The following is a 122,989-nucleotide window of genomic DNA, read 5'->3' as shown; positions in this document are numbered from 1 at the left end:
GTGAAGGGTGCAGGACAGAGACAAGAGAGCAGCAGAGGAAGCAACACACCTCCAGGTAGGACATCTTTAACTTTGTGTTGTTGCTCTTTTAACACCTCATGTTTTTACTTTAATTTTGCATTTGAATCTTTAATATTTGATTTTATGTTTTTACCCATTAGGGGATTTTAACACTTTGTTTTGGGGTCTGCAAACAGAAGAACATTTCATTTATTTAGCATTTCAAAGAGTCCTTTACCTGTGATGTTAACTTGCACTGAATGGTTCCATTGTTTAGTTTTGATACGCTGGAATGCTCCTGAGCATCCTGCATGATCTTCTCCATTATGAATGGTATCATTTCTTCTATAGTCTCAGGGCCGTCCGGTAACTTAGCAACTTGTTCCTCTCATTCAACATTAAAGGGGGGGGGGGGAAACATGAGACGAGCTAGCGGCCTCGGTCCTGGAGAGTGACAGGGATTTGTTTCTGATGCGTTACTTTACATTTTTAACTCACTCTGACTGAAACTCCCTTTTGACCTTTTATTTACTTTTTTTAAACCATATTTTTATTAAGATTTTGCAACTAATTTCCCATTTATGTTCTCTTGTCACAAAATTTCAAATTGTCCTTTTAGATCTAGAACAAATGTCACTCACAGATTCAAATCTGGGACATCTTTTTTAAACATGGGGGAACAGATTAATTCCATTAGGTCACATGTTTCCAGAGGGACCTTACTGTGAACATGCAGAGAGGTAAAATGACACCTCTGCCTTTCATCAGTGCCTCGTTGTTTTGCTCCGGGGGGGGGGGGGGTCAAAGCCTCTCTGGGTCTATACTGTTAAAACATACATGCTTGTTCACACAATCCTCAGAATATGATCTATCTCTGACCCCTCTCCTGGCTCACATACCTCGTGTTGTCCATGAAAGACGGGCTTCAGTTTCGATGATAAGAGTGGCTGTTTCCAACCAAAGTGACAATGAGGGTCTGTCCTGCACTCGGAAGCTTCTATTTGAGAGTGTTGAGGTTTCTTGATGAGTGATGTTAAGTGAAGTAACTGAGTGCCTCATGAGCCCCTCTGCCTTTACATGGCATACAATGATCATTTTATGATCATATAATCTCTGCTACAGCTTCAAATACTGATAATGGTATTTAATGTACATTAGAGAGTATGTCTGTTCTGTGCATTAAATGTCCTCTCGCAAACCTCGATTAGCATCCAATTCAGGTTACTAACTGTTGTTGGGATCTGTGGCTGCCAATCGTGTTGAAATCTGATTACAGCCCTGACCTCAAGGAAAACAGGACAGTGGATACCCGAGAGCACTTTGGAGTCTTGTGAGAAACTGAATATTGTGCCGGATAGATAAAGTTGCAACAAAAGGGAACCCTGTGCCCCAGTTTTAAAACAGTGACAGAAATGTAAACAGGTTCCTCAAACAGGGTTTATGTGATACAGCCGAGCCAACAGGTAGGTCAAATAGATTTCTCAGAGGGTTGGACAAGTTAGCTTGCAAAAACATTACAGGATTTCAGTTTTGGAGGGAAATGTTAGGAATGAAACGTTAAGCCTTCAAAACATTTACAATTGTTACTTTTTTCTGAGAATGCACTCAGTCTTTGTACTCACTCTTTTTCCAAAGCTTGACAATCAATCAATAAATGTTTTATTTGTATAGCGTAAACTCATAACAAGTGTTATCTCGAGACATTTTACAGGTAAAAGACCTCACTCATTGTTATGTTACAAAAAGCAGATAAAAGACCTTACTCATTGTTATGTTACAAAAAGTAGGTAAAAGACCTTACTTATTGTTATGTTACAAAAAGCAGGTAAAAGACCTTACTCATTGTTGTGTTACAAAAAGCAGGTAAAAGACCTTACTTATTGCTATATTACAAAGTCCCGGCCTATCCATCATGAGCACTTTACCAAAGCAGCAAAAGTTATAGTGGTAAGAAAAAACTGTCTTATTAAAAGAAATCTTTGGCTGGATCGAAACAGCCTTCACAGACCTAGACTGCGCCGGGCTTGGAAAGGGATAGGGCGCGAGATCGTTTCAAACTCTTGTTCAAGTTGCTCGTGTAAAGTTTGTAAAAAAAAGCATCAACATACATATCAACATATTGTACTGTTGTTAAGTGCTTTGTTGGAGGGATCTGTACCTTTTATGTTGGTCTATCTAGAATTTGACTCAGGCATTTTCAATGCCATGGTAAAAGAGATTTAGTTAAACCAAATGTGTGTTCTCTTTGTCTTTACAGGCACGTACTGGACAAGTTATAAAAGTCTGAGCCCCATTGTCAAGAGGATTCTTCAAATCTACCAACGACAATGTTGATGCGGTCTCATTCAGAAAGGAGAGCCCTTCTTGGGTTCACAGCACTTCTGACACACAGCACGCCTAAACAAAGAGATGTCCTATACCCACCTCCCCTATCCTTCACCCCACAGGAGTCCATCTTTACTCCCATATCTCTTATGTCGCCACCTCCCTGGGTGACTCAGGCACTTTCCAACCTGGAGCAAGGAGAGCAAGAGCTGCAGAGCCTCAGGGAGCGGCAGCAGGCTGAAGTGGAGGAGGTGAACCGCGAGTTGGATAACGCAGCGATTGAAGCTCAGAGAGAGGAGCGCCGACTTCTTGAGAAGGTCGAGCAGGACCACAGGGAAGCCCAACAGAGACTTAGTCAGGTTAAGAGGGAGAATGCTGCTGCTGTGAGAGTCGTCCAGTCACTTGTTGATCAGCAACTTAGAAAAATGGGACAAATCAAGGAGCAGATAAAGAGATGGGGCGGTACTGCTGGTGGATCCAACAAAAACCAGCTCCAAAGAGGAGTGGCAGAGATCACCCAACCTTGGGAGATCTCTTTCACACTGAAAAGAGTCAGTTTCTTACCAAGCCCTGGGTCCAAGAACTTAAGCCTAGGGGAAGTCGAAGTTTATGAGCAAGGCATGACCTACCCTATTGGTGTCTGCGGTGTACAAGGACAAAAATGTGCATTGCATTCAGGAGATACAGCATTTTCAAATGTAACCCCTCTTGAAATCCGAAAGGAGCCCCAACCAAACAGAGCTGGGCAGAGGTGCAGTCCAGATGAAAGCAATAAGGGAACCAGCGGGAACATGCGAGTGTTCCGGAAACTACGTCTGTCAAGCTCGACAGAGAACGAGGATGAACCCAAATCCTCTGCCTTAAAATCCCCAATTCCAAGACATCGTGGTGTGTCTGAGTCCTCCCAAGACGAGGAGCTGGAGTCTGTTTGTTCAGACACACAGGGGCAAGACCTTTTCCTCGCGATCCCCCCGGTCTCCAGTCAAGGGGAATCTGAAGGTGATGAATGTGATGGCAGACAAAATGGAACTAAGGGGCGCTCCACACTGAAGGGTAAGAGGAGGCAAAAGGCCCTCGTCTTTGTCTCAAGTGAAGAGCCATCCTGCCCACCTGAAGAGACTTTTCCAAAAAGCGGCAAAGTGGCAATGTCTCCAAAGACGAGGCGAAAAAGTCCACTTTCTCAGAGAAAGACCTCAAATGAATCTTCAGTGGACAGTGGAAGCCCTCCATCCCCAGTGGACAGCGAGGATTCTTGTTACACCTATACTGTGAACACTCCAAGCAATGGATCCCTCAAAGAAGAGCACAGCCGCTCAATGTCCACAGATGACCTCTCAGGTAAACTTCGCCCTTTAATTAACGAGGACAAGGGAGAGGGTAAAGGAATCAGGAAGGTCAACCGAATGCGTCTTGCCACTGAACCTTCAACTCTTGCACAAGGCAAAGGAAATGGCACAAATTCTGAAATCAATAAAATAAGTTTTGAAAAACAGCCAGCAAGATCCCATAGCCAAGATGAACCGGGTTTAAACCGAGAGAGCAGATCTCTTTCCATGTCGGCAATCGAAGGAGACGAATTACACCAAGTCAAGGAATCACAGCAGTACCACAAAGACAAGAAAGAAAGTGTTCCAGAATTCAGGGACCTGGAGGAGGAGGGGGGTTCGACTGCTCTCGACTCGGCTTGTCTGGTCAAACAGTTTGGAAAACAAGGATCAGGCCGCACTGACTTCAACCTACCAAGCGGTGTCCATGCGACCTCGAAAGGGCAGCTGTTTGTGGTGGACTGCGGAAACGCCCGCATTCAGGTGACTGATTCCCATAGGAATGTTGTACAGCAAGTATCTCCTTCAGGAACGGAAAGATCTTCCCGCATCTGCAACTACTTTGACGTGGCTGTGAATTCAAAGGGACTCATTGCGCTGACTTGCGCCGCTGAACGAGCCGTGTTGGTGTTCAGTCGCCATGGACGCCTACTGCAAACATTTGGAGGCACGCTGGTAGGTTCCACCAATGAAGAGCTGGATGCTCCAAGAGGGGTGACCGTGACTCGTCAGGATGAGTTCTTGGTTGCTGATATCAAGCGTGGCACCTTGACTTCCCTGAAGCTAGACCCAAAAAGCGGCGCTAGATTGGAGCGCACCGTCGTCACCGGGTACCACAGGCCTTACCTGGTGGCGGCTTGTCTCACCACGGGGCTCATGGCGGTATCCGAGCGAGGGAACGAGACTGGCCGTGTGCCATGCATTCGAGTCCTGGAGCCTGGTTGGAACACTATAAGAATCGTCGGGGTGTGCTCTGGCCTGGGGCCGGTCTTGTCATGTCCCTGGGGTCTCTGCATTGACGGCGACGGGGACGTCCTGGTGGCAGACTGGGGCAAGCAGCACCATCGTGTTGTACTGTACCCATCCAAAGGAGTTGGCTGGCCTCTGGTTCACGAGAACCTGAGTAGCCCAAGGGGTCTGGCACTTCTTCCCCATGGCCACATGGTCGTGTCAGACAGCATGAATCATTGCGTCAAGATCTACCGCTACAAGTGAACCATAGAGGCATGAAAACACATTTTCAAAGTTAATTTGAATTTTTATCAGACGTTGAGAAATCTTTAACAGCAGGCAATAAATATCTGTCTTTAACGAGTTAAAGAGAGTGCAGTATCTGTTTGTTTTTTTAAGATTCATTTTTTTGGCTTTATGTGCCTTTAATGTAGAGATAGGACAGTGGATAGAGTCATTAGGTAGAAAAGGACGGGAATGGAGCGACAGGTGGGATTTGAAAACCTGAGCTGCCTTCTTAGAGGACTACAGCCTCCATACATGGGGCGCGCGCACTAACCACTACACTACCTGTTAAATGAAGATAAAGATTATAATCTTATTTTGTTTGCTTTTTCAGTGTGATAATTAGTTGAGCCAAGGCAGATGTAGAAGATGAGTATTTTGTTTCCGAATCACATTTATTCTGTATATTAGGTATAAGTAGTGCATTCAAGATATCCTCCATGTATCCTTTAAAACATCCATGCTGTGTACCTGAATGATATCAATATCAATATCGATAATTTTAATTACTATAATTAAGAACAATGTATTGATCAATAATCTGTAGACTTTAGACTGGTTTGTATTTGTAATCATGTCCCTGATTCAGATGATTAAACCTTGATTTCAATCGGACCGTCCTTTCATGAGCATTGCCACACATCAACCCACAACGCCAAAGGATGTTCCCTACCTTGTGTATTTGATCTGATATACTGTTTCAACATGAGACATCACAGAGACATCACCCAATAAGTTTGTTGCACAGTGTTTTTTGTAAACGATCACGATTGAGCCCGTTTTGTAACAGCAAAAAGTCCAACATGTGGTCAGTCCAAACAAACACACACTGTGTTCTTATTTATCCACCCACACACACACACACACACATCAGTATAAAGAGCACAGGGTCAGCCCCTGCTAAGCTCCACTCTACAAGGACTTCTTCACACAGCATGGAGCTGCTCACCAGAACCCTGTTTCTGTGCTTTACATTCACCCTGACTTATGGAGCACCGAGGTGAGTATTAAGTCCCTTTTCTTTACTTGAATTTACACACAGAAGAGGTAAATGTGTGCTTCTCAATCCTCCATGTCTGTTGAATGTTGAGGTGTTGTGCTTGTTTTAAGATTTTGCAAGAACTTTTCAACTTAAAACAAACAAATATGTGGCCGGTTAAAGTTATGTGAAAGATATATGGATTAACTTCAGTCAAACTGTGGTTTTAAGTTTCCTTTGTTGGTCTTTGTTTTCAAATTTAGAAATGTATGAGCATGCATTCTTTTTTTTGTATAATTGATATTTTATTGACTTTTATAACAACATTATAATGGCAAACAATTATAAAAACAAAAAAAGACAAAAATATTTCACATGAAAAGGAGAGGTGGATTATTGTCTCCTAAACCTGTAACTATTCTCTGCAAATGTCTGCCACTCCGTTTCTGTCATTTTGAACAGTTCAACCAAGACATGTAAAAAAATGCACGTCACTGTGAGTTGGTTTCATAACTTTATTTGCTCACTCACAAAGTTCAGCAGTTGGATCAATTGGATAAATACAAGAGTGCAATCTGTCATGTAACGTCAGTGGTGTGTCACAGGTTGACCACTGAAATTAAGTGTCATACTTCATTGAAATGAAAAATAACAACCTTTTCTTTTTCACACGCAGCCCCCCACATGATGCAGCCACAGAAGGTGATTTTTGAATACTCTCTTCTGCACAATACTCGTCGTATGATGCACATCTACTTTACTTCATTCATGTGTTTCTATCTCTAAAACAAAGATGTTGATGCTGCTCTCCCTGATCGCTGTGGAGGTCTTGAGTTTGATGCCATCACTCCAGATGAGAATGGAATGACTTTCTTCTTCAAAGGTGTGGAAACTGTCTTTTTTTAATTTCATGACCTATCAGGGTTACTTACTTTCATTTTGAACGTCTAAGGATGATGGACTATATTTTCTCATTGGATAATTTATGTTCCATTATTAGATTTGTTTATAGATTAAGGCAGCGAGATCCTTGTGATCTTTGCCCTTCAGGTAGCCACTTGTGGAAAGGGTTCACCGGCCCAGCTCAGCTCTCCAACGAGTCCTTCAAGGAGCTCGATGACATCCATAACATTGGCCATGTTGATGCCGCCTTCCGTATGCACAACCCTGACAACACAGACGACCACGATCACATCTACTTCTTCCTGGTACGATCCACAAATTATTTTCATTTGTGATGCGATTCCTCCAAAAAATTCTGATCGCTACACAGTGCCAACCTTTTTCTTTGTTTCTGGTTCAATCTGCAGGATGATAAAGTGTTCAGCTATTATAACCACACTCTGGAAGAGGGGTATCCAAAAGAGATTCACCTGGACTTCCCAGGTATCCCCACTCACCTGGATGCTGCTGTGGAGTGTCCCAAAGCAGAGTGTGGGGCCGACTCAGTCCTGTTCTTCAAAGGTGTGTTGGCATTTAAATCAATCAATTTTTATTTGTATAGCGTCAACTCATACGGTTAGGGTTAGTTAAGTTTTATCTGGAGACACTTTACAAAAGAGCAGGTAAAAGACCTTACTTATTGTTATGTTACAAAAAGCAGGTAAAAGACTTTACTCATTGTTATGTTACTAAGTAATTTAAAGCAAACATGTTGTAAATGACCTCCAAGACAACAAAGTTTAAAAATCAAGTTTTAGATCATAAAAAGAAAATGAACTAAACTGGTTTTGAAGAAAGGTTTGTTGTCCTTTCAAAAATGACATCAACAACTCAGTGTGTCATTAAAACATTATGATGTAATACTGCCCCCTAGTGGAGGAATTTGTTGATATTTTAGGTGTGTTTCATAATATTTGCCAGATAATGATAATCATGTGTGTAACTCAGTAACACAAATCAATTGTACCAAATGTCCAAAAAATATCTACATTTTAGATCATTTTAATGTATCCTAAATCAAGAATAGGATGGCTAATAAATGAGGACTTTGTCAAATAAAATAATGTATCCCCTCAGGAAAAGATGTGCATGTTTATGACATCAGCACAAAGACGGTGAAAACAAAGGTGTGGCCTCACCTGCCCGTCTGTACCGCTGCTTTCCGCTGGCTGGAACACTACTACTGTTTCCATGGACACAACTTCACCAGGTTCCATCCGCTCACTGGAGAGGTGAGCGGCTCCTACCCTAAAGATGCCCGCAATTACTTCATGAGCTGCCTAAACTTTGGTGAGTTTTAATAGGAAAAAAAAGTGACCTATTAAAACTGTGTTATTATGTTCAGATAAAAAGAAATACTAAAGATGCATATTTCTATCTTTCTCTGCAGGTCATGGAAATGGTTCAAAAGTCCTTAAATGCAGTGACGTCAAACTAGATGCCATTACCTCTGATGATGAAGGCAAAACATATTTCTTTGCAGGTAAAGTCAAAAAATGCTCATGTAAAGGAAGAGGTCACATGACTAAGAAAGCGCTGATTATCATAGACTATGTATAAACATTGATGTAGTCTCAGTGTCGTCACCCATTGTTTTCTGAAGCAGCATTTTGAAGCCCATCAGTGGAGGACGCCATATTGGAAATTCCATCTCAGTTACAGAGGTGTAACTGAGTCTCTTCAGTCAGTCTGATCTGCCACACCCCTAATTATGAATAACTTTTATCCTCCATAGAATCAAAAAGGATAGTAATAGATTAATAGATAAATTCACCCCTCTTAAAATTTGTGACGATTTAGAAAATGGCTAGTCAGACCAATTTCCTTTTTATGAACCAGACTGTAAAGATGTTTATTTCTGTGGTAAAAAAAAAGAAAAGGCTTTTTTGATTGGGTGTGTATGTGACCTCCAGGCTTTTGCAGCTAGCCTCTAGTGGACACTTGAGGTAACTGCGTTTTTTTTTTTGCATTTCTTAATTTCCTTCATTTTCCAACACCAGAAGTTTCCCCTTGGTTTGCGTCTTTGTGTTTAGTGCTAATGAGCTAGCATGCTAATAAGCTGAACAAATATAGTCATATGTGTATCAACCTCACAAGCTAGTGTTTAACATTGGCAAATTAGCATTGTGTGAGTTAGCAATTCAGCATGCAGCCCTTAGGATTTAGTTTAACAGCCTTGTGACCGGGGTTACTTTTCAGTTTTTTTTTCAGATATTTAATGTTTTTTTTGTTTAATTTAAGAGGTACTCTTCTAAGTGTTTCTGAACTTTGATGAATCCAAGGCTTGCTGTGCTTTCAGACTTAATGATAGCCTAGCTAAAGCCTGCTTTTCCGGCCTCATTGATGAGAATTTTATTCTGAAGAAGCTCGTTTCCTAACGTGCCAAACTATACCTTTGGATTCTCTCTTTTAATGAGTTATCTTGCACCTGCCATAAAAATCTCACTAAATCCACATTTTTATTTGGTCAGGCCCCATCTTTATGCGTCTTGACTCCCGCCGCGATGGCCTCCACGCCTTCCCGATCACCAGAACATGGAGGGAAATGACCAGCGGGGTTGACGCTGTGTTTTCCTACACTGACAAAATGTACATGATTAAGGTAATCGTTAAAAAACAAATATCCTGCTTTTAACAGAAACCTTTCTGTGTGAAAGTTTGAATTAAAAAGCCCATGTGCTTTTGGACTGCCTCCAGGGTGATCAGGTTTACATCTTTAAAGGAGGAGCTCACTACACCCTGATCAGTGGTTACCCTAAAACTCTGAAGGAGGAGCTTGGCATTGAAGGGCCTGTGGATGCTGCTTTTGTCTGTCCTGATGAACACACAGCTCATATCATTCAAGGTCAGTTCATTCACTGCTTATGGTATATTTTTGTTGCATATTTTTGGTAAAAGTTATATCAACAGTAACACTCTGAGATTATGGGCGGGATAGGAAAAGTTGAATCAAAAGTTAAGGTGTTGTTGTCGGAGTTAAATCTTTACACACACACGTCTTCCAACAGGAGAATGGATCCTTTACGTCGACTTAACCGCCACGCCGAGGGCCGTGACCTTTAACCTGACCATGCCGGTGATCAACATCAACGCAGCTCATTGTGGTTCAGATGGAATTGAGTTGTTCACGGGCTCAAAGTTTTTAAAATATCTTGATGTCGCGACCCTGACTATGAGCAGAACCCGCACGATGCCTCTGAATATTACCTCTGAAATGATGGGATGTCAGGATTAGGGACCAATGATCCAGACTGTTTAAATACACCTAAACACTATGATGAATTAATGAATAAAAAGTGGAAAACTTAAGATCTTGAATGACATGTATTGTGTTCATTGAAATTGAAGATATTCCTATATTTGCATGTTTGCAGAGGTTTAAAAACACTATAAAGAACAAAATTCAGTAGAACATGTGTCATGTCAGAGGCTGGCCACCAGAGGTCCTACTGTACAAATTCATGTACAGTACTGTAATATGAGACATTAAAAGATGAAAAATGTTGGATGTGTTAACAACTTAATGTTTGCAGGGTCGTGGAACACATTCAAAGATGTTTCACAGTTTGGTGAAAATGCCTCTTTAGAAATATTAGCTTACTCCATTTGTGTAATTTTTGCAGCATTTCAGTCTTTTTGTGTTTCATTTGAACTCGTGAAGTATTTTCTTCTGTCTTTTGTCGACTAAGTGAATTTGTTTCATTAATTTCCTTATAACTAATTTTGGGAATGCAGAATATTAAAAACAGAGCAATATGAGCAGAAATAAATATTCTTTTAAAAAAATTATGATTGTTGGAGACAATTGTAGTGAACCACAAAGTCTGCCAGTTTAGAACAAAATGGAAAAAGCAGCTGCTTCATGATTTCTAGCGACGAGTTGCAGGTGTGGATGAGCTCATTAGAAGGTCTCCAGACAGGTGAGGAGATCTACATCGTTGGCTTCCGAAAATTGCAGTTGGCAAAAACATTTTGAGGCCAGATTCTAAGTGTGAAAATGTCATTTGACACAGACGATGTTCATTCAGACTTCATGGCCAGCTTTGTGAGCAGGACAGCCTTCGTATATGTAAAGCCACTCTTTTAAATATTTGTCCAGGTGCAATGCAACCCGACTCCAGGTAGATCTTGGTCTGGATGAAACAGAATATTTCTTGATGCACAGACAAACATTTGTATCCTACATGATGCATAGGTGTATTACTGTGACATTATTTCAGTTCCTTTAAGTTTATATATTTAGTTTATTTAGGCTATAACAATCTGTCTTTACAACATTACAGGCTCTTGAGGCTCTTTTTGTAAATATTTGTTTTGAATCAGCACTATCAATCTTCTTTTACTGTATTTGTATACAGTATAAAATACAGTAGTAATGCACATATTGGACCATACAGGCACGTACTCGGCAGCCTGCAAGAGTCCGGAGGTCGGGATGGCATTAGCAGCCATTCAAGGCCTTTTCACTCCCTGGAGAGGGTTTTTGTTCAGACACAATCCCCGGGACTTTCAGCAAGCATAAAGGAAGTGCTGGCCTCAGCGCGGCTTAATGGGCGAGGCCACATGGACATGGACATGCACACACACACACACGCACACATTGAAGCACTGGTTAATATGCACACAAATTGTTTTCATCACACACACATGCACACACACACTTACACACACATGATTAAATTAAATTAAATTAAAGCCACATGATATTGAAGTAATATTAATAAGTGGTGCTGCAATGACACTAAAATAAACAACATCTAATTTGAATGTTTTTCTGTTAAATAGTTACTCAGCAGCGTCTACAAGATATTTATTTTCAGTTGTTGTAACAGGGTGAGTCAGCTTAATCCAAGTTATCAGTTGAAAGTCATGGCATGATCCTTTGCATGCAGTACCAAAGTCAAATGATTTTGAGCCCAAATGGAGAAAAAAAAGGAGAAAAAAAAGAAAATCTTACCATGACATAATACAGGTATGGTACAAAAAGTTTATTCAGTTACAGTTCTGTTAACATTTGAGGTAAATGAACATTTACATCAACATGTTCTATCACAAAACATTCAGACGCAAGGCATTTCTCTTCAAAGACAGTCTTTTCACAACGGGACTGAAAGAAGGGGGGGAGTCTGTGTTCTTCCATTAAAAATCCTCTCGTACAAACATCTGTTTTCTATCCATTTTGTTTTAAGGCACGTCCGATTTGGAAAAGAAAAAAAAAAGCTGGAGTTGCCAAACGTCTCTTAACCCATAATCAGGACAAAAAGAACAATCACTTAAGATTAATTTCTTGTCCATTCCAAGTCTAATTTTCTAGTGTTATTTCCATAAATAAACAAAAATATGTTAATATTCCTTGTCCAAGGACACTCTTTTCTTCTATATATAATATCTAATATATCTTCATATCCTCATAACTGTGGTCTATAACTAACCAAATGTGCAAATCTTTATCTACATTTCAAATGTACTAAGAACCCTTTAGAACAATAAGGTTATAAGAAACAGTCACTTCTGAAACCTTGTTCCAACAATATCTAGTGACAAAGTCCACAAAAGTTTTTGGGTTTTTTTTTGGGGGGGGGGGGGGGGGGGGACTCGACTTCCCCTGATTCCTGAAAGGGTTGTGTAATCTCGGGGTTGGAATCATAGTTGTTATGGTTGGGGGTAAGGTTCCCAAACGAAACTTTAAAAATGATGCACCATGTGTTGTGACATCTTTAGCACAAATATATTTTGTATGATAAGTATCTTAAATAAAATGTCATTCATCACAGCTGTTCTTTCAAAGTAGATTAAGCGCTTCAGTTGCTAGATTGTGCTGACACGATGAGAGACTTGTAAACATTCAACTCTCTGAAACATCCTATCATGAGACTTACAAAACTAATGTGCTTCATAGAATTGCCAATTATTGCTTCTTATTTGTCCCCTTTATAAATTGGTTTGTAAACCTATGTATAAAGAATCATTTTAATCCATGATAAATTGGAAATCATAATTTTTTTCAAGTACCAAAAACGCACCCTGACATAGCATTGATAACCTCCTGCTAAGCTAAGTTCTCCAGTAAAGCTAAATCCATTTTTACTGTAGATAAACTTGAATCCCAAACCTTTTGATTCATACTTCATCACATCAGTTATATGGACTAGAATAAAGTGATCAACTATGCATTTTGTCCGAAAGCTCCAAAGAATGTGAATCAAACAATAAATACTGTGAAGACGATTAAAGAGTTGTTGTGTTGTGATTAAGCTAGCTGTCCATTACGATTAGCTGTCACAGTGTTGGAAATATTCATTAGCTAATGGTAAAATTAAGATTTGACATTGTTGGACGTTTTTATTGTGTTAAAACGCCTTTCATGGCTGTCGTTGAAAGACTAAGCTAAAGCTAGTTAGCCTAGCTAAGCATGAAGACAAGAAAACAGGGAGTCACAGTTGGCTTGTTCAAATGTTTAAGGCCTCTAGAAAATGGCTTGAAATAGTAAATCTCCTTTGTTTTTATCAAAGTTTAGCATCCCACAGGTAATTCACTGTGAAGTGCAGCTCAAGAAAAATATGTTTGAGTTCTCACAATCAGAAGAGGAAACAGAATTTTACTTTTTATTCCTTTTTATCATTTCATGGTGAGTTACAAAATACCCTGCTGTCATAGTTAGCAGTTAGCATACGCACGCACTTTGTGCCAAAATGCCCCAGTTTATTCCAGAAGGTATGAATTCATTACTTTTTTTTAACGTTGGCTAATAATAGGGCTATTTGTTAGCTAAACTTTACCTGCTAATCCCTGAGAACACTTACCCTACAGCCATTAGTTGTAGCCGCAGTCGCTACTAAACACTAGCAGACTATGCTAATATTAGCGCTAATATTGTGCTAATTGTGACGTATTGTAAAGCATCTAGAGCAGGCATGGGCAAACTACGGCCCGCGGGCCATATAATATACCGTTGGGCTTTTTAATCCGGCCCGCTGAACTTGTCCAAATTATATTATTATTAAATTAAATTTTATTATAATTAAACCTTGTTCGTTTTCCCCTGTAGTGCCCGCGTTTCCCCAATAGATGGCACACTTCAGGCTGTATGCCTGATATGCCAAGAAACTGTCGCAGTTTTCAAAGAGTACAATATCAGCCGTCACTTTGCTACGAAGCATGCTAACTACGCTAGCAAGCAGTCCACGCAAGAACGGGCGGCTGCAGCTCAGAGGTTGAAGGCTAATTTACAGACTCAGCAACATTTTTTTCACCAACAAACTGCGATTCAAGAGTCAACTACCAAGGCAAGTTTTTTGCTGGCATTCAAATTAGCAAAGGCTAGCAAGCCTTTCTCCGAAGGCGAGTTTTTAAAAGAATGCGTGGTAAAGACAGCAGGTCTCTTGTGTCCGGAGAGCCAAGGCCAGTTTGAAAAAATCAGTTTATCACGCAGGACTGTGACTCGCCGTGTGGAACTGATTGACGAAGATATAGCCAGCGAATTAAACAAGTAACAAGTTATATTCACTAGCGCTGGATGAAAGTAATGACGTAAAAGACACTGCTCAGCTCCTCATTTTTATCCGAGAGATTAATGACAGTTTTGAGATAACGGAGGAGTTTTTGACCATGGAGTCCCTGAAAGGAAAAACGTGAGGAGAGGACTTGTATAACCAGGTGTCTGCTGTCATCGAGAGAATGAAGCTACCTTGGAGTAAACTTGCCAATGTCACAACGGATGGATCGCCAAATTTAACTGGAAAACATGTTGGGCTGCTGAAACAATCCAGGATAAAGTGAAAGAGGAAAACCCTGACCAGGATGTTATTTTCCTTCACTGCATCATCCATCAGGAATCTCTGTGTAAGTCTGTATTGCAGCTTAATCATGTCGTGAATCCAGTTGTAAAACTTGTTAACTTGATACGAGCAAGGGGACTTCAGCATCATCAGTTTATTACGTTCTTGGAGGAAACTGATGCGGATCATCAGGACTTCTGGTTTCTGTCCGCTGGTTAAGTTTGGGCAAAGTGTTTCAACGAGTGTGGGAGCTGAAAGAGGAGATCAGCGCATTTTTGGAGTTAATGGGGAAATCCGAACTGGCTTTGTGACTTTGCATTTGCTGTGGACATATTTTCACACATGAGCTGAATGTGAAACTACAGGGGAAAGATCAGTTTGTGCACGACATGTACAAAAATGTTAGAGCCTTCAAATCCAAGCTAACTTTATTCTCCAGACAATTGCAAACAAATCTTTTGCTCATTTCCCCACACTTGCCATGCAGAAAGAGGCGACGTGAAACGCAAAGAAATACAGCAAATCCCTTGACGACCTGCACGGAGAATTCTGCCGTCGGTTTTCTGATTTTGAAAACATTGAAAAGTCACTTCAGCTGGTGTCATGTCCCTTGTCAGAAGACCCTGAAACAGCACCACAGGAGCTGCAATTGGAACTGATCGATCTTCAGTCTGACTCCGTCTTAAAGGAGAAGTTCAACTCTCTTAAACTGAATGACTTTTATGCTTCACTTAACGAAGCCACGTTTCCAAACCTCCGGAGGACGGCACAGAAGATGCTGACTTTGTTTGGCTCGACCTACGTATGTGAGCAGACATTCAGCGTCATGAACATCAACAAAGCCCCTCACAGAACCAAGTTAACTGACCAACACCTCGGATCTATCCTGAGAATTGCCACTACAAAACTAACTCCAGACTTTAATGCACTGGCACAAAAGGGAGATCAACAACACTGTTCCCACTGAAACTGAACGTGAGTTTCTCTACTGTGTTTATTAAAATTTAATTTAATTAAATGAATGCATTTGGAAATCAACTTGTACAATGAGCCTTGCATATTCATGCTTTGCTAGCTGTTAAAGGTCAAATCCTTTCATGTAATGGCTTTTACATGTCAGTTATATTAGTTCACACAAACACTTCATCCATCTGTTCCTGGCCCGGCCCATCTGTCAAATTTTAGAACCCATTGTGGCCCGCGAGTCAAAAAGTTTGCCCACCCCTGATCTAGAGTTTCGAGTGGAAAATCTTTGAGGATAATATGTGATTAATACTGTAATGTAATGTCCCAAAAAAATATTTATTATTTGGCCCATTAAAAAGTTCCCAGTTGCCATTAATGTAACTTAGCAGCATCTCCCATATTGATTGATTCAAGCAGCAAATCATAATTTCAAGCATTGATTGACTGTTAAGAGAATGACCTCTCAACATTACCCGATGAGAAAACATTTAATCAGACTTAAACAAAACAAACAAAGGAATTCTGTGAGATGGTTTCGGAAAAGGTTCATGTATGTGAACAGACCTTGCATATATTGATTATTCTATCAAACTCAATTGCTATTTCAGGCACATATGGTAAACACTGGTACATGTATTTTATCTTTAGAAGAGTCATCCACTATTCTGCTAACTGCTCCTACTCCTTTTCTGACATGCTATTCTGGAACTTTTTTCCTGATTGATAAATAACACATGTATCATTTGATTTGATTATTGTTGGGAAGTTGCTTTACAGCAATGGATCTTATTTTTAAACTTGTTTTTTCTGTCTCTGTTTTTGGCAGGAGTTAAAGACAGGAAAACACATTCTATGTAGGATTTCAGTTAGGACTTGACAGAAATATAAATTTCAACACTTTTTTTAAGCTCATAAAGTCTCTCCTTTTCGCTAAAAAAAAATCTAAAAGCTACAGTATCATCTACAGCTAGTCTAAAAAATAACTCTGAGTCCTCCTATACATATCAGCTATAGGAGGAACTCAACAGTTCTGTAACACACTGCAAACACAAGCATCAGAAAAGAGATGTACTGATTTGTAAGATCAGTAAGAGTAAGAGTATTAAATCAAGAACTTGTTAAAGTGTTTTTTTAAGTTGTCCCAACGCCTCTGACATTGGACGTTTGCATAGTTATCTTTGGCCAAATATCAGTGATAATGTTTTGTGTCACTTTTTGTTTTTGCAAATTGCAGCTTGAACATAAACCCGCTTTTTAAATGTATGTAGTTCTATATAACATCCTGTTCTTGTATATGTACATATTTATATACTTTTTATAGTTAACCCTGATGTAACTGCAAAAATGTAATTTTGTAAACAATGATACAAGATTAAGGTATTTAAACACACACACACACACACACAGACAGCCTGGGAAGCCTTAGGACTATGTCTCAGGTTGGGACTGCTTCATCTGCTCCGTCCTAACGTCCCTCTCTTCATTGAAACTACCGGCTGGATGAGATCAGCACACACAGACACAAACAGGTTCAACAAAACGAACCTTAAAGCTCGATTATCATGTCACAAGAAAAAAATAAAAATAAAAAAACAAAAAGTGCAAACCTTTCCTTTGATGTCTCCCAGCAAAGAATTAAATGAGAAATAAAAAAAGAATATAGTATTGCTGCTACGCTTCAAAACCTAAAAGTTAGTCCAATCATCATCATCATCATCATCATCGTCATCACTCTCATCTTTCTGTGTGTATCTATGCTGGCTATATGTGTGTATGTGTGTGATCTAAATTAATAGGATAGTGTATCATTCCTGTTCAACTTTTCAAAAGAGAAGAAAGAGTAATGCCAGAGCAGTATTTGGCACCCATGCTGTAACTCACTCTCTGGCAGCCATCTTGGAAATATTGGCTCAGAAAAATGTAGCAATGTGACAAAAAAGATTGTTATTCACATTTTCTTCCAGGAGTAAGAGACCACTCTAATGTCTATAAAAAATAGCTGTCTGCTATCTTTGCAGCATTATTCGAGATTGCCACTTACGCTTATGCATGGAGTTAAAATGATTTCAGCCTGACCTTCATGACTTCTGACATTTCCAACTTGCAACCCATAAGATACCAGCTGAACCTGTCGTGGCAAGAAGTGACTCATACAAGCCAGGGAAGTGTTTCAGAATTCCCATCTGTTCCACAGTGAGAAAGATGCCAATTTCATTTCATGTTAAGACATCTTGACATATGGAGCTAGAGCCTATATCAGTTAGCTTAGCTTAGCTTAGCACAATGACAAGACAGCAGGAAAAACAAGGCTTCCTTCTTAGCCCAATCATTTACGTTGGACCTAATAATTTTTTGGATCAGAGTTGCATCAACTGTCTGTTATCCATAGCATTTTACTGCAAAACTTAAACTATAGATCCCATGATGCGGTAATTGACCAATCAGAATAAAGCTCAACATCCACTGTCCTGTGTTGCAATGGTTTCTGAAATGTTAATTTAAGGATGGTGCCATCACTATAATCTGGCCAAACTCTTACTAACCCTACCTCTGTTATTTTTAAAAATTCTGATATAAGCTGCAACCTCAAGCTGAATGTACGTGCGAGCATGTTTTGGACCTCCTGGCTCTTGCTGTGGGACATGCTTTGTGTTTGGTTTTTTACTTTTGTGTATATTTGAAAAAAGTGTATCAATGCATGTTTGTGTAAATGTGTGAGTGTGTGTTTTAGCTACACTGCCAGGTCGTCATGGCGAGCTCTGACACAGCCACTCTTGTTGGCCCGACTTGGCTTCCGGATGTCCATCAATGGAACAGCAGGAGGCTGATGCATCTCCGCCCTGGTGACCACGAGGAATTCATCATGTGGGACCATACAAGGTGCGGTCGCGACAATATTTTCCTGATCCCCCCCCGGAGCCTCCTCCGGTGAGAGGGACGACAGAGGGGTACGAAGAGGAAGTGTGGGAAACATGGAGTGTTGTTCCCCAGGTGGAAGTGATGGGAATGTGTCCTCCTGAGGAGAGGAGGAGGCAGAGGTGGGAGGGGAGGGAAGAGGGGGTGGGAAGGATGAAGGGGAGTATTTTCCATCCAGACTCTGGAGCTCCCGTTCCATGTTGCTCCAATTCTGATCGATCTCCTGCTCATGACTCCCGACACTCACTTTGTCTCCATTGTGATAAAAAGAAGTGGGCGTGGCCTCCAACAGGTACTCATCAGGGTAGGACCCTGAGCCCGCCATCTTGAGTCTGGCAGGTAAGGAGTTGGTGTTAGGGTCTGAGGAGATCACTGCATTGGAGCCATCTGTTGGACCATAGGCTCCTTCCTCAGCATCTCCAACCCTTACAACGTTCACACTGGCATACACTGGCAAACACTCGAGCACTGAAGCAGAGGTCTGCTCAGGAATCGTGTCAGCATCTCCAGGCTTGTTTGCACCCAGCAGCAGTGACTCGCGGTCAGGTACAAACTCGTTGGTGACCCCTTGCTTGACTTTCTTCCAGCCCAGGTGGTAGATCTCCAGGAGGTTCAAGACCAGAGAGACACAGGCAACGACCAGCATGAAGATGATGAAGATTGTCTTTTCAGTGGGCCTGTGACAAAAGACAGGTTTTATTCACCAATGACTACCAATAAATCCATATGTATAAATTGTATGTACAAGAAAAAGTATAATAAAGGAAAATAAAGCATACTTTTATAAACAATTTTTGACAATGTCTAGGTTTTATTCCTGGTTACAGAGTATGAATTGACCATTCCCCAAACCTTTCCCCCTATCTGCAATAATAGCTTAGCACAATTGCAATAAAGAGAAGGTGGCCTGTCACATTTTTTATTTCCCTAAAAGTCAGACCAGGCTGTAGGAAGTCAGTATTCCTATGCATTCAATCTCCTTAAGATGAATTACATACTTTCTTGGGAGCATTAATTCTCACAAGGTAGTGTTTGTTGCATGGTTAACTTTAGGGAAACCAACCAATCACCCCTGACTTCAAACCTTAGCAGAGTTTCTTTGTCTGAATTACAATAAAGAGAATATTGAATCTTGAGATAAAGTTTCAGGAGAATGGGAGCGCCTCAACCATGCCTTTTCGAGTATTCCTATTTATACAAACCTAACCATCATCTTCAGACGTTCTTGGGTTCTTCACAGAACCAGAGAGCAAGCAAGTTGAATGAGCAAGTCTAGCTAACATAATACAACTTTGTTCTGTAAAATTATCCATACATTGACGTTTTCTCTAGCATTGACCGTTTCATTTTCCAGATCCAATGATGACTCCAAAGCCATTAAAACCGTTTTGTCCAGGTTTTTAGTACCCCACACCAATTTAGCAGAAATTTCCCTTTGCCACCTTGGCCAGAGACTTCCTTGTCAAACATGACAAAACTATCCAGGAAGTAAACAAGTCCATCTCTTTCCAACATTAACAAATGCTACTACCATATCCCACCAATATAAAGCACAGTTACTTACTTTACAGAATATACAAACAGGAATTCCATAGCCCTTGATGGATCCTGCTGCCTACCCCAACAGATGCCAACTCTAGGAGAGGTATTTGGCATCAGGATGTCAGGGCCTTCCTCCTCTTACCCACAGTGATCACTGCAGCCTGCTTCAATGCTCTTTCTTACTAAATCACATAGAAATCCATTTCAATCTCAAAGTTTCTCCTATTCATAACCCTACTGTAATCAAACAATACAGATATAAAATGCAGGAATACCATAAATTAAATATCTTTGTGTAAAAACAAAACCACGCTGAGGCTGCACTGTCCATGTCTGCTATTTCTGCAGACAAGGCATTGCCCACCCTGCATTCCACTTTACAAATACCAAGATAGTATCTATCCATGCCCATTGACTTCCAGCCTAAGCAGCACTACTGTAACCACCCAATGGTAGGCCCATTAAATTCAGAGTACAGACTCTTCAAACTCACTGGTAAAGGGTTGCGCCCCTCAAAAAAACGATATTACCAGTGTTGCAAAAGGTAGCAATTCTGTTCCTCTTCCATATTCCTTATCTTTCTCCTTCATACATTTTCACTTCACAACTGACTGTTTTCTCCTCCTTCAGGGTTCCACTGTCCATGGAGAACACAGAGAGCATCATTCCCCAAGGGTTCCTATCTCACTACCAATTATTTCCATCATCTCATCACTCTTGGGGATCACAGTCTTTAATGACAGACAACTGAGCATCATGTCCTAAGGGTTAGACTTCAGAAGTCATCATGTCCTAAGGGTTAGCCTTCAGAAGTCCTCGTTTCTTAAGGGTTAGCCTTCAGAAGGCATTGTTTTCTAAGGGTTAGCCTTCAGAAGTCATCGTTTCTTAAGGGTTAGCCTATAGAAGGCATCGTTTCCTAAGGGTTAGCCTTCAGAAGGCATCGTTTCCTATGGGTTAGCCTTCAGAAGTCATCGTTTCCTAAGGGTTAGCCTTCAGACGTCATCATTTCCTAAGGGTTAGCCTTCAGACGTCATCGTTTCCTAAGGGTTAGCCTTCAGAAGTCATTGTTTCCTAAGGGTTATCCTATAGAAGGCATCGTTTCCTAAGGGTTAGCCCTCAGAAGGCATCGTTTCCTAAGGGTTAGCCTATAGAAGGCATCGTTTCCTAAGGGTTAGCCTTCAGAAGTCATCGTTTCCTAAGGGTTATCCTATAGAAGGCATCGTTTCCTAAGGGTTAGCCCTCAGAAGTCATCGTTTCCTAAGGGTTAGCCCTCAGAAGGCATCGTTTCCTAAGGGTTAGCCGTCAGAAGTCATCGTTTCCTAAGGGTTAGCCCTCAGAAGTCATCATTTCCTAAGGGTTAGCCGTCAGAAGTCATCGTTTCCTAAGGGTTAACCTTCAGAAGTCATCGTTTTCCAAGGGCTAGCCTTTATCACTACATTTACAGTATATCAATTGCTTTGTTCATCTTACCAGTCTTTCCTTTTTATGGAAATGCAAGCCATGCCAAACTTTGTCTTTGGCTGCAACGTTTGCCAATTGGCATAGGATCACCATCTTTTATAACGAACAACTGACTCATCCACTCAACAACCTGTGAATACTTTTACCCCTGATTGCCAAATGGTCTAACACAATACAACAATACCATTTCGCCATTAGATATTTTTTTCCTTAACATGCTTCACTACTTTTCCCATTACGTTATGGCCATCAAAAACAGACCATCAAAGTTTACCTTAGTGACATCATCTTTTTGTCATTTCTCCAGAGTGACAGCCCAGGCAAAGCACAACACTACTATGGCCTCCAAAAACACTTAATACCAATCATGGGGCACTAGTCCTCCCAATTTCATCTCAACAAGCCAAGCACAACACTCATTCAGAATTGGAGCTTCTTTCTTAGCTTACTGTTATGTACTCCAAGTACACTAAATACAAACCATGGGCCTCTGGTCCTCCAAAAGCAGTGACCAAGCGTAGCAGAGTTAAATCCTCTCCTATTTCAAAGTCTCTTGTTGTTAAATAGTTAAAATGAATAACGTTGGGGCATTGATAACTTAGTGGTTAGGTCGCACCACATGTAGGGTGGCTATAGTCCTCCAAGAAGCAGAAAGGGTTTATGTCCGGCCGGCAGCTCCTTTCCATCATGATATTCCCCACTCTCTTTCCCGGATTCCTCACTCAATCCACTGTCCTATCCAAAAGGCGTTAAAGCCCCAAAAACTGAATTCTGCGGACTGCTTCTTTTCTAGCTAATTGAAGTTGTAAGTTTTCCTTAACCTAACTGTTCTGTACTGTATTACAGGGCAAAAACAGATGTTACCTCGTGGGACAAAGAGTCTTGCAGAAATACAAACACATTATAGACCCAACAAAAGTAAGTAGGGGGGGATTGGGCTTGGCAAATGGTCAACTCAAGCAATTATTTAAAGTAATATAAACATGTAATATTGTATTGGATCATCTGTTTTGCATTGCAAATTTTAAAAGCATAGAAAGTCAGAAGTCAGAAGAGAAGAACAAAATCAGACTAAAGTCCTACTTTCTAACCTGGAGATGAAGCAGTCCACAGTATTGGGGCAGGGCCAACGACCACATTTATAGAGTGGCCTCAGATGGAAACCATAGAGGAAGTACTGTCCCAGGATAAAGCCCACCTCAAACAGAGTCTTGAAGATAATGTTGAAGATGTAGGTCCTCAGTAATGCCCCTCGGATCCTGATCTTCCCATGCTCATCGCGTATTGGGGGCTTTTCCTTCTTCCCCCCGCCCCCTCCCACATCACCAACTCCATTGTGATAGAGAGGGTCGTGGTCCTCCTGGTGTCGCCCGGCCTTCCTGAGCTCATCCTCTCTCTCCCTCCTCTTCTCCTCCATGCGAACAATGTGCAGCACATGGCCCAGGTAGATGAGGGTGGGCGTGGAGACGAAGATGATTTGCAGCACCCAGAAGCGGATGTGAGATATCGGGAAAGCCTCGTCGTAGCAGACGTTCTCGCAACCGGGCTGCTGCGTGTTACAAGTGAAGTCGGACTGTTCGTCGCCCCAAACCTCCTCGGCTGCTGCACCCAGCACCAAGATGCGGAAGATGAAGAGGACAGTAAGCCAAACCTGATTGAAGAAGGAAGGATACAAGAACTAACAATCAGAGCACAAATCTCAGCTCACTTAATAATGTTGTAACATTAGATTCTGCACAGTGGATCAACGCAGCTCAAATGGATTTGTTGAATTGTTTCTATAATTGAAGAGCTCATAATGTGAAAGGGACCAAGCAATTGGTAAAGAATTGAATGGCCACCATTTAGGGATTTAAGGATTTGTCGAGAAGGAGGTAAACTTAATATAGTCTAATTTTACATGAATCAATTGTCAATGAATCACCTTTCCAATCACAGTGGAGTGTTCTTGAGCATTCTCCAGCAGCCGCCCCAGAAAGCTCCAGTCACCCATGCTTCACTTGATATTCTAGCCTGCAGAGAGAAAGGAGAGTCTGGGTGAAAACACAGGAAGGAGCAGGAGATAGAGACCAGAGCAGATGTTCTTACGTTTGAGATAAACAGAGAGCATATATGAACAGATTTTGGAAGTATGGAGAATTTAGATATAGAGGTTAACTGATATTTGTTTAAAAGGACAAGGCAGATGTTTGGACTTGGTTAAAAGTCTTGAACATGTTTTCACCTCCCCTTTAAAAGGCTTCTTCAGTTCTAAAATAATTGGGTGGAAGGAGGAATATAAGCCTTCGTCCAAGGAGGTTCATATTTCTTGTTCTTTTCAATCAAGCTTTGTTTGATGTTTACCTCTTGTGAAATGCATATTTTGGCATCCAAGAGGAAACAACAAGATTGAAATATTCAGGAAAGGGAAAACAGACTTACTAAAATATTGTTGTATTGTCAGTGATAAATCCATCGACCAGAGATCAGAAGAAAAACAATATCTGTTGAGGAGAGATAAAATGTTCTTGTCAGCTTTTTTTAAATATTTAGACAGAAATCACAAAACTTTCTCATTTAGAGCCCCTTCAAGTCCTTGCACTTCTTATGATTCTGTTTGGTAGATTTCAGTGTGTACAATCTGGAAATATCCACCAGAGATTTTACCACTAACAATAGGCATTCCACAAGGATCAATTCTGGGTCCTGTCTTGTTCACAGTTAAACATTGTCTTAACTAACTGTAGTATCCACCATGCAGATATTATTCTTTCAATAGCCTACATCCTCCCACTGAATGGTTGTTTTTGCTGAAATGTCAGAGTATGACATCTTGGTATTTGCCTTGATGTACATTCTGTTTCACAACATTTACAGCCAGTTTAAGTATGGTAAGGTTTTGGCTAATTAGTTAAAGTATGGAAGGTTTAGAGCTTGGTGGTTAAGAAGCTGTTACATAACTTTAGTTTCACTACATACATAATGTAACTTGTGGTTGCTACTCAAATAAATCTACATTTTTAAGATTGAATTCATCCCTACATTCATTTGCCTGCAGACATTCACACGTTTGTCTGTACTTGTGTGCATGTCCTACAGAGCTGCGGCCGGCTGGCAGACAATGGCTTGGACATCTGTGGGAAGTGAATGAGCGGATAACAAGTTGTCCTGGTTGAATGCTGGACTCATCACATCACAGGAATGCTGAGGAGGGCAAATGTTTGCCTGGGATAGACTGATATGTACACACGCCCAAACACATACACACACCCAGTAACAGTATAATACACTACCGCTGTATATGTGAGCCCCCCAATGTGAAGCAACAACTTTTTAACCTTAGACCACTATTTGTCTTATTCTAACAATAAAAAGTCCATAAAGGAGATATGATACTCATAATAAAGTTCATTAAATTGCCCCAGTAATATCATAAAACTCTCAAAATCCAACTTCACATATAATATCAAACATCTTTGTTAAACTCAAACAGCAACTTGTTCACTTCAAATGAAGAGAAAACAGTACTCTAAGCAGTGATGAATGCACAGCTTTCTGTTACTGTCCTGATATACTAACACCGGCATGTGTACATTTACATGATGTGTTGACGTGATGAAATACCATCTGTCACAACAGACAATAGAGAAGCCGCTAGATGGACATTGTCCTGGCTGGTCGTGTGCTTTTGATGGATCAGAGGTCTTTGTGCTTCAACAGCCCCAAACAGTTAACTCTTGGCCTGCCGTTTTGCACCCTGGAAACCTTTGTAAGATATGCAGACAGTGGCAGTGTTTGCATGAGAAACATTTCTGTTTATGATCAATGCACATCCATAAAGCAGCCACATTAAACTCTGTAAGATTACACATGCTCAATGGCTAAACAACTCAGGAGTATCAACTTAAGGAAAGTAGATTTGTCAGGAAATAATGTTATCAGCTTAGGGTCATTAAGTGCACAATGGTATCATGCATAAAAAGCCTTAAAATCTGCAAATGAATAGAAATATACAAATGCATAAATTTTTTGGTAACAACGCATAAGATGCATATAGATCCATACAAATGGCTTATGTGCAAAATTTGTAATGCAATGTGGTAAAAAGAGAAAACAAAGAGGTCAATAAAGTGGCTAAATGTTTGCAAAATTCAAGGAGGGCAAACCCTAAAGGTTTCTTCGATTCATGCAACCAAGTGTCCAAACTTTGTGGAAAAAATAACTTTCATTGATAACAGATCAAAGAATAAAAAATGGAATACTTCAATCTATAATCATAAAGGATCTTTCCATTTGAATTTGTTACACTGACACCTACCAAACCTTCTACAACAAGCAGAAAAACCTGGATGAAGTTGTGTCCTCTAGTAAAAAAAGAGCCATATGTTATTTAATTTGCATGGTTAACTCGACTTCCAGTCTATTCAGCCAAGACATGACATAATGTCATGGAGGCAGCAACACAATGAATCCATGTAAATTTATACACATGCAATAATGTATTTTAAAAAATATGAATTGGAATGCCTTACCAGTGAATGTGCAACAAGTGTAAAAATGTTGTGCTCTTCCAAACATTAAATCAGCCTCAGTGAAAGGTTAATAAGTTGCATTCATATTGAAATAAGCGTATTTGATTTTGGTTGCATAATGAAATCTTCAATTAAGTCATTATTAATGCATAACAATTAGCCCACCAATTCCAGATGAAGGTCTGACTGGCAATAGGGAGACCAGATATTTAGAGCATTTTGGAACATTGGCTAATTTACTTGCCATTGATAATTTGAATGTTCTCATTAAAAATAGTAATTGTGACGTCACAAAGTAATTAATCTTAGCTTTGCTCTCCTTTCAAATATTCGCTTCAGTTTGATCCCAAAAACTATCCTCAACAAATTCATGAGATGGCCAATTAGTGGCTTCCTGTCTGCCTCCTTTCCCACCGGGAAGTGAACGCAGCACGAGTGGTGCTGATAATCCAGCAGGTGGGAAGGATGATAATCCCTCCTCCTCCCTCCCACTTCAGCACAACACCATCACTCCAGCATCCACCTGCTTACCCCCCAAAGCTTCCTTCTTCTTTCTTTACTCCCACGGGGCGTCCAAAACCAAAGAGTAGGTGAGGTTAGTGGGGAGAGGAGGGGAGGGAGGGAGAGAGAGAGACACTGTGATAATTACAGTAACAGAGAGAGAGGGAGAGAGTAAAAAGTCTTAAAAAAAGGTGCGCGTGTGGATCCTGTCCTGCGAAGGCGAAGCGCAGCGGCTGCGTCCCGCGTGGCCAAGGCCATCCGCCACTGTCACACATTGGTGGCCCCCGTGAATGGGGCGCACGAGGGGGGTTGGTGGTGGGGGGAGGTATGTGCGCGCGTGCGTGGAGGTCTGTGTAGGTAGGGGCAGAGGCAATTTTATTACTGACACAGGAGGCCCAGTTTAAAACAAGGTCTAACTTTTCACAACATAACTTTATGAATTGTATAAAGACCATTTTAGTTTTTCCACTGATAGTTAATCATACCATTAATGTTATATTTTTATTTTAGTAGTTGCAATAACACCAGTTAGTGGTTTTTATGCTCAATTAGAACAAGTATTTTTAGCAGTAATAGCTGAAGTGGTGTTTCAATTCAAGTATTTTAATATCTCGCACAATGCAAAATAATGTTTTAAAGCAAGTAGCTTCCAAATGGTTTCTACTAAATAATAGTAGCAATTAAAATGATTTTCACTATAAATAAAGTTCACAATGTTCACCAATAACTTGTTGCTTATAGGGCCAAACTGCAAAGACTATTTAAGATCTACTTCATGTTCAACAACTTCCATAACTTCTGATCAATAAGCAGTTATCAGGGAGAAACTCTTAGTTAATGTCCTATCAGCTGTGGACTATGGCCGTGTAGAATAAGGGACTAATAACTGTTAATAATCATTAATAATCAGCCAGGATGCTACTAATTAGCATGCTAATAGAATAGAATAGAATAACAACAATAGATACATAAATAAGAACTTAGAATATAAAAAATAAGAATAGGAAGAGATTTATACAGAAATGATTTAACTTAACATTCCTACTGGTTTAAAAATAAAAAAATAAAAAATAAATACAACATTTATTCAGGCTTGTCAACTGAAAATGTAAATTTGCAAAAACAGTGATGACAGTGGCAAATGTGCAATAACGATATAGAGGGTTGTCCAGAGTAATAAGCAACTAGTTAGGGGGGATATTTTGACCTTAAAGTGTTACCTGATTTTGTTGGTTTAAATTTGCAGAAACGTAATTTATTAAAGGAATTATTTCCACAGTTTGATCATGGCAGCTTGTTGTTTGGTGGCTTTGGAGGAGGGGAGGGAGGACCCACAGACTTCACCGGTGGTCACCAGCAGATGTCACCAGAGGTTCACACATTACATCACTAAACTTAAAAAAGACTTTATTTATATGGTGAGTACATTTATATACAATGAAATGAAATCCAATAAAGCAGCTAGTAAGTCCTCACATTTATTTTCTCATGTTATTTTTCTGCTCCAGTAAAATATAAAAAAACGAAACACTTCAAACTGACAATCTCAGGAGTCTTCATGTCGATCTACATTTTGGAGTGACGCTCCTGATTCCATCCTCTCCACCCTTTGGACCCGGGTATCATAGAAAATGTTCAGTTGTATTTACACATTCACATTTGGACTTTTCACATGTAAATGCAGCTTTTGAGTGTTTTTCAAGTCTGTTGAAGATGTCTGTTGTAACATCCACCTTGTTGCTGCTCTGTCAGGTTGAGACGGCTAACTTCTGGTTTGTCTTACTCTGCGTCCTCTCTCTGTTGGATCTTCTGCTCTTGTTCCTCTCGTTTTGACTCCTGAAAAAAAGAAGAGGGCAGACTCTGATTCTCTGAGCTACACGTTTCAACAGGAGCCAATCAGAGACTCACACATGTGAAATATTATTCTAATATTGGTAAAAATGAGGGAAAATTGCTAAACCAATCAGACGATGAATCACCTGACTGATTAACACCTCTACCTAGTGACAGCCTTGGCGACGATATAGGCGAGTTCAGCCATGTTTAGAACCATGCAGATGGAGGAGGCGGTGGCCATGAAGACAGTGAAGATTGTCTTCTCGGTGGGGCGAGAGATGAAACAGTCCACCAGGTTAGGACACGGCCACTGGTCACACTGAACGAGGCGTGGCATGTGGAAGCCGTCGTACACGACGTACAGGGCGTACCTGGAGAGACAAACGCACGCTTTATAGGCAGGAGGTCGGGCGGATTGGACGGGAAATCAAATAATATGTCTTACATGAAGCCTCCTTCAAACAGCAGCCTGAAGACCAGGCTGCAGGCGTATGTCCACCAGAGGGCGCCGGCGATCGGGAGTCTCCGTCTCTTCAGGGTCTCCAGTTCCACCTCCTGGCCTTTGTTCCCCAGAAAACCCGCCTTACCATTGCCATGTGACAGGGTATTGAGACAATAAGTAAGGTCTTTTACCTGTTCTTTAATATAACAATGAGTAAGGTCTTTTACCTGCTTTTTGTAACATAACAATGAGTAAGGTCTTTTACCTGCTTTTTGTAACATAACAATGAGTAAGGTCTTTTATCTGCTTTTTGTAACATAACAATGAGTAAGGTCTTTTACCTGCTTTTTGTAACATAACAATGAGTAAGGTCTTTTATCTGCTTTTTGTAACATAACAATGAGTAAGGTCTTTTATCTGCTTTTTGTAAAGTGTCTCGAGATAACACTTGTTATGAGTTGATGCTATACAAATAAAAATGGAAATTGACTAGACAACAAAAAATTATGAGAAAATAAAAAAGATATGACGAGACAGAGCCAGGAAACATCATTTCAACCCATAATGACAAGAAAGATGATGACTGAACAAGAGGAGGAATAAGACACAAAAGGACCAAAGACGACATGATAAGCCAAGACCACACACTCAAAATAAAAATCCCCTGTTACATGAAAAGACCAGATTTGACATGCAACGGCAGGTTTCTCTCAAACAGGGTGGGATGAAAGATCCAACACACCTGTAGGAGCCTCTTCTTATCTCTATGGTTCCTGAAGGCCACATACATGGCCACCAGAAGCGTTGGCGTGGAGACGAAGAGAAGCTGAAGACACCAGAGGCGGATGTGGGAGACGGGGAAGAACTGGTCGTAGCAGACGTTTTCACAGCCCGGCTGAGAGACAGACGTTGATGCTTTTAAGGAAATACTGCTTAACAAAAATCCCTGTGTAGACCACAGATCACAAAGTGATGCATGTTGGGAAACAGGAAGTGTAGGAGCCAAAATGCTTATTTTATTGATCCTTGCAAGAAACCCCAACACAACACTGCAAATTTGTATTTTGAGTGTAATTCCGACACTGAACACTAGGTGGAGTGTTGACTTGTGATGTGAATAAGTAATGACATCACTGTCCTACCTGTAGGGTGTTACAGGTGAAGTCAGACTGCTCGTCCCCCCACACGCTCTCAGCAGCAACAACCAGCACCATGACGCGGAAGATGAAGAGCACAGAGAGCCAGACTTTCCCCAGGCTGGTGGAGTGACGGTTTGCACCCACTAACTGAGTGTAGAGAGCGGGCCAAGACATCCTGCAGAGACAGGAGGACACAGGAAGAGGAGTGTGGACTTTGAGACTTTCAGGAGGAAGGAAGAGGCAGGAGATGAAAGCAGCCGTGAAGAGAAACAAAAGAGAGGGAAATGATGAAAAGGAATGAAAGTGAAGAGGAGGAGGAGGAGGAGAGACGGCCCAGCGCCAAAATTCATGTGAACTAATGAACCTCTCTGCCCACTGTGGACTGTACACTGACTGTACACACCCACACTACTACAGTCCTCACTTAGCCTCACCATCCACACTCCATCATTCATTTATTCATCTTCTGATTATTAAAATGATATTTTATGAGACATGCTGTTACAACATGTTTGTCCTAAAAGCTGCCTGAAAAGTTGAAATAAAGTGAAAGAATGATGTCAATAATTGCTTTTATTTTGAAATTGCTTTATTTTGACTTAAAGGTCTTATGTGTTTAGGTTATGCAATTTTGAATACAAAACATAAAGTGTTTTCCTCACCTTTTTTTTCTCGAGAGTCAGGTTGTTTGCAAGAAAATATTCCACATGGTCCCTTCCATCAAAAACAAAACAAATCACTGTCACATTAAAGCTGATGATGCAATCTGGAGCTCAAATACTCAACTAAAACACGAACCTGCAGCTCCTGCTTCCTTTACATGAAATCAAAGATGCGCCTCAGTGTAAAGCTCAGCAGTGTCAATATGAGACTACTTCCGGCGGGGTTTTTCAGAATAAAATGCAACACTGGGCAAGCCGTTGCTGTGTTTTGTAGGAAGAAGCAAATCCAGACATTGGTTGACTGTTTAAGGAGAACAAAACATGTGGAAAGACTTAAATGATTGTTAAAAGTAGTTTCTGATGATAAACTCTTACTACAAACTGTTTATGCCAATAACTCAAGAAAAAGTTTACCGGTAATTGAATTAATATCGATGAAAAAGTGAAAAATGTGCAAAATACATATTTTTCTTTGATTCCTCAATCAAGAAATATTTTTTGATTGCATGCACAATAGCACCCTTTGTTGTGCAAAAATAATTGGGTATCAATCACGCCATGTGGTTTTTGTACAGGATGCTCATGCATGGTGGAAGTCAGAGGGCTGAGTGTGTGTGTGTGTGTGTGTGTGTGTGTGTGTGTGTGTGTGTGTGTGTGTGTGTGTGTGTGTGTGTGTGTGTGTGTGTGTGTGTGTGTGGACACACAGGACACAGGTATAGAGTCTTTTCAAAGCCAGTCCATCCCTTGGCAGCAGTCAGCCTGCGGGACAGAGCAGCTCTGTGTGCTGCTGATGAAGATGAGTTGTTCTCACTGTTTGTTCACGTGTGGGAGCAAAAAGCCAACTTCCTCATTTTAAACACAAAAACTAGAATGAAGACTTTAGAGATTCTGCTTGACCTATACAGTGCTAGATCAAGTTAAAAGGGTTAGGGTTGAATTTGGGAGGTGACATTTTGCAATAAAATGGTGAACATTTTCTCAAATTTTTTGTCATGTTTTCTATTTCCATGAAAATGTTTATCTCAAAAACAATAATATAAGCGTTTAAACTGATGAGCAGAAGTGATGTGGAGGGGCAGGAAAACATTGTGAGCTGAGACAGAGAAGGCGTGAGTGATTCTAATGGAGTCATTAGGGGGAATAACAGCGACTCTTATTCCTGATGCATATCAATGAATGGATATCAGTGTCATGACCCGTCTCAATGGGACACTGTGTGATCTGTCAGTCAGGGAGGAAAAACAAAACAAAAAGAAAGGCTGGCGGATGGTTTCAAGCTGTTGAAAGAGTAGAGAGGAAGAGGGAGAGAGAGAGAGAGAGAGAGGTGAAATAGAGCTGATTGTTAGAGTAGCTCCTGCTAGAAGAAGAACAGAGGGGGCCAGTGTCAGGAGACACACACATCCACACACTCACTCACAAACTGTACAACACACACATACTGTATGTAACCCAGACATCTACACACACACACACACACACACACACACACACACACACACACACACACACACACACACACACACACACACACACACACACACACACACACACACACACACACACACACACACTGTAACGAGTGAGGGGGAGAGCAGCATGTGACTGAATAGCAGGTCTCATTTCAGTAGGTGGACTTGGCTGACTGATCCAGGATCAGCCAAGCTTCTGTATGAAGGTCCGGACACCGATGTGCTTCTAAAATGCCAAAAAAAAAAAAAAGTACATGAATATCTGCAGAAAGGTCATCGCAATCACAACATTTAAAATGCCAATCAAAATAAGTGTTTCAAAGCTATTTCATTTTAACAGAAAATGCCTTGAACTAAATAAATGTAGACTTAAATTTAGACTTAATTATAAAAATTCAAACTTAAGTTCCGTGAGACTTGATTCAATGCTCTTTTTAGTGGTTGTAAGAGTAACGGTGCAATTGGAAAATCTTTAATTTAAAGATAAATCAATCATCAGAATAAAGGGAATATTTTTACAATTCAAAATCGCACTGTTGAAAACGGAACATGCAATCCCCCTCCGAAACACTAGAGGGTGACAAAGCTAACCATAACCGGAAACGGAAGTAGCCTCCATCCTCTTCGTTGCTGCAGCTACCAAAAATTCCCAAAGCACGGTGGAATAAAAAAAAAACACTACAGAGGTGTTAGAAAAATAGGTGAAAATAACGATGGCGCTTGAATCACGGATTACACAAGAAGAAATCAAAAGGGAGCCGGAGAAGCCCATCGATAGAGAAAAGGTAAAACCTGTTTTAACTTGTTTATACTGAGCTGCAGCGGGAGCTAACCAGGCTAGCTAGCGCCAAATGGTTACAGACTACAACCAGGCTAGTTTATAGAAGAAGGTACTCAATAATACTATAAACATTATTATATATTTTACAAAAATGATTAGCTATGTTTGCTGCTTCACGGTGTTCTGCATTAAGAGTCAGAGATGATAAGGAAGCTAATCTGAGGAGCGACGTCCGTTTCATGCTAGCATGCTAACTACCCACGGATGAGCTTTCGGACTTTAATTAACAACCAACTTTCTATTGTTACCCTTCACATTATCACTGAAAAGGTTTACGTTCAATTACCCTACGAAGAGGGGGAAATAGTCATAAAACACAGGTCATTTGTTACTATATTCACACGAAGCTAGCTTGTATTTCTCTGAATTACACGCTGACAAAACTTCGTTTTTTTGTCTTTTACGACTCGTGTTGAAGTTTTCTTAGAAATAAAAACAAAAAACGGGTACATTATTGACTCAGGAATTACATTTTGGTAGTTTGAAGGGACACTAACCACTTTCCTCAGGTGTTTCTAATAGTTATTATTCAACTTTCATTAGACAAAGTACAGAAGTGGAGTTCTAACATTAGTTATACTTATATTATATTATATTATATTATATATTCAAAACAAGCAGACAATGTTTACCATTGTTACATAATAAAGGATTAAGTGTAATAGTGTATTTTCTTCTTGTCGAGTTGTAGTTCTCCGGTGTGTCCACTAGAGGCCAGTGAGAGCTCGAAAAATGAAATGGTTGAAAAAACGTTTTTGTATTGTCTCTTTTTGATGCCCTTGTGCCTGCAGACCTGCCCCCTCCTGCTGCGAGTATTCACCACCAACTGCGGTCGGCATCACAGACCAGATGAGTTCGCCCGTGGCAACGTTCCCTCCAGTGAACTGCAGATTTACACATGGTGAGACTGTTCACACTGTAACATGTTTTTGACTCTTAATTTGAGGTTTGAGATCAGGACTCTGATTCTGTGTGTTCTTCAGGATGGATGCGACCCTGAAGGAGCTGACCAGCCTGGTGAAGGAAGTGTATCCAGAAGCCAGGAAAAAGGGGACCCACTTCCATTTCTCCATCGTCTACCCAGACCTCAGAGGGAAAGTGTACAGGTTGGTATCACACTACAACAATATTGGAGCAGGCTTCATGGTCATTGGTCTGAAGATAGATATTTAACCTCTTCTCTCCTTTAAAGGTTGAGAGATCTCGGCAACACCATATCAGGAAGGAAGGGCACGGATGACTCCATGACTCTGCAGTCTCAGCGCTTCCAGATCGGAGACTACCTGGACATCGCTATCACACCGCCCAACAGAGTCCCACCTCTTGGCCCACGCATGAGGCCGTTCTAAACAAACACACACGTTCACACATACACACACATGCACACATAAAACACTCAACACACATCAGCCGTCTCATTTCTGTTTCTTTGTTCTTCCCTTGCATCATCTCTGATGGTTTTTTGACTCATTTTTTAAAATGTGACATGTAATAAAGTTGTGATGTTTTTCTCAAAGTTTCTGCTCCTTTCTGTGTAACACGAGGCAAAGATTGTATGAGGAAACCTTTTCAAACAACTTGTATTTAGGGCGTTAACATAATATATAACATGAATTTTCAGTGACAAATGTGTGGAAACCACTGATGTAATAAATTTATAGATAATCATTCCAAGTTTCTGCAGTAGCTGACTTCCATCTCTACGATGGTTTATATTCTGCTGGAAACTAGAGGAATAATACATTCTACATTTAATTAAGCAGATTTGTCCAAGCAGATTTGTCCAAGGGGACCCACATCTCAAGGATACAAACAGGAAGTGAGTGTAAACAAAAAACTTCCTGTCTGATTGGACAAAGGTGCTAACAGGCAGTGCACAGATGCACATTTAAACATTTTTTATGTATTTTTGTTGTCATTGTCAACAATATGAACCGCTTCTCATGGGAATTCCAGCCTAAATACCATCGTCCGAGAACCCAACAAAATCTAAATCTTAGAAAACAGAAAGCCTTAAAACACCAGCTTGTACCAAACTATTTAGATATTAAACTTTAAAATGCTGTTGTAGCAAACATATCAGTATATGGCTTTTCAAATGGGTCATTTGTGTATTTTATTGAGATGGTGGCAGTAATATCTTATGTATAAGGCCGAAATAGCGAATTTTACTTTGATAGTTAAAACAGGAAGTTGTATAGTGCTGCTGCGCATGCGCGTAGGAAGTTGCCGTCAGATAGCATAAATACATTGAAGTTAGCTCACCGCTGAGTAGAATTAGAAGATATTTAACCAAAAGAAACGTGTGTCGAAGATGTTCCGGAGAAAACTGACAGCGCTAGATTATCACAACCCCGTCGGCTTTGAGTGTAAAGGTGAGAATTAGCGTTTAATTAGCTTTTAAACGATGTTTGACGGCTTGTTAGCCTGCTAACGTGTGTGTATGTAGGGGTCCTGTCACTGCCTGAAGACAACGCAGTGACAAACTAGACTCACAAATAGTGGGTTTTGTTCTGGGTTTGGATGACTAATCAGACTTTTTCTATGAATAGGAGGGTTTTTTTACGTCTGCATCATCCTAACATTGAATTCAACGAAGCTAATCACAACATAAGAAAAACAGGCAATTGTGCTACTTGTACACAGTCGTATATCAGTATAATAATTTCAACTGAGGAATGTACAAAGAAATGTGTAATAATTTGAGAACGGCAGTTTAATTAAGTGGGCTGAACATTTGAGGTTACAACGCAGTAAATTAAACAGCTAACTTAGTCGCTCCAGAAACTACGGTGGCCTATTTGTGTCCATTCATACTGGATCATTAGTCGCATCTATTTGCCGACGTCACATAAAGCACGTAGCTGCTGAGATGTTAATGTCTCTCTCTCTCTCTGTCTCTCTGACTCTCTCTCTCTCTGACTTTCTCTCTGACTCTCTCTCTCTCTGACTCTCTCTCTCTCTGACTCTCTCTCTCTGACTCTCTCTCTGTCCGGGCTCAGATGAGACCCAGTTTAGGAACTGCATAGTGTGGCTGGAGGACCAGAAGATCCGACATTATAAGATAGAGGACAGAGGAAACCTGAGGAACATCCCCAGCTCAGACTGGCCCCAAGCCTACCAGAAGGTACCCCCATCATCATTACTGGAGACTCAGGTGTTTTTCTAAATGACAGTGTTGTCAAATGGTTCAGTGTTTCTGAGTGTCTTTTTCTCGTGTGCAGTACCTGCAGGATGTGAACTGTCCATTTCCGGTTCAGGAGAGGCAGGAGGCTTTAGACTGGTTACTGGGCCTGGCTGTAAGATATGAATATGGAGACAATGGTAAGCTGGCAGTAGATGTACATCCTGCATATTTACCTGTGTTACCTGTGTAAATAAGTCCAATACATGCAGTACTAATGATGACCAGCAGAGGGAGACATCAGAAAAGGAATAATGTTATCTAAATCTGCGCTTCCACTGAAGGAACTTTCCCTATGAGGAACTCAACCACAGGCACCAAGGTCTACATAGAGTCCTTATTGTACCACCTAAAGGTTCCTGCTCCGGGGTAGTACTTTCTGAAAGTAAAAGGACTTTTGTCATGTATATCCACTTTTTTTTAACATATTTATTCAGCTAATGTTCTCAGACCTCAAATTGAAATGCACGCAGCGACAGACTGGAGGAACTTTTAAGTACCTTGAAAGGAGCCTCTGGTACAAATTGTTACTTTTGGTGGAAATGCAGTTTAAGGTTAAGTGTTGAAAACTCATGAACAAATCTAAATAGTTTGAATAGTCTTTACATTCTGTTTAGATACATGACACTCACTTTTATTTCCCCCCACAGTGGATAAGTATAAAAGATGTGAGCCACTGGCGGCCTCCAGCGACAGCAACAAAGTTGTGGACCCTCTCGTTAACCTGGACAGTAAGTAAAAACGTGTCCCTCCTCCTCCACCTGTCCTCGCACTTTAGCCTTCCAGCACGCCGTCCTCGTCTCTTTGTTCCCGCTGAAAGATGAAACCCTCACATCTTCATGTTTTGCAGGCGACTCTCCAGAATTCAAAGCCGGAGTGACTGCTCTGGCAAACATCCTCAAGATACAGCGGCATGATGACTACCTGGTTATGCTCAAGGTAGGAACACAGTCATATATTCTTCTTCTTATTTAATAGACACTTCTCTTAATGACCCTTTATTTTCAGGCCATTCGGATTCTCATCCAGGAGAGACTTTCTCCAGAAGCGATCGCTAAAGCCAGCCAGAACAGAGAGGTAAAATAAATATGCTCAGGTATCAAAAATCACAGCAAGAGATTCTTCTTTTAATTAAACATTACCCTTAATAAAAAACATTTCAGGCTCTTCTTTGTAACAGTTGTAATGTTGCTGTGGTTTTTAGGGTATCCCAGTAGCTTTGGACAAGCACATCTTGGGATTCGACACCGGAGGTAAGAAAGGCTCAATTGATGTCTAAAGTTATATCAGTAATTGCTGTTATGTCATACTTACCTGCTCGAGGGAATTTAAAACATTTTCCTTTCAGATGCCACTCTGAATGAAGCGGCTCAGATCCTGCGCCTGCTGCACGTCGAGGAGCTGAGGGAGCTCCAGACTAAAATCAACGAGGCCATCGTGGCCGTTCAGGCCATCATAGCCGATCCAAAGACAGACCACAGGCTGGGCAAGGTCGGCAGATGAGAGTGGAGAGCGGGGACTAAGAGGGGCGGTGGAGGAAGGAAAGCGATGAACTGAACCATGGGAGTTTTAATTTGAGTTTGAGAGGAGAAGACTTTTAGTTGGACATAAATGAACATTTTTGTTTCTGTTTGTTGCAAGAGATTGGATTGTTTGAATTGGGAACATTTGAGAAAATGAACAAATGCCAAGTTTTCAGATGCAATAGTAAATAAAAGTCTGTTGTATTCAGAGACATTGGCTGAACCTCCTGATCACCTCTCGTCTGCCACTAGCAGAGAAAGCTTCTGAAATATTCAAACTGACGGTTATATTTGTATTTTTCGTCGTACAGGTTTGTTTTTGCCAATGGATAAAGTTTATTTTGAAATGGTTTACATTGAAGCTGTGTGAGAAAACATAAAAATACAGCTGAACAGATTTTTTGTCTCCTGTGTTTCTTGTCTGATTATTTTAAACAGCGCCATGAAAAAAAGAAACAAGTCTGTCAAGTACCAAATCACATTTTATTGTTATAAATATCACATCTTATAAAAAGATAAAGATTTGAAAAGTAGATGTAGTAAAAAATATTTGGCAAAAGGAAGGATGTCAGGTCATTTCATGATGTGTGAAAAACAGATAGTTAGTGCAGGACTGTAGTCTGATCAGACTGGCACATTGGGCTGAGGGAAACATGATATCATTATTAAAGTCATGATTCAAAAACTGATGCTTTAAAATGTCCATTATTTTCAACCTAGCTTGCAACATTTGGAAAGGTGTTTTTACTTCCATCAGAACATCCATATTAATGTTCTAAGAGGCTAAAGCTAACAAACGATTAGCTTATGCTAGCATTAGGACTGAAATCAGGTAGAAACAGCTGGCCTAGCAAGCAGAAATAGCTTGAAATTTCATTTGAGCCCCTGTTTCATATAGTCATGTTATTTCTGTCCTGATGAAACTCAAAAGATGTATAACATGTTCGTAAGCGGGCTCTAAAGTTGCTAGTAGCTTTCAATGATGCCAAACTAGCCTGTTTCTGTTATTTTGCTACTAAGCTAACTGTCTCCCATATCTGTCTTCATATTTAACGTTCAGAATTGTAAGTGGTGACAGGTTTAACATCTTAGCAAGAAAACAAAGAATAGTTCAATTCCCCTCACGCTAAGCTAGAAGTGGAAAACTGTTAGCTTTGCCTACCAGCATGTAGCTAAATTCGTTAGCCGGTTAGCTTAGCTTGGATTAGGGACTGAAAGCAGGGGGAACAGCTGCCATGAAATATGATATTATAGATATTAGAGTTGTATTATTCTGAATCTCTCAGACAATAAACAAGTTTCCCAGGACACTATTCTACTTCTTTGGCGTCTATTTTTATTTGCTGCTGAATCATGACTGAAATTAAAAAGCCCCTGTGGGCCAGCGGACCAAAAACAAAGCTGATGCTCAGCTTCACAAACAGAACTTTGGCTCGAACACTTTGAAAAGCTCCTGATGCGATTCTTCTTTGGCGTTTAAAGAACACACGACCTTTACTCACACACATTTCAATTTGATCTCCTGTAGCTTTTATCGATAGAAAAACAAAAACAAAATAACTCACGTACAAAAATACAGTAGAAAAAAAAACTTAAAATGAGGTATAAAACAAATTTACAAAACATTTATTTTGGGGTTATATCTTTATGGTGAGATAACAGGGGGCGGGGTCAGGGGGAGTGGAGGGGGTTGTAAATTTGCTCTGACGTTCGATCTGGAGACGGGAAGCCATCTTGATCAATACTGAGTGTCCTTTTCTCCTGAGGGACAGTGAAGGGGGCATTTCATCGTTTGGCCCTCTGATCAGGAGTCACCCCCCAGAACTTTAGCACCAAAAGAACTCTGACAGTCCGTCGTTAATGGCTCCCTGAGAAACAGAAGACATTCAAATCAGAAAGGTGGGTCTCAACTGGTGGGTCGGGACCCAAAAGTGGGTCGCAGAGCTGTTTCATTGGGCCTAGAAAGAAAAGTGTGTGAAGTGCTTTTTAAACATGTTCGTTATCTGTAATGTTTTGAGGTCCAAACTATAAAATTTTTCATTAAAAAATCTTATTGGTTGATAAATGTCATACATTTGGGGAGTCTTTTTTCATAAAGGATTTGGTTGTGGGTCCTGAGGTTAGACCAGTTGAGAATCACTGCTGTAGAGGATAAAGAGTCTAATTTTTACAACTTAAACACATATATTAAATTCCAAGTAGAAGTCTGTTTTGTCGAGGTTTATAGCTGCGGGAGGACATGATTTCCTTTTCCTGTGTGACTGCTATGTGACAGGATGAAAGCAGCAGCCTTAATGACAGAACAAACAGAGCCTCCATCCTGAACAAAGCCCAGCTCTTCAGTCCTGACAATGATCTGTGTGAGGAGTGTGTGTCAGTGTGTGTTCACCTATTCAACAAAAACAGCTTTTAAAGCCTCTTATGACGAGCGGCTCCCAAACCCGTTACAGGTTTGTTTTAGAGCCGTCATCAAGGGCAGAATAACAGCACACATCGACATCTTTGAAGAGAGTGTTGCAGGACGTGTAGAGGTGACCTTTACACTCTCTGCAGATGTGTGCAGCATTAACATGTGCAGAGGTGCCACTTTAAGGATTATCCTGTGTTTAGAGGCCTACTTTGTACTTTAGAGGTGCTTAGTGTGAGTCTTTGAGAGGACCAGCAGACATCAACACATCAAACATGGAGCACGCAAACACAAAATACAGGTAGAGGGTCGCACACAGCTGTGTGTAATCATTGTTCTTTGGATTCATGTACACACACACACGTTACAAGTAGAGGGACGCACACAGCTATGTAATCATTGTTCTTCAGTCTGTTTCAAGGATGTGTGAGAAGTCACTGCACACACACACACACGCACACACACACGCACACGCACAAACGCACGCGCACGCACACGCACACACACACAGAAAGCCATAGGCCTGGAGTAGTGGGTGTAATCCAGCTGTGTGATGACTGTTTTCTGGATGCAGGGTGATGAAACACAAATTTCAGTTTCTCTATACAGCAAAGGTTGCCTTTACATCGCCTGAAAAAAATCTGTTTTCAGCCATTGAAACCGGCAGATTCTGTCAACAATGCCTTTTTTTTTTTTTTACGTGGACCAAAGATTCTGGTACTGGTACTGACTTCTGATGCAATTTGAAAGATAATAATGATGTAATGCATTTTTTTTTAAACTGTGATATTTGGCGCATGTTTCCATTTTTCCCACCGTAAAAACCAACATTCAAACAACACTCCACCTGTTTGAAGAGTTTTTTGCCATATGAATTAATTCCCCAGCTAATTGAAAAAAATCTTAAATAACATCTATTCCACGATCTCTTTTAAATCTAGAATAGATAGCTCAGTAGACATTCATATTTCCTGTGTTTTCATCAGACTTGAATGCAGCATACATCTCTGTTTAGGGTTATTTGTGTCTAGTGTCTCTGTGTAAATGCTGCCTTCAGGGTGATGGTGACATCTGGTAGGAGTTGACTGATGTGGTTACATCACTGCACAAAAACCAAATGAGCTCACTGTCTGGTGTGTGTGTGTGTGTGTGTGTGTGTGTGTGTGTCATTATTACAAAGAGCTAAAATGACATGTCTGAGTAAAGTCTGAAAGGAGGAAGAGTCTGAGATTGATAGTGCGTGCGTGTGTGTGTGTGTGTGTGTGTGTGTGTGTGTGTGTGTGTGTGTGTGTGTGTGTGTGTGTGTGTGTGTGTGTGTGTGTGTTTGTAAGAGTAAAATCTCACCTGATAGACACTGGCTAGTTGCTATGGCAACGCCGTACAGGTGAGAGCGCTGGTCCGGCAGGTATTCATCAGTGAACTGACTGCTGTCTTTGCTCACTGCGATCACTCCGTCCCTACGAGAGAGAAAGAGAGAGATAGAGACAGAGAGAGAGAGAGAGAGAGAGAGAGAGAGAGTGTGGGTATTGATCAGGAATGATTTTAGATATCGGTGCTGTAAAAATCAAACAGATGCATGTCTACCTCCTCCAGTCCGTGTAGTAGAAGTGGTTCCTGTAGTAGACCATGCTGAACGGGTAGTTGACACTGGGGTGGACCACTCTCCGCCCTGAACCATCAGGAGACACACACTCCAAACGCTTCGTACCTGACGTTTAGAAGAAGAGGAAAACATGGAGCATTATGAATTTTGATGATTTTCATTTCAGTCGTCCAGATGCTAAACAAGGAGCCACTTTATTATACTTTGCAACCTCTGACCACAGAAAGACTCACATTATTATTATGAAGCTTCAAATATAAAGAGTTCACATTCATGTCAATGTGCTGACCCATAGTGTGTGCTCTGATATGACATGTCAGCGTGTCTGTATTTATCATAAGCTGGTGCTTACAGGTGACAACAATCAGAGAGGTTTCCCTAATGAAGCCTGCTGTAGATGTAAACTTAGACACTCCCTTACAGAGCTAAGATATAGTACCTCCTGCTGGTGATGCGGAGGAGGGGCAATATGTGCGATACGGGGCTTCTTGCCTAACTCCCCGAGGTCCCTGTGACCCCCTCTTCTCGGCTCTTCATAGTGATACCATGTATAAACCAGATTTATGTGTATGTTTGTATGTATGTCTACATATATATACACATTCTTCTTCTTCTTCTTATCATTATTTTTTATTATTATTATTATTATTTTTATTATTTTATTTATTTATTTTATTTATTATTATTATTTTTATTTTTTTCCCCCTGTTCTCTTCTTCTTTTCCTCCCTCTTTTCATGATGGCCACATTAACACCAAACATTTTATTTTATTATTTTTATATATATAAATATATGTAAAATCTTCTTCTTTCCATTAATGTTGACACATATATATCTTTTTATTTTATTTTCCTCTCAATTTGCTTCTGTTTATTTCTCTTGCTACTTCCCACTCAGCCACTCACTTTAATGCATCACACTGCCACACACACATTCACACTTTTCTTACACACTACTTCAACTTACTACTTGACTTTTATTATATCTACTTTAATTGTATTTGTCTTTGCTAATGTTTTTTTCGTATTTTGATTTAGTTTATTTCTGTTTTTGCCTGTTTTTTGTTTATTTCCCATTGCTTTAATTGTCATGTCTATGTGCACATTTTTTGTTTTGTACTTGTTCACCTGATCACAATAAAAAAATAAAATTTAAAATAAGCTATAGTACCTAAACGCCTCCTTTTGTATTTGCTCTGACTTACAGGATGGTGCACACACACACATCCACTAAATGAACAGTGTGTCCATGTCACCACCAGGCCACCTGCTGATAACAAGAGTGTAGTAGAAGCTGTGTTTACCTGCATCGGCCCAACACACTTGTCCCAAGGTGGTGTCATAGGTGAGGGCGTTGGGCAGTCCGATCCCATCAGACACCACCACCCTGCGGTTCTGACCGTCCACGGAAGAACTCTCGATCTTTGGAGCCTCTCTGTTCCAATCGGTCCAGTACAGAGCTCTGCAGAAAGGAAAGACATGATCTCATTATGTGATCTGTCAAAGGATGAGGAAAGCCCTCTTCTCCCAGTTTGACTGGACGAACTTGTTGTGGTACTGAGCGCTGGGATCTGGCTAATATAAAGAGACAAGAGGAGTGCACATGTATGGAGGTCTCCAGGGAGCAGCTGTCTCCTGCTGATGAGGTGACGCTCAGGTTACTCTGAGCAACATGTGACCTTTGACCCCGTGCATTTTTTGAAGATGTTTTCATCTGTATATATTAGGAAAAAAATGACACACTTTTTTAGATTTTGAATAATGACTTTGATGTGTTTCAAATCTTTTTTTTTTATTGTTTTACATCATTCATAAAAAGTTGTGTGTGTGTGTGTGTGTGTGTGTGTGTGTGTGTGTGTGTGTGTGTGTGTGTGTGGGCTGTGTCTGACGCCTCCTCATCTGTACATGATGGTGTACATGTGGGCAGTCCACTGGGAACGACAGGTAATACACACCACATGAGCAATCAACTCACACACACACACACACACACACACACACACACACACACACACACACACACACACACACACACACACACACACACACACAATGTGTTTATGAGTGAGTGTGCGTTCATCACTTGATGAACGTACGGGCGAGCAGATGTTGTAGATGAAACATTTAAAAGTGCGTTCAAGCTTGTGCGGCTATGTGTCTGTGTGAGTGTGTGTATGTGTCTGTCAAAGGGCAACATGTGAAGGCTCAGAAATCACAGAGCACATGCTTAAGCATAAGTGTACCCGTGTGAAGCAGTAATTACCTTTAGGACTTGGCTTTTTGTCAAAACACACACACACACACACACACACACACACACACACACACACACACACACACAGGTGGCCTTCAGTGAGAAAATAACTGTCAAACCAATAACATGAAACACACATTTTCCGGGTTTATGATAGGGGTTATTGCTGCTCCGTTTAATCACTTGTGTTCACCACACACACACACACACACACACACACACACACACACACACACACACACACACACATTTTCACACATACACACATGCATACCTGTTGATTATGTGATTAGTTGCTATGATGAAAAGCAGATGTTATTCCTGGAGAGCTGACCGATGACAGCCCCATGCATACACCCCCATCTGTGTGTGTGTGTGTGTGTGTGTGTTGACTCAAGGATTAGTAAATCCTGCACAGTTTTCTTAGCTCAGTTGGGCTTTTTAAGTGTCAAAGAAAGCACTAAAAGTTACTTATGTCAGAATTAAAGGGACGCTCCACCTCATCCAGCTGATCTCCTCAGAGCAGCGTCTCATACTGATGAGGTCACGTTTAGGTCACAGCCTCACACACTTGGAAATAACCCTTTAACCTAAATGTCTTTAAACATAATCCAAACTGTACTAATGAATTGGAAACAGGCTGTGTTGACTCATTGCTGTTGATGCTAATGGGCTGAAAAACCATCTGGGGCTCTCTTCTGAAATCAAATCACTGAGGATATCATTCCTCCAGGATGTTACACTTGATGGCGAAGAGCGTGTGTGTATGTGGGTGTTTGTTTCTCTCTGTACATGTGTGCAAACTAAACTGTCCCTCAAGGCGTGGAGAGTTGGATGACATGAGTTTCCTTTCAAGACCGAAACAGAAAGACAGAAAGATCAAAAGAAAGAGGTTTTTACCCAGTTGAAGGGACCACTATGATGGCTCTGGGGTTGACCAGGTCTGTGTCGAACAGCGTCCGCCTCCCGCTGCCGTCCAGGTTGGCGCTCTCGATCATGTCGGGGTTGGAGTCGACCCAGAACATCAACCTGCGACTGGCGTCCACCGCCAGCCCCTCTGGACTGACCAGATCTACACAGAGGGGGTTAAGATCATTTTAGAAAGTCTTCTCAACATCTCAGGACTTCTGCGTCCATGTGTGAATGCAGCAGACTCGTCTTCTTACTCGTGTTAATGAGGATCTCCGGCTCGGCTCCGGGCGCCATCGAAGCTCTGTTGATTGTTCTTGCGGACAAATCGGTCCAATAGACTCGGTTCTCTCTGCAGTCATAGCCTATACCGACCACTATGGAACCCTGCAAACACACATACAGTGTTTTATTATACCACACTGTTACAGATTATTATTGACCTTGTGTTCTTTATATTTAATTTTCTACTTTCAGATTTTTTCTACATAATGGAAGCCGAGCGAGAGCGTTGTCTTACATGTAGAGTCAGCAGTGTTTTTGAGCGGGCCGCATCCAGCCGCGTCCCGTTGAGAGGCAGCGCTCCGATCTTCTGCCCCTGGGCGTACAGCAGGGTGATGTCAGTGTTTGGGGGAGGGGTCACGACCGGGTTGGGCAATGGGCGCACGGTGGGCGGGGCCACCGAGGGAAGGCCTGAGGCGAGAAAGGAGGGATTAAAAAAAATATGTCAAAGAGATTTTTTGAAGCAGAATATTGATAATGTGAACAAGCAGTTAGCTTACATGCTGGTTTGACGACATCGTGCGATCTGGTACCAGGGACCTCTCGCCCGTCCTGGTCTACACACCAGCAGTAAGTGGTCTCTCCATAACACTGGACAGGTCTGAGAGGAACATTCACTCTCTCAAGTCATTTGTCACAAATTGAATGATTGTGTTTTCTTGATGTCTGCGTGGTGTGTGTACCTGAACTGTCCATCTGCATCACACTGAGGCACGTACTGCTGCGCCTCTGGTTTTCCTCCGTAGTGCTCGATCAAGCTCGCTCTCCACCGCTCACACACACTCTCAGGACGCTGGGTCGGAGCTACAGGGACTGAGTGGGATCGAACACACATTAAGAACTAATGATATTCCAGCTTGACTTATACTACAATGACAGGTGGGTGTTTGATGAGCGGAGTGGGAAGACCCCTATGTTTACAAAGTCTCACATGTACACACACACTGTTTACCTCGTAAAGTCTCTTTAGTAACTCACTTTATGACAGAGCTTTAAAACTACACCAGAAACCACTTTAGACTTCCTCTAATGTTTATTCAGGCCTCTCTCTCTCTACTCTCTCTCTCTCTCTCTCTCTTTCACTCTCCCTCTCTCTCTCTCTCTTCCTCTCTCTCTCTCGTGCTGCTGTCCAGTCTGATGAATCACTTGGTTTCCCTTTTATTTACGTTTTAACCAAATGATGAACTAAGTTTAGAAGCCCCTGTGTCTCTGATGTTCTTCCCACAAATCAACAGTTTGTGGATTGTCCACTGAATAAATGTCATTTCAATCCTCAGGCTGCCGTTCTGAGCTGGCAATGAACTCTAATAATCATATGGGAACACATAAAAACAGACTAGCTTCCAGTAGATTTGGGTGTTTGGATCCTGGATCATGCTGCTAAATTTGTTGCAAATTGAATCGATGAAAAAAACACAAAGTGTGAGATTTGAAGCAGGGGTTTGCACGTGTGTCTGTACGATGTGCATCTGCAGGGCGGGGATGTAACACTGTTTTGTCACCCAGCTGGCCGGGCAGCCTGTCCTGTTTTGGTTTGGTTGCCCGGCAACAGCCTATAGCTCATCTTACCAAGAAATGACCACTTCAGATGTTTGTATGGTAATAAATGGAATTTATAGCGAGGGCTGAATTTATAGAACGGCCTCTTTGTGTACGTTAGAGTGGGCGAGAGAGCAGCACAGAGAGAGAGAGAGAGAGAGAGAGAGAGAGAGAGAGATTCAAGTGATTCCTTTTTCTGTGTAAACTGTTTATTAAGAAAATCTAAACAAAACAAAAATAAAATTGGTGGTTGAATTAGATATAGTGTGGAAAGCTGTTTCCGGCTTTTTCTACTATGCAAATGTCATTACACACTTTTAATACTTTACATCTAAAAATGAATATTACTTGGATTAATACAGCCTTGGCTGACTCAGACTCAATGACACTCAAAGTTTATCAGGACATGATTAAAGTCTCACCTGGTTTGTCACAGTCTTGAGGTTGAGTACCAGCTGAGGTCCTGGTTCCTGGTCTCTCCTGCCCTGTACTGTCCACACACCAACATTCCCCTGTAGAGCTGTAACACTGAGAAAAAAAGGAAAATGGCTCTTCTATTCTGTTTGAGTGATTCAAAACTGCATGTCAAAGCGAGCACTGTGTCAGAAAAGATGATCTACCTGCAGGGATGTGTACTGTCCGTTAGCATCACACTGAGGTGCATATGCTCCATATAAAGGATATCCCTCTGGACTGGTGGTCTGCACGCTGTCTCTGTGGTGCTCACAGTGAGTTTTAGGACGTTGAGGTTCATCTACAAAAATTACATTTTGAACATATTAAAAATTGCTCTTGGCGTGCCTGTACATAATAAAGTTTGACTGAACATCTTTCACAGATTAGCCAGTAATTTGATGTCTATGTCCTGTGTACTGTTGGTCCTTAACCCTCCTGTAGTCCTAGTGCATTTTTTGATGTTTAAAGTTTTTTGTGGATAATTTTGGCTGTGTTGATGCATATTGCATACATTTTGTATGTATTTTGGGGTGAATTTTACAATTTTATGAAAATGTATTTCTCCACTCTTTTTTACACTATGTTAAAAAAAAAATCACACCTTTAGTCCTTTGTAATTTTTTTGTGACACTGACTCCCATTGAAACGACATTTTTTTAATACACTGTCATTGTGGTGTGAAATTATTTTTTTATTAATTTTTTCATGGATCCATGATAGTGAGGGACTGGAATTTTAGTTTTTACTGTTTTACCAACATAGTTTCCAAAACAAAAGCCTGCTAGTATGTCTTTGTTTACACAGATGATATTACAGGGAAACAGCGCCAAAGGTGTTTGTTATAAACATTACACAAAATGTAAGGAAATTTGTGTTTGGTATATTATTTCTTTGTTGCAACAATGCTTCTTGGCAATCAATCTTATACAGTTGGAAAGCCTGTTTATTTCCCTTTTAAATGGTGCCACATTTGTAAGGAATATGCAATTTGTGGGATGAGCAGCAGAGCTGAGTATGTGGGTTGCGCCCATGAAAAACATGCCAAATCTTCTCTGCCAATGCCAAAAAGCATATTCTGCTGTTGACTCTTGTTTGGTGTCTTTTAATGGATTGGATGATTGAAACACAATGAATATTTGCTATGTATGGTGAGGACTGAAGTTAATAATAGTAACCATTAAAAGAAAATGGAACTATACATTAATAGATAATTTTTCTATGGCAGTCTTTATTGGAGCATTTTTATGCATGGTAGGGCGGAAGGTGTAACACAAATCCTCAGGTTGTAGGAGGGTTAAGATGACAGAACCAGGTGTAATGAGAAAGATGTTTAGCCTCACCTGGTTTGTCACAGTCTTTGGGTTGAGTACCAGCTGAGGTCCTGGTTCCTGGTCTCTCCTGCCCTGTACTGTCCACACACCAACATTCTCCAGTGGAGCTATAACACTGAAACAATGACAACATATTAGTAAGGTTTTTATCACAGCAATTCTTTTCAAGTTGCTTACAACACTAAAGAAAACCTTGGTTAAAACGGACTGAAATAAGTCAACAGATATGTACCTGCAGGGGTGTGTACTGTCCGTTAGCGTCACACTGAGGTGCATATGCGCCATATAAAGGATATCCCTCTGGACTGGTGGTCTGCACGCTGTCTCTGTGGTGCTCACAGTGAGTTTGAGGACGTTGAGGTTCATCTGGAAGAGAAAAAATGAAAACATTTGAACAAGTCTTTAGGAAACACAAATGTTACAGAGTATTATGCTAGCTTAAACACCTCCCCCTGCTCCAAAGCTCCATATAATGGCACTTTTCACACATGCACAAAACTGGCTGGACATTATGAACTAATACATTTTAAGCACAAAAAAGTACCATAACAGGTCATCACGTCCTCCTTCTCAAACTGTTTCTTCAAAATAAACAGGTAGTGGAGCTGTCGGTCAAACAAACTGGACCACACCCACATATTCATGAGAAGTGGTATAATCATGGTCTCCATCACTAACACTTGTGTGGGTGTACAGAGGCTTTAAGAAAGACAGATTCCTCACACCAACATCTTTCACAAAGTTTTTATTTTTTTAAGGCCTATTTTTCTCATAAACTGGTGTTCCACATGGTTTAGTGTTCGGCCAACTACAATTTCTCACCCCTACATCCCTCCTGCTTTATTTGGACAACCTTGATCCTTCCTGTAAGGGCTACTACAACTCTATTGAAGAACTACTCATAGCCCTCATGGACTACAATAAATGCCGCCTCTTTGCTCCCGGTTTAGATGTTGAAATAAGTCCTGTGCCACAACACTCAACAGTCTCACCTGGTCTTTCACAGTCCACAGGTGTTGAACCAGGTGGAGTCCTGGTTCCAGCTCTCTCCTCTCCCCTGTTGTCCACACACCAACAATGTCCAGTAGAGCTGTGACACTGAAATACACAATAAAAGCGCATCGTCATAACAGTCGAAAGACATTATGACTTTATAACAATAATTTATACTTTATTAATCCGGCGAGGGGGAATTCAGTTTTACACTCTGTTTAATGAACACACACATAGGCCGAAATACACACACACATGCACAAACAGCATCCTATGGACATGCATTAATCCAATAATCCAAATAATGCAGGAGGGATGTAGGGGTGAGAAATTGTAGTGGGCCGAACACTAAACCATGTGGAACGCCAGATTATAAGAAGAATAGTTTAAAAAAAGAAAGAAAAAGAACAGAGGTCTCAGAGTGAGGGGGCTGCACACAGCGAGCGCTCCAGAGCAGTTTTGGGGTTCAGTGCCTTGCTCAAGGGCAGTGCTCAGGAAGTGGACTGGCACCTCTCCAGCTACCAGACCAATTTCCGGACTTGGTCCGTGACTTGAGCAGACGACCCTCCGATTCCTAACCCAAGTCCCTACAGACTGAGCTACTGCCGCCCCATATACATCATACATGAACATCAGGTGTTACCTGTTGAAGGGTGTATTGTCCATTGGAATCACACTGAGGAACAAACAGTCCTGGGATAGGATATCCCTCTGGACTGGAAGCCTGTGCTCGGTCTCTGTGCTGCTCACAGGGAGTTTTAGGATGCTCTGGTTCATCTGGTTGTTAAAGATAGAAAAGAAAAGGATCACACAGATACTCTATGTATACTATATCAGGTCAGTTGGAACCCAACTATCATTAGAGATGTATAGTTAGTTTATAGACATGTGTAAAGGTAGACAACAATTGGATCTGAGTTTTGGATATTTAAAGTTCTTTTACACAAGTAATGGTCGTACCCAGGAAAGCATTTGTTTTACGTTTTCAATAAAGTAGATTAATTTTCAATATTGAATCTACTTTTTTTATTTAACTTGGCCTCTCAAGTTTGTGTTACAGAGTGCATCAGCCCTTCTTTTTTCAGTTATTTGTGGAAAACCAAATACTGTGCATTTTATGAAATCACCAAAGTAACGACCATTAATATGAATACACTTTTTTGAAGCATCCTCCAAATTCCTAATAAGCAATAATCATTGTAAATTGTGAATTCTTTATCCTTTAATGCTAGGACTTTAAATCACAGATAGGGACGCCAGATAGCCAAACTGTTGTGATGCCCCATGTGCTACAGTCCTCATTGCAGTGGGCTGCTGTCCTATCTATTCAAGGCAAAAGGGCAACCAAATAAAATCACAGCTACATATGGGGAATAGACGTGTGTTCATGAAAAACAGATGTTCTTCTAAAAGGCACATTTGAAAGGGATCACTGGGGGCATGTTCATCTTCTAACTCAAAGTTAGAATAGATTTAAAATCATAAAATCCATTCACCCCATATTCACCAAGTCCTCTTAAACTTCCTACAAAAAAATCACAGCTCAGGTTGCTTTTTGTAAACAGCCAAATGTATAAACCAAACCTCTTGTTAGGCTTTATCTTAAAGTTGAACTCTATCGCTGTATACCTTTAGCTTCTTACCACACACAGTCTGGCAGTGAGGTCACCTGTTTTTCCAGGCATTCCAACGCATTGACCCAATGACCTCGATAGTTCACCACTTACAAGGTTAGACTCACACTCACATAAAACGTCTGTTTGACTTGTCATTGAGCTGAGGAATTAGGCAGTTCACCAGGTCAATGTTTAGTAAGACAGCCTTGAGGAGAGATGACATAATGCACCTGCTGGTAAGAAAACAGCTTTAAGCGCTCACAGTGGAACCTGTTGGTTTACCTGCTTTGTCACAGTCTGTTGGTGGTGCCCCGGGTGAGGTCCTGGTTCCCGCTCTTTCCTGCCCATTGCCGTCTACACACCAGCAGTGTCCACTAGAGCCGTGACACTGAAAATTATACATTAAGTAATTTGAATTTAGCAACAAATTAGTAAATTTAGTAACATTTAAAACAATGAAATCAGTTCTGTCAGTTAGCAAATCAAAAGTAAAATTCTAACCTGCAGGGGTGTGTACAGTCCGTTAGCGTCACATTGAGGTACGTAGGCTCCAAGTATAGGGTACCGCTCTGGACTGGTGGTCTGCACGCTGTCTCTGTGGTGCTCACAGTGAGTTCTGGGACGCTCTGGCTCATCTAGGCAGAAAAAACTAATATTTATAGACACTGAAAAGCAAACATCCGCAAAAAAATTTGCATCGGAAAAAAGCGTCCAATTCCAAATCGCAGTTCCAATTTGATTCCAATTCTATAGACTACTCTCCCTTTATTCACATGCAGTGTGAAGATACGAGCATAATAAAACTCGCTAGCATTACCATGCTAACACAATAATGCAGCGTGAGTTGTTTTGGTTTCATGCTGGTGCTCAAGGGCGACATCTGCTGGATCCAAAAATCACATATAAAGCATTTAAGCTCAGATGGGAAGATTGACACGGCTCCCACATCTGTATGTTATATAACCCATTTTTTTTAACGAGATTGTTTATGTGAAGCTAGCAGGTGATTAGCTTGTCTCGTCACAAATTGCTTCCTAAGATGACACAAAAATAGCCAACCAGCATCCCTTAAGCTAACTGCTAGCATGTAACATTTTAACACCTACCAGAAAAAACATATTAATAAATATTACAAAACATTGTAGTCCCCATCTTACAGTTTTTATGCTAAGCTAATGGACATCTCACAGTTTTTATGCTAAGCTAATGGTCTGCTGGCTTTAGTTTAATATGTGTTGTACAAACAGGACTTTGGTACGTATCCTCTCACTTATTTAAAGCCAAAGGCAGAGAGCAAACAGGATCACTTCCAAAACCCTTGAGCCTGAAAGTTGAAGGGTGTCCATTCTTACACTGGGAGTTTCCTCTTTGTCAGATCTGGTGTGCTTGCAAAGAACAAAAACATCAGTCCTGAGTCTGAATACAGTCTTAAACTTCACCTGGTTTGTCACAGTCTTTGCTTGGTGTGCCAGGAGGAGTTCTGGATCCTGCTCTCTCCTGCCCCCTACTGTCCACACACCAACAGTGTCCAGTGGAACCATGACACTAAAACATAACAAATCCACGTCTATTAAAAATTAAAAAAATATGATTAAATTACCAATATTTACTCGCTTAGAACGAGAGAACAAATGACAAGCACTGACTTGTAATGATCTGTACTGTCCGTTAGCGTCACACTGAGGTACGTAGGCTCCGTCTATAGGGTACCCCTCTGGACTGGTGGTCTGCACGCTGTCTCTGTGGTGCTCACAGTGAGTTCTGGGACGCTCCGGCTCATCTAGGGAGGAACAGAATAACTATTAATGAAAGTGCTGCTGAGCTAAGCCGTTCCCCAGGGAACCTAAGCCATGATTTCTTTGTCATAATTGCTTTCAAATGCACTTTTTAAATTCATCTTTGCCCAAAACTCCCAAGCTTTAGACAACTTGTCCTCCCTCTTTGCTAACACTAATGAGGCAGTTCAGTTCTTTTTCTCTCCACCTTCTTGTTGCTGAGGCACACCCGGATGGTGTCATCTGCATATAGGAGCATGTTTTTGTCTAGATCCATGAAAACAAGTAGGTGTGCTTCAGCAGCTTATGTTACACTCTGCTGTGAAATCTTATATGTAACTGGATTACATGCACATAACATGCACACTGCTGGTTATGGTTAATCCAACTAAGCCCCCGATAAAATCTGTTGTATAATGTCTCTTGAGGGCCTTTGTCAACTCTAAGAAAATAACCTTAATGATGTCATAGTGATGTCATAAGGCAGCTTGGGGTTGAACACTAAAGAAACAAAACAAAAAGGTTACAAACTGGAAGTGAAGGTTTTGGAAGATGTGGGATTTTGTCTAAATGAATTAGCTTCACAGCTGCATTGTGGGAAATGTAGGATTGCATGTTTTTTCAACTAAACCTTTACCACAGACCTAAAAGGAAAGGATATAAATGCTGCTTCGACTTTATCTGTCTTTCTCTAACAGGTTTCTTTACTTTATGGAAGTGAAATACTAAAAAGCTGCACGACGGTCCACCTAGCGTTTCTTTCTGAGCGCCAGCGTCTTTTTTCAATAGTTTTCAATGAGCTATGAACCAATCCCTCACCTGGTTTGTCACAGTCTGTCGGTGTTGTATCAGGTGGTGTTCTTGTCCCATCTCTCTCCTGTCCATTATGGTCCACACACCAACAATGTCCAGAGGAACCATGACACTGTAGAATACATCAGCAAAAAAAATAAATCACAGAGATATCAGCTCAGGGTTGCATTCTTTCAGATGCAGGTTATGTCCTTTTAAACACTTCATTTGTGACATACCTGCAAAGGAACGTACTGCCCAATATCGTCACATTGAGGTACGAAGGCTCCGAGTATAGGGTACCCCTCTGGACTGGTGGTCTGCACGCTGTCTCTGTGGTGCTCACAGTGAGTTCTGGGACGCTCTGGCTCATCTGGGGAGGAAAAAGACAAAACTGTAAATATATATATATATATATATATACACCTTATTCTTCCAACTAGTAGAGAAACAGCTGCTTTGATATGGAGATGTTGCTCTCAGTGATTACTCATCTGATGGTTTTACAGAGAACAGGGGGATGTTTATCTCACCTGGTATGTCACAGTCTGTGGGTGCTGTACCAGGTGGAGTCCTGGTCCCCACTCTCTCCTGCCCCCTGCTGTTCACGCACCAACAATGTCCCGTGGAGCCGTGACACTGCAATGAATAAGTCCAGGTTGAGAAATGAGTCGTCGCTTCACACATCTCATCAGTCAGATATCAGACATTTTGCCCACCTGCTGTGATCGGTACTGTCCGTTAGAGTTACACTGTGGGATGAAGGCTCCAACACTCGGCTCCCCTCCGCTCTGCAGGTTATCTCTGTGCTGCTCACACTGGCTCTTAGGGCGGACTGTCTGACCTGTGGACACATTTGTTTTGGGGTATTTATGTTCCTATCAAACAAACTCTTTTGCTATGTATCCAGAGAACATACAGGGTTACTGTTTGAAAAGTCACTGCTGTTCATATTGACAGCTCTGAAAAAAAGCACCAGAAGGAGAATAATGCTCCCTAGTTTCACAAAACATGATCAAATATGATAACGAGTAACAACCACAATGGTAGGTTATTGCAGACGTTTTCACTGACCTTCCTGCCGAGAACAATAGAAACCGTCCCCATAGAACCCAAGCCTGCACTGACACTGGAAGGATCCCAGCCCGTTGATACATCTGGCATCGGTGTGACAAGGAGAGGAGCTGCATTCATCCATATCTAAAAAAATAAAAAAAATAAAAAAGGGGCACAAAAAATGTTCAAGCACACATAAAGAAAAACCTCCAGAAGATAAAGAAAAAATATGATATCCTCTGTAAAGGAGGAAGGTAAATGTAAATGTAATGTCATGTAAAGAGGGTTCAAAGGAAGTTCATCAAGAGTTCATACTGATGGGTGAACGCAGGACACACACACACACACACACACACACACACACACACACACACACCGACAGGACTTCTCTCCTCCACACATTCCAAAGCAAAAAAACACACACTGTGTCATTGCTCCATTTGTCTTTCACTTTCACCCCCCTCTCCTGTCTAATCTCACCCTACTCCTTCCCCTGTTAGTTCCCAGCCTTGTTCTCACATTTGCCGCCCATCCTCCTCTCTCTCTCTCTCTCTCTCTCTCTCTCTCTCTCTCTCTCTCGCTGTGTTTTCTCGCTTTTGCAGCTGTGTGATGCTGCTGTGGAAGAAATGTTATGCCTGTGTTGGGACAAACATGCCGATCTCTTCCAATTACTCATTCTTTTGGGAACACGGAGGTCTACTTGCAAAAAGAATCGCTTGTGTGACCAACAACTCAAGGACAGAATGTGATTTGGTCACTAAAAAAAAAAACAATGTGCAGGACACTGTTACCATAGCAACAATGTTTTATGATTACAGATGTTTCCTTTTCATTAGCATATAAAGATGATCACTTGTATCACACAGACTCCTCACAGAGAGACTCCTGTCAGACGGGGATTCAAACCAGGAACCTCCTCACAGAGAGACTCCTGTCAGACGGGGATTCAAATCAGGAGCCTCCTCGCTGTGAGGTGACAGCACCAACCACTGGACCACCGGGCAGCCCCATACTGTACTGCTTCCTGTTGCTTGTATCGTATCATATGTTGAGTGGCTTCAGCTCATTTCTTTGTTTGGATGGAGCGCAGCCAAAGTTCAAACCACTATAGGGGGATTTCATTCACTTTAGAGAAAAAAACAACAGCTGCTGGGAGCATGTGTTGAAACAATTTCAACACAAAACAAACACATCAAGAGATCATGTGTCAGAATCTCCAAGTATAACTGTTGCCTTAGTGAAAACTAAAATAGAAACTGTGAGTAAATAACCATGGTATGCCTGAAATGGTCTTAATTCTGGTTTCTTTTTGGGGGGAAAGCTCACAGAATGGCTCTGGGGATAGAGAAGTGTCTCAAAAAACAGCTCAACAATCGTTGCACTGACTGCCATGAAATGTACTGACGGTTAATGTTCCTCTTGGGGGCCAATGTTCCAATCCATCTGCGGCCTTACCACGAGTCAGCACATCTTCAGACTTCTCTGAGTTCATAGCTACATTTCTTTGGTAAAGCTTAACACATGGTTTATCAGCCCCACACAAAATACACAGAAAACCTACAAAGGACAGTGTAGGGAAGACTTGCATGTTAATGTGTATCAGCATGTGGCTTCTTGTTGTTGTGTAATCCAGATGACTTCATGTAAATCATGTTTGTGGGGTTGTTTGCATTTTCAGTCAAATATTTTGTTTCCCTGAATGTATAAACACAAAGCAGTATCTGATACCCAGCTGTTTGTCCCATTTCTTCTTCTTCTTCTAACAATTCCTGGCCCTCATTGTCTGTACATGCTCATGTGATGTCTCTAGAGATCTCCTCTCAATGCAACTTACCAACACAAGTACGCCCATCGAAGCCGAACTCGTAGCCGCTCTGGCACTGGCAGCGATGGCTGCCCGGCAGGTTCACACACTGAGCGTGAGCCCCGCAGGAACTCTGGTTCTCAGCACACTCGTCTACGTCTGCAGGGAGAGAAAAGGAGGAGGAGAGGAGGAGAGGAGAGGAGGAGAGGAGGAGAGGAGGAGAGGAGGAGAGGAGAAGAGGAGGAGAGGAGGAGGAGAGGAGAGGAGGAGAGGAGGAGAGGAGAAGAGGAGGAGAGGAGGAGGAGAGGAGGGGAGGAGGAGAGGAGAAGAGGAGAGGAGGAGAGGAGGAGAGGAGGAGAGGAGGAGAGGAGGAGGAGAGGAGAGGAGAGGAGATGATTCATTCCATGCAGCCTGTACTTGATCCCTATCACACAATGGACAGATGTTGATGGAACACAGGCACGCTGCCATGAACTGTCTTTAACTTTGTCTACATGTGTTTGTGTGAGTGTGTAATGGAGACAGACTGCGTTCAATTAAGCAAAGGCACTTTGTAATGCAGTAAGACAAACATACCATAACAGTTGCGTCCATCTCCTCTGTAACCAGTGGCACACTGGCACTGGAAGTCCTGGCCCTCCAGTGGGATGCACTGCGCTGTGGTGTCACAGTCGTGATTCCCAGCGTAGCACGGGTTCACCAGCTCTGGCCCGGATGGCTCAACTGCAGGAAGGAGAAGAAACGATGAAGAACGATTTGTATTTGAATGCACCATGTTGAAACTAATATTACGCTACCTATTGGACCATGGATGTCAAAACACTTCAGGAAGGCATCCAGAGGGACATAAAAAAGGAAAACGCACAGCACAAACTGCAGGACTGCAAATGTCCTTAATTGAGATGAATTGGGATGTGGATCAGCTCGAGTCACATGATTGTAGCGATGATTACAAGACAGCCCTAACCAGACGCACATGTGAAATCACTCCAGACAAACTCCCAGAGGACATTTCCTCTGAGGAAGTGACTCCCTTCACGTTCTCAATATTCAACATATGGATGAAGTTAGACACACGTATACACGAGAGAGAGAGAGAGAGAGAGAGAGAGAGAGAGAGAGAGAGAGGCAGACGGACGAGTGAACGGATGTGTGGTCGGGGTTTTCTCATAACGACGCACATGACAATCAAAGACAAAGACAAACCTCAGACATTTCAGGAAAAAGAGCCCAGTCGAGAAAACCATGGGACATGATTAGAAAGAAATGAGAGAGAAATATAGTTATGCTCTCTAGAGTTAATATGCACGCAGGCTGCCACTGAAGCTTCAGTGTTTAGCCAGCTCTTCCTCAGTCTTCAAACCTTTGTGTCCTATCGTTTTGAATCGTACTGTATCAAATCATCTTGTGTTCTATCGTTTTGAATTGTACTGTATCAAATCATCTTGTGTTCTATCGTTTTGAATCGTACTGTATCATATCATCTTGTGTTCTATCGTTTTGAATCGTACTGTATCAAATCATCTTGTGTTCTATCGTTTTGAATCGTACTGTATCAAATCATTTCCTATGGTGTTGTATTCTATCATTCCGGTTTGAAGTGTCTTGTATCTTATTGTTCCGTATCAGGAGTTACCGTTTGATTCCCACCGATAAAACGGTTTGGCTTTAATTTCAAGCAAAAAAAAACAAACACTTCTGATGGCTGAAAAAACATATTTTTCAAACTTCCTTACTCTATTAAAACCTTTCAGTGTTTGCTAGTTTAACGTCTTGTTGGCGGTTTGGAGTCCAGCCTGCCATATTGCCAACATATGAGCATTCTTCTACAATAATAAGAAACATAAACCACCCAAAGGAACATCAGTAATAACTGCTTTAAATGATGTGTAAGTGTTAAAGGATGGTCTTTTTCTTTACCATCATCAGCTATAAAATGCAAAGACACACACACACACACACACACACACACACACACACACACACACACACACACACACACACACACACACACAGAGACCTAAACAAAACCAAACGCACAGACATGCTGCACAGCTTGCTCCCATCTCCTCCAGCCAGAGGCCAACTTTGGCTCATTATCAAAGAGCGAGCGAGAGAGAGAGAGAGAGAGAGAGACTCTTCAAAGTGCTGAATGTGGCTGAGAGGACGAGGAGATGAGAGGGCGAGTAGCATGTGGATGGGAGAGAAGACTGAGGGCTAATTAGAGAGAGAGAACACACACACTACACTCCATCAAAGCGTGGACTGCAGATTCCCACCTGTAGCTTTTCACTCCTCCACACCAACGGGCTGGTTTCACAGAGGCGTAGCTGTAACTCTGTCAGGGTGGTTCAAGGTGACGTGACCCCTCTTTAAATCACCCTGAACTGTTTTATCTATCATCGATTACTTTTACTGACACAGAGGAATGACCTGGATTTAAAAGATGGTGGTTTGAAAAAGGAAAAGTTTTTTTTTTTTAGCAGCTTTCACTTTGATGAATAACTTAAAGGGGCAGCAAGCGGCCGTGTTGCTCCAGGTCCAGACGAAATGTCTCAATCTGATCCAGAACGTCCTTCAACCTTAAAATCATTTGTTATTTCTGATACTTTCTCTATCAGTTCAGTGTCTGAAGGTCTCCTACAATCTCACATTCTCATGACATCAGTGGGCAGCTATTCTACCCGGCAACCAACCCCCCCCCCTCCAGAAAATCTATCATTGGCTGGGATATTATTTCCCAGAAAGTGTAAGACCCTTGAACACACACACACACACACACACACACACACACACACACACACACACACACACACACACACACCACTTAACCCGTGTTTACAAAACCCCTGATCCCTGAAAGCTCTTCCAGCTGTGCTCTGGGTGTATCACTGTGTGTGTGTGTGTGTGTGTGTGTGTGTGTGTGTGTGTGTGTGTGTGTGTGTGTGTGTGTGTGTGTGAGTGAGATGTGTCATCATAACCTTTATAATCAGCGTGTTGACATTTAAATGGCAGAAACTTGGTCTGAATTCAAACACAGGGGGAAACGTTGCTTTACTCTCTTAAACCCCTTTTTCTCCTCTTCATCTTTTGACCGTCTCTGTCGGTGTGTTTCTGGTTTCCATCAGACGGAGCGGGTAAAGAAAAGTGTTGACAGAAAAACAACATGTGTTATGAGGCTGTATGAGCTGGTACCTGAGGGAACAGGCAATCAGATAATGTGAAGAGAAGTTAAAGGGATACTTCACTCATTTGCATTAATCTTTGTATCATTAGAAACCTGGTAGTATTTTTGAATGGTCGTGCATCTCTCCCTCATTTTCCCCTGAGATGGGAAATCTTTGTATTTCTGAGTCTATAAAGGAGCTTCCAGTGACGCAAAATGATGATTTCTGCGTCACTGGAAGCTGTTGTGGTTAGCAGGGTGAAACTACAACGCTAGTTCCTCATATTTTCAACCACTGAAGCTACAGACCAATCACAGATTAGTGGGTGGGAACTCACTCCCAGAATCAAAATTTAAAGGTCCCATATTCTTCTTTTTCTGGTTTTATATGCTCTTTAGTGTGCTTTCTAAGTGTCCTGTGCATGTTTAGGCACATCTATGTGCAAAAATTCGAAGTCCGCGGAAACGCAGCTTCTCCTACGTCCTCCTGTTAGCTGTAGCATTAGCTGCATGTAACGCTCGGTTCTAGCCCCCCTCCATAAAAATGTGTCAGTCCGACGTCATTGTCAGTGTGAGATCACTGATCTAAGCCCATTGGCTCATTGTGGCAAGCCCTGCAGCTCATGTTGAAATTTCCGAGAAGCGTGCTGAGCAACTGACCAATAACGACAGAGCGGATCGGCAGACCAATCAGAGCAGACTTGGCCCACGTGGGGTCTAACAGTGTGGGCACAGCAGAGCGTAGCTGACGGACTCAGAGCGTAGAGGGAGCAAGGACGAGCAGTACATGAAAACAGACACTTTTTTCAGACTTTATCTATTGTGAACGTACAAAAGTAGGTACATAGATTAAATATACGAACCCCAAAAAGGGCAGAATATGGGCTCTTTAACGTCCGCCACATTGCTTGGAAGCTATGCTAACAGGCTCTATGGAGAAAGCTGATAATGGCGAAAATATAAATATAGTGGCGAGACAGTTGCTGCCGACAGGCTGGTCTTGTGTCTTGGCTGCTGCGGGTGCTGGCCGCTGGGGCCGGCGGGGCCACCGCGACACAAGACCGGCCTGTCGGCAGCAACCGTCTCGCCGCTATATTGCTGGACGCCGCCGGCCGCTGCCAGCTCAGCAGCAGAGACATAAGGCCTGCCTGTCGGTGGCGGTGAGGGCGAGGAGCCGGGACACAGACATAGAGTCTGTTTTCTGACAGGAATTTCCAAGATCAATTCTAATCCCTCTGGGATTAATAAAGTATTTCTGATTCTGAACTAGAGGATTTTAGTGGGCGTGGCCTGCGGTGCTGTGCATTCTGGGATTTGGTGTCTTTCATCCACATTTCTACTACATATATGTTAACACAGATTCATGTTTCAACAGGTGAAGTATCCCTTTAAAGACAAAGAAGGGAAGGTGTGAGAAAGAGCTGTGAGTTCCCCTTCTGTGCAAAGATTCCCATTGAAGTGGATCCAAACAAAAACCTCTGTTTGTCCAGCTGACTCACACGCAATAAAGATTTAACTGCCATTAAAACATAAATAGGAAAAGATGCTTGCCACACACACACTTCCAAACACAAGAAGAGATACGGAGTAGCAGAAATGACGCAAGAGAAATACAATATTAATTCCACATTTACATTTTCATGAAACTGTATTCATCGGCTCTAAAGGTCCCTTTCAATGTGCACAGCCAGGTCAGGAGAAAAGTCCTTCTGAAGGGGTCGAGATATTTTCAGGAGTGTACATGTATATTTGAAAACAGTTTTCCTTGCAAGACTCAAATCGTTGAGGCCAAACTTTCTCTCCATAACCACAAAGGATTGTGGTTTCAGTTTTGTGTTTCTGTTACCACAAAGTACTTTGAGGAACCAGAGCCAACAATGAGACGGCCATTTTTTTTCCCCCACACTGTTGCATCATGCTCAGATCTTACTCAGACTTTCAGAACTCTTTTTATTTATACTATCTTTTTAGTTTTATGTTGCTGCTCATGCTACAACGTGCACACTCAATTCAAACGTGCCGATAATGTGCTTCAAAGCAACCAAACAAGAGGAATATGAAAAGTCAGCTGTGACACAGTTATTAGAGCGAGAGAGAAAGAGAAAGAGAGAGAGAGAAAGAGAAAGAGAGAGAGAGAGAGAGAAAGAGAGAGGGAGAGAGAAAGAGGGAGAAAGAGAAAGAGAGAGAGAGGGAAAGAGAGGGAGAGAGAAAGAGAGCGAGAGAGAGAAAGAGAGAGAGAGAAAGAGAGGGTTACAGAGAGAGATAAAAAAGAGAGAGAGAGAGAAAGAGAGACAGAAAGAGAGAGAGAGAGAGAGAGAGAGAGAGAGAGGGAGAGAAAGAGAAAGAGAGAGAGAGGGAAAGAGAGGGAGAGAGAGAGAGAGGGATACTGAGATGTTTTAATATCATTTTGTCTGGTTTCGACATGATTTACCCTCCACTCACAGTGTGTGTGTGTGTGTGTGTGTGTGTGTGTGTGTGTGTGTGTGTGTGTGTGTGTGTGTGTGTGTGTGTGTGTTTTAAAGCTGAGCTGTCTCTAACTCAGCACCGTGGTTTGGCTGAGGTTTCTGAGCAGCACTGTAACAATTACTTTGGGGGTCTGGTCTCTAGTTGTGGCTCAGATTTTTTTCACCTTCAGTGTGTTACAGACTGACAGTCGTTCAGAGACTGTTCACACACAGCAGTGATGAATATACTGAACACCGCTCCTGTCCTGTTTCCTATGTGATTATCCAACATGACACAAGATCATGTTGTTTTGTTTCTTCATATTGTGTTTCTATTGAAGAATAACTCAAAGGTTTTTTGTCAGCTGCTTTACCCAAACATGCTAAAGTAGCATTTCTCAAATGATCTTCTTTTGAAGCCCACATGCTGAGTCAGCGCTCTGTTCCTGCCTTTTGAGTGTGTTTTGAATGACCGCTGGAATGAAGAACAAGTTGCTTTTCAGGAACTAATTAAGGTTTACTCTCCAGATTCTTTCATCACAGTTCCAGTCTCCTGAGGGGAGACGACCTCTCCAACAACATGTGCTTCTTTAAAAAGACTTTCCTTTACCCTAAAGCTTGAAGTCCAGCTCATTTGAGTGTTGTCACTGTTTGTAAAATGAACTTTCATACTAAGAGGAGGATAAGGAGGATGGATGATAATAAACCCAATCTAAAAAACTTCTTAAGATGGCAGTATTGGTTAGCTTTACAGTCGATACGATTTCCACTTCTCCTTAGCATTTAAAACCTGCGCCCTATTGTTCAAAAGGTTTCATCTGGATTTGGTCCTCACTGTTTGTGATGCGTCGGGACTCACCTCCCACCGGGCTGATCTTGTTGGTGATGGCGTATCTCAGGATGCGCTCCTCCTTCACGTACATCACAAACACCCTCTCCATGGAGATCTGCAGCGTCTCCGGAGCCGGGGCGCGGTTGCCGTGGCGACAGTCGCGGTAGGTGATGTTCTGCTTGAGCTGGAACGAGAAGGACTCGGAGCCCCGCTCGGCCGAGACCGCCGTGAACTCCCTCACCGAGGTGGATGTGGCGACTGAAGGGAACAGAGATTAAAAAGTGTTGATGCAAATACACGAATCACATATTACACACCTGTCTCATGGGGTTGTCATGGTTACCAGATGGGTAGTACTGGTAGGTCTCCTTGAAGGGGTCCATGGTGATTTCAGCTCCAGGGGGCAGGAAGGGCACGTTTCCACTCAGTACAGTGTCCACAGTCAGGTGGTTGTGGTCGTCAAGGCCACGGCCCGTCTGGATGATTGACAAGCGCTGGTTGCCGGGGTAAAAGATAACCTCTGCGTGACGAGTGAACTCAGCGCCTGGTGACACAAATAATCAATCAATCAATATATATCTATCCATCTTTCACTTTGGATATTTGAAGACATTTAAAGAATGTCTGCAATAGTTACATCTGTACAGAACACACACACACACACACACACACACACACACACATACACACACACACACACACACACACACTGCTTTCTGTTAGAGAGGGGAGTTGGAAGCCTGATATCACATCACATCCCTGGAGACAATACAGCTGGCTGAGGGACACACACAAACACACACACACAAACACACGCACACAAACAGACACACACAAACACACACACACAAACACACACACACACACACACACACAAACAGACACACACAAACAGACACACACACACACACACACACACACACACACACACACAAACAGACACACACAAACACACACACACACACACACAAACACACACACACAAACAGACACACACACACACACACACAAACAGACACACACAAACACACACACACACACACACAAACAGACACACACAAACAGACACACACACGGCAAAGGAGTTACCCCATCTCTCCACACATGTGCTCCAGATGCAGTATGTACAAAGCAACACACACACACACACACACACACACAAACACACACACACACACACACACACACACACACACACACACACACGAAACCGAGTTTACCTGTGATTTTGAATCCTGCTTGGCTATTGGGCAGCTCCAGAGCAAACAGCCATCCAAACAGCTCTCCGATTGGTGCAAGGGGCATGAGAGCCCAGCCCACCGGCTCAGGCACCTGACCAATCAGCACAGAGTTTACAAAAGAAGCAACTTTTTAAGATTCTTTGTGTATTTAAATGTTCAGGCTCCTACCTCGCTGATGGCGGTGTACGCTCGCCCATCTCCCACCACGATGTAGGCGTGCAGATCGATGTTGTTAAGCGGCACGGGAGTCGAACCTACGGTCACTGTCCCGCTCACCTTACCGCTAACTCTCTGAGGAGCACCTGGACGAGCAACACAGGGATTACATAGTTTAAAATTTTAAAAACCATAGAGTCAAAACATCAATAGGTTAGTGATGGCGCTCTTACCCTCAGGTAGACAGTGGCGTCCGTTTCCATAGAAACCAGCCTGGCAGTGACAGCAGAAGCCTGAGGGGTAGTCGGAGCACAAGGCATTCTGGGAGCACTGCTGTTGGAATCTAGAACGGCAAACACAAGGGAGGACAGAAACAGTGAGCTCTTGCTTCTTAAAGAGCATTTTCTCTTGCTGTCAAATGCATTGTGTCAAATTACCCACAATGCATTTTTTTATTAAACATAATTGAGATTAAGACGGGCAGCAGAGATAAGGAACAACGATCAGGTTTACTCGTTTCTCTCTAACTCTAGACTCCAGATTGTTTCAATTTACATTACTGATAATGACTAAGTGACATCACACGAGGCATTTCAATATATTTTCTATGTAATGAAAAGTAATGACCTACCTGGCACATGTTTCCTTATTCTCTGTAGTGTACTGAATCACTGAGAGGAAGAAGAATTCATTAGTGTCATCTTTTGATTGTATACACAGTTTAATAAACACCATATTTAAATAACAGCTTGCTGTCTCCAGTCGCTTAGCCTACAAATCAAAACGTAGAGGCATCATTTTCAGTTTTCAATTCAGAAGTTTTGTCTTAAGTATTCTTTTGTTTTGTTTTGAAGGCTTTTACCTTTGCTGATACTTATGCATTGAATCTACCACATAGCATCTGCCGCAGAAGCCCGACATGCACTTCTTCACAAATGTAACTGCGCATTGCAATGATGCAGACAGGGAGCCCTGTGATTGGTCAGAACATATTTACTGCATTTACAACATTTAATGAATCACCGCCTTTTTTTAAATTCTGTAACAGGACAAACTCTAATCAGCTGCTGCTCAACATTAATCAGCATACACACACAAACACAGTCAGACAGACACACACACACAAACACACACACACATATTCCTTGCTGCTTCGTAAACTCCCAAAAGCATTCAACATGTTTCAATACATTCATCAGATTAAAAAAAAGAAGAAGATGTACACACAACGTTGTGTAAAACTACAAAACACACACATCTAAACACTTTGTGATGACGACTCTGTCTGGAGATCCTCTGTCACGCAGGCAGTGACTCACTCTGTTGTTGGTTTATTTGGAATAAACAGAAAACAAATCTGGAAAGTCAGCATGAAAAGTGAAGCTGAGCAGACAAAAAACAAAGAACAACACGTTGCTCTATCCAGTGTGCATTGCTATCTTTTTTTAAATTTATTATTTGGGTAAAAAGCTGATTTGGGATCAATATGCAAAACTCTATCATCCTACAGGGGCATCACACACACACACACACACACACACACACACACACACACACACACACACACACACACACACACACACACACACACACACACACACACACATTCTTAAACACACTTGTGCCAGCTCTTCTGAGGGAATCCCCCATGATAATACCTCTTTTTTTTATGTTTTCAATCAATTTCATGAACCCAAGTACACTGCACCCACACGCTTCCTTCAAAACAAACTCTTATAAAATATCCTTTTTAATTACAACAATCAAGAATTATTGTTTCATGAGACCACAAACTGCTGGTTAGGGGATAAAAAAAACTTAACTGTATTAAACTTTCAGAAATGTCAAACCATTGACAGAAAGTTCTCTCAGCATCCTTTAATGAAAAATAAAAAATGTCATCACTCCAAAGTGAGTGAAACGACTTAATAAGAAGAAAACATGCAACTCCAAGAGACCCTCTGAGCCTTATGTAATCGGGCAGGTTGACTGAGGACTCATTCTTATTTACAGCAAAAAAGCCTGTGGGAGTAGCTGCGAGGGAGGGAGTGCAGGACACACACACACACACACACACACACACACACACACACCTGGGAGCTGCCCCAGCACAACGGCTGTATTGTGCTGCCAGCTGCTGCAGAGGGCGAGGTAAAGTTACCTTTCTGTTTCTCAAAGTGACCGTCCATTCATCGGTTTTGTAGAGAACTACGCACTACCATACACAAAAATATTCCAGTAGAAAACAGACTTTGTGAGATGCTGAAACAGAGTCCCATTTTCTTTTGCATTGTACAAAATATGATGATTTAAGAGAATTATTGTTTCATGAAGTAAAACCTGAAATATTGGGGCGGACAGATGTGCAGAAACTGAAATGGCTGTTTAAGTTTGATGTGTTTAAACTTGCTCATTTTGTTTCAAAAGCTTGGAAAGATGGACAGATAATGTGCAACATTTGGTTTTGTCCCTTACCTCCTGTGTCGAAATCAACATCGTCTTCATCCACGCTGACCACGTGACCTCCGGGGGAGAGAGGGGGTTCGTTCCTGTGAGGGGGGTAGACATCCACCACCTCCAGAGGAGCCTACAAACACACATGCAGAAGGGAATATGTCTTTTTTTGTTGTTGTTGTTATTGAGAGCTAATCCAATTCTTTTGTAACTCTCCCAGATGAGCTAGGATCTGTGCATACTTAACATGTTGTATACAGTGTTCACGGTGTCATGATGGCAGCTTTAACTGTCTCCAAAACAGCGTTCCAGTAAAACCACAACATTTACAAAAAAAGCAGCTCCAGTTACATAGCGTTATTACTAAACTCTGCTTGAACCACGGCTAAAATGTCTCAGATTTTGTTCTTATTAAATGCAATCAGTGATGTTTGAGAGTTCTTGATCTGATGCCACACCACACCACTGTCTGCATCCTGAAGATAAACCGTCTAGTAGCTGTGAAATGCTTGTAGTTGGGGGTTGTTTGACTCATAAAGCCAGTAAGAAACCTCATGTTTAATGTTCCTTAATGCAAAACACAATAACACACACTATGGTTACTTTTGGCCAATGGGATCCTTGCTTGGTGGTACCTGTGGCTGCTGGTCCTGAGTCTGCTCTGAACTAGGTGGAGCATAGTGCCTCTCCACCGGCTCTGGACTGTACCGGGGTTCAGACGTCAGTGGTACATCTTCACTGCCATGCCGGTTAGAATCCTTTGAAGGGGACGAGGGGGCGTCGGGCCTCGCTGGTTGAAGGGGCTCGGGCTGGTCCCCACCAGCGGGGGCAGGCTGGAATTCAGGGTCCCCGCCTGTCAGAGGGTAATCATCGTCTTCCTCCTCCTCCTGGTTGTCAGGGTCAAAAGTGTTGTCTGCATATTCCTCGAACTCTGCGTACTCAGGGGTGGTGGTGTCCTGGACGAATCAGAGGAGTGATTAGCATAATGTGTCACAAAAAAAACAATTCAGAATTGTAACAAAAAAATGTTTTTTGGTTGTTTTTTTTTACCAGAGAAAGACCATGTCCTCCAGCAGGCGGTGTAGCAAGGATGCCACCGATGGATGCAGGAACAATGTTGTCAAAAGAGTAGCGGTTTCCAGTGTGGAACAGCCAAACACCTGGTATCCCGGTGTTACCGACCCTACAGAGCAAGAAAACAAGCTTTGAGCATTTCCAACATCACAGATTCATATTGTTATCAGACTTATCCATTAAACCTGTGCTTTTCCTTGAGATCACACTTCAGCTCTTGTGAAAGGATGCTTTATATAAGATGCTAAAAACAGCCTAGAAGCCATGTATCTCTTAGACAAGGATGAATGTAAATGTTATTTTAAGCTAGCTAGCTAGCTAATGGTAAATGGACTTGTACTACTAGTCTTCAGACGACTCTAAGCGTTTCACACCAGATCTCCAAACTGATGTCAGAGGCTGCTACATAAAGTGCCCAACCTCCCAATGGTACAATTCCATTTACACACATTCACACACTGAGGTCGTTTTCTTAGCTAGCCAAACTGTTCTCTTTTAAACTTTCCCTCTTGTGCGCTTACTCCTTCAATAAACACGTGTTCCCACACAGCACTGCATGAAATTAAGGCTAGCAGTACAGCAGTGTTGCTCGTTAGCAACAACCCCAAACAGCTAATTAACAACAGCTGCTATGCTCGATGAAACTGCTAGCTTGTAGCAATGAACTTAACCAAGTGCCTTGTCAAAGACAAAGATGAAGGTAAACCCTTCTTTTTTTGCTAGCAAGCTGCTGAATTATCTTTTTGGGCAGCGTCAGTTTGTCAACTAGCAAACAATGCTAACTTGTTAGCAGCTCTCTTTTTAGGTAATCGTAAAGAAAACACAAGACTTTAATTTATCCAAAACAAAAACCTCTTATTTAACCGTTACAGATGAGCTGCTCGTTTGCAGCAGCAGCTAACAGCTAACAAACAATGGCTGCTTTGCTCGCTTTGACTGCTAGCTAGTTGGTAATTAGCTAACTACTAGGCTATAGCTTGACTGTGTGTAGTGCTAGCTTGATTCTCTGTAGCTATAGAAAGTGTTTATGCTAAAGACAGCTTTCTGACTCATAAATATGAATAGTAAAACGCTGGGCGCTAACATTTGCTTAGCTACCTCTAAGGGTTCATTATGATATTGAGGGTTTGTACTTACTGGTAGAGGTTTTTCACAGTTTGCTCGTCGCTGGTCACGCTGTAGTAAGGGCCCTCAGTTCGAGAGAAGATTAAATAGGTGATCTCTCCTCTGCTGAAGCCGACTCTAGCAGGAAGTTCTATCTCAACGTTGTACGATTCCTACAGGTACAAATATGCAAAAAATTAGAACAAAATGTTCCTCAGTAATTAGCATCAGTATCATGAGTTTGAAAATATATCAAAGCTGTGTGTGTGTTGTGTGGAACAGTTTACCTTGGGCCGTGTTCCAAAGAAGTTCAAGCCACCTTCAGGGTAGAGGAAGAGAACGTACGAGTCTGTCTCATCATAACCGATGACTGCCTGGAACGTGTTGACCTGTAAAGAGATAAGAGAGATGAGTTTATCTGAAACTGAAAGGAAACAGGAAGTTTAAGTGTAGACCTTTACACATTACACTCTGCACGTTGATGAAGTAGAGGCTTTGGGGCTTAAAGGCTTTATATGTGATTTTTTGATCCAGTAGATGTCGCCCTTGAGCACCAGCATGAAACCAAAACAACTTGCGCTGCATTGTTGTGTTAGCATGCTAATGCTAGCGATCTTTATTATGCTCGTATCTTCACACTGCATGTAAATTTACCTGAGCGTGATCTAGAAACACAGTTAAACAGTGAGTACAGTATGTTATTCTTCTTTTCTCTAGTCCCTCAATTAAACAACTTTTATACATGAGGGGAGGAGTCAGCCGGCCGCCGTCCCGGCGATGTAAACAAAATGAAGATAGGACTCTGAAAACTCTGAAAACATCACAGACAGTGGGACTCGGGTGTTACACCCATTGTAGACAGTCATGACTCACAGAGTTATTTTCAGAGGATATACTTGATTTATATTACATTTAAGTGTGAAAAATCACACTTAAAGCCTTTAAGAAGAAAGAAAATAAATGCATAAAGTTTGTTAAATCTTGATTCTATTTGTTTTGTTTTTCAACTCTTTCAGATTGATAGGGTTTTAATAAAACTGCATGACTTTAAATCTTGTCACTATGCTTCCTTCATCTTTGTTTTTTAAGTTAATTTTTGTTTAATTTTAGCTCTTTAAATTGAGACATTTTACCTTTAAAGGGACACACACAATTCTACACTTACAAAATAACTTAAACGCTTATTTGATTAAAAATATCTTGTGATTTTTCAGGCACATTTCTTGATTTTCTTTTTACAAAATGTAGTGAGTTGCAGGTACAACAATCGTGTAATAACCTCTTACTGCCACAGGGGTCACTGTTCAGCAACAGTTACATGAACATGATTTTAAACGTGCACTGTGTAGATTTTGTGGTGAAATTTGAAAGTTGGAGAAGTGAAACAATTCTATGCTATATTTTCTGAACTGAACACACAAACTTTACTCAAAGAAAAAATGGATCCCTGGAAAACTGTTTGGGGCTAAAAAGCTAGCAGGAGAGTTACGGTTTCACCATAACTTCTTGCATATAATTTTATCTTCAGACTATAGGGACCACATTTTCCTATTAGAACAGTTTGTGTATAGAGTTATGAACATATACCACAGAATCTGTACACTTCTCCAACTTTAAAATTTCTCCACCAAAACGACATAGTGCACCTTTAATCTATATATTATTACTCCTTCAATATGCAAAAATAACTAAACAGATTGATTTTTAAGAGGACCTTTAAGAATATTTTTTAATCTTCAGGAATGTGTCTTAAACATATTTTTCTTCTTCTGGTGTTTAAGAGATGAGGTCACCTCCTGTGTGTGTACACAGTCAACCCCACTCAACCATCTCCAAATTATTCCAACAGTCACACCTCATATTTAAACTTCACACCTCCTCTCTCCTCCTCCCCTCTTGTCTCCTCCTCTTCCGTCCCTCGCTCCGCTGGGAGTCATGTTTAGAATTCACACCCTTCAAACCCCCTTCTTCCGACCACCGCCGATTATTTACATACTGACCCCACAGTATGTGGGATTCTAAACATCTATTCTGGGTGAATTAGGATAAAGTAAATACACTGAATCAGATGAATCAGTGAACTTCCTTGCGTTGGATTGTTACTTCAGGAACTTTATTTCCTAAATGTCAGTGGGCGCTTTTGTCTCATCCTGCCAAAAACCACATTTAGAAAACACTCAGATTTGGTGAAAGAAGGGAAGACTGCGAGTGATCCCAAGTTGTTTTCCTTTGGGACAGAATCACATTATCTGCACAAACACACAAAACATGGACCCAGAAATGCACACACACACACACACACACACACACACACACACACACACATCTCAAGCCCCCAGCCCCAGATGTTGATCTCCACAGCTGTCTTCCTGTGTGTCTGGACATCTTTCATGATGATGTTACAGCACTCAAAGCAGACATGGTTACAATGTGAGACACACTTATACAACACAGATGTCCCTCCACCTATACTACCTCTCCTGTGAACGTATGTGTGTGTTCTTAATTGTTTACATCAACATCTTTAAACTATCTTGTTGTTTGTGGGCGGGTAGGACTCTGCAGCCCCGAGGCTTTGTGTAATTAGTGAGGAGGGAGGAGGAGGAGAAGAAGCTGGAGCTACAAGAGGGGATCTGCTGTTTTTTTTCTTTGTCCTTAATATCCCTATTAAATGTCTGTGTTCTTCTCCCCGGCTGCCCCTCCTTCTTCCTGGGGAGGGGGCGAGAGAAGATGAGAAGCAAAAGGAGGAGGGGGGGAGAGAGGGACAGCTTTGGACAGATAGAGAGATAAAAGGATGGGGGGGGGGGGGGGGGGGTTGGCATAGTTGGAAGAGAGGCCATAGGTCTGGTTCACTATTGGAGACAAAAAAACGATTTCCCTCAAAACTATTGCATCTATGGAAAAAAAAACTGTCTGAAGAATCTCAACCATTAGATTGGATTTTGTACGGACATTCATGACGCCCAGAAATGAATTCTAATGGCTTCACTTTTGTTTGCATGGGTACATCCGCCTCAGCTTTACTCGTCGTTTGGTGCGGTTTAGCAAATGTTAGCAATAGCATGCTATCCCACTCAATTTTGGGGAACATTTAAACATGATGCCTGCTCAGTATCAAATTGTCACCAAGAGGAAAATGTAAACAAACAGTGAATATATTTGTAAAACTAGCACTCAAAATAATACTTAATACTACAGGGATCTTTATTCTTCATAATAAAAACAAAATATTTAAATTTCCAGACGTGCGACTCGGCTGATTTTCTACTTGGAGTAGAGCCGGGCTAGCACGACCACATTCCACCATCTTTAGTGACAGACAGAAGTGTGGTATATGGACCTTCTCACTTCACTTTTGGCAAGTAAGAAAAATAAGTGTCATTTCAAAAATGTCAAACTGTTCCTTTAATTTGCGGTCTCCCCTCCCACCCTCCTCGTTTCTGTGTGGTCATCTGCTGCGTTTGAGTCGGTCTGTGTGAAGCAGCCTCACAGCTGGAGGACAACAAATTGTAGGCAACACACATCAAAGACATTCAGAGAGTGTGTGCCTCAGTACATGTGTGCCCCCCCCCCCCCCTCATCACCCACAACCCTCGACCTTCCCACAGGGTTTTGTCACACCTTTTTTTTTTTTTTTTTTTAAAGAGTCTCCTCACACTGACCAGACACACGCACAGACGTGAATTGTCTCAAATGTTTGTTGTCAGGATTAAGTAACATCATCAGTCTGCTGCTCGCTGGGGGTTTGAAGTCTGTAAACACCCGACAGCCAAAAATTAAAGTTCATTCAGTTAGTTCACACAAACACCTAAATACACTTTAATTATTACAATACTGCATTGAAAGTCAATGAAAACACAAGCGGTTTGAAGGTGAAGAAGCGTTCTTTCTCGCAAAAAATAGTCTAGTCTATAGTCCGAGAAGATGAGGTTAGCTTAGCATTAGGCAGAAGACTAGAAGCACCTGTGTAGTTCAAAAGTTTGTGTCAAAATATTTTAATAAAGCCGACATTTTTCCTTTGGACAATCTTGCCGTTTACCCCTGTGTCCAATGCTAAGCTAAGCTAAGCTAAGCTAAGCTAGCTCCACTTTAAGATACAAACGTTTCTTTCTCTGTTGGTGTTTTTTTTAATGGTTTGTTTGGTGAACAATTATTCCATATTTTTGAGAATCATGAAGCAACAAATTAGCTTATTTTAGCATTACAACTAAAAACACCTTTTAGGTTAACGTAATAACATGGCATTGATAAAGCAGGATACAAGTTGTGGCTAAAGTAAAATGGACACAAATAGAGACACTCTTTGTTTCCTGCAAAGCAACCTCCTAAAGATACAGTTTTTACAGTTTATGTTTGGATAAAACAATTTCAGAAAATGTAATGGATGAGCTTTGAGAGATGCTAACTGTTTACCCCATTCCATTCTTAATGCTAAGCTAGCGCTAACTTTATTTAAACTTTAGCAAACACTCATCGATCTTCTCATCTAACATCGTACATGTACAGAAAGTCACAAGAAGAAAACATTCCCATAATGTGGAACTGTTAATACACAAACATGTAGCATAGCCTGTATGACACGATGGCTTAATTACACCTTTGAAAACCTGACAGCTGCTGCTAACACAGAGCAGGTGTTGTGTGGAAGCAATTTGATGTCTCATTTGGTGTAGTCTCATCATATTGACTTGTGTTTGGTCTTGTCTAGTGTTGTTTATGTGTTGAGTTGGTTTACTCTGTCTTTATATAGTTTAGTCTAGTCAGCCGATGACTTAAGGGGAATGTAGTTCAACTCATCTCGTCTGTGTTTCAATTAAGTGACTCAACGCTCTGTAGCAAATGGTTCAAATCACATTATAATTATGTAAAGCGGCATCCCACTATGGTTGGCCAGGAACATCCAAAAGAAGAGAGAGAGGGAGGTTTAGGATGAATGTATAACACTTGTTTGTTGGTCGCTGGTTTTTCAGCTCTGCGGCCACAGCACAGCTGCAAACAGGCACCGGGAGAGACAGAGAGCAGCTGCAGTCCAGTTGCCAGCCTCACCAGAGTGCTACAAATGGAATTGCCTACAGCGTGGGAACTGGCACACACACTCACACAGTCACACACTCACACAGTCCAGGCTTGTGGCCAGGAACAGTGGAGTCAGTATTTCACTGTTGTTGTATGAATTTCTTTTGGGGGGTGACATGCCTGTTTTAACTTTAGCTCCAGTCAGAAAGGATTCCCTGCTTTCTTTGAATCTTCAGGAAATTGTACAACGTCAGGGCTTTGTAGGAGCTTTTTGATCCACTCAAGAACACATGGTGGGTAAAACCAAAACCGCTTTTCTTAGATCCTGCAAGCTTTCACAACATGAACGTCTTTCCCACAATTACAAATTAAAGAAAGACGTCTGTACTAGTAATTAGTTAAGACAGAAAAAAACTGTAGTCTATGTTTTAGCGGCTAAATTATTGAGCTGCAAAGCCACAACATCATGACGCTAACCCTTGTGTTTCTCTTCTATGGTATAAACAGTTGTAAGAACAATATAACATACTATAAAAGCAGAACACATAATTTAAGGGATTCCCCCTGTGTCACTGCTAGGCCCACATTAACAACAACAAATAACACTAAAAGACATTGTTAGAGCCATTTGTGTGTTCAGTATGTATGTGTGCTCTGTGGTAGTTCCTTGTGGTCACAGTAGGGGGCACATTCACTTTGGTGTTGGGAAGGTTACAAGTAGAAGAAGAGTTAATCACGGACAGGTGAGCAGCCCACCGTGAGAGGCACACAGTTTTTGACCGCTGTTAAAATGTATCGTGAATGGAACATTTATCCTGGCTTTGTTTTACATTCAAGTTATAATGGAATAAGTGTATGTAGACAACCAGAATATGTATTGTAAATGAACGATTCAGATAAACCCGTTTGAGTGTGACAGCACGGAGTTGATTGAATTATTGCCACGAAACACGGAAACAACGCGTCAATTAAGTACGGTAGGCTATCAGCCCCTCAGTGGCTCAAACTTTTGAAAAGCAAGATCAAGCCACTACAGACATCTAACAGAGAAGTCCGTCTAATCATTCAGTCTGCCTCATCTGACCTTCACACAGCAAATATAAAGCACAAAGCTCTTCAACCACCAACACTTTCACTTTCTGCTGAACATAGCTCTGAGGAGACTCTGAGGGCTGCTCAGACACTTTAATACTCTCAGCAAGGGAACTTGAGGACACATTTGCAATATTGTGTACATACCACACATACCATCTCCATTTCAGTGTTTTCATATCATGAGCCCCCCTTTTGGAATGCATCACCACCACAAAGCCTCCAATAACACCGAGCAGTAAGCTTTGAACTATTTATTGTCGTTGTTATGCACTGTAAAATATTCGGAAGAAGTGCATTATATAATCATCCAGGAGGGGGGGTCTTCAGGCATTCTAGCACTAGGTATGTCCACTGAACATTTGAAGGTCATCACCCCCTCTAGTCCGCACCAGAATTAGTATTTGGGAATACAAAGTAGTACTATTTTTATATGTTGGCTTCAGCTTGTCATATAGCCATAGATTTGCTGCTCTTCCCGCTCTACTACACAGATGTAAACAAGCACAGCAACCAGAAAGGATCGTGTAAATTCTACTGTCAGAGCCCACATGTAGCATTCTGCAGCTAATATTTCAGTTTCTTAGCATATTAGCATTTATAGGAGTGCCACAGCATTCACAAACATGACATGTGAACTAATGTGTGGAATGGTGAGCAAATGCTGCTCAAAGGAAAACACTTCCTATAACATCAACACAGAAGGCCAGACTCGGTGTAAATGGCTCTGGTCTTTAGCAAATTGAGCTACATGGTAACAGATACAACAGAGTGTGTGTTTTAGGTTTGGAGTCGAGTAATTACTTTCCAATTATGGTAATAGCCTCTTTTAGACTTATTTCATAGAATACACAAGCCCACCTCTTAGGGATGTGAACTTTCTCTCTTCTGCTCTCATTTCCATCGCTATATATTGCTGTTTTTTTTTCTTCTCATCTCAGTATCCGGCCCCCAAAAACACCACACACTCTGCTCCCTTCCCCCCAAAACGCTACCCCACCTCGTCAACCTTAATATACATCCTGACAAACACACACACCTCAGGTTAATCAGTTCGCACACACATACCAAACTACCCCCACCCAGCACCTCTGGCTAATCACTTCAAAGGGAGATGCTATCAGCGCTAAGAGGGACCCACTGAAGTAAATCCCAGCTGGGACCCCGACTGCTTCAATCTGACAGGCCAGTCAGACCCTTTAAATCACACAACAACCCCCCCTCTGAGCACGTAATAAAACATTTTTCACCTTCAAAAAGTGGAATTCAGCCTTTAAGGAAGGACTTCGTCAACATTGGATAGAGTCCTGAGAAGCAATGACTGATTTGTTTGCCTTTCATTAATCAGAATTCAAAGGAGGCGTAAAATAAACCAGACCTTAAGATTTTAGAAAAAGGACAAACAGATGGGGGGGGGGCTTTCCTTAAATCTGCCACTCCCTTCAGCCCTCTATCCCACACACTACAAACCAGGAACAACAAAGAAATGTTTGTTTGATCGATACATTCAGGAGGCACAGCTTTACTTGGAGTTTGTCCCAGAGAATAACTTAACCAAAGATTCAAGTGCTCCTCTACTTGAAGCTTTGTTTGAAAAGCTTTATTTCATTTCTTGCTAACATTTAAGGTTTTTAGGTTTATATGAACGTTCAACACATAATCCTGATGATGTCATAGTGGTAACGGGGTTCATGAAGTCTCGACAGCTTAAGAATGTGTAGTTCAAAATTTTATGCAATTGGGGAGGTTCTAATGCAAGAAAGCAGGTGAGTTGCATTATGGGAAATGTAGGATCCAGTGTTTTTGGATGTAGTAGATGCTAAAAATGGGATATCTTGGTGTGGATTCATTTGTTTTTGGCTCTTTCTTTTTAAATGTGTCTCTTGTTAGTGCCCAAACGTTATGGATGTGTAACACTGAATGACTTGAGCGGCCCTTTAATTATCTAAAGACTTGCTAGCATAAGCTAAAGATGCTATTTATCATGGTTCATTCAATTATCCATACTTACAAATTGTTACATTTGTCTTAAGTTAGGAATCTCAGGGTCGAATCTCGAATGCAGGGAGTGAAAATATAAACAAGTGAATAATGAAAGGTTACTCGCTTTGGCTTTAAATGGTGCTTTTGTCGCCTGAAATTCCAATTTTCCCCTTTAATTAGAACCAAATTACATGTTGGACGATCCCAAGAAAATGATGGATGTGTCAAATAAAGTGCAACTGTGAAGTGTGCGTCCCTTTAAGGGTTGAGGGAGAGTTGAAAAAAGGTTACTTACTAGTGTTTGGGTGCTTTAGCTTTCTCTGCACCTTTAAGAAAAAGCTAAAGACCCAGCTCATGAATACCTACTAACTTAATGATGATGGTCTCCATATTATTGATGATGGTGATGGTAATGACGATGGTTTTTGTTTGATAACGACGACTTATAAGATGGTTTCTATACTGATTAGAGCTCTCAAGAACTGCCCTCAATGTTGTGCTTTGCCTCTGGTCACTTCCTGTCAGCACCTGTGTGTCCAATCAGACTCAAAGCTGATCGTTTGACATTGTTCCCTTTTTTCTAGATCCTTTCTTGTGTTGTACTTACTCTCTGATGTACGTCGCTTTAGATAAAAGCGTCTGTACTTGGCTAACTAACAGGAAGGGGAGTGATGTCCAACAGAGCGTGTGAGCAGGAATGGCCGAGCGTGTTTGCGAGTCTACCTGTGAGTGAATTGGAGGAGGGGGGATAATGAGTCGGGAGGCACTTTGATGACCCTAAAAGATGACCTCTGACCGCTTGGAAAGGTTAAGAGGCAGATTAGGAGGGGAAGGGGAATTACAAATGGGCCCCCCACCCTTGGCTGATTACAAGTGATGCACATCCTTCAGGAATTTGGGGATTGTCTCTCACGAGAACTTCAAAACTCATCTGAGGGATGTGTAGGCCTCTGACATCACAATGGAATAATCAGAAATCACCTTTTGTACATTTCTTTGAATTGTTTTAATTTTTTATATTTTTAAATTCTATTTTATATATTGTAACTGTATTATTTAAGTTGTTGCTAGTTCTGCTTTATTTCCTTGTTAATTGTTTAGCACCAATACACCAAGTCAAATTCCTTGTATGTGTAAATGTACTTGGCAATAGAGCAGTTCATCTCACCTTGTTGGAAGGTCCAGCGTGACGACTTTGTTCCTCATATGCCGCCACGTTCTCCCATGTAGCCACCACAACGTGTGTGGGTGTGAACTTTGAATCGGGGAACCCTCGATGTACCTCCTGAATGAGCAGATGAATCAATGAACGAGTGAGGGAAAGAAAGAGAAAAGGATGTAGAGTGGACTGAACTAGTGGAAGATGAATTGAAAAAGGAAGATTGGTAGTTAATAACAAAGAACAGAGTCTGAAGTCGACATCCAACCACACAGTTGTGTCGGCTTGTTTCTTGATTAAATGCTTAAACCGACCTGGGCCACTTTGTTGAGCACGCTGGGCGTCTCCGTCACCCTGTAGTAGATCTGTCCTCGCCCTCCGCTGGTGTCGACGTCCGCCAGAAACGGAGCCACTGCGGGGAAATCTGTGGGGAAGCCGTCGTCGACGTACTGCTTCTCCATGGGCAAGTCCTGCGCCGATATGATGCCATTGGTGGCCACCTAGAAACAGAAAGAGTCCACCATGAGTCCAGATGCTGCAGACAAGCTGGGACCCCCTGAATACTTCGTAAACCTCCTCTGGGGGGGAAATCTGAAAGGCCGCCTTGAACCCAGGAAACCTCCTAATGAACTCATATCCCCTCATAAAACCTCCTCATAGTCCCCAGGAACCACGTAATGAACCCAGAGATCCTCCCTATAAACCACCAAGACTTCTTGAAGAAACCTCTTGGGCTCCTTAGAGCAGGGGTTCTCAAACTTTTTTAGACCATGGACCCCTTTCAGGTGAGAAGTTTTTCCAAGGACCCCCCTCATTATCATAATGTTGATAAGCACATATTAATACTATGTAATAATGTACTATGCAGTACTTTGCAACGATAGAATTAGACTACATTTATACTTTCCAAGTAATTCATTTTATAAACTTTGAGAAAATGTTGGCTCCGAGGTGTTTTTTGTTTTGAGTTTTTTTTTTCACTATCATATCAGAATTCAAAACTAAAGTGGGCGGGTGTATTGGACAAAACAGCTGATTTTATTGGTGCAAGAGGTCCCAGTTTGTAGATATGCTTTTTCAATGAAATAGCACACTTTTACAATTGTTTATAAATTATTCCGAGGTCCCCCAAGGTATGGTTCGCGGACCCCTGGAGGTCCTGGGACCCCACTTTGAGAATCACTGCCTTCGTGGATCCCTGAGCTTCATCAGTTAGAAATATTTAAACCATCTACTACTGTTACCAACTTTTTTTTTTCATGTCAAAGAGCATGAACCATTGCGATGAAATTTAAAAAGTACACTGTGGGACTGCTACCTAAATGTAGGAAATTAGAATAATTCCACAATCTTTTTTATTTTTTTATTGTTGGATTATAGCCGAGGATGCAGACAGTAGAGGAGGAGCTACAGACTTTATATACACTTGAAGAAAGATTACAATATGTGGTCAACTACAAAAAAAAAGGAAAAAGTCAATAAAAACTGTACAAATATCAACTTTGCACCTCCGTGTTGTACTTGTAAGTCACTTCTCATCACTAGTGACAGAATAATGAAACACTTTCAGGGACCAGTGTGCATGATGAATACTTACACTTTTCATAGTTCAGCTCTTTTCAGTTCAGACTTTCATTAAAAGTCGAAACATAGCAGCAAAAGAAGGTGTAACTGACTATGTTTTTACACTTTGAAACTGTCATTTTTTTTCTCATAGTCCACTGCACAGCTCCTACATTGCACCTTTTGTACATTTTTTATTTTTGATATTTTACATGTTTAAATTCTATTTTATATATTGTAATAGCTTCTTATACTGTATTATTTAAGTTGTTGTTAGTTCTGCTTTATTTCCTTGTTAATTGTTTAGCACCAAAACACCAAGTAAAATTCTTTGTATGTGTAAATGTATTTGGCAATAAACCCCGATTCTGATTCTGATTCTGATTCATTGAAATACTTCTTGCAGCCCTGGGTTCACTGTAATTAAGTTTAAAAATAGACATACTGATGTTATCCATCAGCAGCCTGTTGAGCTCTGTTGGGGGAATTCTTCATTCAGTCCTTTAGAAAATGTTTAGATGTATTTCTGCAGCATGAGATTCTGAATTCAACAGGAAACAAAGTTAATGAACCATGTGAGATACCCCTCTTGTCAGTGTTAGTTTATTCTCATTCAACAGCTGCAAACATCATGTGAAAAATGTAACTTTTAAGACAATTTGACATCCTGCAGTGATGAAGAAGCATGCAAACAGGATGAATGAGTACTCACATAGAGCTGGGAGAACTGGGAGTCGTAGAAGTAGAAAGGTCTGGGCAGGGTCAGCACTTTGGACGTTTCATCGTCGCCCTCTGCCAGGATCATATCTCCACTCATAGAGCCATAAGGGAACAGACCGGACCTCTGGATGGCCGTGACCACGCACGCGCCCACGCTCCAGCAGAGCACGCACGCGGACAACAGCTGGCCTCTCTGCATCGTGGAGCCGGGCTGAATGAGGAAGGAACAGAGAGCCGGGCTGAATGAGGAGGGAACAGAGGGAGAAGCGAGGAGAACTTTCCTCCTTTGCACTCAGCGGGGAGGAGGGAGGGGAGGGGGGAGGAGTCTAGGCGCGCTCTGATTGGTCGGAGGCGGAGTGAGCGACAGCGACAGCCCCGGTAACATCTGGCTTGTATTAAGAGAAAAGACAAATAGAGCGTTTTTTAATCCGGATGTAACTCTATCTCTTTCACAACAATGTGATTCAAACACACTAAAACAAATATCATACACAAAAGTGTTTCTTTAAAACTGTTCAAACATCAAAAGTAGAAGGGGAAACTTACCTCCTTAAAAATGAGTATGTTCCTTAATGAATACATCATTTCAACATCCCATAATACTCAACAGATATAAGTCTACTAGCCTACTTTTAGTTATTGCATTGAATAGTGAGATCACAAGTTCATAAGCAGTTCTTCTTCTCTTTATTGAACACTTTAGTTTAAGTGTAACTATCAGACAGTCACACTTTACTTTAGTAATTCTCTACTTGAATAGTAGTGCCACCTAGTGTCTGATCTTCACATTACAGCCTCAATCTTCATTTATAGCACCAATTAAACTGCAGTTCTAAGTGTTTTACAGGGGAGTGGAAAAGTGATTGAGAGTTTGTTCAGAATGATGCACATCGATATGAATTCAATAAAAAAATTAAATTAAATGAATTCAATAAAAAAAAATGAAGATGGATGATAAAAATAATAAGATAATTATTAAACGTCTAAGTTCTAAAAAAAAAAATAGACGGGAAGTGACCACACCAACGCACCGGGACTTGAAGGGGGTCACTACAGACTGACTGATGCTCCATGTTTATATATATTTATAATGAGAAATGATAATGAGAAATGATTTATAATGATAAAGGCAAAGTTCTCAATGATAGCATTTTTATAAAGTTAGATTTTTTTAATCACGGGGATAAGAAATAAATTGAAATACTAAAAAAAATGTTTTTTACATAAGTACTACTTTAAGCTGCACAACAGCTGAAAGCAGCATCGTTTGTTTTTGCTCTGTGGAACAACTACAAGAAAAGAGAGAGAAGGAGCGAAATGAAGAGAGAGAGAGAGGGAGAGGATGAGTCAAGCAGGCGATTAAGATCTGGATCCAAGACATCTGGATTGAGGGAACATCAGCCAAAAAGTGAAAAGAGAGAGAGAGAGAGAAAGGGAGAGAGAGAGAGAGAGAGAAAGGCAGAGAGAGAGAGAGAGAGAGAGAAAGAGAGAGAAAGGCAGAGAGAGAGAGAGAGAAAGAGAGAGAAAGGCAGAGAGAGAGAGAGAGAAAGAGAGAGAAAGGCAGAGAGAGAGAAAGAGAGAGAGAGAGAAAGGCAGAGAGAGAGAGAGAGAAAGAGAGAGAGAGAAAGGCAGAGAGAGAGAAAGAGAGAGAGAGAAAGGGAGAGAGAGAGATAGAGAAAGGCAGAGAGAGCAAGAGAGAGAGAGAAAAAGAGAGAGAAAGAAAGGCAGAGAGAGAGAAAGGCAGAGAGAGAGAGAGAGAAAGAGAGAGAAAGGCAGAGAGAAAGAGAGAGAGAGAGAAAGGCAGAGAGAGAGAGAGAGAAAGGGAGAGAAAGGCAGAGAGAGAGAGAGAAAGAGAGAGCAAGAGAGAGAGAAAGGCAGAGAGAGAGAAAGAGAGAGAAAGGCAGAGAGAGAGAGAAAAAGAGAAAGAGAGAGCAAGAGAGAGAGAAAGAGGGAGAGAGAGCAAAGCATAGCAAATGAATCTTCATTTGTAGTTTGAATCCTATTTGAAATTGACCTGTGACCTTTAAGGACCTTCAACCTTCAACCTTCATTGAATTTTAAATAGAATGTGAATGTGTGTGTGTGTGTGGGGGGGGGGGGGGGCACAGGGGCACAGGGGCACAGCTCAGTCTGTAGGGACCTGGGTCACCGGTTCAGGTTCTGGTGCTGACCTAAAATGGTCTGGTAGCCGGAGAGGTGCCCTTGATTAATGCATGTGTAACGCACAGATTGAAAACACAGTCTTTACATTTATGTTGGCATGGGAAAGAAAAAGAAAAAAAAAATCACAGATTTTACCCAAACATCTTCTGGGTAGAGAAAATGCGAACAGAGTCACAAAGACTACATCTGTTACTGGTCAAAATAAAGAAAGAAAGGCACTCCTATTATTTAAATTTATTATTGATTTCTTAACAGACGTGAATCCATCTGTGTGTGTGTGTGTGTAGTTACACAGAGTCACCTGTAGGTGGCAGCAAAGACAAGGCTGACAAACTAAACCACACAGCACAACAAAGTCGTTTCTTTGGATTTTTATGAAGTGTGAGACAACTATAATGTAGGTTTAATTTCTGGATTTAGCACATGTTATCTTGCACATTCAATTGCAGCACTTTTCTTTGTCCTTTCATGAATGGGACCCTTTTTTTTTTTTTTTTTTTTTTTTTTTACTTTTTCCTTCCTTTTTAATAGTCTGTAACTATCTTGACATTTATCATGTGCTTGGATGGATTATTGTTCTGTAGACAAACCCTGAAACATTTCATCATTCTCATCTCATCATGTTTCATCAGTATTTGAGTTTTTGATTACAGCCTGCTGGCTTCATGTGTGAAATCTGATATTCACTAGAATTGATAAAGTCAGCAATGATTCAAAGAAGGCGGGCACAGCAGGCCGCACGCCAAAGTGTGTTGTTGAGCTGTGCGGCTGTGTTTGTATGCATGTGTGTGAGTTATGTGTGTGTTAGGAGTAACAATACATCAGCGCTCGTCAGCACTTTTAACAGACACCAGGTCCTGAACAAAGGCTGTTTACCAGCAGAGCAGGCCCGAGGATTTATGGATTAAAACCCTGATCAATAACGGCTTCTAAATGAAGAGCACAGACAGACTTAAGATGCCCACTTTAGACCATCAGAGTCTAGGCACAGGGTCATCTTATGGATTTGTTATTGGATATATTAACCATTTGTCTGATTCTGTTTCAAACTACTATTGGAGGAAAGTCCAAAGCTCCAAAAATAATGTTGTAAAAGGAGCTTTAATTCCCAATAAAGTCAATGGATGGATATCAGAGAATTGACTGATCACTTACATTGCTGTCTGGAAATGTTTGGGAGAGAAAGAAATGAGGAAAGACGGAAGGAAAGACTTAAGGAAAGAAAGCAAGAAATAAGGAGAAGAAGAAAGGAACGATTTAAGGAAAGAAAACAAGAAATAATATGAAGAAAGGAACGATTTAAGGAAATAAAACAAGAAATGAGGAAAGAAGGAAGGCACGATTTAAGGAAAGAAAGCAAGAAATAAGGAGAAGAAGAAAGGAACGATTTAAGGGTTAGGGGGGAAAGGGCGTCAGTTAGGGCAGGGAAGAGGGAGAAGGGGCCTCTGGTGCGTGAGGACACAAATATAGATCAAGGGTAAAGGAGACAGAAATGTATGCAGAGACTGCTACAATGGAAAGAGACAGAGAAGAAAATAAAACAGAGAGGGCCAAAACTAACTACCTCCTTCACAAGGCAGATCGTAAATTGTACTCTCCATGACTTAGTGTGTCTTTGTGTCTCGGCACTCCTGTGTGAGGTTTGTTGAAATGACTGCGGTCAAAAAGTGAGCAGAAAGAGAGACAGGAAGAGAGAGAGAGAGCGAGAGGGGGAAGTGGCATGGTGTCTGTATGTCATCATAAAGGATTGGTTAATGGGCCTGTAGAAAAGCACTCAAGTGTCATTTCAGAGCTTTCAGCTTTCAGGATCCTGATTGGTGTAGATTGTAAGATGTAATTAGAATAACATTTTAATGCATTACAGATGTTACATAACTCATTTAAGGTTGATGTCATCCTCATGTAAGTTGAGTTCCTGTACAAACCAAGTGTGAACTCTTGAGTTGAAAAAAAAAATTGCAGTTCCTTGAGTGTCCACTTGAGGCTGGCTGCTGAGGTCCAACTTATCCCCATTGGAGCAGACATCAACGTGTTTACACTCTGGATCAAACACAGTTTCCTTAAAGGCTTTATATGTGATTTTTTGATCCAGTAGATGTCGCCCTTGAGCACCAGCATGAAACCAAAACAACTTGCGGTGCATTGTTGTGTTAGCATGCTAATGCTAGCGATCTTTATTATGCTCGTATCTTCACACTGCATGTAAATTTACCTGAAATGAGCGTGATCTAGAAACACAGTTAAGCAGTGAGTACAGTATGTTATTCTTCTTTTCTCTAGTCCCTCAATTAAACAACTTTTATACTCAAGGGGAGGAGCCTAACCCGTCCATGTAAACACTCGATTGTCTCACCCACTGTAGACAGCCATGACTCACAGAGTTATTTTCAGAAGATATACTTGATTTCTGCTACATTTAAGTGTGAAAAATCACATAGAAAGCCTTGAACATTGTGAAGGCTGTATTTGTTCATAACTCATCCATTTTGATTTCATGAAGGCTAGAAGCTATGCACGTTTACTTCAACTTGGGCATGGTTGTGTTGACTGACAGGTGGGCGTGTTGAATCCAAAAGACTGAAGGCCCGCCTCAGCTCCGATAATTTGACAGTTTTTTATTGAAAATGAGGAGGTAGCATTTCAAATATGGCAACTGTTATTGTTGGACTTCAAAATTCTTCTTCAGAGACCAATGGGTGACAACACTGAGCCTATACGTCCATGTTTCATATGGAACCCACTCTGAAAATCTGAAACAGTTTGATTTCACTCTGCAAGTTCGTCTCTATCGATTTCTCTCGATCTTTCTCAGCCCAGCTGGTTGTGCTAATAGAAGGCTTTCCACCAATCATGAGTCAGGTTGTTTCCACCTGTTTAAAGGATGTTTTCTTTGCTGCTGTTGCCAAATGCGTGCTCATATTGAATTAATGATGAGTTGGGGTGGAGATAGGTTATCAGACATGATGGATACATGGAGGGTCAGGAGATGGAAGGCTATATCATACCAATCATATTTCCATTCCTGTGGGAAATTAAGGCCTCAAATCCGTAAGATTGAGGGAGGAGACCCCGGAGACCAACATGCATAAAACACATCGACACATTCTTCCATACTCTGAATGGTTTGCAACATGTATGTCCACTCACACATCGCACAGAGGTCGAGGTTTCTGCATGTTATTTTTAGAGCCGAGCTATTTACAGGTCAGAAAGTCAGAACAGTGATTTGTACTGTACTTTTAGAAGAAGAGTGTCCAGCTGTTTGTTTTTTAGAAAGGCAAATTAAAAGCAGATTTTCTTTTATGTTTTAATTTTTTTTTTTACTTTGTCGTTGCTGCATATTCAAGCCGAGGTGTTTCCATCTATTGAATATCTTCTATATATTTTTCCAGAATAGCACATACATATATATAGTATAGCAAAGTGGCTGGTAGAGTTTATATATATATATATATATATTTCAATGAAACCTTCACACACTGGAAGTCTTTATTTGTTCTGCTCTTCCATGTCTTGATGTGTTAATTTCATTTCATTTATTATAGGCTACAGGAAAGTTTAAAAGTAACATTAAGTTGGAGTTTAACGGGCCTGACTCAGTTTCAAAAACTGGTTTCCAGCAGGTTCCTGTTCTGCAGAACATGAAACATAAACCACAGTCATGACACATCAAAACAAATACATTTACAGGACATCAGCGTGGGCTATAGGCAAATACAGACCAATAGAAACAAACAGTACAGTTTTGACCTAAATGTGATTGAAATGAAATAAAAATTGTATTTATTATTAAAAAAAAAGATCCTCTCCTATGAGAACCACTACACGTTTCTTCTTCTTTGGTATATCTTCTGTAGTTTTTTTTTTTTTCGCAAGCAGATGGGTGTACCCAGTCCGTGTGACGTCACTGCATCTGTCCCCTGTACCCCGGGTTCATTAAATCCTGCCTCATCACATCGCCGCGCACCTCGCCCTCTCCACACCTCACCTCCGATTCACCGGGACTCATTTCTCTACTTCAACTCTCGACCCGGACTGTAAAAACACGGAAATAAACATCCACGCCGCGGGGGGAGCGAGTTATAAAACTTCATTATTTGCATGATTATTTTTTTGTGTTTTTTAGTTTCCACGCTGGTTGTAGCCTGAAGCTGTTTTCTCAGCGGTAGCCAAACTCCATGCAGAAAAATGCCAAATTTCCCCCCGCCGACACAAAAAGGTTAAGCCGGCTTGAGCTCCACTTGATTATTTTGTAAGTATGCAGCTGAGGTTTTCATTCGGCGCGAATTCCATTCATCAAACATCCTTTTTTTCTGGATGGATTCAAACTTTGCTGTCAAGTTGATTTCGCTCGCTTTCCAAACTCAGTCGGTGCGCTGTGTTGTGAACGTTCGTTGTGCGCTCACACCTGGAAACATCTGGCTCAGCTCCGGACAGGGAAAGACGCAGACATCGTTGTTGGTGTATTTTTCGATTGATTTGATGGGATTTGGAGTCCCACGCTGCAGCAGGCTTTTAGACAAGTAGGTGAGTCACTCATCTGGCCATCACACACCCGGCCATCACACACCCCGTGAAAGTGAAGGCACACACACACACTAGGAGTCATGCAATAGGAACAGATGTGTTGCATTATTATACTTGTTTCCGAGTGAGGGCAACAGCTGCATGTGTGGGAAACATTCGGATTTCTTTTGTGTTTCAGCACTACAGCTTTTTGAACCTCGAGCTCCTCAGCTGATATCTGAACTTCTTCTTATGATACAGAAGGGGAACAACTTGAGGTTTCACAACATGCAAAAAATCTCACAGTGGAGCACAGTTCAAACCCTGGAAATTTGTCTGCACATGCAAAAATGTGTTTTTAAAAAAAGAGGAAGGACGTGCTCCCTCTTTTTCTGTTTCTGTTCAAGAAATACTAGACAGTAGCTTCTAGCTTGTAAAAAAACTAATGTTAAGAGGTCTTTATTATAACTGGAGGATGTAATAGGGTCAATGACCGGCTTGTAAACAAAGGTTGCTTGTATCTAGAAAGTGCTGGAACATAATAATGATATGCTGCCTTCACAATCTATTTTCTTTGCACATGTTTGAGCTCATGAAGGCTGTACTGAATTCTTAGACATGAGAAACTTAAACAGAGGCTGTATCTGAATTGCCAAGTACCTACTCAATCTGTCAGTAGACAGTACCTACTATCCGTGCTGTTTAGTACCTACTATTCAGTAGGCGTGCACAGGTAAAAAAGACAATATCACAATGTAAATCAAGTAAAAGATTAAATAATTAAATAACATACAGTAGCCTTCATAAAGAAAAGTACAAATGAAAGACAGTAATATACAGAATATAAAATGAACCAATAAAGACACGTTTAAATATTGAAATCATTATTTAAATAGAGGAAAAGGTTTTATAATAATGTATACATTTGTTATATTTTCTGTTGTTAATTAAAAGTAGTGATTTCAGTCCGGACTTTAATTGAAGATTCAATTAATCCACGCTCGTTTGTTTTGATTTGGAGGCGGACGTGAAGTGATGTTTTACGTTTAATTTCACACAGCATTGTGGGTGGTAAAATACAATTCATTTCCTGAAAGGATGCATCTGATCCATACTGCATGAAACCAGAAAGTTAGTATCCATACTGAAATGTTCAGTATACTGAAACTCCCTACTGAAAAGCACTGCATACTGAACTGTGGCTATTCAGAAACAGCTATGCATTTATAGATTGTGAGATGAGTTGCCCGTTAGTTTTCTGTAAACTGACCTCGTCTTTGTTCTTCTCTGTTTCCAGGATGGCTGCAGATGGGTGTACCCAGTCGGTGTGACATCACCGCATCTGTCCCCTGTACCCTGGGTTCATTCAATCCTGCCTCATCACATCGCCGCGCACCTCGCCCTCTCCACACCTCACCTCCGATTCACCGGGACTCATTTCTCTACTTCAACTCTCGACCCGGACTGTAAAAACACGGAAATAAACATCCACGCCGCGGGGGGAGCGAGTTATAAAACTTCATTATTTGCATGATTTTTTTTAGTGTTTCTTTAGACGGCTTCTTCAGGACTCGTTATCTTTTGGAAGTCAGGGAAATATTCTCTCCACAAATCCCCACCATGAATTTAAAAGTGGACCTGTGCCACACCAAGCAGTACATCGACCCCGACCAGAACCGTCTGATCAGCGCCGTCATGTTCGCTGCGGGCATCCTTGGCAACGTGGCCGCCCTGGTGATCCTGGAGATCCGGCGGCGCCGAGACGTGAGGACCGGGAACAAGCGGCGGCAATCGTTCTTCCACGTCCTCATCGCGTCGCTGGTGGTCACCGACCTGGCAGGGACGTGCCTGGTGAGTCCGCTGGTGCAGCTGTCGTATTCTCAGAACACCACCATGGAGGGGATGTCCCCGGTGTCCCACAGCGTGTGCGGCTACTTCGGCTTCAGCATGACCTTCTTCAGCTTGGCCACCATGTCGCTCCTCTTCATGATGGCGCTGGAGAGAGGCTTTGCCATCGGGTACCCCTACCTCTACAGCCGCCATGTCACCAGGAAGTGCGCCTACATCACCATACCAGCAGTCTTCTTGTTGTGCATTTTGTTCTGCCTCCTCCCGTTTGCTGGATTTGGTGTTTATGTTCAATACTGTCCAGGCACGTGGTGCTTTATCGACATGAATCCAGATTTACCGGCCAACCGCGCCTACGCGTGCCTCTACGCGTCAGTGATGCTCATGCTGGTGCTAGCTATCGTGGCGTGCAACTGCTTTGTGGTGTACCAGCTGTTCAGGATGTACCAGCGGCGCAAGAGGAACGGCGGCTCCGTCATGGCCACCACGAGAGCCAGCAGCGAGGGCAGGAAGATGTCGATGGCCGAGGAGGTGGAGCATCTCATCCTGCTGGTGTTCATGACCATCATCTTCATCATCTGCACACTGCCCCTAGTGGTAAGATGGACACATTACACACATTTAAACTCTGCAAATACTGAATTCACTTTTGTTTGTGTCAGAGAAGAACAACAAATCCTATTTGTTTGAACAAAAGCTGAATTTATTATTTAAATATACAAAATTCAAATCAAAGCTTCAAAACAATGACTTCATCTGGATCGATATTAAAAAGGAAAAAAAAAAACATAAAATCAATAGACTTGAGTTGTTTGGATTAAGGGGCACAGGTGGCTTAGTGGTTAGTTACCCCCCATGTACAGAGGCTGTAGTCCTCCAAACAGGCAGTTCAAATCCGACCTGTGGCTCCTTTCCCGCATTTCATTCTCTCTCTCCCTGATTTCAGACTCTATCCACTTTCCTGTCTCTAAAATAAAGCCCCAAAATAAACCTTTAAAAAAAAATAAAAAACTGAATGATTACATCGGTTTGTAATTTAGACAGAACACAACACTAAAATAAATCCAGGTGACTAATAGAGGGAAGGACTTATTATCATATAATCACATACCAAGCCTTTAAATCAACACATGAAGGACAGGATTGGAATGATAGATTAGGAGATTAACCCAATTGGAAAATTAAACATTGAGTCAGGAGTCAGATTCTGGATTTCTCTGCTTGTTAAGAGTCTGCTTACATCACAGTAACAGTGAGCCAATCATAGAGGAAGAATATCGTCAGATCCTGATTGGATAATGGCAGTGTTGGGGAGTAGCATTGGGGATGTTATTTCAGTGACCTTTGACCCAATTCAAACTGGCCAACTGACAAATCTCCAAAATATGACAAACACATTTCAAGAGTTCAGTGGATAACTCTCCCAGCAGAATATGAAGTAGTGCTTTTCACTGCAGCAGTGGGCCGTCTGCTGCTCAGCTGAATGTTGACTGTGGCTCTAAACGCAAGCATAACCTCTCCGAGAAATTATATATTTTTTAAAATAAAGTCACACCAAGCAAACAGTGAGGAGCAATCAACGGTCACTGAAAGTGGTCAGGCCCCCTTTTTTTAAATTATACATATACATATATATATATATATATATATAACCCTAATCATTCATATAATTCAAACAAGTGAGCATTAAAAGTCCACAGATTAAGAAATTAGCTGAAGAGGCCAAACAGGTCTTTGTACCAGGCAGTTAACATGTTTAACTATGATGTAATGTTTGGACCCTAATGGACATTGACTCACTTTTGGATTAAGCCTCAAGTGGCCAGTCAAGGAACTGCAGCTTTCTGTTACTTCCATCTTTGCTTCCTCTTTAGCCCTGGAGGTTTAAAGGATTAAATGAGGATTAAGACGAGCTAAGAAATAAGGATATGAAATCCTTGTAAATCCTCGAGGTCTTAAAAAAACTGGATTGGATCTGGCTAGTTAATTTGCTGGAGACATAATGATGTGAACAATTACTCTTTTATTTGAACTCCATTTTAAGTAATAAGGGATAAACAGTCCCTGTTCATTTCTAAACAAATAAATGAACATCACACATAATCACAGGGCGTTTACAGTTCACTCGTCCTCCATTGTACACTGTGTACCAGGTGTTAACCGATGTTGGCAGGTTGAGGACTCTGGGATAGTGATGTGTAGTTCGTGAACGATTCGTTCAAAAGAACAAATCATCTGGGTGAACGAACTGAACTGAATCACTTACTGAAAAGAGTCGTTCATTTCTCAACTTCAGTTGCGCTCTCCTCTCTCCCGTCTCGTGTCTCTCTCTAGACCGTAAGAGTCACTCAAAGCCCGCCCTCCCTCCTCTCCTCAGTCTGTACAGTGTGTGTGTGTGTGTGTGTGTGTGTGTGTGTGTGTGTGTGTGTGTGTGTGTGTGTGTGTGTGTGTGTGACTGAGGCTGGTGACTCGCAGTCTCGCTCATTCACGCTCAGTCAGTGTTTCGTTCACTGAACTGAGAGGAAGAGAGTGACTCGGAGGCGGATCTCTCGTTCAGTGAACGTACTGAACGTGTACTGAACGTACTGAACAGAACGGTCGGGGAAAATAAATGTGATTGTTTTAGCAGCTTTCAGTTTGCAAACTGTAACTTTATCCAACTAAATTCTCAGCTCATTGGCTTATTATTCACCACCGGCTGTTCTCAGTACGATCGCGAGCAGAACTAAACGTTCGGCCGTGTTTCAGCTTATTAAATTCTGATTCACAGACAGAGCTGTAGAGAAGTACTGAACGATTCAGTGAACGAATCTTTTGAACGAATCACTTTACTGAACTGATTCTACTGATTCAGTACACTGAAAAGAACTGCTTTTCCCATCACTACTCTGGGATCATCTTCCAACATTGACCCCCTTCACTGCCTCCTCAGGAGTCTTGATTAAAATAGATGACTCTGCACAGTGAGGTTAGACGAGAACGAGCAGAAGGACAGAAGAAAGAGGAGAGTCAAGGACAGGAAAACAAATTCTGCAACCTATCACTATCCTCTCCGGGGTCTAAAAAACAAGTCGATATTAAAGGCCTTACATCTGGGGCGCTGGTGGTGCAGTGGTTAGTGCATGCGCCCCATGTATGGAGACTGTAGTCCTCCAAGCGGGCGACATGTCAAATTTTAAATAGGGTAAGGTAAATCTATCCATCATGAATTCTGATGCCTACATCAAAAGCACACTTCATACAGGATCAGAGGTACCTTCTGAAGAGAGGACCTCTATGTTTGTGGGGACAAATGTTGCAGCAAAGATGGCTACACACGTGATGGATTGAAGCCGTGTACATTTTAAGGTGTTGTATGAGTACAATGTGATCGAGAGCTTTTCAAAGTTACACCGCTAAATATAACTACCAATGCATAATTTATCAAGCCTTTAATAGACATCCATGTGCGTCCAGGCAGCAATATGATACCACAGTCTGAGGTTGGTATACCACACACACACACACACACACACACACACACACACACACACACACACACACACACACACACACACACACACACACACACAGATCAGATCACATTTTTCTACCAGTATGGAGCTGTACGCTGATGATGCCATCGTGTGTGTGTGATGTGCATCAGGTTATCTGTGATTGCATTACAGATTGAAAAGGCCAAAGAGTAAGCGGTTAGATGTACATGGAGAGAAAGTAAAAAACCACCAGATGAAGAATATAAATGGAATTTGTTTCAGGACTGTAGATAATCTTTTGTTTTGTTTGGTCTCATTTGGTGACATCATTTCTTTTTTGGTGCATTGACCTCGTGTATTCATGAAGAGTTGCCTTGTGTTTTTTTTCTTCATTATGGAGCCATTATTCCATCCCTTTTATATCACTCATACTTTAAGATAAGATAATCCTTTATTTATCCCACAACGGGGAAATTTACAGCAGCAAAGAGTAAAGATTGCAAACAAAAAGTGAACACAGTGCACAATTTAAATAAAAAAAAAGAAAAATTAAAAATGTACAAAAAAATAGATAGATACCACAATATAAATAATAAAAAAAAACAGATCTTAAAAAAAAAAAAAGATCTTGGATTTGAATATTGTGAACCCAGGTTTCTCTTTCCCCATGATACGTTAAAGCCAGTGTTCCATCTGTTGACCAAATGATTATTTATTCTTCTCCATTTATTTAGTCTATTAGTTTCGGTCGGCCATGACACCACAAATGACATATTACTCCATGTGATCTGCAGAGTCCCTCTGCACCTTTAAGAATGGATACTTCTTTCCTACTAACTTAATGATGATGGTCTCCATATTATTGATGATGATGTAAGTAACCATGTAGTAAGTGTTCGCTGACAAACTTCAACAAACATAAGCGTCACCGACAGAAAGTCATGATGTCCATACCAACTGATTGGAAGCATAGAGAGTCACAGTTTAGTGGTGTTTTGGGCGTTTCTATTGGCTATGATAACTGTCCGTATGAGTCTCTCTCATCATCAGGCGCTTACTCCTTCCCCATCTCTACATTAATATATATTTTTAATAAACTTCACTTCAATTTTGGGACACATTCATTACTAAAAATATTGTCAACGGATTTGGCAGCTAATGCGAATACATATTATTCTCCCTCCTGTAGAAAAAAAAAACACAGTCTGGATCCTTGTGAATGGTTTCAGTTGTTTGTTCCAAACTTCAGTTTTGGCTGAACTCACCAAGCCTTCATGAATTAGAGGCATGTGGGAACATGAAGATAAGCCTATTAAAATGACATTTTGAATTATTACTCACGTTGATTACAAACCAGAGGCAACCGTTTCGATGATCACATCTTCCTCAAGTATTTATTTGAAGGTCGAGTTAATACAGTTTTTGTTTAGATTTATTTTTGGGCTTTTTTATTGTAGAGATAAGATAGTGGATAGAGTCGGAAATCAGGGAAAGAAGTCATTTAAGGATACCTTTCCGATCATTAAAAGTAACACATGAACACCAAGATTCCTTCAAGTGTTTGTGTTGGTGTCCGTCTGCCCGCACCCCCGAAAAAAAAAGAAGCTGTAAAGCTAGGGAAAACTACGACGGAGGATTAGGGCCACGTTAAAACTTTTTTTTATAAAGTTGTAAATTTACGACTTTAATCTTGAAATTTAAAAAAAAATTAACATTGCCCTAATCCTCCGTCGTAGAAAACACTGAAGTATTTGCTGAAATCAAAAATTATTTCAGCAAAACCGGTTTTGCCCTCTGAGCATCGGCCTCTTGCAGACACTTCCCAATAACTCTTTTATTACGCTTCCTGTTGGTGCTGACAGAGGAGAAGAGATTTGGTTCACAGTGTGAGGTGGATTTCATGGCTGAGCCTCTGCACGCACACACACTAACCTTCTCCTCGTCTGTTTATGTCTCCCACACATGGCAAGGCCTGTCACCAATCACAGTAATGACAATAGGTGGCTTTATTTGGAAAGACTTTGGGATAAGCATGGAGCTCCTCTATATTCAAACAATATATTCTGTTCATTTCTTTTGCGTCATTTGTGTTTTCCAGCTGCATGCAGATCCTCGTGTTATAGTGATTAGCTTTTTAAAACATCTTATGTAACAATGAGAAAAGAGTTTGAAGTAGTTTCTCACCCGCTGATCTAACAGCTGCTGATGTGCCTTAAAGCAAGACTCCAGCTGCCAATTAGTTCTCATGGCAACTGGGTCGTGTGACCGAGCAACAGGAAATCATCATAATGAGAGTGGAGCGACAGTGTTAGTGTACAGTCACTCTCTGAAGGAGCTGGGAGCTTTTAGGGAAGTGAAATCTGATCCAGTTTTAGAGTGGGGAAGGGGGGTAAAGGTGGATAGAGGGATGAGAATGGAAAGTGGAAAACATCACTCGAGGCAGTGCATAGATTGACTTTGCGACCTGTTCACTTTTGCCTTGACATTTTACTGGATATTGTTCCTCTCTGGCCCCCGGAGAGAGCAGCTGCAGGGGGTTTCTAAACCTGTGAACTGCTCATAGCTTCCATGGATTGTATTAAACCTGTGAACATCAGCTCAGGGAGTTCATGGCTTTGTGATTTCACTGATAACATTTTTATCCAGAAACTAAAGAATGAAATCAGCTGCTCGTTCTTGGCCTCAAGGTGCAAATAAAAAAAGCTGTTTTCATTAGAAAAGGTCAAAGCATTTTGTTTCTTTAATGTAGCTGCTGAAGAACGAGCTTTGCAGTGAGTAACTTGAACTGTTTTATTTGGAAGAAGCCAAAGACAGGTACTTATTACCAAGATTAAAAACACATTCTTCAACATTCTGCTCTATGTCTGCAAAACTCTTTTTACCATATTAGGTTCAAATTGAGGCAGGACAACATTATTTTTTGTCAAATTCACAACAATAATATTGCATAAGCATGTACAGTTCCATGGATTTAAAATGTGCTAGTAATGAAATCAAAACAGCAGTGACTGCAGTCTGACTGGATTCATACTTTTCCAAAGGATTTCACTTTGTCTTGTGAAGCTAATCATTTACTTTCAGAGTAGATTGTGACTCCATTTTCTTTTTGCAAAATACAAATGTAGAACAAACCAAACCATTCAAACACACTGAGCATAATTCGGGATTACTAAAGTCCATTTCTTCAGTTTCCTGTAAATGAGTGGATGTAGAAATAACCTGCAGGCGTATTTTTAGTTTGTTGATCAAACTTCTTGTAAAGTGTCACATAATAACCATCAAGTAGTTGCTTAGCAGCGTGCATATTTGTTGCTGTTTATTAGTTATTGCAGAGATGCCATTTCAAAGTTTGATGCACTTTGGATAATAATGAAAAAAACTTTTAATATCTGTGTTTGAAGTAAGTACATTTCTATACATTATGATGTTTATTTGCTTTTCTCAACACCTTTAGGGATAACCTATTTAGCTGCATTGTAGTTCATGGAGTAATGTGATCATATACAGAGACAATGTGCTGATTTTAAACATGATCTCCATTGCTGTTAATGCTGCGCAGATAGTAAGAAATGTCAACACTAAGACAGTAATGAGTGGAATCTTGATTTCCCAACATACACTCTTTCAGTGTCTGTGTACACCATCATGGGAATCTCTGTTTGCCTCAGCATTCAACATCTGCCTGTCAGCCTCTCCTAAAGCCACATCGATGTTGACATTCTGAATGATTTATAACCGGCCCGCGTTGGCCTCGGCCGGCAAAATGATGCAGAGTAATTGAAATATCCACTTTGAATTAGGACTGTGCACACATCCTGTAGACTGAGTGAGAGTGCTTCCTGCATGAAAGAGGAGAAATATTTAAAGGGATTGAAAAGGTGATTTCTTTTTTTTACTGGGAGGGTGGGCAAACAGATTTAGACTCATGGCCAAAGTACACAATCACTCAAGTGTCCTCAGTAAACAGGGTTTCTGCTTTAGAGAGGCTAGAAACTAGGCCTGTGTGATATGAGAACAACAATATGAAGTGTAAGAAATGCAAATTAAAGAGTGCATATCAGATATAATAACTTAGTGTTTATCTGTTGTTCTTCATGTGTAACACATGACTCCCCCGGAATCCAAATCCAACTCAAAAAAGCTATTTTATTTCACCGCTGAATCAGCACCAATTATTCTGAGGGTATAGCTGATAGTTAGCATTGTACATTAGCATTAGCATTATACCAATGGCTCTATCGACTCGAGTTTATTTATCCGGCGCGTTTCATAGACATGATTCAGAAAGTGCTTTTCAAGGACACAGCATACAGAAAATAAAAATCGTAACAATAAAGCAATTACCACAAGAGTAAGAGAAAGCATTGTTTGGTAACATGTTGCAATAAAATCAGACAGTTGTGCCGTGTTTATTATTGCAATAATGATGACACTGCAATAATATGCAAAGCCTAACTAGAAACTTCCTTTTGTTACTACCAGCTGAAATATTTGAAGTTATGACTTCAATCTTACACCTAGCTCCTTGTAGGTAAAACACTGTCTTCAGTGTATTGATTTGATAAATTGGAGGATGAGGAGTAGCAGACAGTTTTGCCAGGTTAACTCAAGGGTACATAACCACAGTTAGCACGGGCATGTAGATGCTATCCTGAATGGATGACCCTTTGTGCTGCCACTCTAAACGTTAGCCACACTCAGCAAACCAAATGACACTCCTCAATAAATTAATTTTGACCGTTTTGTTAGTGTTTTTTGTACCTTTAGACTAGTCAGTTAGTCGAGGAAGGAACATCCAGGTTGGATCAAGTGTGTACATAAGAAACGGAAGAAACCATCCCTCATGTTCAAAATAACATTTCTGTCTTTTATTCTGATAATTTGTGTCCACAACACTGGATGTTATCTCGAGACACTTTACAAATAGAAGGTAAAAGACCTTACTCATTGTTATATTAAAGAACAGGTAAAAGACCTTACTCATTGTTATATTAAAGAACAGGTAAAAGACCTTACTCATTGTTATGTTAAAGAACAGGTAAAAGACCTTACTCATTGTTATGTTAAAGAACAGGTAAAAGACCTTACTCATTGTTATGTTAAAGAACAGGTAAAAGACCTTACTCATTGTTATGTTAAAGAACAGGTAAAAGACCTTACTCATTGTTATGTTAAAGAACAGGTAAAAGACCTTACTCATTGTTATGTTAAAGAACAGGTAAAAGACCTTACTCATTGCTTACGATCTCTGGTTGCTTCAGAGGGGTTTAGTATGTGATTTTCTCAAGCATGTTCTATCTATCTGTGCCTGTCATGGGTGGTGAAAGCATAGCGTTGGCCGCTAATTTAGCACCAAATCTTTATTTTCCCTCTTCCTCTTCATCTTTCAGATTCGAGTGTACATCAACTCAACGCAATTAGGTGAGGAGTCTCACCCAATGGACCTGATCGCCCTCCGCTTCATCTCTGTCAACTCCATCATCGACCCCTGGGTCTTTATCTTCCTCTCCCCCAGTGTGCTGCACTTTTTCTGGGCCTCAGTTTGCCCGGCGACCTTGAGGACCTCCAGGGGTTCTGGTTTTCAAACATCATTAGCGAAAGAGACTTCTCAGACTAACGTCCAACTTTCTTGTTCAACAAGACATTTTCAGACTGCAGAAGCTCTATGACCATACCAGTATTTCATTTAAGGTCTTCATATTTATTGGACTTAATATTGGATGGGGGTTCTCCTTTGTAATCCATTGAACCGGTGAGCAGTGTTGGACCAAAACATCCCATTGTGAAAATGGCCATTTATGTACAACAGAAAAAGAACCACAGTCTTTGGGCTGGTCCTGTCATTTTCATGGATTTACACCCTCCACAAACTTTCCAGTTGTGTTGACACAGACATGTCTGGAGCTTTATTATCTAAGTGTTAAAGCTCAACAGTTTGCCTCCTTTGCTGCTTATATTTGAATGCCATTAACTCATTCTTAAGGCTGCTGATTGTGGATGGCAAAGAAAAAGACTTCCTCCAGGTTCGGTTTTGTTCTGGAATAGACAAGTTGCAAATGTTTTGGTGTGTATTAAATTCATCGACGATGTGGAAAGGCTTGGGCGCAGGTGGTAAACAGACGAGTATTTCAATAAGCCTTTGATTCAGGACAAACACTGAAGAAGGAGTTAACCAATGACTTCAGACCTTGCTGTTTACACCTTATTGGACACGCTGACACTACATGGTATCAAATGATGGATTTTCAGGGCCGATGGGTCCCCATGTCTACCGGATCATGACATGTAGTCTGACCTGGGCATTATGTATGATGTGTAATCTATACATGGGGCCTTTTAATGTTCATTATGAGATGCCTGGGGCGTGACTTACTGTTTTATCACCTTGAGAACATTATCTTATCACCTCTGAGCTTCTTAACCCCTGGTAACCTTTTCCTCTCACATTCCAAACAGATTCCTGCTGAAGAGGTCAAAGGGCAACCAGCCGGGAAACCCTGTTTTTGAAAAAGAGAAGTCACTCAGGGAGTGGCTGACAAAAATGAAAAAGGCTATGTGGATTATAGTTTCAATGTGGATGTACAGTATGAAAGTTCTTCATATGAGACTGAGGTGACCTTTGACTTGACACCGTCTGCCTTTTTTTTAAATTAACAAAAGAGTTATCGTCTGTTTTTTTATTCTAATAGATTCATGGCCCATTATCGTAGCAAATTATGGTTCTTTTTAAAGAGCAAGATCAGGTTATCTGTATGATAATCAATACTTTATTCTAACTAACTTTTTATTTATTTACTACATTTTCATAAAAGTGGAGAATTAGTAAACAAAGGAAAGTGTACATGAGTGTTATTCACCATTTGGCTTAATCCATAGTAAAGTGTATCACATTGACATTACAAACTAAATGAGACCAACACATTTGAGGTAAGCTCAACATGTGACAAACTCCACAGAACTTTTTGGTTGCATTGTTATCTACATCTGTTAAAAACGTCTCCATCAGTTAATGTATCATTGTCATTTACAAAAGATGTTATTTATACAGAATATCTACAACTTGGTGACAAAGTGTCTTTTGCTCTTTAAAAGAAAAAAAAGCCACTGTTTGCTTTAAATCTGTGCCATACACAAGCTCTCAGAGAAGTCTTATGGGGAATGAATTCATAGAGAATTTACAAGTTTCACTTTGAATCTGGCTCTTACTTTGTTCTACATATACTCTGAAACTTAAGCCAGGCGTACACCGTCCATTTCAGGCCGATTAAGACCCGATTTTTGAGTTGCACGACTGATTCTTAAAGGCTTTGTATGCTGATCTTTTTTACCGCTCATCTGTCGCCCACCAGCTTTACTCATAACGCTGTAATGATGATGTAAGTTCTAACTGAATGCTCCAGATGACCAATCAGTTTCCTGGAAGAAGTGATTATTTCCTCCACTGTGTTGTCTTACGTGTTCATACTGGTAAAAAGTTTCACATGTTGGGATGAATTGCACAGAAAAACCCACAGGGAATTCTAACGATTACCAGATGTGATTCTTTAAAAAAGGATCAAATTCAGACGGGGCTCAAGTGTCTGGCAAGAAAATAAGCTACTAGAGATTAGGTCAGGATCTCCGGTCATAAATCTCTCCAAGTAGAAAAACACTGCGACCGCAGTCGGTGAGTGGGGGGGGGGGGGGGGGGGGGGGGGGGGGTTATGTAACAGCCGGGGAGACGCTTGAAATGGAAAAAAGTTTGCTTGATTGATTTGTTTAATATGGGAAAAAAACAAGTTTGTTTGATAGGATGTCAAAAAGTGTGTGAACCATGTAGTTCTTGAAGTGTGAGTGTGTGTTTTGTTGTTGTGTTTTGAAAACAGCAGTTTATTGCCTTCTGTTATTGGTTGTGAGCTCAGCATCAAATTGTTCTGTGTTTACGACAGAGACTTACTGCTCCCTGTGGAGCAGTAATTTTGTGTGTTCTGTGCACTTTGCTTCGTGTGTGTGTGTGTATAAATTTTGTATTCCCGTTGCGTATTTGTGACTTACTTATTTTTTTTTCTACCCATGTTAATGCTCGTATGTCCAACAGCCAACAATAGGTGCGTGTGTGTGTGTGTGTGTGAATGTGTGTGTGTGAATGTGCATATGCGTGTGTGTGTGTGTGTGTGTGTGTGTGTGTGTGTGAATGTGCATATGCGTGTTTGTGTGTGTGTGTGTGTGTGTGTGTGTGTGTGTGTGTGTGTGTGTGTGTGACAGCACTGAAATGTATCGATGTCTCAACAGAATGCTACCTACCTGGATGTCTCGTACTCTGATATTAAAGTACTGTACATGAAACTGATAGCACTGAGCACACGGGTGTGTGTGTGTGTTTTATTGCTTGTGCAAATAAACATCTCTCATTCAGCAAGTACTCGGTCCAGCCTGTTTTGTAACCTTCTTCTTCAGGGCACACAGTTTGTGGATGGCATCCAGATGTGGAGAACAGAGACACATGTTTCACTGGAGGTCTGACTGCAGGAAGTTTACACTGAAGTCCCGTTTAAAGAGGGTTTTTTTTTACATTTAACATAGCATATTTTTGTGGTATTTCCTAAGTAGGTCATTGTCATTGCTGACACCTGTCCACATGCACTAACAGGAAGCTAAGGCCTCTTTCCATCTTACTCTGCCATGTGTGGTTTAAAGTTTTCACTGTGTTGGGTATTTGTTTTAAATGCAAACTAAAGGCAATTTATATATACAGTATGTTTTTATATTGTGAAATTACACAGCTACAGTTACATTCAACAGGGAATGTTTGTAACGAGTTAGCTTGTGTTTTCTATTTGAGCCCTGCATAATGTGACAACTGAAATACACATAGATGTGAGTTCTACTCTGACTCAATGTCAGCTGTATAGCAAGCTCTGAAGTCATGCCTGACTATCAGATCATACCGTATGAGCACATAAATCACCGGGTTTTGGATTCAGTCATAGAGAGTGAGCTGAAATTCTTCCACAACTTTGATTCAATTTGCACAGTGCACGCCGGCTTCATTATCAGTGTTATGACTAAAGTGCCTTTTTGACTGCATTAGTTTAGAACAGAACATCTTGAATTGAGTCTGTGTTTTTTTTACCTTCAAAAGTCTACAGGGAGATCTTCAGCACTTTCTGTTTGATAAACAGCTGACTTTAATGGACCTTAATATCTAGAAATGTCCCCATTTCTTAACATCCATGCTCACGTTAGCCACCATAGTAGTGATGAGAATGAATTAAACACACTTAAGAACACACTGAGGCCCACTTTTAAAGTTAGACAAGTGTTACTTTGAATATTGTAAACAGGACCTGCCAGCTTAAGAAGCATGACTTCCTCTAATGTAGAATTATTTATGGAAGTGGTGATTGCTGACAGTTGGCTATTTAGATACAGCAAAGGTTTAGTCCACTATCTTCTCATCAGTTTTCACAAGTTTTGTAGAGACACCTGTCAGATGTTGCAGAGGTGTTCATTTGATCTCATGATACAACATGAAAGCTTCAGCCCTCAGGAGGGGAAACTTCGGGCTGAAGATAGGGACTGTCCCTAAAGTGCACTCAAAAAGTTAAACTGAAAAAGCTTTTTCAACCGTTTCTCAACTAATTTCTTGCACTATCTAAAAAAAAAACAACAAATGTAACTACAGCCCAATGCAGTTGTAACTTGTATTTCCAACTTTTAAAACGTCCTGTTTGGACCTTTCACTTCGACCCAATGAAATTTAAATGACATAGGTACAAACTTCATTTTTTGATTTTCAACATTTGAAACATGGTGGAAATATTTTATTCTGGACATTCTGACAGCCACTGAAAAGGAAACAGTCGAACAGCTTCTAACATGGAAGTCCCCAATAGCAACACTTCAGTGATTATAGTATTATCATTAAAATGCTTTTGTGCCATACGGTTCCATGGAGTATTTTTGGAAGTTAGAAGCAACTAAAGGGTAGTGCTAATGAGAAGCACAGGCAGCACATATACGGCAAAAAAATGTCAAAATGAGTGACTGAATTAGCAGCAACCACCTGTCCTAACATTAAAGCTTAAAATAATTCAAACGAGTGAAAATTCAACCCTGCACTCTTAACCCGAATTAGTTGACTTTACTCACAAATCGCGTGGAAACCCGTTGCCCTATACCACTTTAGTTTTTACACAAGCTGAAACTAAACATGTCGAGTTGTATTAACATGGAACCTTAAGTTTAGTATTTATATTTATATTTATTAGTAGTGTGTACTCAAAATCATAGCTATTATGACTTGTTATTGCTACTCATCATTTATTACAATTACTGTATTTTCCTCTAATTTAATTAGCTTTTGATTTTTTTAAAATATGTTATAAAACATTGTTTCAATTAAATTGGATGGAAAAAAAGAAATACCTCTAAATGCTCCAATGCATTTTATTTTTAAGAAAAATGGCAAAACATATGACAAACTTAACATCAGGGCAACATCAACACATCCAACCTAAAATGATTAATCTGAAAAAGGTAATTTCAAATCATTGAAACAATTATGTGTTTATGTGTTGTACGTGTCTGTGTTGTTTGTGTTTGTTGGTGTTGTACGTGTCTGTGTTGTTTGTGTTTGTTGGTGTTGTACGTGTCTGTGTTGTTTGTGTTTGTTGGTGTTGTACGTGTCTGTGTTGTTTGTGTGTGTTGTGTGTTGGTGTTGTACGTGTCTGTGTTGTTTGTGTTTGTTGGTGTTGTACGTGTCTGTGTTGTTTGTGTTTGTTGGTGTTGTACGTGTCTGTGTTGTTTGTGTTTGTTGGTGTTGTACGTGTCTGTGTTGTTTGTGTGTGTTGTGTGTGGGTGTTGTACGTGTCTGTGTTGTTTGTGTTTGTGGGTGTTGTACGTGTCTGTGTTGTTTGTGTTTGTTGGTGTTGTACGTGTCTGTGTTGATTAATAATTAATAATAAAGAGTTATGACTCAGGATTGGACACATTAAATGCCAACACCCCTATAGAAGCTCTGTCTAGCTCTAAAATTCGGCTTCAAAAAATATGAAAATTTTAATGAAAAAAAGTTGGCTTTAAAAAAGTTGAAAATTTTCATGAAAACATTTTTGGCTTCAAAAAAGCTTAAATTTTCATGAAAAAATTTTGGCCTCAAAGATAAAAATTTTCCTCAAACAATTTCGGCTTCAAAAACTTGAAAAATTTTGTTTTCAAAAAAGTTGAACATTTTCATGAAAAAATTTTTGGCTTCAAAAAAGTTAAAAATTTGCCTTCAAAAAAGTTAAACATTTTCATGAAAAAATTTCGGCTTCAAAAAATTTGAAAATTTTCCTGAAAAAAATTTGGCTTCTCCCTCTCTTTCAACATGCTCTAAATTAGCAATAATCTGTCACTCCCTTCTTCTCTTTTAATCTGTCTCTCCAACATCTGTTAACTCAGAACACGTTGGCATCAGGCAGTGGTGTCAGTCTGTAAGTGAGCGTATGTTCGTTTATTGCAGTGTGAACGGCCTCATGTTAATATTTAATTGTCAGCCCCTGGTGCCTGATCCATGATTGTGATTTTGTATGATCGTGCAGATGTTTCAGGATTAAAGTGTCTAGAAAGCATCTGTCTTCAGTTTGACTGTAAAGACAATGTTATGAAATATGCACTTCCTGTTTCTTTACATGCAAGTTTTGATGGTCTTTCCTCTGGTAAAAAAAACCCATAAACAGTTACAGCCGCAATAAAGGATTATTTATTTCAGTACCCAAAGTTTTTCTCTGAGAAAGAAATGTAGTCTTTCTCAGAGAAAAACGGGTGAGCTGCCAGGGCTGCAGTCAAAACACTGCCAAGGGACCGTTTACGTAACAGGAGTATCTTAAGCTGTGGAAATATAATCCATAAGGTGTCTTTACCTTCAGCTTGGTTACGTTTTGAATATAGGACCTCAAGTGTTTTCTCATTGGAGTCTTCATGCATGTAGCCTAAAGTAGCATCTCAAATATTGAACTTTCATTATCTTTGATTTGGACCTTTCTTTCACCCTTACCTCATGTTGTTTCTGAATATTATGTTAGTAAACTATTTATTAAGCTACGCGGATCAGTTTATCGGAGATCGTCTGAAGCATAACACTAGTGACGTCACAATCATCCGACCGTGGTGTAGTTAGCTTGTAACGTTAACTTTTTACTTCTGTCGGCTGCATTAACGTCTTTACTCGTTGTCCTCTCCCGGTTTGTTCAGTTATGATAACTTTTCTATTTGCCCTGAAAACAATCAATACAATACCGCAACCCAAAGGCTGTTGTTTGTGGGCCATAAAGGCTCCGACTGGATTATTAAACCAACATGGTGAAAGGCAATGACTCGACTGCTTTTATTGAAGTGAAAACCGTGAAGGTCATTACTCAAAGTGAGTCGTGTTTGAGAAGTAGAACCACACAACAATAGATTGCTAAATGTTATTGTGTTCTGGTGAAATTAAAGGATATTAAGTCCAATGTTTGGTTATCCAATGGACAATTAGTCATTTCAGTTCGATGGCCGATGATGTTTTTATTTCCAGAGAACACGCTTAGACGCAAGAATGTTGTTTGGTCACACACCAACGCCTTGCAACATGTGTTTCAAGTTTGCCAACTCTCTTTAATAATACCAATTCAACAACATTTTTCAACTACTGTAACAGCAACAGGAACATAACAGCTCCAAGTCTCCAAATATGTTGTGAATGGTACCTAGTGTTGGAATGCAGTAGTTTGTAACCTGCATTCATAAAAGATGACTTTTAAGACAAGGTTTGAGTCTGAAACTGTGACCATAAAACACGTTGAGACCAAAGTAGCACACGTCTTCTTTTTTTTTGTGATCAACTTTTTAATTTCCTTTTATAACAGACAGAGTTACAGCAATCATAAAAATACAGACAAAAATACAGACAAAAAGTAAGAAGACAAAAAAGTGAAATATAAATCCTGTGGCGTTCCCTCCCTCCCCACCCCATGGGTCTCTATTATAAATAAATACTGTGTGCAGGGAAAACAGATTCCAGAACATAGATAAAAAATAAAATAATAATATAGCGCTTACAGCAGTTTGTTAATTCTTTCTAGCATCGATTCCCATGCCGAATGTTGACAGCTGCAGCATCATGCACTCTTGCCACTGACAGCTCCACACCAATGATTTCAATATATGTGTTAATCCACTGTTTTTTTGTGACTGCGTGTGGGGGTTTCCAGCGTAAAGCCAACATCTTTTTGGCTGCAGTGATGCCTGTTCAAAGAATACGTGTATATATACATGTTAATTTTAATGAGGTTGTATCATTCAGGAGCGGGAGAGCATGGCACAGGTACACCCAGTACATCAGATAGAATATCACAAACCTCACCCCAAAATGTTTTATCATCCCTGCATTCCCAATACATGTGCATGTAGGAACCTGTGAGTCCTTCTGTGCACAATGTGCAGTTTGGGGATGACAGTTGTTTCATGAGATAAGCTTTTCTTGGAGTTAGATACATCCTATGAGTGTAATTGAAATGAATCAGTTGGTGATCAGGGTTCCTCGAGGCAATAACAATCGAGGACCATATCCTCTTCCAGTCAGGCTTAATCTCTCCAGCATATTGTTTCAAGTCGCCAGCCCATACCCGTGCAATAGGCAACTCTTTATAGGAAGTTGTCTGGAAGAGTGAGTATATCTGAGAAACCACACCTTTATTCTGCCCATTTAGGGCAAAGATGGAATGCAAAGGATGCCTGGTAAGTGGAGAGTTCCAAAGTACTCCATATGCTTTCATGGATGCATGCAGTTGGAGGTAAAAGAAAAACGATGAGTTTGGTAAATTAAACGACAGTCTTAAATCATCAAAATTCCGAAGCCCATTGTCGTTATGAGTGTCAGCAAACGTATGTACCCCTTTGGTTCTCCAAGATGGGTATGAGAATGGTACCTCCCCAGTGAGAAGAGAGTAATTATTAAAAATTGGGGTGTTAAGATGCCATCCACATGTAGTATTCGATTCTTTCTCAGCAAGGCGCCATATTGATAATAGGAAAGTCATTATGGGTCCAAGATGCAGTTTTGCTCGTTTCAAAGGGACAGCAGAGTAAATCAGATCTTCTAGTCTATGAGGGGATGCTAAATTGCTCTCTATCGGTTTCCAACAGGCAGCCGAGTCGGGATTAAGCCAAACTGATATTGGTCTCAGAATAAATGACCAAAAATAATGTTTAAAATTAGGCACTGAAAGACCACTTTCCGATTTATGGCGCTGAAGAGTTGTTAACTTTATGCGTGGTCGTTTCCCTCTCCAAATAAATTTGGTTACCAAGGTATGAATTCTATCCCAATAATCAGCTGGGGGCGACAAAGGAATCATGGATGAAAAGAAATGTATCCGTGGTAGTATATCCATCTTAATTATTGATACACGAGCTTGTAAAGAGTTTGGTAGATAGGCCCATCTTTCAAGGTCTGATTCAATTTTACTATAAATTCCTTGAAAGTTCTTTGCAATTTTGCAATATTAATTAGTGAGGGTAAAATATCGACCCCCAAGTACTTAAATTGTTTGACAACTGGAATATGTTGGGGTCGAGTACTGGAATCTAGATCTGAATTCAACGGGAAAAGAGCTGATTTTGTCCAATTGATTTTATAACCAGACAGGGAACTAAATTCATTAAAAGTATCCAAAATATGAGGTAGTGAAGTAGGCGCCCTATCGAAATACAACAATATGTCATCAGCATACAACGAAATGGAATGAACAGTGTTATTGAAAGTGATAGGAGTTATAGAAGGGTGTTTCCGAACCTTCTGAGCGAGGGGCTCTAGTGACAGAGCGAATAAAAAAGGACTTAAAGGACAGCCTTGTCTACAGGACCGTGATAAGGACAATTTGGTTGAAATAATGCCATTAGTGCTAACCATTGCAGTGGGGTTATTATATAATAACTTAATTAAATTAATGAAATTACAGCCCAATTGAAAATGCTGCAAGACCTCCCATAAATATCCCCATTCTAGTCTATCAAAGGCCTTTTCTGCATCAAGGCTCAATACAGCACATGGGGAAGGTATGTCTTTGGCAGTATGAATTACATGAAGTAGTCTTGCGCAGATTATCAGAAGCAAGCCGAGTTTTCATGAAGCCTGTTTGGTCACAATTAATTAATTTTGTCATGTGGGGCTCTAAGCGGAGGGACAGGACCCGGGCAAAAATTTTAATTTCTGCATTTAGGATAGATAATGGTCTATAATTGCTACATTTAGTTAAATCTTTGTTAGCTTTGGGCAGTACCGCAATTAAAGCTGAACTCAAGTCGTTAAAAAAGGCCCCTACCTCAATGGATCTATGAATCATAGCTAAAAAATATTATCCCAACTGTTCCCAAAAAGTTAAATAAAACTCTGGGGGGATCCCATCCCAACCTGGAGAGTAGCACACGTCTTCTGATTACATTTTGACAAGAATTAAATTATCCCCCGTAATAACCAATAACCCACTCTATATCCTGCTAGATTTATGACAATTAATGCTTCTTCAGTAAACAATTATGTACCAGTGACTGAACAGACATCAGGAACACATCAGCCATAACTGGATTTATTCTGTGTAATTGATTAGCTGATTAATTAACCCTGTCGCTTTAATGAAATCATCTTGTGTCTTTCTCCGTCTTTCATTAGGTCAGAGGAAAGAAGCTGCTGCCATGTGTTGAGGTTGTATCTGAGCGTGTGCACATTACTTTCCTGATTCCACAAAGAGGTACTATGATATGAGAAGCTGAACATTGCAGCTGTTTGTTTTCCTAAAAGTGTCGATCTTAATACACCGAGGAGGAATGTCAAGATACAGGAAGTCAAGTTTTATGGAGAATGAATATTTCAAATGTGTAGCTTTGTGTTGGGTTAAAACAATGAAGGAGAAAAGGGCTTGTTCAGGAGACCCCAGTGCAGCATTACGACCCCAGTGTTAACCTGCCACGGGCTAACTGTACGCGGCTAATTAGCAAGAATGAACAGGATATTACAACCATCTGAGATTCAATGTTTACTCTTTTTTACGAAGAGTTGCCTTTCTTTGGCCGTAGCATTTAATAAAAGAGGACTTTGTCCTTTGTCTCATAGGTTCCTCTGTGTTGTTGGTTTGGACGGCCTACTGGCTCCAAATGCTACAACTATTACCCTAAGTCTTAATTATCATTTGTATAGCTGTTAATGTGAAGAGCTGCTGGACTTCAACTGTACCAATCAGTCCTTCACATTTTATGGTCATACAGTAGTAGTTTTCATGTTAATATTGGACTGATCAGTCTATTCTCATACTTTAATGTTACTGCCGATACTATACATACTTTTACCAATACTGGCATTGCAGCAATAAATCTGTTTTATTTGTTGCTGCTCTGTTTCTCTCTATCCCTCTCCAAACCCGAACACACCCCAACATGAGGTCGTTCTGCAATGTGCTCACTATGATTGTTGGTCTTTAAGACATTGGAAGGAGTCGGGAATTTCCAAATGGCAGTTCAGTTTAGTCCAGAAATGAATTGTGCAAGTTCTAAAGTAATTAATGGAAGGTCTCGCACGCAGGGTGCTTTTTCACTCTCAGAGAGACGCAACTGCAATCTTTCCTCTTGGCTTCATTTTTGTCCTCCACTCGTTCCTCCAGGTCTCGATTCTACGCATAATGTGATGCTGAAATGCATCCTGGAGCTTTAGAGTTTGAGGGGACAAGCTGAGGGCTTGTTTTTTCTCTTCCTATTGTCTCACTTTCTTCTTTTTTTAAACTGTTTTGTATCAATCGGAAATGGAAGGTGAGCTCATGAGTAATAACTGGTCAAGTCTAAAATAGTTGGTTAATAACTGTTGGTTATCCAAGTTGTTGAATACATTTCACATTCATATAAAATTCCTCCTTAGCTCTGAAAAAGTACGTCTTCCTTAGAATAAAAAATGAATTCATGTTTTACCCCTGTAATCTGTGTCAGCTTCTAACTGGAGCCATCACTACAGAAAGGAAACACATAGATACTCTTATCTTATTCCTGCAGCCACCAGCCGGTCAGCTGGAGGTGCAGGTCATATGAAAGCAACCTTTAGCATGAGGTCACAAGGTCAACATGAGAAGCACACAGGAAAAGTGTAGCTGAAGGGGAAGTGAGTCAGTCAGAAAGAGAAGCAGATCTGCACAGCTGTTACATAAAGGGGGTGAAGGCTATAGGAACTGTAATAAAGGTACATTCTTCATCTGTCCTCGAGGCTTTTCTCATGGAAATCACTTTGTAAAGATGTTTGAAACCACATACTTGAGAGGTGAAGATTGCTCTGTCCCATTATAGGCAGCAATAAATCTGTTTTATTTGTTGCTGCTCTGTTTCTCTTGTCAAGAGAGCTTGTCAAATCTGCTATTTTGTGAGAGCTAACAAAATAATGGTCCATAGCTACACATGGTAAGCCAGCATTTATCTGAAAAGAGCAGCCTGACGTTCAAGTTTTAGACAAATATTTTATGTCAATGATGCTCAATGTCTGTTTTGTGTCTCCTTCACTGAGAGTTTTTAATGGTTCTGAGATAATGAAAGAAGGAAGTGTAAAAAGCTCTTATTCCCTCAGACTTTCTTCCTAAACATCCAGTGGGAGTTGAATTGACCCTGCAGACATGCTCATTCTCCTGGAGAGCTGATATACGAGATGTTACTGATGCCCCCTGGGTCACCAGTTTTCCTCTGCTTCAAAGTGAACAGCAGAAGTAAAGCCATGGTAGCAATCAGCGACTTGCTGAAGGACACTTCAATCTTTGACATTTGGCTGCCCTGCTGCTCTGATATCAGCGTGGTTTGGAAAGAAGATGGCGGGGGAGGGAGGATGTTTTGGAGAACTTCACGATTTGACCTCGAGAGGATTCCTCCCTTCAGGGAAAGTCGATCTGTTATTAGCTGGATTTCCGCTCAGTCTACCAATTAGCATGTGAGTAAACAGAGATTAGCTGCTTTGCTAAAATAAACCACAGTGGTTATCAGCAAAAGCAGAAGGATTATTATATTTTCTAAAAGACATGTTTTTACTCCCTAAGCTGGATCCACATATATGGTATAGGTTGGATATATTTAGTAAATAGCGGATCCTTAGAAGTTGATAAGCCGCTCAGTGACGGCAGTGAGGTTTACAGCTGCAGATTAGAAAAGGAGGCTAAGTGTCACGCTAGCTCAACATTTATCTGTATGTGTTTCTTATATAGAAATAGCATTACATATACTACAATCAGCATAGCTCTGTGGGTGGCAATATTGTTTGGGGAGACAGCCCTTTGTCCCTCAAACACTACTATCACCTCACAGTCTACAGTAGCCACTGCACACACAAATGTTCCATTTCTCCATATTTATTGTAAAACTTGAGCGTTGGCTGATATGGAGAAGCTCTCTGCTACTATTGTAATGAAATATTCATAACAGAGGTAGATAATCACTACCTGCTGACATTTTTATAGCTTTCAGTGATGTCACACTATTTCTTTCCCTCATTATAGGCACGTGACTTGACGCAAACATTGATTTAAGGAGCCGATTTTAAAAAAAGAATGATTGTCCGTCCCCCCAGGATGGATTTTATCTCTCCTCTAACAAAAATGTGGTACCTGGTATGGCACGTTAGGGAGACTTGTCCAAAGACATGGTTTACATTTTTACCATAAATACATGTTGATTGAATTTGAAAGGGAAATGTAAAGCAGAATGTGTTTCAGCAAGTACTTACATTATATGTAACTATGATGAGCTTTGTTTGAGTTCATTGCATTGTCTTCTCTTCTGTGGAGAAATACAACATATGAATCAGACAGCAGAGGCCTGTAGATCCCAGAAAAGGCGCGTCGCTCTGCTCCTGTTTTTTTTTTCCACTTCAATAATGAAACCACTTCCTATGAAAACCAAACCGCTCTCCCCACTCTCACTTGACCATCAATACACATCTCATGCCTCTTTTAAAGAGAAAAGCGCCCGCAGACATTGAGAAAGGGGGGCTTCAGAGGGATTTCCCTTTGAGTCCATGAGTAGAGACAAAAGCAGGGATAAGATTGAGTAACTCCTAAATGTCCACTGTTACACAGTTATGACACACAGTCTCTGGACACATAGTTAAATTTAGCAACACACTTTCTCCAGCTCCCCCACGCTGTGAGAGGAGCATACCTTTAAACATCTCTATTTTTTATGTTAGAGAACACCTCCATCATTTTAGTCCAAATATAAGTGTGCCTTCATTTTGTTCAGAAAAACTTTTATGTGTTGATGGAATCCAAACATAAACAAGCTTCTACATTTTTTCACCTTCCAATACACTGCCATTATTATTCTTTTTTTTTTTGCTGCATTGACTCTATAAAATCTCATACGTCATGCTAGATAAGCATGACAGGAAAGAGCTTGATTTATCAGTTTTACCTTTGAGTATACAAAAGTGTTTCAAACAAGGGATGGATCAGGATTTTTCAAATATTTAAATAATCATTCATTTATAGAAAATAAAATAAAAAATCAATTAAGTGTTCCTGTGGTCTAAATGAAACATCTGTGCTGTGCTTTGGTCAAAATATAACATGAATCAAGCACCAGAGGAGGTTTGTGACCCTGTATAAACCAGCTCTCTCAGAACGCTCCGTTTTGGTGTGTGTGTCTCCTTAAATACATGTGTGGAATCTTGGCTTTTGTTTTGGAAGAAAATACGTGCTTCACCGAAGGTTTTTCCAAAGACTTCCGGTCTGCGATGAGACCAACAAAACAATTATTTTGGAACATTTGTAGACTAAATCTGCTACACATACCTTGACGGTTTCATGTGTTCTTTCCCCCTTTTTTAAGATTAAAAAAAAAAAAGTATCTTACTGAATTCAGAATAGAATTTAGGGGAAAACAATGTTTCCATTTTCTTCAGGTTTTGGGCATGACAAGTGTTCACTGTATATTTTCCAACCATTGGTCTACTAATAACAGTATAGATATGAATACTGTCAGACTCATCAGAAAGCAGCCAGAGGATGTGTGTTTATCTTCATCCTAGAATAACACTGATTAGTTCTACATGTTTCTGGCAGGTTTTTATAACAATATATATGTCTCATATGTCAGATACACCGTGTCAAATACAAACTGGTCCAGTTGATAAAAGGAGTTGGAGTGACAGTGTGCTTTGCTGCAGTTGTTATCTGTTCTCTGAGGCTACACAGAGATGTGTCTGTGTCTACAGGAAGCATCTGTTCAGGGAGGAAAGACCAAAGAAAACGGTTTCTGAGCATGAACAACGCATGTGATGTTCTGTGTCTAAAGAAACTAACAGTTAAGTGTCCAAAGCTGACAGGGTGACACTGTGTTTGTGTGTATGAGAGGTGAGAAAGCAGCGTGCTAGACAGGAAATAATTCAGTCAGAAAGCAATTTTTGTACCTCTTGCTTCACTTAACTTTTATTACTCCACTTTTATAAACCTGTTTTACAAGAAAGGATCATCATCACTGCTGAGTTGTGCAAATAAGGAAAATGACATGGTTAGTTGGCAGGTTTTCATACACTACATTAAAATGTCATGACATGTTAAACCAGCTAGAACCAAATCCTCAAATCACTCACTGTGTCTGGTACTGTCGATGTTCGTGGTTGTGGAGACTTATCTCGACTGAAAGCCGTCAACATGTCACTCAGAGAGAGTGTGAGGGAGATACATGCACACAATTGATTATTGTGAATGCTGGTGTTCCCAAAGCTTGGTGCATGTTTTATGCATTCTGTCTCCTCCTGCCCCTCTGTGCTACAGGCGTCACAAATTAACCACTTTATGTAAGGATATAAACATTTTCAACGTTTTCTCATGCAAACATTTGAAATCTGTAACAAATTGTTTCTTCTGAAACTTAAATTCACCAGCACCTATTAATAAAAAAACAAAACTAACTTAGATTGAAACAGATCTTTTTTTTTTTTTTTGTCCGACTGGAAGGCGATTGAGGAGAAGTTTATACAACAATAAGAGTTCATTGAAAATCTGGAAACTAATAAGTGAAGAACTCGACTCGTGCTAATTCCTAAAAAGTCAGAGTGACCTGATTACCAGCGTGAAAAGCTCCCCCTCCCCCTCATCCTCCTCTTCATGTCTGAACACATCCAGTTTCACTCTGAGTGTGTGAAACGCTCTTTGGTTTTTAATAAGCTAATTTAGACATTACACTCACAACACATCACCTCAGTTTAAAACACTAAAATATGTCTCAAGTAGCGGGTGCAGAAAGGTCGACCTCATGTTTTTTTATAATGAACAGCCTTATGTGTGTGTATGTGTGAGTGTTTTTCCCCCATAACGAGGTGTGTTCCTACAGTGGGGTGTGTGTTGGTAGAAGTGTGTCAGTTCTGAATTGGAGCCGTGTCAGGACTTGATTTAAGAAACTGAACGATCCTGAAAAAACAGGCAGAGCTAGAAAAAGAGTTTGTATTTGTAAATGACAGGATGTACAGTCTACTGATAGAAAGTATTTGAACTCTTCTGAGGCTGCTGACAGGCGGATGCTGCTGCTGTGGTTGTTCCTGTTGATGATTTTGTGGCCGCACTGGGACGGGAAGGTTGTTATTGATTGCCCTAAATTGAAGCTGTAAGTGCAGCCACAGAGCTTTGGATGAGACTTGATGTCACATCTCTTTTTAAAAGGCTCTTATAGTCCCTTCTTAAGACACACTTTTTCCAACGAGCCTTTCCTCATTTCTGTTGATTTTAAATTGTTACTATTGTTACAGTAGTTGATGATTTGACTCCACTTTGACCCATATTAAAAAGCTTTTTAGTTTTCACAAATAATGCTAAATGGACTGGTTCGACCTACACTGTTACTTTCATCAACCTTATTACTGAATTTACTTTAATCATTTGCAAACTTACAACACTGAGTGAATTAAGAGGTCAATGTCCTCATTTTGAAGACTAATACATCCTCTAAGAACTGTTTGGTCACTGATGTAATCGTTACATCACAGTCCATGTTTCACACAAGGCTTCCATTTTTTTTTTCCTTTTTGAAAAGAACCCCAGAGAGAGAGCTGGGAATTCATCAGAAATGATCTCCCTGATATCAGAACATCATCACATGCCTGAAATGTGACCAGCGAAATATTCCCACGCTCCGCTCGTCGCCCCAGGAAACACAACCACGTCATTAGACGAGAGGAGCAGCAGTCTGCCTTCAAGGTGATCGCTTACAGCACGCTACCATATTATTTCATTAGAGAGAAAGAGAGACAGGGACCACAGCATTCTGAACTGTCACTGTCTTTGTCTGAGCAGCTGGTTTTTATTGTTTTCACGATCTCTTGAATAGCATGTCCCAGAAGTAACCACTGAAATGTTACTCTCTATGTTTTATCTAAATAAAGACAAGATTTTCATTCAAATGTCATTTCACTCGAGGAAAGCTCACATGAATCCATGAAGCATTAAGTGGGATAAAATGATAAATAACAAAGATGGCCGACATCATGTAAAGTGGAATGATGATATACTTTGCCCCAGACTGCACCCATCCAGGGCTCGGACATTGAGATGGTGGGGTCATATAAATACCTAAACTGGACCGGTCACACAAGACAGACGTCCTGTACTGCTGAGGCGACTGAGGTCCTCTGGAGTGTGCAGGACTCTGTTACGGACTTTTTTTTGACATTGTGGTGGCGTCTGCACTTTTCTAGGCAGCGGTCTACTGAGGAGGAGGGAGCACAGAGAGAGACAGAAAGAGACTGAACAGACTGGTCAGGAGGGATGGGAATTTACAGTAATCCCTGTACTCGATTACTCAAATTACCTAATGAACAAGTAATTGAGTACCCGCAGATTTTTATTTTTTTTCTAACCAAAAACAAAAAAAGGGTCCATTGGACACGGACCTCCCGGAACCCGAAATTGTAGACTTTATGCCTGTAAAATGACATAAACATCCAATATTTAAACATAAATATAAATAAATAACCAACAACAGAAAGCGATTTAAATTTCAACGACGTCGCTAACAACGACGTGTGCTAACAGGGCTAGCAAATGACGTGATGCGAGACTGCCGACGGTGTCCTTGGTGTGTCGGGGCCTTTAAAGCATCCCCACTGGTGTTTACCTGACTGTATCATAATGTTCATTATGTTCTGTATGTTGTAAAGTACTTATTGACCTTTGTCTGTCAACAGTGCTGTATAAATAATAAAACATCTGCGTAGATCTGAAACTCTACAAATGATTGTGGTCAGTCTGATAACTTTGCTGTGAAATCTTCAGCTTCCTGTTTCGCCACATCCTGTGCTTTATATGTGAACTAGGAAACCTCAGACTGAAACCGAGTGTATACTGTATGATGTTGGATTTTTTGATAAATGCTGGTCTAGCATTTTCCTGAATATGGCGGCGATACTGGAAATGTTGTCTATAATGTAAAATAAGATGCTTCCCGGCGGTCCAATCACAGGGCTGCATTGTTGGTACGAGTCAGGCTCTGCAGTTAAATCAGGCTTTACATTCTATATTTCTATTTCTATCATGGATAATGTTTCTCTGGCAGAAAAAAGCTTTTTATGTCAGATTCTAAGGTAGTTAGTCAAATGATAAATTCCACAGTGAGCTGTAATATCTGAAGGAATCTTTTGAAATCTCTGTCTGGTTGGAACATGGTTGATCCTCCAGTTTGGTTGATCTCCCTGTAGGTCCTATGAGTAAGTGCAATCTGTCATTTCACCAGCTACTATCCCCTGAGGATCAATAAAGGAAAGGTCAATCAGTCCTGGGAGACTTCACTTTAAACTCATAACATGTGACCTCAGCAGGATCGATTAGGATTTAACTTCATCAAATGTCTATTCAAGCTGAGACTGAAGCTCCACCTGAGACTTTCCTAATAAAACACAAGAAAGCAGACCGTATGATTTAAGATTCTGTCAAATAAATCTGGAACTGAATTCAGTCAGGGTCCTGAACAGGGTCCTAAAAGGATACTGATACATCATCAGACTGCTGCGGGCAGTTCATTCAGCTTTCTGTGTTGATCCAATATGTCACACTGCTTTGAACAGGCATTTTCATTTTCTCAGTGTTACTGTTTTTATGAGGTGCTCGTGCTGTCACATTAACATTAAACTGCTGCTATCAATCCAAGATGGAAGATAAAACCACGCTCAAACTGAAAGTGCATGCATACCAGGATGATAATATTATTTTAATCCCCCTTTAAACTTCTCATAAATATTCACATATCTGCATGTATCTCTGTTTATCCACTCCCCCTCTAATACATGATCCACCTTCCTCTCCCACCCTTTGTCATCCAGAAACATTCACCTCCTCTTATCGCCCGTTCTCTCTCTCAGTGATGTGACTTAATCAGAAATCAGTGCAGCTAAACAGCTCACCAGTTACCTTCTAGAATCTAGAAGTCTGTTGATGTCTGAGATCTAACCTGTGGAGAACTTCACAGGAGAAGTCACAGGAACAAACAGTTTAGATTAGATTAGACTTTATTGTTTAAGTTGTGAATTATTCCTGGAGTTGAGTACAACCGACATGTTTACAACAAGAGCGATGAGTCAACTTTAAAGTTTAGTCAGAATTCCCCACAAAGCTTTTCTTTGTCATTCAAGTGTCCGACCCATCGTTAAATGTTAAACCTGTTTACCTGGCCATGTCCGTCAGGTCTGGTGAAAAGTGTTATATTTTTGCTTTTTCATTCACAAATTTCTCAAAGTGGTGCCCCCTTCATATTTTCAAATTTTTTTTTTTTTGACGTACATTCACAAACATGAGCACACTCAGCTTGTCAGGACGAACAAAAAATCCTCTTGCAGCGTTTCAAAAAACCCAACAGGAAGTCCACAAATGAAAGTTGACTTTCACAATAACGGCCCAAAATCGCCAATTTCAGCCTTCATATTTCAACCATTAATAAATGTTCAGCTTTGAGAAACTTAAGTGTTAGCCATCACCACTTTTAAATGTGTTTGAATTATTTATATATTAGCTAACAGCTTGTGTTGAATGTTTTCTTTACACCTTTACATGGAAACCACACAGAGGGTAGACGAGATGAGTGAAGGAAAAAATGTGTACCTGCAACAATGGTGGTTTCAGTACAAAGTGTGAGAATCAGCTCATGAGCCACAGGACTATAATTAGTACACTTGTCATCTATAAAACAAATCAGGTGATTCACAGGACTGACACATCAGAGTCTGATGAATGTGTTGTTTGTTCATGTACACACTTATCATCTAACAATGTGTGTGTGCTTTAGTTTAAACACACTTTTTACATCAAACCAGGTGAGAAAAGGCTCAACTGTTCATTATACGCTGCTTCAAATCAACCTTGTGTGTGTGTGTCTATGATTTATCTGCTACTGTACAGTTAACTACAACCAATCCATCTACTCTGCTGTGTGTGTGTGTGTGTGTGTGTGTGTGTGTGTGTGTGTGTGCGCCCGCAACCTTTTTCAAGGACGCACTGAAGAAAAAGCCTAAATTGTACGCATCTGCGTACATCTGCTTGTAGAGATCAGTTACCCTGATCCTCGATCAATAGTGCGCACACACACACATTTTACCTGCTTAGAAACGATCTGTATTCCATCATTGTGCTCGAGTTGCACACTGACTAGAATGCAGAAGCCAGCTGATCTCTTCAGATCTGGCCACATGTGTTCCTCCATTCATCATCTCCATTCATAAAAGATCACATGTTTAATGCAGCAGGAGAGCTGAGCTGTCACCACAGGGGAGATATTCAAAGCCCTACACAGATATGCTACTGTATGTGTGTGCAAAGACTAACCTATAAGCTCAACTCTTTCTCATGAATTAGACTCTAAAAAGGTCACATTTATTAGGTTTAGGAGTGTTTATGACAGCGCCTTCCTGCAGCAAGATGCAAGGATCATCAACCCACAGCTGACAAATCAGCAGCCATTAGTCAGGGTGAGAGGTTAAGCTGCGTGCTTAACCTCTCACCCTGACTATAATGGCTGCTGATTCGTTCATATGCAGATGAAACGTCCTTCCTAGAGGATGGGCAAGGAACTATTCGGCTATGAGGATAAATTATTTTCCATCAGGTATTCTCAGAGATGTTTACAGAAGTTTGTGTTTTCAGGTTGTCCACAAATCACACACAGTTCGAGTCCCTCGGACTCTCAGACCACATTTCACTGGTAATGACTCCATCTTACAAACCTCTAATCTGCAGAACGAGACCAACTATCAAAACTGTCCAGGTATGGAGTGAGGAGGCCACCCCTCTCCTGCAGGACTGTTTTGAAAGCACTCACTGGGAAGTGTTTGCAGAGGGAGCAGACTTAGAGGAATACACTTCAGCCATCCTTGCCTACATTGATTTCTGTACAGAGACAGTATTAACCACCAAGACCATCAAGGTGTTTCCGAACCAGAAGCCATGGCTGAACAGTAATGTTCGGTCCTTGCTCAAGGCCCGCGATGCTGCCTTCAGGACTGGAGATAGGCTGGCCTACAATGGTGCCCAAAAGGATTTAAAAAAGGGCATAAAAGAGGCAAAACTCAAGTATAAGCAGCGCATTGAGGAACACTTTGCACACAACAACAATCCTCGGAATATGTGGAGATGCATTAAAACCATCACTGACTATAAGGGCAGCAGCCCTCAGATCAACCAGGACAGCACACTGCCCGACACCCTGAATAAGTTCTTTGCACGCTTCGAGGAGCAGAACAACAAAGTTGGAGAACAGGCAACCTTGCCCTCAGAGGAGCCAGCACTCACCCTGAAGCTCCATCAGGTGAAATCCACTCTGAAGAGAATAAAAACCTCCAAAGCAGCAGGACCAGACGGGGTGTCAGGCACCATGTGCTGACCAGCTATCAGGGGTTTTTACAAACACCTCTCCTTACAACAGGCTGTTGTCCCCACTTGCCTTAAATCCACAACAATTGTACCTGTACCGAAAAAGTCAGCTGTAAAATGCCTCAACGACTACCATCCAGTTGCCTTAACCCCAATTATCATGAAGTGTTTTGAGAGGATTGTCCTATCTTTCATCACAGACATCATCCCCACAGACCTAGACAGTCATCAGTTTGCCTATCGGGCACACCCATTCACTCCTCCAACAATATAGTAAAGTTCGCTGACGACACCACTGTAGTTGGACTCCAGGAAGCACGCTACAGAGATGAGGTCAAACATCTAGTTGTGAGAGTGGGGTTCAGAAAATAATGTGGTTCTCAACACCATGAAAACAAAAGAGATAATTGCAGACTTTAGAAGAACAAAGAAGACCACAACCCCCCAACTGCACATAAACGGTGAGAAGGTGGATATTGTGGAAAACATCAAATTCCTAGGTGTCCACATAACCAAGGAACTAACATGGTCTCTCAACACGTCCCACCTGGTAAAGAAGGCTCAACAGAGGATTTTCTTTCTAAGAAAACTTCAGAAAGCAGGACTGTCCTCCCAACTGCTGGTCAACTTCTACAGGAGCACAATAGAAAGCATCCTCTGTCAATGTGTCACCGTGTGGTACGCCAGCTGCACAGCAGAAAACCGCAAGGACTTGACTCAGATCGTAAGAACAGCGCAGAGGATCACAGGAGCTGTGCTTCCAGACCTTGATGCTGTGTATGCTGGTCGCCTACAGGAAACAGACTGTTTGTCCCCCTGGAAAGAGGTATCGCACCATTAAAACCAGGACTAACAGACTGAGGAACAGCTTCTTCTCCCGAGCTGTAGCGTCCCCCCCCCCGTGCAATAACTATTATTCCTGTACTTTTTGTATATATTGTGTGCTGTTGTATGTGCCTAACCTGCTGTTTTAATATATTTTTTATCTTATTTTTATCTCATAGATTGCTGCTGGGCTTTTTGTCACCAACCAAATTTTGTTGTATCGCATACAATGACAATAAAGTGTCTTATCTTATGAGTCCTCGAGGCAGAGCTGTGTGTGTGTGTGTGTGTGTGAATGACAGTGGTAGCTGTGTAAACATAAGGATAGAACAGCTGTCGTATATAAGAGCACTTACTCTTCATAGTTGAGGATGTCCTGTGTCTGAGGTGCAGCGTCATCAGACGACCTGAAGAAGAAAGATGTGTAAGAATGGGGATGGTTCATCTTTATCGAGACTCCTTAACGGTCAGGGTCCTTATAGATCCCCCTCCAAACAAACTTGTTAAAGTTTCTCAACAAATACAACATTTTCTTTTCATCACTGACATTTGAATGCATCATGATGGCCTAATCGTCATTTCACTGACCCGACCTAGACCTCTAGAAGACAAACGCTGCAGGACATTCCTGATGAACGGCGGCAGAGGAGGATGTTTACCAGGTTGTACATGTGGAGATGGAGAGAGGCACAAAGAGGAGGATGTTTTCTCTACTGTAGCTCTCTCTCTCGCTCTCTCTCGACACAATGTACAGACCTTTTAACCTCATTGATCCAGAACAAAACTGCTAATGGTAACAAACGTTATCAAATGCTGAGTGGGGGTTGGCAGGAAAATTACACGCAAAGTCAGTTTGAAAAATGCTGCTTTTTTTGGTGTTCACACATGCATCTCAGGCCGAGAAATTTCAGAAAGTTTTAAGAAGTTTTATGCGAGAGCGCAACAAACAACCTTAACGGTCCTCAACACTACCACCTGAATATCCCCAAACATGTATGCCGACAGTGCATTTATTGAAATCAGAGCACTAAAATGACCGTTGACCCCTATTTGTCTGGAGTGGGACGCCCTGTGCCTTTCTGCCTGCAGAGTCTCACAGGACCAGGAGGAATGCTGACCCCCTGTTTGACATCGTTCTCAATAAAAACATTTTGCTGTTTAATCCATGAGAGAGATCTGAATCCGTCACAGCTCATTAAGTGTTATTATAGCCGAGGGAGCAGCGTCAGTCATGGAGGAATAAACTTGAAAAACCACCCAGAAAACAAATATACAGAAATGATCAGATCAAATCCATTTGACCTTTGTTTCCCAAATACACAGCTGATTGACAGCTCCCTTACTAGTTCAGAAATCTCTTCTGTAGAAGGTCAAGGATCCTGGATACCTCAACAGGAAGTATGTTTCGAGTCATCAGAAACCCAGATTAGAGGCCGCAGGTCGGACTCTGTAAACACTGAACATCCATTAAGCAGCAACAACGTGAACTCAGACGTCTCTGTTCCCTCTGAGCCAAAAAGGTTGACTTCTTATCGCACAGATTTACAGCAGCGCAGGGCTTTCATCAGACTTGATGCACAGAAAATAAAGAAAACACTCACAATCCAACCCGCTTCAATGAAGGAGTCATTTAGAAAAGAACAATAAAAAAGGAGGTAGGAGATGAAAGGAGGAACCCAAAGGAATTCCAATAAAAGTCCATCATCCATCGCTCCAAGGTTTTAATCACAAAGCTTCTTGTACTGTAGTTTCAACAGAGACTGTAGTGATTCTGGTTAATCCTGTTTGTGTTTATATGATACTAAATAAAAGAAATGTGAAGTAGTGCAGAAGAGCATTACTTTTCTTTTCTTTTTGAAGATTTACTTTTGTGCTTTTTCACGATCCAACCACGGCGCCCCGAGCATTACTTTTCATTATAACGATCAGGAAACATTTTTAGTGTGAATGAAAAAAGGTATTGTTAGGGTTAAAGAGCCTTGTTGAGGCTTGGAGAGGATGCAATCTTAATTACAAAGAAAGACATCAGAGACCAGATAAAAGATTCAAACAAATATTTCACTTTCATGTTTTTAGCAAAAGCTATTTAATCAACCTCGGGCTGAGTCAAAGCGAAACCATCCGCCACTTCTACAACTTCCTGAACTTAGACCAATGCTGCACTTCCTTAACGGGAACACTGACACAACAACACAAGTCATTTGATCAACAATTCATATAGAAATACAGATTAAATCAGTTTAAAACAACACTGCAGAAGTGAGAAACATCACCATGGTGCATGAGAATATTTTCACTTACATGAAGCCACTTAGGGCGTGTGAGCACTTTGGGCGTGTGGTTAGCGGGGACGCTACCTTTGATGCTATCTGCACGGTGAATAAAGACTCTGAACTGAATAACTTTAACAACAAGAAGTTCATTCTTCAAATATATTGCACCACACTTAAATTAGGGAATGGTTAAAATAACAAAATGTGGTAATAAAAGTAAGAGGCTGGTTCATTTAGCAAATACCTGGCAAAAGAATCAGTTGTGTGGGCAAATTATCTGCAAATCAAAGTCAAAGTCAACTTTATTGTCAATTCCAAAATATGCCAGACATACAGTGGAATCAAAATTGCGTTTGTCTCCGTCCCACGGTGCAATACAACCAAAATGAGGTAAAAAGATAAGGTAAAATAGATAAAATAAAATGAGGTAAAAATAAGATAAATAATATTTACAGTAATACATTTTAAATTGTGCAAAAGGTACAAAATGGTAAATAAAATAAAATTGAAAGAAAAAGTAAACTTGTGCAATATGTGCAATGTGCAGTAAACTGATTGTACTTTTGAATACATAGCTTCAGAGTTATTAGTCCAGAGTTCTTGGTGGCAAACGGGAGGGGGTTTCAACG

At 40.9% G+C, this 122,989-nt stretch overlaps 7 protein-coding genes across 8 annotated transcripts; 4 read left to right on the top strand and 3 right to left on the bottom strand.

Moving 5' to 3' along the window:
• The first annotated feature begins 5,768 nt into the window (after positions 1–5,768).
• On the top strand, positions 5,769–10,310 carry hpxb (hemopexin b). Its single transcript, XM_061032795.1, has 10 exons — positions 5,769–5,886; positions 6,542–6,567; positions 6,659–6,748; positions 6,916–7,073; positions 7,176–7,329; positions 7,885–8,097; positions 8,198–8,290; positions 9,279–9,409; positions 9,505–9,652; positions 9,816–10,310. Exons 1-10 carry the CDS (start codon positions 5,822–5,824, stop codon positions 10,040–10,042), a joined length of 1,305 nt encoding a protein of 434 aa, XP_060888778.1. The 5' UTR covers positions 5,769–5,821; the 3' UTR covers positions 10,043–10,310.
• Positions 10,311–16,151: 5,841 nt separating this feature from the next.
• On the bottom strand, positions 16,152–23,477 carry LOC132959755 (gap junction alpha-3 protein-like). Its single transcript, XM_061032946.1, has 3 exons — positions 23,395–23,477; positions 22,562–23,121; positions 16,152–19,144 (listed from the first exon to the last, which is right to left on the bottom strand). Exons 1-3 carry the CDS (start codon positions 23,461–23,463, stop codon positions 18,283–18,285), a joined length of 1,491 nt encoding a protein of 496 aa, XP_060888929.1. The 5' UTR covers positions 23,464–23,477; the 3' UTR covers positions 16,152–18,282.
• A 4,496-nt stretch (positions 23,478–27,973) lies between these two features.
• Positions 27,974–33,710, bottom strand: LOC132959695 (gap junction beta-2 protein-like). The gene is made up of 7 exons (XM_061032879.1): positions 33,649–33,710; positions 33,276–33,293; positions 29,903–30,074; positions 29,496–29,655; positions 28,764–28,905; positions 28,462–28,689; positions 27,974–28,318 (listed from the first exon to the last, which is right to left on the bottom strand). Exons 1-6 carry the CDS (start codon positions 33,708–33,710, stop codon positions 28,479–28,481), a joined length of 765 nt encoding a protein of 254 aa, XP_060888862.1. The 3' UTR covers positions 27,974–28,318; positions 28,462–28,478.
• On the top strand, positions 32,655–34,387 carry sap18 (Sin3A-associated protein). The gene is made up of 4 exons (XM_061032878.1): positions 32,655–32,815; positions 33,663–33,772; positions 33,855–33,977; positions 34,064–34,387. Exons 1-4 carry the CDS (start codon positions 32,744–32,746, stop codon positions 34,218–34,220), a joined length of 462 nt encoding a protein of 153 aa, XP_060888861.1. The 5' UTR covers positions 32,655–32,743; the 3' UTR covers positions 34,221–34,387.
• Positions 34,388–35,073: 686 nt separating this feature from the next.
• rtraf (RNA transcription, translation and transport factor) lies at positions 35,074–37,975 on the top strand. The gene is made up of 8 exons (XM_061032173.1): positions 35,074–35,246; positions 35,874–35,998; positions 36,096–36,195; positions 36,706–36,786; positions 36,906–36,994; positions 37,064–37,132; positions 37,260–37,308; positions 37,404–37,975. Exons 1-8 carry the CDS (start codon positions 35,186–35,188, stop codon positions 37,556–37,558), a joined length of 729 nt encoding a protein of 242 aa, XP_060888156.1. The 5' UTR covers positions 35,074–35,185; the 3' UTR covers positions 37,559–37,975.
• A 67-nt stretch (positions 37,976–38,042) lies between these two features.
• On the bottom strand, positions 38,043–80,784 carry nid2a (nidogen 2a (osteonidogen)). Its single transcript, XM_061032172.1, is given in 40 exon segments — positions 38,043–39,446; positions 41,330–41,442; positions 41,570–41,693; positions 42,893–43,050; positions 44,743–44,914; positions 45,009–45,138; positions 45,272–45,444; positions 45,534–45,634; positions 45,717–45,846; positions 46,995–47,100; positions 47,193–47,326; positions 48,369–48,474; positions 48,592–48,725; positions 49,352–49,457; positions 49,996–50,129; positions 51,251–51,356; positions 51,470–51,603; positions 52,408–52,513; positions 52,615–52,748; positions 53,563–53,668; positions 53,775–53,908; positions 54,069–54,174; positions 54,255–54,379; positions 54,610–54,735; positions 56,426–56,554; positions 56,972–57,118; positions 62,865–63,095; positions 63,181–63,381; positions 64,058–64,169; positions 64,247–64,380; positions 64,468–64,577; positions 64,866–64,905; positions 66,710–66,821; positions 67,324–67,644; positions 67,739–67,871; positions 68,900–69,039; positions 69,154–69,255; positions 78,126–78,242; positions 78,431–78,616; positions 80,392–80,784. Coding segments are annotated over 40 exon segments (5,517 nt in total). The 3' UTR covers positions 38,043–39,435.
• Positions 80,785–86,443: 5,659 nt separating this feature from the next.
• Positions 86,444–99,601, top strand: ptger2a (prostaglandin E receptor 2a (subtype EP2)). Of its 2 annotated transcripts, none has more exons than XM_061032745.1 (3): positions 86,444–87,085; positions 88,366–89,513; positions 97,783–99,601. In XM_061032745.1, exons 2-3 carry the CDS (start codon positions 88,599–88,601, stop codon positions 98,059–98,061), a joined length of 1,194 nt encoding a protein of 397 aa, XP_060888728.1. In that variant the 5' UTR covers positions 86,444–87,085; positions 88,366–88,598; the 3' UTR covers positions 98,062–99,601. The 2 variants fall into 2 exon arrangements, with proteins under 2 accessions (XP_060888728.1, XP_060888727.1); XM_061032744.1 differs by having other exon boundaries at positions 86,444–87,089.
• Positions 99,602–122,989: the final 23,388 nt, after the last annotated feature.

The sequence above is a fragment of the Labrus mixtus genome, chromosome 24 (genome assembly GCF_963584025.1).
Source record: "Labrus mixtus chromosome 24, fLabMix1.1, whole genome shotgun sequence".
Taxonomy (NCBI): Eukaryota; Metazoa; Chordata; class Actinopteri; order Labriformes; family Labridae; genus Labrus; species Labrus mixtus.
Note: the sequence above shows the minus strand (reverse complement) of the source record. Positions and strands in the feature narration are given on the sequence as shown.

Excerpts from the sequence above, each read along its gene's own strand:
- LOC132959695 (XM_061032879.1), bottom strand. The coding sequence starts at position 33,710 with ATGCCGACCGCAGTTGGTGGTGAATACTCGCAGCAGGAGGGGGCAGGT. Across the intron at positions 29,656-29,902 it reads TCACCTGTAACACCCTACAG|CCGGGCTGTGAAAACGTCTG; the intron begins GTAGGACAGTGA and ends TCTGTCTCTCAG. Across the intron at positions 28,690-28,763 it reads CTGTTTGAAGGAGGCTTCAT|GTACGCCCTGTACGTCGTGT; the intron begins GTAAGACATATT and ends TTGTCTCTCCAG.
- hpxb (XM_061032795.1), top strand. The coding sequence starts at position 5,822 with ATGGAGCTGCTCACCAGAACCCTGTTTCTGTGCTTTACATTCACCCTG. Across the intron at positions 6,749-6,915 it reads AATGACTTTCTTCTTCAAAG|GTAGCCACTTGTGGAAAGGG; the intron begins GTGTGGAAACTG and ends TTTGCCCTTCAG. Across the intron at positions 8,098-8,197 it reads CATGAGCTGCCTAAACTTTG|GTCATGGAAATGGTTCAAAA; the intron begins GTGAGTTTTAAT and ends CTTTCTCTGCAG.
- sap18 (XM_061032878.1), top strand. The coding sequence starts at position 32,744 with ATGGCGCTTGAATCACGGATTACACAAGAAGAAATCAAAAGGGAGCCG. Across the intron at positions 32,816-33,662 it reads AGCCCATCGATAGAGAAAAG|ACCTGCCCCCTCCTGCTGCG; the intron begins GTAAAACCTGTT and ends TTGTGCCTGCAG. Across the intron at positions 33,978-34,063 it reads CTCAGAGGGAAAGTGTACAG|GTTGAGAGATCTCGGCAACA; the intron begins GTTGGTATCACA and ends TCTCCTTTAAAG.
- rtraf (XM_061032173.1), top strand. The coding sequence starts at position 35,186 with ATGTTCCGGAGAAAACTGACAGCGCTAGATTATCACAACCCCGTCGGC. Across the intron at positions 36,196-36,705 it reads ATATGAATATGGAGACAATG|TGGATAAGTATAAAAGATGT; the intron begins GTAAGCTGGCAG and ends TTCCCCCCACAG. Across the intron at positions 37,133-37,259 it reads AAGCCAGCCAGAACAGAGAG|GGTATCCCAGTAGCTTTGGA; the intron begins GTAAAATAAATA and ends TGTGGTTTTTAG.
- ptger2a (XM_061032745.1), top strand. The coding sequence starts at position 88,599 with ATGATTTTTTTTAGTGTTTCTTTAGACGGCTTCTTCAGGACTCGTTAT. Across the intron at positions 89,514-97,782 it reads TCTGCACACTGCCCCTAGTG|ATTCGAGTGTACATCAACTC; the intron begins GTAAGATGGACA and ends TTCATCTTTCAG.
- LOC132959755 (XM_061032946.1), bottom strand. The coding sequence starts at position 23,463 with ATGGGTGACTGGAGCTTTCTGGGGCGGCTGCTGGAGAATGCTCAAGAA. Across the intron at positions 23,122-23,394 it reads ACTCCACTGTGATTGGAAAG|GTTTGGCTTACTGTCCTCTT; the intron begins GTGATTCATTGA and ends TTCTTCAATCAG. Across the intron at positions 19,145-22,561 it reads GTGGACTGCTTCATCTCCAG|GCCCACTGAAAAGACAATCT; the intron begins GTTAGAAAGTAG and ends CTTTTGTCACAG.